Here is a 141,589-nt window from a genome sequence, read left to right on the forward strand (position 1 = left end):
AGAGCCAGAGCCTCTCAAATAGCTCCTGCACAGGCACCCCTGCGTTCCTGCACTAAGACAAGACAGCTGCAACTGATCTCTCTTCCCCTTTGCCACCTACTTCAGCCAGGCATGGCTGGCAAGGGTTTAGCTTTCCTTAAAATTCCCAGATGTCTTCTGCCTTGAATGAACACGACCCATGAAGACCTTGATTAGACCATCTACCGCCCACAGCATTTCAATATGATTGACTTAAACCCTGAGGGCTTCAAACCTGCTCTTCCTGACCTGGATTAGTGGTGCTAAAATATGGGCACAACAGATGTCTCTTCTGTCCCACAGGTGCCAATCTGCCCTTTAGGTGCCCCGAAATGCATCTCCCTTGTTGCTACTTAGCAGGGGACTCTGCAAGGTCCCTGCAGACACTGGCCCCATCCAGGAGAATGCCAGGTGTTAGCTTGTTTAAAATGTAGTTGCATCATGCAGTATTGTAGTAATCTGCCTGTAAGAGGCAAACATCTAAACTGAAGATAAGCCATAAATTACAGCTGAGGGACAAGAAGGTGTTGGATAAATCCACAACAACCTGAATTTTTTGGGATTTTCCATAAGACTATGAGATCAGTTTGAAAAGGTTCAAATGAAGCAAGTTGCCATCCTCACCCTGCAAAAGCAAAGGCAGCTTGGCTTTGCCTCATTCTAGGCAAAAGTAGTCAAGCTTTTTGGGCAGGGGTCACTTCTAATCCCTCAGTGGAAAACTGTACCTTCTGTCTCTTTGTACCATATGGAATGTTTTAAAGCAACAAGGACTGTAATTTAGGACAAGTACAGCAGAAGGATAGCGACCACCTGATGAAGGCTCACTGGGACATTCTGGACAGAAACTTTTCACCTGCCTCTCCTCTGTGCCACTGCACAAGCAGACCATGCAAAGGACCCAAGCACAGCCTTGTTCTAGGCTGCCTTCAAGGGCAGGAGGTGGATTTTATCAGGATGCTGGTAAAGTTGGCCGCTTCTGGCTCAGGATTCTGTGAATGTCTAATGAAGGTCAGAGTATCCTCCCTGATGGTTATCCATGCTGCTCATCAGATGTAACGAGAGATGTGTGAAAGCACAGGCTCTGTTCTGTTCAACATGCTAAACTGAGAGCAGGGAATATATCGTAGCAGATATTTCCTCCCATCTGGCAGGTCTGAGAGCGCACTCTGTATGGAGACCTCACTTTCCATATGGAAAGGTCAAATGAACTTCACACTGACTAAATTTTATTAGCCAATTTTTGACATCCTTCCTGATGGCTCTACCACATGGTTAGCTTGAGCTTTTCATCCTTCATTAACAGTGATAATGATGATCATTTTTACACTTAGCTCCCAGTCCCTATAAAAAAGCCTTGACCGTGTAGATGCCTGAGGACTGCTCAGCCTTGTACTACCTACTCTTTTGTGCAAACATGGTGCATTTACTTACCCTGCAGATTAAAGCAGTCTGAAATAACTTACTGCTTAGACAGCTCACCCTGCAAATCAGGCAAGAGTCTTTAGCACCAAACAAGACTGGGTAAAATAAACCCAGCTTCAAGGACGAAACCAGTATTTATGCACTGGTACCGACTTAGCTGAAACTTGCCTTGGAAGCATTCTGCATTCAGTCTGTCACCAAAATGTGCCGTATTTTGAAGGGGATACTTTGTACTTACTGTATGTTTTATAGTGAAAACCCACAGCTGCACTGCAACGTTGCCATGATGGTGGTAGAACCAGGTGGTTTATTTTGATATGTAGGTTGGTTTGCAGTGTCAGCCCTCATTAAAACTTACCTGTGATTTAATAGTAGAGTTTGAGAGTGACCAATGGATGCTCCAGACCAGTATGTCTATCTACACTGTTTAAAAAAAATCTGACTAATTTTCGATTTTGAGTTTTTGGGATTGGCAACATAATTAATTTCTAATCAAGAGCCAAGAATTTAACACGTACTTTGTCTGAGGTGTTGCTGTGATTATTGACTGCATCACAAACTTTGGCTTACTTTTTCCACACTTTCATGTTTTAAACCAATATTGATCAAAATGGAAGTAGCCTCCAACAGCTGGACTACAACAGCAATTAGCCTAACAACTGGTGGATCCTCTAGAAAACCTCAACAATTCAGGGCTTTTATTGTGAATTTCTGAATTATGGTTTTTTCTAATGCTCTTACTTCGCAAGTAACCTTTGGAGTACATGGCTGTGCTGAAAACATCTGTTGATCTTTATACAGTGTCTCTATAAATAGCTCGTGCAGCTATTGCATCCCTGCCTCAACACTTGGGTGACAAAACCACATTAATGTGACCAAAAAAAATTGTGGACAATACCAGATTCTTAAGGCAAAACATTTTGTGCATCTCACTTCCTCTTCTTCCTGTCTTTTACTGAGATATTCTTTGGTCCTGTCCAGCACAAAGGTGGTAATGGGGATTCTTGCTATGGTACGCTGCATTTTAAATTAGACTGAGGAGAGCTGCTAAAATGCTCAATACAAATCCAACCTGGTGCAGTGCCATTCTCTTTTGTTTAGAAACTTAGGTCAGGTAATGTCCAGCTGGGTGGAAATCTCCATCTTGTGCCTGGTGAAAAGGCTGGAGCAGCCAGTGCTGCAGATTATTCAGCAGGTGGAGCGAGCATGCAATTGTGCTTTCACACTGGTGTAAATTCAGAGATTTGCTGTAAAACCAACAGAACAGCTGTTCCTCTGGTCAAAATGGGAGAAAGGGCATTCAGTGAGAGAAGTTTTCCTTCATGGGCTCCTGATCAATGGGAAGCACCCACATACAAGCCCAGGCTCTAGTTTTATTTCTCTAAGTTGCAAATAAAAAAAGTCAGACAAACTTTGTGTCAAAAGGCCTGTTCTCACTGTGTTTTACTTCTGTGTAGGCAACCAATTATCTATTATTTTCAATATCAATTTTTTTAACAAGTCTGTTCTTTTGTTCTGCCTCACTGGCCAGCCGTTACAGCCATAAAGTACTGACAGCCACTCTGGCTTAGAGAAGATCAGATAAGCTGTATTCTGGTAGGTCAGCTGATCACTCAGGAAATTCTACCTTCATTTTCCCAGTTATTGATATTCATTTGGAGGGAAAAACTCTGCACAAAAAAAACCCAGCATGGCTATACAATTGCAGAAAACTCTGGACTTGATGATCTCTGTGGGTTCCTTCCAACTCAGAGTATTCCATGAATTGGTGAATCAAAGCATTATCAGGAATGCTAATAGTTCTGCTGACTTTTCTTATTGCTAATGGAGGAGGAGGGTGGTGTCCTCCCAAAACAAAGACAGCTTTTGGCTTCAGTCATAGGTCATATCATCCTCTGATAAGCACAATAGAAAAAGCAATTTCTTGAACATTTAGTAGTTTCCTTTTTGAGATATTCTTTTAGCATAGATGCATTTTTTAATATGTTCTTACTAAGTGTTTCTTTCACTGCTCCTAGTACTTAACTTTATAAACATGGTATCTGAAAACAAGATCTGGGCAGAATGTAATAAAGGGCAAGCATGTCTTCATCTCTTGCAGCAGCATACTGTGGCACTACTGAATTTTCAGCTCCCCAATCATTTCCTGAGTAACCAAGCTTGGGAACCAAACCACTTTGTTAAAAACAAGAATGTCATGACCTTCTTCCACACTGGTGCCCAGAGAGCTCCCCGTGAAAGCCCAGTGTGCCTTGTCTTCAGCAGGCATTAATGCATGTGGGGGCAGAAAGCTTTTGTACGTGTGCCTCTGCCTTGCCTGTTTGGCTTTCGTGCCAGCTGAAGCACTGTGTGCTGTGGGGTGGAAAAGCTGCCTAACAGACGAAGGCAGCTGCCAGGAGAGCTGCTGCATGCTATCTCCCAGCTGCTTCTCCTGTAACCTCGGATGACCATCATTTCTGGGTAAAGGGAGAGAACATGAACCTATGGGTTAGGATCTGCTAAATCGTGCCTTTCCCCCAAACATATGTGATTAGTTCTACCACTCCTGGTAAGCAATGGCCTAAATGGTGTAACTTGAGAGCCTGGCCACGTACAGTAGAGATCAGCTTTGGTCTGCTTGGCTCAATCTATGGGCTGTACTCTCTCCATCATTGCATAGCTCTTCTCAGGTTGCCATCATATCCCTGTAACTGCTTTTGGCTGTATCTGATCACTAAAACAACTGTACAGCCGCAACAGGATACGTGTTAAGTAAGGCTTTGTTGTCAAGTGATGCTGGACTTTTGCCCAATCACTTTATGTGCCCATCCTCTTCAACATACAGGAGGAGGTATGGAGGTTTCAGCTGAGAGCAGTGATTTGTCCAAGAAGATCAGCATGTGCTTCCTTTTATCAGCTAGGGATAAAAAATCATTATGCTGTGTTCTCTGCTTGCTTTATATACTCAATTCATGTGACTCACCGCATGGAAAGTTAAGTGGCTTGAACTGCTGGTGCACCAGAAAAAGACCCTAATGGACTCCTCTTTTTCCAGCATGGAGAGCAACATGTCCTAGTTGAATGCATTTGAACCAGGGCTCAGGAGTTCATTCAAGCTAAATATATCCCTGCAGTGCTGTCAAGGTATCAGGCACTGAGCTTATATATAACCACATTTTTTTCCATATAAAACCACTCATATGGTTTTATACCGTTCAATAAGACAGCCCAAAGCAAAAAGTGGATTTCATTTCCTTTCCCTTTAACCACATAGGCTCAGCCAGATCACTGATCCTAGTTTGGATAGAGCTACCCATCCGGCTGATCTTTTTATTGAGACCTCGCAGTGGCTTTCTAGTATATCACATACTTCTCTGAGTCCTAAAAAATGGCTCAGGGCATCAGTTCCTCTGGAAACAACATTTGCTTTTCCACATAAATGGGAAGCAAGGCAGTCATGTTGCGGCCAGATGAGGAAGTTTACCTTTATGTATATACATGTATATAATACATGCCTTTATGCACCAAAGTGACTCGTCTGAACTAAGAAGCTAATTACTGTCTGGTTATGATAGACCAGCTGGGACTTTAGGTGGGTTGAACTCTGCTGGTTGTTCCATAAGTTTTGGTGAAAAGTTATACTCCAGAAGCATTTTCTCCCTTCTGGGCTTAGTTCTGGCAGGGTCAGGACACAGGAATGGAAATACATAAAGGGATAAAACTCAGCTGAAGTTTTAGTTTTCCTGTGTTCTAAAGCACAGAGTAGCAGGTGTAAATACCTTTTGTGAAAAAAAAATCTAAGCTTTCTTTTTTTTTTTTTTAACTTATTTTTAATCTCTTTCACATCACAAATGCTAAAACAAACAAAATCTCTCTGACGAGGAGCACATTCTCAGGTTTGACCCTTGAGGGTCTTCACTGTTGCAGATGGGACTGTGTTGTTATGATGAGAAAAATTGCTCACATAAAGATATCCAAAGATGAGCTATCCCAACTTAACTGCTCTGCTTTTGCAGGTGAACAAATGGCCAGCACCCCAGCTAGCCAATTTAAAGCTATCTCAAGTATCTCTGTGCTACGTGCCACCCTGCAGCCAGCAGCTAATACAGTTGTTACTTGTGTCACTGGGTAGCAACCTTTTGTGCCATCTAGGCTTGTACTGGTAGTAAAAGAAAACAATTATTAGAGCGTGGCCAAATACAATTTCCTGCTGGACACTTTATTTACTGAACACTTCAGACCTATTTGCTAATTTGGGTTAAGTTCAGCAAATAGCTCATAAGAGGAGAAAGAGTTATTAAGTGTTCAAATTTTCTGAAACAGAGAGTTTTGTGCTTTCTTTTCCCAAACCTGATTTGCGGGGAGGTTTGGAAACCATTCAGAGACGGGAAAGGAAAGGCTTTCCCTCTTATTTCCCTCAGCCTTGAGAGTCATCCAAAGCAGAATATGATCCATGCTCAGTTCCATGATCCCCTGGCCATGGTGTGCTGGTGCAGGTGAAGGGATAGGAAGCAACCTGGCAACTGCAAGAGCCTCTGAGCAGGAGAGGCTTCTTTGGAGGAGGAATGTGGTCCCATGGGGGTTTGTTTGGCCCTGGGCTGTGGGGCTGAGGGAAGAGAAATGACCCCAGCATCCAGCTGGGCTCTACAGGGAGCCCATCGCCCCAGAGGGTTTGCACACCAGCCCTCACAGCTGAGCAAATACATCCAAACACACTTCAGTCACAAAGTGGACAAACACTTCAGTATTTTGGCAGAGTGAACTCCACAGCAGCCAGTATTTGCCCAGAATTCACCCTGCCTTATTACCAGGATGATCAATTTATTAATTGAGAACCTCCCTAAAGGCAACACTTGAAGACGCTGCAGAGGGGAAGATTCCCAGGAGGGTGTTGGGGGAGACGTGGTCAGTGTCTGCCTGGCCTGGGGATCTGAGTCACAGGGATTTCAGAGAACTCATCGCTTCCTGGGAAGCACTCAACACCTCACAGGATCAGGCCTGCATGCTCTGTGCAGAGCACCCTACTAAACCCCACACCCCCAGGTGCCAAGACACCATCTGTGTTCTCAAAATGCTGTGGTAAAGGAAAGTGGCAGACCTGGAGAGAGAACCTCAGCCTCCTTGCAGAAAAGAGAATACACCATTTTTGTGTTTAAAATATTCTTATTTTTCCTATTTTTTAAAATATTCCTATTTTTCACTGTTGATTAAAGGAATTGTGGGAAATGCAGAAGTGTATAAGCAAATATCTGGCATAGTTATAGATAGATATTGTATGTTTGGTATAACTATAGATAGATAATATGCTACAGCGTATCTATAGCTATATTTTGATTGATAGATGTGGTATGTTTTGAGGCCAAACTTGAAGCTGCAGTTTAATGAAAATTGCATTAAGCTTCAGCATGATGAGAACTGCTCAGCTGATGAAGGATGTGTTCAGGTGCTTGCAGTCTTCTAGAGGGTGGATTAATTCATTGCACAAGGTAAAAAAAAAATAAACCACCAGACTTGGTGTTGATACTGCTTTTTGGAGAAGCAGTATTAAGATAAGAGAGATTTTTATATTGCAAATTAAAAAGTACTTTTGCTCTAGTTAGATACACAAAGGCTTATTCCTAGGGTGAACATGCGTCTCTGTTATTTGTATATATTTGACTACAAGCTCATCTGGACAGATTGTCCTCCTGTCCTATGGAGAAATGCCGTTTCTCTAAATTAAAACTGTGTTAAAAGTACGGGTAGAAACTCTTACTATTTCTGTTTCTGAGGCTAGCTATTAAGAGTTGATGTTTTATGTATTTTTTGCAAAGTATCGGCAATAAATTTGTATAACTTTCGCCAACATATTCTGCAGAAAAAATACATAAAACCTCTGGAGGGCAAAATTACAGAAAAATGCCTCACATAAATAGCCTTTTCTTACCTCACTTATCAGCTGAATGTGGGGAGATACTTACACATTTTTCATCTCTGTGAGATCTGGAAGGACCAAGGACAAAATAAAAAATAAATAAATAAAAGTAGTCCAATTTAAATAAATCCCTTGCTCTAGTATTACTCAGCTTCTGCCAAGCTATCATTTTCCAGCCTCATAAAACTGTCATGTCATTAGTGTTTTGGGATGGTCTCCTTATAAACCTGACCTTTACAATGGATTTTACACGTGGATTTAAAAATCTTATTCTTACTTTCCTCTGCAATTGCCTCATGTACTGACTAAAAGGTTTTGTCAGATGGAAACTGGCTGGAGTTATAACTCCTGATTATGTAGCCAGTTTCTCACCTGCAACTCTTTAATTTGTAAGCCAAGCGAGCCAGTGGAGCAACACACAGAAAACCATGGATGTGACCTTAATTCCGGGCAGGCACATCGCATGTGGATCATAATGGTACTTATTGAGCTCCCCTATATATAGCCCCTCCGTCCCAAGAGAGCTTCGCTCTGAGGGCTGCTTGATCCCACTTGTCATTGCCAGGGGTGGGAGGCACTTTAGGTGGCTTTTACTGTAAGCCCAGTGAGAAATGCCTGCGGACGGCCGCTGCACGCACTCAGCTCGGGGACCAAACATAGGCCCTGTGGCAGGGGCCGCGCATAACCAGCGGGGATCACTTTCCACAGGGCCCTCCCGACATTATTTATTGAGCACTGGGAGCAAATTAATCCCAATCCGACGCTGGCTGCTCTCCAAAGCATGGCAATTTCACATTACAGCCTTGGAGCAGATTGGCAATTGACTGCTCGAGCGCACATTCGTCTGTTGGAGCTCTTCTTTGTCAACAAATTGTTACCAGAGTTCAAAACCCCTCTGCAAAGCAGTTGATTGCATAAAGGGATGGTGTTATCCTATATAAAATCCAGACTGGCTGCTTGTATTTCTAGTTCTAAAGTAAGTAGGAAAAAAATTGTACCGCTTTAGGTTTTCATGTGATGGCCCCTGGCTGGTTAAAAATATTAAAATAATAAAACTAGATTTAACAAAATCTAATAATAAAAATAATAAATTAATAAACCATGAGAAAATTAAGAAAAAGATCTTGAGTATAAATAAGAATACAAAACATCATAAAAATATAATCTATTTACATTCACATTGCTTCAAGATATAATACCTTGTTTTCTCTTGTCCAAATACCCCGAACTATGGAGGCAGATTTTGAGCCTGAACTTTTCAGCTGAAATCTACCTCTATAATCAGTTTTGTGTAATTTTAATGAATGGTCATAAATCATCTCTCCTTCCCCCCACCAGCTTGGCTGATAACAACTCAAGGAAAGGTCACGGTTTCGGGTTTTTTGGCAATCATCTCCACAGTTCCAATAATCAGATACATCTGCAGTTCTCGGGTTACCCAATAACACTGTACAAAGAATAGGGGTCACTGAGAAAGTTCATTTCCAAAGGCAGGCCCGTGATTGGAGATTTTAACAGACCCAACCACCTGGGAGACTTGCTTCTGTGGAAGAGGGACTTTGAGAGGCCTGGGGGAAGGAGCAGCATAGTTGAAACCAGTTGGTGTAACTTCAGTTCCTGGAGAAATGTGGGCATAAACTTGCACAAACTTGTAGGCAAAGAGAGAGAAGGATAAAGAACCGATAAATAACAATGCGAGTTTGATAGGTTGGGGAGTTCTTCTAAAATGGGGCAATGGGCTTTGCAGAGAGCAGAAATGGTGTTTGCCTTTCACAGGGCATGATTGTCTTCTGTTAGCCAGGTAGGGAAGCACTGAGCTGGTGAAGTAATGAGGAAAGAAAAGATTGTTTGGATCGTGCTTGAAGGTCAATTACAAATACTGCATCATTTGTGTTAGTAGGGAACTTATGGGGGTCAACACAATTGTGTTTGTTCAGTATTTTCATTAGTAACTAGAGGAAGAATGGAAAACATGCTCAGGGTAGGGCCCAAGCTGAAGGACATGACCATGCCAACATGACAACAACAGACATTACTCAGAGAGGGATGAGCAGGACACAAAATTATTCCATCCCTCTTCTTACCACAGGGGAGGTTCCACCTGGTCTCTTGTGGGCACCTCTTCTCACTGCACGTACAGATGGGCTAAAGGACATCTGAAGAGCAGTGATGGGACATGTAGCTGGTATGTCCCACAGGTAAAGTTAAAGTGAGCCTAGGGCTACTGAAAGCTGGAGATTGAAGGAAGCACACTGGTCACCCTTAGTTATGAAGAAAACCTGTAGCATAGAGTGGGAATCATCTTCTTCCATCTGTGGCAGAAATAATGGATTGACTGCAAGGAGAAGCCAGATAGACCTGAGGACCATCTTTCTGATGGTATATGGACAATCAGGTACCAGGGAGACGGCCTGGGGAAGCCACGAAGTCTCTGCAGGCAGAAATTTGTCAGTGCAGGCTGGACAGGCACCGGCCAGGATGTTTGTGAAAGCAATAAAGTGTTTATAATTAGTCTTATTCAACAGATTCCCGCAGTTTGCATGTGCTATTGCTGTCTACATGTAACAGCTACCAGAATATTCTCTTGTATCACTGTCGTTGTAGACACAGTTTAATCTGACATGCACAAAATTCAGCAAGTATTTGATTTATTTTGTCTCAGTAGCAGACACCCCGCATAAATACATGAACGCATATTTAGACTGTGTTTGCAGCACGACTGAAAAGTACGGGAGAAATCTAAACTCGTTCTGGGATTATGTTCCTGCCTGTTTGTTTTGGCATGAGATTTTGGGGTCTGGAAGAGAAGGATGGGTAGCAAGGGGGAGGATCTGTTTTAAAAACATACATATCTTCTGCAGACCTTGAAAGGCATCCAGCAGGAGCTGCTTACAGCAAGGGCCAGAGGGAGCTGCAGGGAGGGCGGGAGGTTATTGTTTCATAGCATTTCAGCCACTGCTGCTCGCAGAATGCACTGCAGAGCGTAAGGCAGTGGCCAGAACTTGATCCTATCTCATCCTAGGAGGAAAAGTGGCCTCCATTTGGAGGGCCACACCAAGGTCTTTGAATCCTGCAAGATCAAGCGCTCAGGCTAGGGTCTTGAAATTCACCCAGCTCTGGAGTTTCTTTTGAAAGGTCTGACTCTCACTGAGAGGGAGAGGTCTGCCAGGAAGGAGCGCACATTTGGTTTACATTTGCAGGTTGAGTGTTTAGAAGAGCCCCTCAGTTTCTTCAATGGGCTCGGGATGGAAGAGGAAAGATCCCCTTGACTGGCATTGTCTCAGTGAGAGAAAGGATTGAGGCATCCAGGTGCTGGTTTTCACTTAGTTTTTGCCTAGTACTTTTTCAGTCAGTCCCTTGCTAAATGCCATAAGAAACACCATTTTAGTGCAAGCTACAAAAATCTCATTTTATTTCCACTTTGTTTTGCTAGAAAGCTTCCATACCAACACATGTGTGTGGGTATTTTATTTCCTTTCAACATATCTGGTAGCACTTGGAGATTTATAATGTGTACTGGGCTTCACTGTTTGGTGCTAAACCACAAATCCACCTCTTCTTTCCCGCAGTGGTGTTTGCTCCCTCCTTGGGTACTAGCCCTGAGAGAAAATCAGGGCGCTGTTTTCAGTTTTCCCTTCTCCTTAACACACACACACACATATCTAAACTTCAGTAATCTATTTTTTGCTTTGATTTCAAAGATTAAGTATACCAGAGAGTTCACTTTGACAATGTGCAATGTTACCAGAAAAACTACTGAGAGAAAAATCACTGAGTGAACCCAGCAGTATTCAAATACTACTCAAGAGAATAATCAGCTGAAAATTAAAGCTTCTCCCTATGGCTCTATCATTCTTCATCTCTCTCTGAACCTATAGTGAGCATCCTTTGCTGTGTGCACAGAATTTAACACAGCCCTTATGCTGCTTCCTTACTTTCTGTGAAAGACATTGGCTTCCCTGTGAGAAGCATAACCTCTCCTGCAGACCATCTTAGTTACTGGAACCATGTTTGTCTTCTCCATAAAAATAATTTTTTTATTTTTCTTCTGTATGAGTCTGATTTTTATAACTCCTTTGTGATGACTTAACACTGTAAGAACTAAAATATATAAAGTGGTATTAACATTTCCTAAAGTTAAATTAACAGATTAATATTTTACCTTTCCCTAGTCAGAGAAAGCTCAACTAAATTCTCCCCCACCAGTTGTTCACGTTCCTACCTGTCTCAGTTCAAAGAAAAAACCCTGTGCCTTCCTCTGCATGGTCTCCTATGTAACCATATAGTTACAGTCTCCCTAGCCTCATTCTTCATCTCTTGATTCCACTTTTAAGAGCCTCTTCTCGAATCCCTTTTAAATCCCACTTCCCTGCTACTTCCATGAGTAATGTCTTTTAAGGTGCAGAGCTAATTCAGCCTACCTGCACTTTCCCCATCACCTTTACCTGTCTGACCTAACCTGTATGAGCGAAGGTCAGAGTGTGGCTAAGAGTGTATGTTGTTATTTTTACCAGAAAGATTAAAAGTAGAGTACCTACTATGTTACAAAACACATTAAACATACAGATTTTCTGTGATTTTGAGGACAGCTCCAATAACACTTCATGACAGATTTGGATGCAGAAATCTTAGACTTTGGTGCCGTTAGTGAGTGAGACAGATTCAAAGGTGGAAACGACAAGAGAGTAATTGATGCTATTGCATGCCTCAGCTGAGTATTGCTAGGGTCATAAGGATGACATGTTAGTTACTTATATCCCACATTATTAGGCAAATCACATTGATCTGATTATTAATCAATGGAGATGTCATGCCAGCACAGAAGAAGTTGGTGTTTGCAAGAAGATGTGATGGAGCTGCAGTTTTCCTGTGCATTTTTTACTGTGACCAAACAGGTCTATCCCTTTGCTTGCTGTAGGGTTTGTCTGGCAACTCTAAGAGACACAGAAAAGAACTTAAACCCCAAATCATCTGCAAAGCTTTTGGAGCACTCTGATCCCTTGTGAGGCAGCACCACAGGGGAGCAGTCCTGGGGAGTCAGCCCCGGGTTCAAGTTGTGCACCCAAGCTTTGGATGCGATGCACAGAGGCTGTTAGACACCTCCAAAACAGGCTTTACAAAAGCTGACACTATGGTAGCTAAGAGGAAAGGCTGGGGAGAAGGCATTAAGCCTAAACCCCATGGACTTTTACGCTTTGCTCAGGGCCAGACTTGCAGCAAAGCATCTCTGAGGACCTGGCGCCGCATCAGTGCAGAAATTTCTGATACAAAAAAAAAGAGGAGGAAATCCTTCTCATTTTCCCCTGCTCTTCTAATGCCACACAGTGATTAGAGCACTTAAGCTGGATGTCAGAGATCTGCTTTTTACAAATGGCATTAGGATTTGTGTGGCTCTGTACCCTGTAGCAATGTCTTAGTGCCACGGGAAACACCCTGATCTGACTGCCTAAGGCATGCAGGCCTCCAGGGCTTGCCATGACTGAAAGTGGAGAAGAACAGGTGTGGATTTTATGTATGTATTTTTGTCACCAATTCCCTGTGCTGGAGATATAAGTATGTTATAAACATACATATAAGAGTGCTCCATTATGGTTTCAGCCTCAGTGTTGAGAGTCATTGCCTAGGTTTGTAAGATGGAGTAGATTAAGATCAAGATATCACCAAAGGAAAAGTGCAGAAAAAACCGTCTCAGGACCACAGCTAGAAACTAGACTGTGAAAATAGATAAATAAAGAGTCAAGTTTTGACGCTCATTTTGGTGGGGATCTTGTCTGGGGATCTTGGCAGGAATACATGAACAACTGTTACAACTCAAAAAAACACCACCACTTTTATTTGTGCAGGTTTGGGGAGCAAAGATATGATTCACTGTGTACTCCTAATGCAGGAAAACCAAACAATGGAGAGGAGAGTAAGGTGTGAGACACTGACACCCGAGACCCTGGTTTGGGAGATCAGAGTGTGGGGGCACTGAGAACTTGGGGTGGAGACCTTGCTTGAGAGGAGGCATCTGGTAGAAGGCAGAGGTAGAGCAGAAGGCCAGGCTGCTACAGCTGCCAGCAGTCACCCAAGTACAATGAATGATCAGGGTTTAAAACACATTCCTCAGCATCCCAAGCATTTGGAAAGGACTGTATCTGAGCATCTACTCTTAGCCCATCACTAATTAAAACCAAGATGCCTCTTAATAATGTGCTAAAACATTGTCTTTCTCTAGTTATGTCATGATTTTATTGTGGCTGCTTGAGACAGAGAGGCAAGCCTGTAATATGTGTGGATGGGACACAAAACCCAGTGAAGCTGTTTAGGGATGATGATGCCATTTACCACAGCTCTGTTGAGAAGCGCGGTTGCTGTGTGTGCCAGGGGAGTTGAAGCTACATAAACCTGGGCTAAGATAAAGGCTGAGGAAGCCTAATAGTCATAAAAGCTGGTGCCCAGTTTCTTATTAACAGTAAAATGGAGGCAGGACAGGCTCAGTAAGGATGAGAATCAGATATCCATGCTGCTTGGGGAGAGCCTCACTGCACGTGACCTGACTTGCTCCAAACCCTCCAAGTTTGGAGGATGTGTCTTTCTGTTAAAATATCACATGGTGCTTCAGGAGTATTTTCCATCCTGTCAATCTGCAGCCTAAGAAACGACCATGTATCTATGTAGGGTCCTAAAAACTGGAGCCACCTCACTTGTTTTCCTCCAGGCAGAAGAGACCCTTAGCTGAAACGGGCTGTGAACCTGCCCTTGCTGCAGGGAGCCTCACAAGGCTCCGCTTGGGTTCAGTAAAGAAGGGAGGTCATTTTTCCTGGAGGCAGCAGGAACAATGCAACCTCATGGAGAGGATGGCAGCAGAGCAGCCTGGCTACAGAGTGGGATGAGGAGCTGGGAGCACCAGGAAACCCTTGTTTTGGCACAGACAGTGCTGGGAAGAGTTCTGGGATGGCGTCTGCTTTGCCTCTTGGTTCCTCCATCCTTGTGGCATCTGTAGCAGAGATGCACACCATGCCAGTGTATGCAGCTGTAAGGTCCTGGATCCTGGTAATGGCTTTAGGGATTTCCACAACTCACTCCCATCTCAGTTCAGTGTTACCAGCCCAATGCCAGCTTCCTCACCTAAGTGTTCAGATGCTGCAAACTTGGGATGTTGTTTTTTAAGCTGTAAATTTAGGATGTTGTCTGCATTGTATACCTGAGAGCTGCTCCTCATCATTGCTTCCTTTCCTTCATTTCTCCTCCTTGGCATTTAACAGCTTCCCTTTTCAAAACTTCCATGGTGCTGGAGTGATTTTTGGCGCGTGATTCTTGGGGACTGTTCAGTAAAGCTCTCAGCCACCAAAGGTCAGGCATGCCATAGAAATGCCTATTAATAGGTCTTAGGTGCTGGGTGTGTCTAAACCGGCATTTCTTGGAAAGAGAAAGATTTCTTGGAGACCAGTGGCTCTCTGGACTACTGTGAAGGTGCAGGGCCAGGCCGGCATCCATAGGGTGTCCCTACACAACCACACCTCTTGCAAGTGGGGACACAGGGTGCAGGGGGAGAGTTTAAGGAAGAAAATAGCTATTTAGCCACTGCTGCTTGTGGAACGAGGGTGCACTTGCTGTTGACAAGCTGCGCACTCAGCCGGTGCCCTGGGAGTTTGTCTCCTCCAGCCGGTGCCGTCGGCTCCCCGGGGAGCTGGGCAGTCGCAGCATCTTTGCAGGCATGGGCAGCTCTCCCCTTCCAAGGGGCGTCCGGGCGCCTTTATTCCGGCAAACACAGACGTTTAAAATAGGATTTCGTTCAGCCGGCCTAAGTGACGCCAACTCTATGTATAATGCGAGCCTGGGGCCGCCCGAGTGAGGCCCACCTCGGAAAACGCGGAGAACCTGGGCCCGCCCCGGGATGTGCAGGGCCAGCTCCCCCGCGGTGGCCGGACGGCCTGCCCTGTGTCGCGGTGGGCGGCGGGGTGAGCTGAGCCCGGCCCGACCCCTCCGCCCCCCGGCGGCGATGCCCGCCCGGGCCGGGAGCCGGCGCGCCGGGCGGAGGAGGGGACGGGAGGGAGGGGAAGGGAAGGGAGGGCGTGGGCGGCTGCTGCCCCCCCGTCCCCGCCGGCACGTGCCTGCCCGCCCCCGCGGGCCACTGCCGCGCCCCGACGGCCCCGGCATGGACGCGCCCGGCCAGCGGCCCGCCAGCCCCGAGCCGGCCCGGAGGGCGCGGCGGCGGAACGGGGCGCGAGCACCAGCCCGAGCCCGAACCCCAGCCCGGGGGCGCCCATCCAGGAGGAGGAGGAGGCGGTGTACGTGGAGATCTGCGGCTCGCCACAGGGGCCGGAGGAGACCAGCCAGAACCCCGAACTGGCCCCGGCCGGCGGCGCGGAGGGAGCGGCCGGTCCCGCACTGGACAGGGGAGCCGGTGGGACCGGGGATGGCGGCTCGGCGAGCGGCGGACCCCCGGGGGAGGAAGCGGGACCAGCATCCTTGGACCACGGGCGGGATCGCCCTCCTTCCCCGGCGGCGGCCGCGGCGGAATGCGGTGCTGACACCGGCTCCGGGGAAGTCGCCGGGAGCGGCGGGACGCCGGAGGCGGGGGGCTGCCCGGAGTCCTCCTCCTCCTCCTGCCCTTCGCCCGTGACCAAGGCGGACGACTTTCCCGCAATGGGCGACCCGCTGTCGACGGAGGGCAAAACCTCCTCGTCCTCCTTCGGCTACGAAAGCGAAGTGGAGGATGAGGTTGCGGGGCGCAAGGCGACTCCCCCCGGCGCCCCCCCGGGCACCCCTCCCGGCGGCGGCCGCGACGAGGCGCACTATATCAGCACGCAGGAAATCCAGCTGAGCGAGGTGGACCACGACATGGACTTCGACGCGGGGCTGGCCGCCCGCTGGGACTTCGAGGATAACAACGTGATCTACTCCTTCGTTGACTACGCCTCCTTCGGGAGCGACGAGACCCCGGGGGACACGCTGACGGAGGAGGAGGAGAATAGCTGCTACCTTAGCACGACCACCAGCGACCCCAACAACCAGACGGACAGCATCGACAACACCAGCAGCACCGAGATCGTCAGCCTTACCTCCGAACACGACACCCCCGGCGGGGACAAGCGCGCCAGCTCGGGGGAGAGCCGGTCCAAGCAGCCTGGCCGCCCCGGCGGGAGCCCGGGCGCCCAGCTTCTCCTATCAATCAAAGCCGCTTCCCGGGCTATAAATGAGTCTAGCAACGTGCACGGAAAGCAAAACACTGTTTACGCTGCCAAGCATGAAGGCGACATGAGTCTCCGTGTCGCCGCGGCTCCCGACCGCAGTGCGAGTTTAAAACAGGATGCGGTCCGCGACCACGCGAAAAAGTTCATCGCGGTGCCCGCGCGGCTGCAGACGCGGTGCGGGGCCGCCAGGGCAGGGGGAGCACTCGAGCGGCGCCTCCAGCGCCGTCAGCGAGCTAGACGATGCCGACAAAGAGGTGCGAAACCTTACGGCCAGGGCTTTCCGCAGCCTGGCGTACCCCTATTTCGACACCCTGCGCCCCGGCTCCCGCGCCTCCTCCGCCTCCCTGTCCGACAATGCCCTGGGCATCAACCGCTGGTCCACCTACCTGGACCTCAAGTACGGCAGTCTGGGGCCGAGAGCCGAACCCAGCCTGCTGCGCTCCGGCCGCTCGCAGACCAAAGCCCTTGAGTTCGTGGTCAGCAAGCTCGATGGGGAGATCGCCCACGTCGAGACGCCGCAGCGGCTGCGGGCGGGCTCCCGGGTGGTGACCCTGCTGGACCTCGGCGATGCCGCCGAGGCCGGAGAGCCGCCGGCTGCGGAGGGCGGTGGGAAGGGGTCCAACAAGAAGTCCAGGTTCGCCTCCAGCCTCCTCAAAAATGTCATCTCCAAGAAGATGCAGCTGGAGCACGAATTCAAGATGGAGCGGGGCGAGATCACCGACACCTCCTACACCGGGCCAGGCGCGGGCCGGGAGCCGGAGCCCACCGGCGGCGGCGGCGGCAGCGCCGGTCGGGGAGCGGCAGCGGGAGGGTGGCGTGCAGCGGCAGAGCTCCCGGCTCTCGGAGGGCGGCTCGGACTGCACCGCGGCGCCGGCGGAGGATGCGGGCGAGGGCGGGGGGGCCGGTCTCCGGCCTCCAAGGCGTCGACGCCCCGCGAGGGGAACCGCAGCCTGGACCGGGCGCTGTCGGAGGAGCTGTGCGAGGTGAAGCGCAGCGCCTCGGAGGCCATCAAGGCCACCTTCCTCCGCAGCCAGAACAGTGCCTTCAGGTCCTGGAAGGAGCGGGAGGCGGAAAGGAAAGAAGAGAGGGCGCCCGTCGGTAAGCTGAAACTGTCTCCCAAGCACGACTGGCGAGCCGACCTGGGTGAGATTTCTGCCGGCAAGTCCACCAAGATGTCCCGCCTGTTCGTCCCCGCCATTCAGCACACTCCTCGGGAGAAGGAACCCGGCAAGCGGGCCACCAAGTGCTTCGCCGCGGCTGCCGCCGCCTCCTCTCCCGCCGCCGGCTCCGCCGCCACCTCTCCCCCCGCCGCCAAGCCCAAAGCCCCCGAGATCAAGATCAGCCTGGGCAGCCTGCAGCAGCCCCGGGACGCCGCTTTCAGCATCGCCCAGCTGCTGACGCCGCAGATCGCAGGCCGACCGCCGGACGAGGGCAGGGGACAGCCGCTCAAGCCTCTCAAGGCCGGCGAGGGCCCCGACAAAGTGCCGCAGTTCCTGGTGCGCGACGTGAGGGACAGCAAGTACAGAGCCCAGGGCATCCTCCACCAGGTGCGGGACGTGCGGAAACTCATCAAAAGCTCCTACAGCGCTGACTCGGGGGATAACAGCAGCGACAAGGGCAGCGGCACCTCCGAGCAAGGCGGCCCGGAGCAGAAGCCCCGGCAGCAGCTGGTCATCGCCGGTGTCCCCCGGTCCCTCTCCCCCGTGGTCATCACCTGCCAGGCGGTCGGCCACACCGGCACCAAGCCCACCGAGGCGGGGGCCAAGGCGTCGGGCAGGGCGCCCGCCTGCCCCCCGGAGGGCACCGTCCTGGTGCACCGCACCTCGGGCAGGCTTCCAGTGGCCACCATCGCCCCCAACAAGAGCGATGCTCGCCAGCCGGCCGTGCTCAAGATCGTCTCCAAATCCTCCGCGCCCTGGCGGCACCAGCCCCCGCCGCCGCCCGCCGAGAAGGGCCGGGGACCGGAGGAGGACCCGCGAGAGGAAAGCAAGGCAGCGCCGGTGCAGAACGCGCTGGAGAAGCTGACGGCGGCGGTGCGGAGCATGGAGGAGCTATACAGCTTCAACAAGCGCGAGTGGAAGCGCAAGAGCGACCCTCTGCCCATCACCGACAGCCACGTCCTCTCCCTTATCGCCAGCCAGGAGCGGGGCGTCGGGTCCCGACCCGCCGCCGCTGCCGCTCCGCCCCCGCCGCCGCCGGCGGACAAGGCGGAGGAGCCGTCGGGCAAGGGGCCGAGCAGCGAGCGGCTGCCCCGCCGCCCCTCCAACAGCGCCGCCGACAAGGTCTCGGCCAAAGCGGCCGCTTTCGAGAGCTTGGCCCGGCAGCGGCAGCGCGGCCCGCCGGCTCCCCGCGCCCTCCTCACGCTCCGCGGGGCGGGGGGAGCCGCAGCCCCCGCGCCGGCCAAGCCCCCTCCGAGGGCGGCCTGCGGGGCCCGGCACCGCCGCGCTCCCCTCGGCTGCCCGCGGGCGGCGGCGGCGATGCGGAGCGCGGCCCCGACTGCGGAAACTATCTGTCCCTGCCGCTGAAGGCGGCCACCGAGCCCGGCTCCCCCCCGTCCCCGGGGGCGGCGGCGGGCGGCGGCGTCCGCCCCAGCCCGGTGTCGGCGGCGGCGTCGGCGGCGGCGCTGTGCAGCCTGCAGCCCTTCGGCACGGCCAAGCCCTCCGGCAGCCCCAGACCGCCGCCCGGACCCCCACCCGCCGAAGAGCCCCCCGCCGCCGCCCCGCCGCCTGCCGAGGGCCCGCCCGCTGCCCTGTACCGCCCGCCGCTGCCCTTCGCCGCCCTGCCGGGCGCCGCGCCGCCGCCGCTGCTCTGCTTCTCGCCCTCCGTGCCCGCCGCGGCTACAGCGGCCGAGCCCTTCCCGCAGACGCAGCGCAAGGTGCTGCTGGACGTGAGCACCGGGCAGTACTACTGGTGGACACGCCTGTGCAGCAGCCCCTCAAGCGGCGCCTCTTCGACCCCGAGACCGGGCAGTACGTGGAGGTGCCGGTGCCCCAGCAGCCGGCCGTCGCTCCCGTCCCGCTGCCTCTCTCGCCCCTTGCTCTCAATGCCGGCGCCTATGGCGCCACTTACATGCTCTACCCCGGGCTCCTGCCCGCCGCCACCGTGCTGCCCTCCGGTGCCCTGCAGCAGCCGCTGTCCCACCCGGGCAGCGATGGCAGTGCCCCGGCAGAGCCTGGCAGTCCCGCCGCGCCAGAGGCAGCTTTTGCCGAGAGTCCCTACTACGTTGCTACCAGCAAGGGCCCGCCGCCGCCGCGGCACGGGGCAGCCGAGGCGAAGCCGGTCATCAGCATCACAGCGCCGGCCACCGGCCCGCGGATCGTCGCGCCGCCCTCCTTCGACGGCACCACCATGCGCTTCGTGGTGGAGCACCGGTGAAGAGCGCGGGTGAGTAGGTGCTGCCTGGCCGGCACGGCAGTCACCGGTGATGGGTCAGGGCAGACCGGGTTAATGGCCAAATGACAGTGGTGCCACAGCTTCTTCTCAGGGGAGAGAGGGTCGACAAAGGGGCCCTCACCAGGATGTAAAATACAGATAGAACACACAGATAGAATAGAGTTAGGCACACCCGTGGGAGCAGTATTCCTTAGAGCTTCTTTATTTTTGCAGTTTCAGAGAAGCACACCGTAGCTGCTCATCACACAGCCTGTATTTGTGCAGCCCCATGGCTGGGGCACCTCCCTTTGCTCCCGACGCTGGGAGTGTGGTTGGGCATCTCTGTCTGGATCCATCATCTGGACCCATCTTGCAAGCCATGGAAGAGCCCCTTCACCCTGGCAACATACCCTCCTCTTGTCTCACCTCTCACCTCTTCCTCCCAAGGGGAGGTGAGCACCTCTCTCCCCTGAACCTGTTTCTCCCCTCCCTCAAGAAGAGTGGGAGAGGGGTCTGATGGAAGCAAGCCCATACTTTGGGTCCTTTTTGTTAGTGGGGTGAGGGAGCAGGATGCATGTAGCAGTCCCTGGTGTGCTCTCCTGGAACCATGGGGCTGCTGGCAGGGGCAGAGGTACCCACAGCTGCCTGTGCTGCAGGAAGGCTCCCAGGGGCACTGCTGCAAAGCACAGTTTTACACAGCAGCTCCAAGCTTGGAGTGCCATTGTCCTGACAGTGTCCAGTTACCTGGGGCTGTAACCCTCCAAATTCAGGGATGTGTGTGCAGGGGCACTGAGTACCTATCCTGGAGCAAGGAGGAGAGCACAGGACTGGGCATACAGCATGCAGTGAAACAAGTGTGGTGCAGTATGTCTTGTGCAAAATAACCAAGGAACGATGACATTTCATTTTGAAAGACCTGAAATATTACAAAAGTGCCTTGAGGATTGGTGTCACTGCTCCTTCTGCCTCTTGCATTAGAATGCATGGCTCATCTTTACCGCGTGCAGAGCTGCCCAATCTATTGCTTACCAAAGACTCGCAGAGTTGGTTTTTTGGTGTATGTGAAAGGGCAAAGAGAAAGAGTCGAAGAGTGGCAACAGTCAGAGGTTTGGGTTTGTCACCAGTTTGCACTGAGCTTTGTCCAGCTGCATGCTTGAGGGTAAATTTTGTCTGCCAGCTCTTGGGTTATTTATTTTGTTTTAATATTTTTTCAGTTTGCATCATTACTACTGCATAGTAGATTATTTGTTGAATGAAACCTTGTCAATGGGATTTATGCACTTACTTCTCTGTTTGTAAATATTTTATCTTGAAAGTTCCATTATTTTATCGTGGCTGTGGATGAAGTTGTTTTCATTGGGCCTCATGGGTCACTCAGGACAGGCAACATGCCAGTTTAACTTGAGCTCTGCTGTGCTACTTGAGTTCATCTTGCCAGTAAAGTCTTCATAGAGAATCTAGATAAAATTGCAAAAAGTAGTTGATGATTTTTCATTTGGTCTGGAGGCTGAGTTGAGACTGCTAGCAGAAGGGATTTGCTAGATTTCAGATTAGAGACTTGACGTTTTTGAAAAGGCGGAGTATATAATAGTTGTATTTGTAACAGTAGCTATTTAAACAAAAACCTCTAGCTTTTCTTGTACCACTCTTTAAAAGTGAAAACCATCATATTTCCTGGTGTGCCTTGCCCCTCCTAGAGGGTTATCCTGTTATCACATACTTAGCTTGCCTTCGGTGCCTGGGGAAGCAGGTGATGCTCTCAGCAAATTGCTCTTTCTCACTGGTGAAGTTAAAACAGAAGCTCCGCTTGGTTGTGCTGTGTCAGAGCTCTACCACTACAAAACTGTGTGAAAGCTGCCCCAAAAGACTGGTGATGTAAAAACATGCATACTCAGTACAGAAGGTCATTCAGCAGCGTGCAGGCTTTAGTTTAATTTTACCATTCTTTTAATGTTTGAACATGCTGAGGTGCTCGTTGTCTAATGCAGACAGGGATGCGCCCTCCGGGCTGTCTCGGACCTGCTGAGGGAGGTGTCCTGCTGCTGGACAATGGATGTACTTTTTTTTCCTTGACCTGTTCTGGCAGTCTTAAATAATTTTAACTGCATGGTGCAGGATGTATTTAACTAGTCATTGGACTCATCTATCTTCTCTTTCAGTGGAAAAGTAGGTATATGCCAGAGGGGAATCACATCTATAGCCTTCTTCTTCCTGTTATTTTCATTTACCTACTTAACTTTCATGTCCCTGTGGATAATTTTTCCTCTTCTCTCTTTTATTATCTACTTTGTCTTTTGCTTTCCATTATTTTCCTCTATCTCTTTTGTCATTCCATTCCTAATGAAAAAGATTTGTTTGCTTGGGGTGGTGTTTTTCCCCTAACAAGAACAGCAGTATAATTTCATGTGAATCGAAGGGTGAATTGTTATTAACTTTTTTAATTCCAGCTGCTATCACATCAGACCAGGGTTTTTTTGGTTTCAGCAATGCTGTGCAGATCCTAAAATGGATTTTAAACCAGCCAGATTTCATCCTTTGAGTGTGGGAGTTGAATAAAGCACTGTCCCTTCAGGTCTTTGTTTTTTTACTAGGCAAAAGGAGCTGAATGAATTCTCTTTTTCTCCACGCCTGAATTTCTTTCTGCACTGCACATGCTGTCTTCTTCCCTTCTTTGCTCTATTTCTTTCACATCTTCATTCACAAACTGTATCACTGTGTTAAGGACTGCTCCATCTTGGTCTCTGTCACCTCTGGGGGGTCAGTGTGACTTGAATCTTTGGTGATGGTGTGATGCCCGTGGTGGTGTTGGCACCAAATCCTCTGCACATCTACTGCTCTTCCAGCACTTCCTTTTGTATCTGGTGCTCTTTTCTGCACAATCATTGGGATTAAATGGATGTTCTGACAAGATCCAAGCTGCCATTTCTGAACTATTCTTAAGTTTTTGATATGCAGAAAATAGTAGAAAATATGTGCACGTTTCTGGGCAATATCATATGGTTGCTTCTCTTCCTGCTCTGCTTCACTCACCATAGATGGGGGAGCTTTAGCAACATCGTTCTTGCCTGCTGCACTTCTTTCTTGATACAGGAAAGAAGTGATGCTAATTCTCAGTTCAAATAAACTTGCATCCAAGCCTAGACGGCACCAACACGTAGTGAGTGGACTGCCTGACAGCAGCTCATTCCCAGCAGAAATGACTGAAAATGCATTTTTAACTTTTTTATCTATTACCACATTATACTCTGTGGAGTTGCTGCCTTGTGTTAGTGTAGTGGGTTGGTCCAAAATACTCATTACTATTTCTGAGGAAAGAACAGGTAGCAAAGTAGAAAGCAACTGTAGTAAATTGTACTGCCAATATTAGAAGGGTATTTTTTACTGTTTTGTTTAAACATGAGCATAAACACCTTATAGTTACAGGATCATATACACCAATATACGTATTAGCTGTGTTTTCTTCCTAATTGCTATCAGATAATCTATGCCTGCCTTTAAAAATTATTTGTGAATAGCATATAAAAATTATTTTAAAGGCTCATAAATGGATATTTTTAAACTTTGTTTTAACTGTTCCCTGTTCAGCAGGATGTATGTTCTACATTACTAAGTCAAGAAGTCAACTTACAGTGTAAGATGCAGTACAAAGGATTTACTTTTGCTGATGCCTTTGCTGAGAATTTAGTAAAGAATTTATCCAGTTTTAGTGGGAAATACTGGAATATTCCTAGAACCAAATAGGCTTCAACATTTGATCTAGTAAGTCAGTCTACAAATGGAAATAAGCATGCCCTTGTGTTCAAAACTGAGGCTACTTAGGAAACGTTTCAATAGTGCTTAGCCTTGATACCAGTAAAAGTTAATGGTGAGTTTAATGACTCCTCCTGCCCACGATGATTTCCTGAGCCAGTATTTAAGTCTTAACTCCACGAATCTTGGAGCATGTGGGTAGGGGTTGTTTCCCTTTTCCTGACATACTCCATGCTGGATGCTGTGTTGGTGAGGAAAGTGCCCAGCTCTTTAACTGAGCGGATGCATCGCTCAAATCCTGCTTAGGTCACATTGCCTTCTTCCCACCTAGGTCCGTGGGGTTCCCCAGGACCAGTCTGCTGGGAGCTGTGGGGTTGTAAGGCACAGCATGTTCCACACCTTGAGCAGAAAGGATGGGTTCTGCTCAAAAAAACAGGGCTTCCCGACCACTGACTCATTTTAAGAAGTTGGGTGCTGTTGTCTGATTGTTGGCAGTAGCTTAGGACATGAGTAGCAACAATAGTGTGATGACAAAGGAGGTATTTATGCACTTCTCCAGAGGAGTAGAGGTTGTTCAGATTGTTGTGGCAGCTCTCTAACAATCTGTATTAATGATGCCTTTCTGGTTTTGTTTGTTTGTTTTTCCACAGGGATAAGGAAGAAGAATTATGCTTCTTTAATTTGAAATACACTTTTTAACTCTTCAACATTAATCCTAAAAACTGCTTCTACAGTTTTCTCAAGTGTTTTGCTTCATACAAAACAAGCATGTAAGTTTCTTGTTTTCCCCTAAATGCCCCCCTGTTTTGGAGTATGCCTACATTTAATTATGTGAGCAACACTAAATTACTGCAGTATTTTGTGCAAAGTTGTTTTTGTACTGAAGCTGATCTGCAGGCTTTAGACATTGCCTCTGTGCTGGTAGCCAGTGGTAGTGATGCCACTACAGCTGTTTGTAAAATGCAGGGTGTAAGTGCAGCAGTGTTGCAGTGTGGATCTACACACAGCTTCATTCAGGTCCCCGGAGCGTGTTGTGATGATTCAGTGCAGCCCTGCAGCTCTTCAAAAATAAAGCCCTCAGCTCTCTCCTACTGCAGTAAATGAGGGTCTTCCATATAGGTTTTAGTCACAATTTGCAATCAGATGGTTTTTTGTACTCTGTACTTCTCACTTGGAATTGCAAATGAAGAGAGCTGTAGTGTTAAATTTATCTTTAGTGTTTGTTTTTTGGCATGGTTCAAAACAAACTGTGTAAATGTCAGAAAACACATTTGATTGCTTTCATTTTTTGTTTGCTCCTCTGTACTGCATTGAACATCACAAGTTGCCTTAATTATGACAGTGTTTAAGTACTGGGAAACCAGAAATTGAATGTAATATTTTAAAATCCTGGTTCTAAAGGAGAGAGCAGCATTTATTTTTCTTTAAGACTGCTGTCTATTCTTCCTTAAATTGCAACATTGTTGAAAACAATGCCCTGTGAGAGGAATTTTTTAATGTTACAGCCTCAATAGTACTTAGTTGTTTCTTTAGCTGTTGTTTGACAGGTTTATCTGAGGGCTACAATTACAATTTGCTAAGAAAATATTTATCTTTTGAGCAAAAAAATATAAAATAAGATTAGCGAAATTGCAGTGATTTGTATGTCCAACTCTGCTCAATCTGATTGTTTTGTTACCAGTAACTAGTGTGTCTCAGCAAAAGAGAATTATTATGACAGTAAAACTAAAATACAATAGTCTGTTCACTGCCCAAAATTTCAGTTCAGTGAAGCACTTTGGGAAGCACATAAATGTAAGAGCAAACCTAAATTATATAACGTAAAGCTTTCTTGAGGTAACAGATTAGAATTTTAAAGTCTAAATGCAAAACTCAAAAGTCTATACTTAAGCAATTTGCCCACAGGCAGGATTTTCCACCACCTGTTCTTGAGGTTTCCTGCAGCTGGGGAAGTTTCAGTGTTTCCCATTTCTAAAATAAGCCCTGGGTTTTCATTTTCCTGAGTAACTCACAAGGTGTGGGAAACTCAGGTAGAACTGTCTTTAACCATATGTGTGAGATAGTATTTCAGTGCAATTTATTTGTTTACAGGCACAAATTGTAATTGCCCTCAGGATGAAATGCACTGCAAGCATGCAGATAGCGAGTGATTTCTCATGTATCTCCTCACTCATTTTCATCATTGTGAAAATCCAATGAATATTCTAACCCTTTTCAAAGAGCTTGGTGTGCCCAGCTAGAGCACATACCATCTAAGGCTAATCCCTGTGCTCTTCAGCTGTACACTCTGCATTACAAGCTTTAACTTCCCACTGGGATTCGGGCTCACTGCCTCTTAAAGGAAATGATGCTTCTCCACCTTTCTCATGACCGATAAGCCCATAGGTGTTGTGATTAGAGTATCAGTGTTAAACAGAACAGTACTTGGGACTGCAGGACAGTGCAGGTACCAGAGTAGATGGTCCCCTGTGACACACACGTGTGCAAGACGTCCAGTATAATACTAGCATCCCTGTTCCAAAATGTTCCTGTCCTACCTTTTCCTATATCGGTGCTCGGAGCAGAGTTTCACATTGCAGTTTACAAGATATAGGTTTGCACACACAACCTCAGGTTTACAGTTTCACCCGGTGTACTTGAAAGGAAAAAAAAAAATGCATAGAAAGCAAGTGCCCAGGATTTCAACATGTATTTGTTGGAGGAAAATTTTGCAGGTTTTTTTTTTTTCCCATTGTCTGTGGAGATGAAAGCAATAAAATGAGGGAATACCAACAGCTATTTATTTTCTCAGGGGAGATTACTTCAGTGGAATGTGTCAATCCTAATGTCAAACAGTGTTTACTTGATTTTGTCTGTTACTAAAGAGACTTCATGTTTGCATCAAGGGGTCAGTTTTGCAAGGTGCTTCTCTTCGCAGACCTAGCAAAGCCTTCACATGCATCTCCAACTTCAGATATCTTCAGATTCCTGGGGACTTCAGTGGAAGGATTTTTTCCTTCCCCCATCTATGCAAAGCTTTGCTGAACTCATCCCAGAGTGCTGAGTGCCTTGCAGACCCGAGCACCATGTTCTTCACTTTAGAGAACCCGAGCTCTGGGCTTGAGTCAAGCCGGACTCAGCAGATAATGCCACAAAAGGTCACCAGAAGAAAGCTCTGGTAATATGGTGCTCCTCCATGTATACCCAGTGGTGAATTTCTCCAGTGGATGGGGTGATGTGTAACCACATATCTTGGATTAGAGTCAAGCCCTCCATGTCAGGGCTCACAAGCTGCTAGTATTATATGTTTCACGGTGCAGTCATAGTATGTTACAGCTGAAATTCACCCCATGTGCAAAGCAAGACAAAACCCTGTGCACCACTCACGTTCCCTCCCAGCCCTGCTGTCAGGGTTTGAGGGCTGCACCAGCAAACTGTCCATGCATTTTAGGTCAGGATCCAATTAAAAGTTTGAGTAGGACTGGAGTGATGCACCAGAATGTTGTTCTGGTCTTTTGCAACAGGGTTGGTTTCACTCAGTATCAAATTTAGCCCTTGGTGAATCAACTGGTGAATGATTTGAAATGTATTTATGGGTTGTGTGGGGTGTTCTTCCCCCTTGTCTGTATTCAAAGCTACCTTTATTCTTTAGTGTTGATGGCCAAAGTGTCATTCCTTACGCTTATATATTGCCATTAACTTGTGGCTACCCGAGAACACGTACTTCAAAAATGCTTGTGCTTTTTTTTCACCTATTTCCTTTTTTTTTTTAATTTCTTCTTTATTTTCCCCCGCCCCTTTCTTTTTCCTCTCATTTTTAAAAGGAGTGGGTTAGTTATCGGTGTAAAGATATTGAAAAGTGCAAATGTGAAGTAAGGATAATGATTGTTAAGAGGATGTGGGTGGTATGTCTGATGAGAGAGGGGTGGGCTGTAAGGCAAAGGGGAAACTGCTGTGAACGCATCGTGTTGATGATTGTTGCCTGTGGAGGAAGAATTAAGAAAAAGAAGATGTATAACTGGAGAGAAATGGACTCTTTGACCTGCTCTCATTGTAGACAACACTGTGGCAAGTGTGTGGCTGAAACCCAAAGTGATCCCGCTGCAGGATGCCGTGGGCCTGGGATTGAAGGACAGCAGAGTCGCTCCGGGAATTGCACAGTGGGAACACTTCAGTGCATCACAGCCATGTGAGAACAGACTGTCTGAAACCTCCAAGTACCAAAGTTTGTAACTGAATGAGTTGGCATTTGTATTATGTTGGGGTTTGTTTTTTTTCTCGAATGTTATGATAAATAAAATGTATTTTTCAGTAAAAGATACACTGCAAGTAAGCCTGCAGTCCTGCTTGGTTGTATATTTGCAAAGTTACCTTGGCTGTTGTGCAGAACAAGTGAAAACAGAGGCATTACTTGGTTCAACACATGAACAGCAACAGAAGAAAGGATTTCACCACAGAGCAGATCAAAAATCCCGCACTCAAGAGTCTCCCTGAGTTTGTCCCAGTATTGAAAGTCTGCTTCTGACCTGATCTCTATTCTTTCCTCTTAGGACAAAGAGAAGTTGGAATTGCTTATTTTTTTATACCCAAGTATATCTTAAATGAAGAAAGAACTCCCCAGTTCAGTGAACTAACTTTGACTGGTGTATGGGTCTGGGTATCCAAAGAGCTGCATCTTTGTTTGTTGTAAGATACTCAAGAGAGAGCAATTGGTGGGGTGAATAACTTTTTTCTGCTGACTCTCTCTGTTATTTTCATTGCCTAATGTTGCAGTGCAAGCAAAGATAAGATGACTTTATTAGTGGATAGCAATATTGCTTGAGTTATTACTAGGAAAAAACTTCTGCTGCTTTAATGTATTCCTTCTACCTTCATGGAGATTGAGAACATTTCTGTTGTTAAGTCCAAGTGTTTAAAAAAGCATGAGTCAAACACCAAAAAATCCCAGAACAGACTTGAAAACTAAATTATTACTTTTGCAGTTTAAAAGAACACTTTTGCTTCTCAGTTTTCAGTATGTAAGGGGCACATAATGATCTCCCTCTTAATCATGTGCCCAAGATACTTAAAGGAAAACTGATTCCCACCTCATTATTTATCTACAAGTAATACAATATGTAGACATCTGCTGTGAATTTGCCTTATCATTTCGAGACACGGCTACATGATCTTCCCATCTTGCTGGAAACACAAGTTCACTGGTAAAACAGTGGTTGGTGTTTGCGACTTTCTCCCTCTCTTTCCAGATTCGTTGGAATTTGTACCTCAGCACTGCATCCACAATAGATGTCATTGGTGGCTTCACTGCTAATGTCTAGCCAGTGATTCCCATACAGAGGCACATGTGGCAGCCCCAAAAGACTTAAGATTGGAATGAGAACAGATGTTGAAGGGAAGAATGGGGAAGGTGGGGGAATGAACTGGGAAGAGCGCAGCCACACAGGCTTAGCTGAACAGGAGAAAGCTGAGTAACCTCAGCAGATGAAGGCAAAACAGACACAAACTAACAGTGGGTGTGTAGAGCAGAGAGAAAGGCCTTGGATCACTTTGCTCAAATTAGAGAAGTCTGAAATTGCAAAGGGACCTGGGGTTGTGAACCAGAAAATTTGGGAACTCTCCTTTACTTTTCTTGAAGGAGAGCTCTCGGAGCCTGATTTCAGCAGAGCTCTGTAACAAGATCTTCACAGCACTGCTCGTTTCTCACAATAGATGGAAGATTTAAGCTGAAACCTCTACAAAAGAGAGGTCAAAAGTAAAAAAACTGAGAAACATGAAGTTTAACCTTACCCTAAGAGGCCCAGTCTTGCAACCAGTGTTTGTCCAGCCACAAAGTGCCTCACACAACTGAGATTGAAGTATGAGGATTTCTTACAATACCTTAAATAAACTGAAAGGTGGAATACATCTGGGATTTTCAAGGACTGCTGGAGAAAATCTTAAAAGTTTCTACATAGTCTTTAAAATATCACTGGTAGGAATGACAAGACCAAAAAAATAAAAGTGCAACTCTATTGTCAAAAGGAGTAACGAGAAGCAGATAATTCCCTGATGTCAGATCTAAACAAGCTATCCAAACATAAAACATAACACTAAAAAAAATTTATTCAAAACAAAACAAAAAACCAACCAAACAAACAAGAAAACAAGCACCTTAGAATTGCTGTCCCCTGGGCTTGTCGCTATTGAGAACACGTAATCTGCTTGCCAAATTGTATCCCTATATATATGAATATTTTTCTAAGAGTATGTGAAAAATACTCTTTAAAAATCAGCACTCCTGGAAACCTGAAGGGGGAAGTTTCCAAGTCTCTTTTGCAAGTGGGTTGCTTTTTGGATTTAGCTGGATTATCATTGCAGTGTTTCTTCTGTGGCTTCCAATTAGAAAGGACCAAGCAGTTATTTGCTTCTTTACACTTCATGTATGAATTATTAATTGCTATCATTGCTGATTACTTAAAAATACGTGCAATACCATTATTAACTACGTATGTTACATCTTTGAGATTGACCCCCACTAATAAACAGAGCATTTGCTTTGTTTGTAACCCTAAGTGTGTTTTCTCTTCAAATGCGGGCTCGAGCAATGTATTAATTTCACCTTATTTTTAGAAGTTTGTTCCTTTTGTTGTTTCCGTAGCTATGGAGCCCAAGTAAGGAAGCCATGGCCTTCCACTACCCAGCTGTTGGACTAAACCTCTCCTGGAATCCCCATTATGTCCAGCTGTTGGGGTCAGATAGCTTGAGGAGCATCTGCTGCCATGCCAGGGGGTATCCACAAAGACACATACCACTTCTGAAGGAGCACTGTGGGTCTCAGAGGCTCTGTTTAAGTGACAAAGCTGTGGGAGGTCCACAATTTCCCCTTACAGGCTGGTTGTTCAATTTGATAAAATTGAGAAGGGGTAAGCCTTGCAGTGGGATTGCTGATATCAGACAAAGATCTTACAGATCTTACAGATTGCAGTATCTAGAACCCTTTTTTCCTGATTTTGGGTTGTAAATTGATAGGCAAGCCTGGCAGAGTGGGGCTGAGGTGTCATTTGTTGATAACTCTTTCCAGGTAAAATAGTGATGGCAGCTTTTTCATTGTCCACTTTATATATTTAGGGTGTCGGGTCACTGCAGGAGGAGACTGCCTCTTGCTAGGTGTGTGAGTACTTAGCTCTGCTTTCATTTTTGTTTTATGTGACACAAAGAGCAAGTAGTAATAACAAATGCAAAAGCTTGTCTTCAGTTTGTTCCTGAAACAGTAGTGGAGGTATCAAAGAGTGTCTACACCACAGAGGGTGCAGACTTTGAGAGTGGATGCTGAGTTCAGTATTGATGCTGAAGAGGGGTGCCTGGGTCTTTCCTCTGGGTAGAGGGTTTGGGCACCTCCAGCTCATGGTGCATCCAGCTGGAGGTCTCCTGATTAGAGAGGAAGCTCAGGACAAGTGAGTTTCCAGCTGAAGTTATTGCTTCATATTGTGAAGGTGAGTAAAATGGTTCCTCTTACCCCGATCAACACCATTCCTTCCCCAGTGACAGACTTTCCCTACCCAGAAAGTAACAGACAATAAGACTGTAAACCATTTCTTCACAGTGTGTTTTTACCGGTTTTATTTATGCTTTGACTAGAAATGTGCCAGCATTTTCAGGAAAGACAACAAGCAGACTATTCATCCCACTGACAGTTTGATTTTTGCAGATTTCTGCACTCTTGTTTTTTTTACAACACAAAAGAATTTGGATTCTTTTCTTAATCTTGTAGTAATTTTTTTTTTATGACAATCTATTTATGACTTTTTCCTGCCTGCTTTTGGGTTTGGGGTTTTTTTTTGAAAAAACAATTGTTCTTGGCTTTTTATTTTACTTTTTTTGTGACCAGCACTTGCACACCTTGTACTATAAAAATTAAATCAGATGGATCAGAGATCAGCTGAGTTGGGATGGCGTATATTCTTTTTTAATCTGTAATGCTGATGTAAATGTAAAACTTTTTTTTTTTTTTTTCATAGATCCTATGAAGACACTGCCTGAAGTGTGTAAGTCATTTTAATCAGAGGACTTGTCTGAGTAGTGATTTTTTTTTTGCATTGAAATACAAGCCTAACTTACCTAAAAGAAGTGTTCTGGCTCTGCACAGGCTTTGCTAGACTGCATCCAAAACGTATTTCCTTCAAGACCCTTTACTTCATCATAGTTCAGAATTGCCTTAGTGGGTGCTCATTTTTTGAAATGCACCTGCCTTGATTACACACAGGGACACAGATTTTTAGGAGGCAACCTTGACAAGCAACCAGTGTTGGCTTAACTCTGCTCCAGTTTCTGGTAGCTACAGAAATTATACCATTGATTTCAACGAGAACAGAATTAAGACAACTGTAAGTCCTTCTGGAAACATTACCTCACACTGTTAATCGATTGTATTTAACTACAGCAGTTAATAAAAAAACCTCCAAAAGATAAATAATAATAATCGAGTTCTGACTGCTTAAAAAAAACCACAAAACCCTTTGAAATCATGTAAAATAAAACCTGCTTTTTTGTAAACAGGCAATACTGAGTAAGCAGGAATTCATGGTCCTACCTGGATGTTAATTGTACTCGAAAATTTGAATGGGGATTGGTCATAGGCCTAAAACACCTAAATACTTTAAAATATATTTATAAATAATCATTCTTTATACATCATAATTGCTCTTCCTGTATGTCAAAAACACAGACTTCTGTATTCCCCAAGAAAGAAAAATGAAGGATTACTTTTGCTTTTGGCACAAAAAAGTAAAAATGAAGAACAAGCACCACCCTTAAGGGAGTGCATGGAACACTACCAAATTGGTCTTTATTTGCCTTAGGGTTTTTTTTTACAAAAGTTTTAAATATAGGTTAATATGTAAACACTGTGCACGCACTGAGAGTTTGATCCTGGCCCATTGAAATCAATGGCAAATTTCCCATTAACTGCAGCAGTGCAAGGTCAAGCTCCATGTTGGTAAGGTACATGCAGGCCTAAGTCATTGAGGGATTCCAGAAAGCAAGGAGCTCAGGTCCTGCTTTCAAAACCAGCTGCCGGCAGAGTCAGACTTTGCGCCGAACACCTTCTTGCACATGTTGGAGTTTTCCTGGTGGAGAGGGTATTCATTCCCTGCCAGCACGGCTGCCTTCCCTCTCCTGGCAGTGTAGCGCCTGCCAGAGGGCAGGCTCTCATACTTGGTCATGTGAGTCCTGCAAAGACACAGCACCAGGCTCTGGCATTAGCAGGTTTATGCAGAGCTTGCACCCTGTTAGGAACACCTTGCACACAGGCGAGATGGCACTTCCACAGTGAGCAGATAGAAGCAGCAGCTGTTTTAGTGGCTGCAGAATAGCAGATACTGCTTTCTTAGGATTTCCTGAAGATCCTCAAGTTCTTTGATTCCTCTCAGGTTTTTACCATCTTTTTGATGAGAACAACCCGAGTGGAAACCTGACACAGGCTCTGCAAATGTTATCTTCCTTAGGTCTTAGCAAATAGGGATCAGGCGAGAGTAGTAAACCCCATTCAGTTACTATTCTTCGGCTACTGAAAAGCATATTTTTATCCTTATTGCACAATTGTTCAGTTTTCAGGAAAACTGGTGCCTTAATACAATATGATAGAACACAATGGCTGCAAGAGCTTAACAGCCAGGTACTTTTGCTGACACTAGTAAATAGCAGATGCTCATTTATGGCTTTGCATTTCCTCTCTCAACAGTGTAACAGAGATCTACTGCTGGCAAAGCCTGAGGTCACCATCAGAACTGATTGTACATGAGGGGAATACTGTCCTGCCACTTGAGTTAGTTCACTTGCAAAGCCAAATTAAAAAATTGGATTAAAGTGCACACTCAGATCTGATCAGTTGTGATCTCCAAAAGGGTTCTTTCTGAATCTTAGGGGTGAGGAACAGGGAAGAATGGGCTAGCAGAGAGGTCAGTAACAGCCTGCGCTGCACCTGATTGTGTTGGGCTGGAATTCGACCTCAGTGGTTAAACTCTTGTGACTGTGAAAACCTAAAGTTCCAGCAGCTGGCTGAAAGGACACCTCAGAAAAGTCTGTGCTGTTAGTTCTTACCTGAATGGAGACTCTACTCTGTCCATCTGCATACAGACCAAAAATGGGTACTGTGAAAACTGCACCGTGGAGATAAAGTCTAAAGATGTTTCTGCTTCCAAAGTGGTTTCCATACCAGTTTTTATAAAGAAAGAATCCACCTCGGTGTTACCAGCTATAAACGTGGCTACCCTACAAAAAAATTCAAGCATTACAATTATTTCAAAACACATTAGAAAAGAGGAAATTGAATTACAAACAGTCCTACCATACACACATAAAAACTGCCCTCAGGGGAGCCTGTTCTTCACATAAAAGTGTATAAATTCAGATGAGACCACCGGGAACTGGTATTATCCAGGTGGAAAGGAAAAGAGAAGTACAAATGTTCTCCCATGCACACACCTATTTAATTCAATTTATTTAATTACTTAATTCTAACTCATCTTAATTCTAACTCATCTGCAAGGTCTTTTATATTTAAATTCTTCTTGTTGGGACTACCAAGGCTCAGGAGCCTAAGCTGTCTACAGCTACAGAGTGTGCTGGGAGTATCTCACCGGTTCTTGACGTTGGTTTTGGATTCCCGGTACCACAGGCTGAACTCCATCCCCCCGGAGATGTCGATGGCCAGTCCACCCAGGAACTCTGCACTCGCCATTGGCCCAGACTGCAGCTGGATTTCCTGAAGCCATAGGAAAGCACAGGTTACTGACTTCAGACCTCAGAGGTTTCCTTGTTCCCTTTGGTACTGCACTCACAGCACTTGTCCTTTTGCAGGAACGAAAAGGAAGAGAGGGATTTTCTGAAAGGATGGACAAAACATCCTGATGCACCTCCCTCCCTCAAAAATGGGATGAAGCTACGGCAAGGCACCTTGCATCCTTTCCCTCTCCCCTGTGTGCCAGCTGGCATAATTTCTGCATGGAGTGTCACTGCAGGGAATACCATGTCTCCAAGAGCTACCACACAAGCCCCATGGAGGCTGTGATGGCAGTCCAGCTCAATCAGATTAAACTCCTTGCTGGAAGCCCAGCACAGATGCAGTGCAGTGTGACTGCAGCACCATCCTACTGCACTGGCAGTAGGATGCTGCCACTTGTGCTGTGTGTAGTGGCTCCAAACCCACCATATGACAGGAATTATGTCTTCAGTGGCTTCAAACCCATCAGCTAATGCACCTTAATTTGCATTTAATGCATTTTCTATCAAATATCAAATGTGCTCATGGCTTCATGAAACCTATAAGGCGGGACTGGAAACACATCCATAAAGTGCATTTAGGAAGTGGTAGTATAGCTCAGGGTCATGGCAGTTCATTACTTTTAAGGTTTGACACACATCCAAGATTTTAAGGTTCACCCAGCTTGACAATCTAGCTCTCTTTATATAGTTGTTCTGCTTCCCTAAGAACTAGTGGATTAATTCACCATTTTAAAAGAAACATTAATTTGGGAAAAGCTTTTTTTGATCATGTGCCTCACATACAGGACACTTTCTCCCATCTCACAGATGGATTTTCTCCCTCCTCCCAGGTTTCTGTGTCTGTGGTATTCTCAGCACCTGTAACGTTGCAGGCCTTTATAGGACACATGGAAATGTGAATTTCCTCCCCCTTTTTGATGTCCAGGCACCCTAGAAGTCTCTATTCTCTTCTTAGCTATTCAGTAGTCCAGTAGCTCCAGCTAATGCTGTCCTAATATTTAAGAAAGAAGCAAGCAGAGAGTCAGTCTAGCTTCCTAATCCCTATAGCAAGGAGAAACGTCAGGGAAGGTTTTCGTTCAGAACATTAAAGTTATCTGGCTGTAATCGAAGACTTGGATAATTATGGTAGCTGTACATGGTTACTTCACCTTTTAGGGTAAGTTAACTATCCTTGAAATTATTTCCTTGACAGAACCAGCTTGGCAGAGCCATCTTGGCAGTCAGTTGCTGCTAAAGTGGGCTTGAGATTTAAAGAATGCAGTGGGCTGGCTGTGGCCTATAAATTCAGCGTGACCCCAGCAAAGTGTGGTCATATGATGCTCTGATTTCTCATTTTCACCCAAGTTAAAATCACGGATTGGAATTGTGGTCTTTCTGAAATCAAAGTGAGTTTTTATACCAACTGCAACGGGGCATAAAATACTTCCCTTGTTGGTCTGCTTAGGTGTGGAGATAAAGCTTGTTTTACTTTATTTTACTTTGCTTTTAATTGAGATTGGATTGGTGGATAGCTGCTAATGAGTGAGGAGGTAACAGTATACATGCTGGCAGAGATATGTACACACAACCAGAGTAGCAGATATTTTTAGATGCATTGTCAAATTGCACCCAAGAACATTAAAGTAGGCTAGGTTTGCAAAGGCTGCACAGTTCAAGGCTTAAATGCTACCTAGAATTAAATTGTATTTGTCACTGAAACCAGCAGAGAAGCTAAGGAGCACTTGTCTTGTGTTTTACTAGCTCATCTATTTCCTTATTTATAGCTCAGCCCTGTCCTTCGTCTCATGTGCAAATCCAATCCAGGCTGATGGGAGGTGTAAATCACAGGGACCCAGCCTCCTCAGGAGAAATATTTTCCTTTCCCTTCCTATTTTAAGCTTTGTGTCTCATTTGCAGTGGAAAATGTGATCCAAAAGATCAGAATCAGTCATTTGTTACTGTTCAAAATGCTGAAATGTGCAATGTTTCAATAAAAAAATGTCTTTATGTACTGCACTGTAATGCAACCTTACTGTAATGCAACGCAGAGATGGCTGCAACAGGCACTTCTCTGGGAACTGGCTACCTTCCATTGGGGTCTGGCTTTCAAGTGGCTTCTCTGACCTATTAATACAGTATTTAATTTCTCTGGGCTTCTGGCAGGTGTGTTGCCTAGGAGAACTATTAACACTGCTGAACTTTAATGCAGTCTCAAAACAGTTTTATGAGAGCTGTTTATTTTATAGCAGGAATATAACTTCTGGTTATTCTTAGCCCTCAAACACCACTGTGGCCACATGGAAGTGCCAAAACCATGTTGATGTGCTGTTGAGATGGAGCATAGCTGTAAGACCATTCTTAGAAAGATGGGCTGTGCTTAAAAGGCAGCTCAGCCCAAAGCTGTGTTCAACAGTGCTTTAAAACCACGCTTGTCCTTGTGGGATGTGGAGGTAAGACACTGCTGCTGAGGCTTCCGGGGAGTCAGTGACTGACTGAAAACACTACACCCTGATATTGTTAAAAGTGGCACACAGTCCCAGCCCTGGCTGCCCCAGACTTCTGAGAGGTTCTCCAAAGACAAGGAGTGGAGCATTTGCTGGCTGACAGAGCTCTGAGGGTGCCCAGCCATCTGATTCAGCCAGAGTATGTCTGGAGCTTGGTGCATGCACAGCAGTTGGAAATATTTAGTTCTCTAAATGCTCCCTGTGCTCAGGACTAGACATGATTATCTTTCTCACCTCTGCGGTCTGTTTGTTAAATAGGTCACGGTAAAGTTTTTGCCCATAATCTGTGTGTGAACTGTAAAGCACTGTTGGAATGAGCTTTAGTAAGCCAATTTGGGCACTACTTGGGAAGCCCTCTGGACTTAAAATACCATTAGAAGGACCTGAGCTGGGTTCTGGATGGGGAAACCTGTCATGTGCAGAGAGTGTTTCTGTGTAATTTTGAGCAGAGTGGATTGTCTCATCATCTTTGGCATTTTCTTTTGCCAAGAATTAAAATGGAAGGAAAAGTAAAAAGTGAAGTTTGAGACAGCAGATGTTTCATGAGCTGAGTACAGCTGTCAAATCCACAGGTTCTAAGGAGATCCCTGCTTGGGAAGAGCAAAGATATCAAACCAAGAGAGAGATGTCTAGATTCTTAGTCCTCCAATAACACAATATGTAGCCAGTTATATTTATATGTGAATCTTTTTATGCACAAAATTAGTATATCATTTGGGGTGACAGTTGCATAAAAACTGTGTAATCCTCATTTTAATTCCTTGTTTTGCCTAGAATTAAATGTTGAAATTTGGACCTCTTAGCATTGTTCTTTGAAGGATAATTATCTGGGAAAGTACCGGTGATTCATTCACCTGACAGTTATTGCCTAACTGGACACAAGGTCCCTGGACAAATAGTGAAGAGGAAAACTTAGGTGGTCACATGGGACAATACTGTATTACAAGAAATTATGGGGGGATACGAGTTTTCAACAGAAACTCAGTTGGATTTGCTTTTATTCAGTTGCACTTTGTTTTCTAGAAGATCTGTTCTCACCTTTGTTCTAGGTTGCTTTTCATGTAGTTTCATTCTGGTTTTTAATACCTATGACTTTTCTATTGCTCCCCTAGGAAGGGTAGCCTGTGTAACACTAGTCAGGTTTATTAGCACTGAAAAGAAACAAAATAAGGTGTCCTACAATAGCAGTGTGGGGGAGGAACCGTCTCTGCTTAAGAGACAGAAAAAGAAGCAAAGAGTGTGCTGTTAGTACCTGTAAGTAATCTGTGAGGAGGACAAGTCCTTTCACCACGTTCATGGGATCTCCAGTTGCCGAGAGCATTTTGGACATTAAATCGCCATACCCTTGGAAAAACGTCACTGGCCTGAGCTGGAAATTGAACAGAATGGCTGACATGCCAGCAAAGGAGTCCAGGTTTTCCTCGCCTTCATCAGGAGTTGCAGCTATTATGGACTCCAGACCCTGAGCCTCAATCACCACCTACAAAAAAACAGTCATACAGAATCAATGAAAAAATCCTGCCTGACCCATAACAGCCCTACACATTTTCTTAAGGCCTACAAGCCTAATTCTAATTTATGTAGCTGTAGTTGAAAAGGTATGAGGTTAAGACTTCATGGAACTAGGTAGAGCACCTATAAAAATGGAAAATAAAATAATTTCATGCCATGTTTTTGCCCTTTGGGGAGCAGAGCAGAATTTACCCACATGAAGATCACAATCCTGAGACTACTTTTCTTTCAAACACATTTTCCTTTATTCATATGACTATTTTTCATGGACAGTGTGGAGGAAAAGCCAGAGATGTTCCACTGCACAATTTTTGTCCTGCATAAATTTAGGAAAATTATAATACTGAAGATTCTTGCCAATGTTAAGAAAAGTCTAAAACACAGACATTTAAATCTCTTTGATTTGTACATTTGATCTACTCCTTGAATTTCCATTCTATGACATACCTGAGCTAGGACCTGACTTTACAAACTCACAAAGCTTTTACTGATTACATCAGATAAACAGCATAGGCTTTACACAGACACAGACCTTGATGTACAATGCAGAACAAAACACTTGTTGTTTTGCTTATGGCAAATATATGCCACATTGTGGGGTTTTCCCCTCTTATTGGTTTTCCCCTGTTATTGGCTTGTTCTCTGCCCAGCAAACCATATGGTCTTAAGCATTAGCTGAATTGATTTAGAAGCTGTAAGAAAAGGACCACATACTGGCTTACTTATTATGTACAGTGTGGCAGTTACCTGGATGGCATGAAGTTCAGTGTTTCTGTCGAAAACATGGATGTTCATGTTACTTCTCCGTAAAATGCCAGAGCCGGAGTAGAGGATGTCGAGGCTGTATGTGGATGACACATCAGGACCACCTTAATTAAAGAAGAAAGAAGGTACCTGTGACTAAACTAGTGGATTAATCAAATGTTTGGGAATACCAAGAAGGTTCAGAGGCAGTTTCATGGTTACATACGTGTGATATATCCAGTGTAGGCAGAGGAAGAGCCCATCTTGGAGAAGCGATCATAGTTATGGGTACGCATGTCCTTCAGAACTTGCCGAACTGTTTTGCTGTGGTATTTCAAAACAAACAAACAAAACCACTGAGATACAAAAATGTTACAGTACCATTATTTTTCAGTAGAAAGATCAAATTTGAGAGAGAGTGAATTTCCCAATAGGAAAGAGGGTCTTCAAAACCCTTACCTTTTCCCACTAAAAATCTGCTCTAACCCAGAGTCTCCTTTTCAATTTTAGGTACTCCCTGCAGTCATAGGAAGAAAGGCAAGCAAAGGTCTTGCTTGAAAATTAAAGGTTTTCAGAAGAAAAGATATACTGATTATGTTCATTCTCATGCTGTGATGTTTAAAATTTTTCCACATCACTGGTTCTTAAAATATAAAAGCAATGGACCCAGTGAGAGAATTAAGACCAACAGATGACATTTGTCACAGTAATGCAAGTCAGATGCCTAATTCTTTTTTGTACCTGTGAAAATATGAATAGCTATTAAAAGAACTACATTGAAATGAAGGGATTTATTCTGAAATAACAATACAAGGGATATAAAAATAAGATATCTTTTTATACTCTCCTTAAGTTTTAGTAATTCATGAGAACCTGTGTGTTCTTTGTAAGGAAGGGCTTTTTTTTTTTTTTCATTTACACTGAACTTCATGTACCTTGAAGGCATTTCAAAGTGCAGTATATCTTGGATCATGGAGAGCATGTACTTATTCATTTCCATAGGCAGTTCCCCAATGGAGAGCAGGATGTTTTTCACTTCCATGTAGGATGGGTTACTGTTTAAGATGATGGCAGCTGCTGTGGTTCGCACTGTCTTCTCGTGGACTCTGCGAGTCTGGTGGTATATCCTGTTCATTGTTTCCTTCACCTGGTCAGGAAACACATTATTCACTCAATGCTCATGCAGATGACTGGGCAAAATACAGGTTGGAATGTCGTTTATAACATCAGCTTAAATTAGCTTAAGTTAGCTCCATAGCTAAGGCTAATACATAAGGATATATTTTCAGCATCATGTTTTTCATGGTCCTTTTGGAATGTTGAGACATGTATAGATAGCTCAGTGACCACAAGGACAAGTGGGACATCTGTTACGTTCTCTCAGCCACAGACCAAATACAGCCTTACACACTGGTTTTCAAAGTGGGGCTGTAAATAAGTAGCAGCACTAAGAACAAATTAATGTGGCAGTGGTAAGAGAGACATTTTCTTCACCGTTAGGGAAGTATGTACTTTAAAAATCAAGAATCTTGTGATTTTTATTTTCTAGATAGTGACCTGTGGTGGCCTCGCGTCCATGAGAAGATTGTGACACATCTCTGTTACAGGGAGTTCGTGGAAAGCCATGTAGCCCCACTGACAGAATGGCCTCCAGCATGCTCATTGCAGAGCACCCTGACAGCCTCAGTCCTGGTGGCCAGCAGTGGGTATGAAATGGAATGCAGGATAATGCAGCAGAGGCAGGATGTCAGGTCCCACTATTTTCTATGTCTTTTCTTACTCTTGGAGGCTGCAGGGTAAGATGCAGCTATTTTACCCTTCTCTTACTTTGTGCTCTCCCCATGTGAAAGCACAAGAAAGAACAGGGGTTGCACAGGTGCCCAAGGGCTCCCTCTTGCGAGGGGAGCCCAGTTTTCCCAGCAGACTGCATGGCTGTGTGTGACCCTGGAGCCAAGGGCTGACTAGCACGTATCCACCAGTCCATTCCTCCCCTTCAGCATGTTGAGTGCACCACACAGGTTGGTGCCATCAGCAAACTTACTGACATTGTACTCAACCTCACTGTCCATGCTGGTGATGACAAGAAATGAACTCTGTTAATTAATCCTTTATGTTTAATACAGTCTCCCGCACTTCTTTTCTAGGGTGGTACATTTTCTTACCTCTTTGGTGAGAGAAGAAGGATCGTATCTCTGCAAGGCAGTGGCAGCAAGGCTGCTGATGGGCCCTTCCCCTGACTCAGAGTACTTCAGAAGCACTGGAATTGCTTCGGGAAGGAGTGCGTTCTTCAGTGCCAGCAGGTACATCTGCACATTGTCATCTTTCTTGGCCTTCTCCAGTCTATTTAGAATCAACCTTTTGGCTTCCACAACAGCCTAAGAAAATCAACAGCACATTAAATGGTGATGATAGATCTCCCTTTTCCCCCTTGCAGGAGTAGAAGGGGCAGGCCTGGGTTCTAGCTCGTTTTTGTTGCACAGGGTTAGCAAAGGTGTCATTTGTGAGCTGTATGTTGATGGCTCCTTCAAGCATAACCAAAGTGACTGCAGCCACAAGTGACACCTGATCCACAGTTTTATCACTTGCCAGCTACTCCTGCCCTGATTCAGGGACTTCACAGGTCTTCCTTGTGGGGCCAACATGACCCCACGAAAAAAGGCAAGGGAAGTGTTCTTCAGTGCCTCGTAACATAATGTTATAAAAGTGCTTGGCAATTATCAAGGAAAATCAAAAGGGCCCATTCAGGTGCTCTGGATCTTTTCAGCAGTGTGCTGCAGTGCTGAACAACACAGATCCAGCAGCCTTGTCTGATCATTCCCATCCTTTAACACCAGCATCTACTCAGTTCAAGCTCAGAGTAAAATCCTCCTTCTGGGTTTTTCTGTGCATGTTTGGGGCACAGTTGAGTACTTGAACCAATGAATTCTCTTCACAGAGGTGAAATAACCTAAGGTGACTGCAAATAATAAACAGATCCTGAGTTTGCCAGTGTTTCTCTGAGGATATGCAAAGCTTTTGGACAAGGGAGCACAAGTTCTGCTTCTGCTGACAGATTCAGCAGCGAGAAAAGAAAAAATTTGTCAGACAAGGGGAAACTAGAAGAGATCCACAGAAAAGGGAAGAGACAACATAAAGCCTAAATCTGACAAAGTATATGTCATTATTTAAAAAAAAATGCAATCCTCTATCAAACATAGGAGTTTATGGGCTTGTTTTAAGCAGGAGAATCTGCTTCCCATGTCTGTCCTGCTCTCCCAGTAATGTCAGCAGGGATCAGTCACATGTGTTGCAGACCAGAATTTGGGCAGCAGTGACCACCAGATACTCACTGGAAGCTTGCAGCCTCCCCTGTCACACAGCTTTCTGATGAGCGCTCCCATGACAATGACAAGAGTTTCTCTGATTTCTTCATTAGCGACATCCCCCTTGAACTTCTCCTGTCATGCAAAAGCAAAGCTGTTTAGTGTCTCAGTGTAAATATCACGAGCCACACTCTGCAGTGTCCTCATTTTCTGTGAACATCACTGCAATGCAAGGGCAGTGATTACCACAATGGCCTGGGGTCAGGCTAAGCACAGCACAGCTTTATCATTACATATATATTACATATAATAACTGACTGCCATTTTCAACTTGAGTTACATTCAGTCTCAAGTAGATTCATTTGGGGGAAAAAAAAAAGTATTTACAGTCCTGGTTACTGGACTTTCATAAGACAACAATCAAACAATCCTCAAATAATTTTCCTAACATTCAGTATTATGTTTCTTTTCCAAGTAGCTGATTTTCATAACATTTTACAAAGTAAATAGACTTTCAGTCTGGACCTAGGAATGTTTGTTGTTTTCAGGATCTATGTTAATGGCACACTTATAGGAAACCCTGGAAGGCATAAAGAAAGGAAAATTAGAAACAGCAGCAGTTGTTTCTTCTTCCCTTTCCCTTTGACTGGGATGAGGCATAAGAGAATTAGCTCTGTTGTATTTGTTTTGTCCTTTGACTTACAGTTAAAGATTTCAGGAGTGTTTCACTGGGGTGAGAAGCAAATCCACAGGCATACAGGAATCGCTCCTGCAGGATAGAAGTGCTTGCATCCTTAAAGTCAAGAAACTCCAGTATGGCCTCCAGTGATTCTGGTGTCTGAGCCGAGGTTACGGCATCCACTACCTGTGGACTACAAAGAAGTGGAAATTTAATGAACATATCATTGCAGTGAGTCAGACAATACTGAAAGGACTTTGCTGCAGATTGAAAGAAAGAAGCTAATGTGCTGAAAGATCTCTTCATTGCAAGTAAGAGAATCTTTTACTCTTGTTGGAAAAAGTATTCCTCAACTCCTTCACCTCAAAATGGTACACGAACTCATATGTATGGATAATATTTGAATTTATGCAAATAGGGGACCAAAAAAGGTATTAAAAACCAAACTACCACAAGTGTATTAAAGTTTACAGGACAAGGTTGTAAATGTAAAAAAGTGGGTTTAATACTGCATACACAATGGCACACAAAGGCTTCTATGCTACCTGAGTGACTCTCAGGTTTATCTCTATTGCTAACAACTGCTACAATTTGTTGGAAAGATCCTGACCATATGACTCAGAAATGCTTGTCAACTCTCAAGTCTCAGTGTGCATGCTGTTCACAACCAAACTCTAATACCAGGACAATTCCCAGACTTCAATCTTCCCCTTCTTTGTTGAATTTCCAATTGAAGGAAACAAACGGGAAGTCAAGAACAAGTTATAGGGTGTTTCAGAACAAGCATTTGGTTTGAGAACCTTTGGCTACACTACAAAGTATGTTGGCCTTGCACTGTAGATACAACCCTGGTGGCTGAAGGGTGTGCTGAAAATTTATTATATTACAATATAAAAATAAACATAACTTAAAAAAAAATTCCTCTTCCTCCAGACAGTACTGAACACTGGGTTTGCATTGCTAGGACATCACCAGCAGAACTCAATCTCTTTGCATCCAATTTGCCCTTCTGCATTTTTCAGTAACTTAAACCTTTTAAAAGCTCGTTCATGGCAACTTACAGAAATTCTTTATTTTCACTTCTAATAATTTTCAGTATCTCCTCCTTCGTAGCTTTTCTGATGTTCTGAATGAAGGACAAAAAGCTTTTTGCTGCTTCAGCTTTGGAAAGTTTGTCAGGATGCATATGTTCTCTGATGCTCTGCCAGTGTTCAGAAAGCTGCAAAACAATTCATATTATGTCAAATCTCTCAGATTGGGGTTTCAGTTCTCAAAATCAGACCTACTAAATGCAGATATGTAGGCCAGCTGTTGCTCAAATCAGCTGAAATCCAACAGATTGATGATCCTTTAGCTAAGTATTCATTGATTTATGATATCCCAGCACAAATACCTTTGAAACCTTTCTATAGCTGTCTCTCTTCCAACACTATTAGTATTTTCCTGATGTTGTACATGACCTTAAATGCAATCTCTTTTGGAACAATACAAGTTTATTTATACTGTAACTGGAATAAAGTGAATTCTCTTCTCTTGCAAATTTACTGTGCTTTCCGGTGAATATGGTGTTTACCTTATGTTCCCATTTTTTCCTAAGTTTTTGGGTTTTGTTTTTTTTTTAAAGAGGGAGATGCACAATCCCCAATTCACAAATGAATCATAATTTCTGACAAGATGGTAATTTTGGGTTAGTATAGAACAGGATTAAATGTCCAAGAAGTTATTCCCATTTTTTATTCATAAACTTGCATACAAAGGGATTTGTAGTTATTGTACAAAATGAAAGGTAAGATGGTATTAGAACAGGTAATTGCTGTGTTTATTCCCGCACCACATTTTTTACCCAAATGAGCCAACATGGTAGCAAAGCACCCATATCTGTCCTTCCAGATACACTCCCATAAGAAACTGGTGCCGGTATTTTGACCTTTCCTCTCTCCCTCGCATTTGCCTCTGTTATCTCAAATTATTGAGAACATTCCTTGGTGAAAACTCAGCTGTTCTTTGCAGCAGTCTTTACTGCAGTTTTCCCAAGTGGGAAATAATTGTAGCACCCATTTGACCTTTACTAAAATACTTCCCCTCTGTGGATTTTGTATTGGGCAATAGCACTTGAACCTGCTGGCAATTAGAAGTATCATTCATCAGTACAGAGTGCAACTTCTATCGACTGTAACAAACAATAATTAGGCAACAATGATTGAGACATAGGATATTTCCTAAGGATTAATGACCACCTGGGAGGAGCTCATGTTCTGAGGCACAGATGGGTCTTTTAACCTCAACTGGTGATTAGTGCTTAGCACCAAGGTCAGTGCTCCTATTATAAACTGAAATTGGATAAACATATGGGGCACTTTTTATTCCCCCCGCTGAAGCTGCACCATAGTCCAGCAAAAAAAATCTCTAACCTCATTATTCCTGTATTTTCTCCCGTGCAGAGCCCAACTGTGTGGGCTGCTCTTAGTCAGTTTAGCCCATACCCTAGAGACAAGAAAGGTGGGAGATACAAGCTGGAGCCACCTCAAGCGAAAGAGTGGAGACCAAGCCTTCCTCTTTGGGGGGTGATCAAACTGTTCAACGGCTACAAGGAGCAGCTGCCATCTCCTGCAGTGACCATGGCACTAAAAAAACTTTCCACAAATGACTTTTATAAGGACCCTCATTCTCCTGATGTGAATGTCAGGCAGTTTGGTTTTAATAACCCAAACATTGAGGCACAAGATGCACATGCTTCCACATGGCACCTCAGCATGAGACAGATCTCTGTTTCTCTGTCAGAGAGATCAGAACAGAGGTCTTGTGGGCACTCTAGGAAAACTCCAGCCAAACCAAGAGGTTCTAAACAGAGCAGGAGTGGGTTTTGAATGTCAGTGCCTGACAGCTGTTTACCAACATACAAAGGGTGGCTGCACAAGACAGAACAAACCCACCTCACTTTCAGAAGGGGCAAGAATCCATTACCATAGGAACCATGAGCATAAAAGAGTGTAAGATGCAGGAGCACTTCTGAAAAGAGCACACTTTATGTTGTCTAAACACAGAAATCTAGGCCTGATTTTAAGTGCAAACATTTGCCATAACCTCAGAGAAGCTAGTGCTGCCATCTGGGAAATGAGGATAGTAATGGTTATTTTACCAAATTCATAAAGATAGAGACAAGACCTGTTACAATTTCAAAAGGGCTTTGAGAATGTAAAACTCTAAGGCATAGCATGTCAGCAGGGCATTAATGCATACTATGATATATAAGTGCCATATGCTGTGTTGCTGCTTTGGATACAGTGTTCTGTTTATAGAGCCCAGCTTTTCATAGCAGTTACTGAAAAATACAGTGAGAGAGCAGGACTTCATTCTCCTCGTGCCATTATGTTTATAATGACATAGCTCAGTGCCCAGGCAGTGCTCAGGAATTATACCCTGTGTTTGTTACCTTGGTCTGGAAATTATAACTGTTTTGACAAACTCAGTTCCAAGTGACAAATTGATCAGCACAAACCCCGATGGGCAGAGTCAGGGAAAAAACACCTGTCCCTACTCTGTTTAGGATGCCTTGATGTTCCCTGCTCAGAACTGCTCCAGCACACATGCAGCATCATTTCTATATTCCCCAAACATGTGGTTTTGGTCTTCTCTGTGGCTCAACAAGCACTAGGCAAGATAAATTACTACAGTGTAATGCTACTTCCAAATAACTAGCATGAGTTCCAATATAGGAATGTATTTGTGCTCATAAGGAGTATCTCTGGAGGACTAAAATTATGTGTGCTGAATAGAAGCTAGATCTTGCTTATCAAAAACAGAGACTAATGATCTTTAATGTTCCCATTCATTTCTCAATGGTAATAGTATTAATACTGTTTGCTAACAGTCCCTGTAGTAATTTATTTAGTTTATGATGAATATCATTAGTAAAACAAAAGATGATGCTTTTACAGTACCATGCTCTTAGCCTTCAGACGTCTTAAATATAAAAAAACAAGGCAATTTTTTTCCCAGGGAAAAATGAGAATATTACTGGACTTCCCAAGAATACTAAAGTCCCATTTTATAATTATAAAATACCCGTAAAATCTTTTAAACAAAAGACTACCTCGGGTCAGGTAGTAAGAACAGGTTAGATATATTATCAACAAATGCTTAGCCTGCCTAAGAAATGGCTAATGAACTTTAATTTCTAGGAACAGTTCAGCTCCTCCATGACAGAACTGTTTATGAACACCAATCAACCACCTTAAAATTAATTTCCCACCCCCTTACCCAGAGGAAATAAGCTTCTGCCACCTCAAGGTTGGCAAAGGTGAGATAAAACAAAAGGGTGTTGTATTTTCCAGTGATCTGGAGAAATACTGCACTCAGTCTTTGAAAGAGAGCAAAAAGGTTGGTACTTTTAGTGGTAGATCTTAAGACACTCTTGTGGGGTGAGCACCATTGCAACACTTCCATACTCCCCACTCCAGGGTGTATTTTATATTGATATGTTGGACCTGTCCTAGTTCTGCTTGGACAGAAACTTCCTTTCACACTTGTCCTGCTCAGCTAAGCAACCTGATGTCCAATGAACCTGTGTTTACTTACTGAAGGGCATTTTTTGCATTCGGATTTCACTGGCTCTGCTTCCAGGGGCATGGCAACATAATTGGGGTCCAAGGTCTTGATCACACTGGCGACTTGCTTTGCAGCAATCAGTCCCAGCCCAGCTTGTACCGACCTCAGTTCCAGCCTCTGCCTGTACATCCACACAGTGAGAACACCATTAGAGCTCAACCATCAGTGAAGAGATGCAGAAAGCACAGCAAGAAGAAACAAAAAAACCCTCCACAGACAAAAAAATCTGGAGTACAGTCTTATTGAAGTCTTATTTTTAAATGTTCAGAACATGGCAGGTCTATGGGCTTTTTAAGGTAACAGAAATATCTGACACCAGCAAAATTACTGCTAGAGTTATGAGCAATAAAATACCTATATGAGAGACTTTCTAAAGCACAGATTTATAGCACTTGATAAACAGCCTTCAGTAATCACATACATTCTGAAATGTTTCATATATTTGTTCTTAAAAGATCTGGAAAGTGAGATTTTTGAATGTACTTTTTCTTTTAAATATCTAATATTACTGAGATGCCTGAATCATTTATCTTGTATGAGTATCTCCACACTTTCAGTGCTTTGGAGTCTGGAGTCTAAGACAGAACTAGGTTTCATTGTTGTTTCTTTTCTATGCAGTAGATTTTATTTTCTATACTTCCAAACTCTCACATACTAGAAATGGAAATCCATCAGAAGTATTTCTTGAAAAATAAGAATACAGAACACCTACAGCACTAATGGGTAGATTAAAAAGTTTTAGCCAATTCCTGCTGTTTCCAGTTAACTTCTTATGAATGCCATTATTTATTATTTGCGGTGTGGTAGAACACTTAATCAAAACTGGACCTGGCACCTGGCACAATTGGATATATATTTTGTATACAGATACAAAAGAGACCTAAATCCTTACCTGGAGAATTTACAGCCTTAGATCTCGATTCTATAAGACCTACACATATAACCTGACTTGAACCACTAGTCCTGCTACCATCAGCGACAGTCCAATTGCCCAACTTACTTTGAAACTATTTTGGCACCTGTTTTTTGTCGGTAATTCAGAAGGAAAACAAAATTTTCTTCTGCCTTAATGGATTTAATGAAACTGTCTTCCAGCACATAAACTGTAGCAGATGTGGCTTTTGTACCGACATCCAAGATCTGAAAATAATTAAAAATAAAACAGAGAGAGGGCTATTCAATAAACAACAAAATAGGAAAAGAGCTCACAGTTCCAAATGAGGGCAAGACTTGTTACAAAGTAGAGCCATATGAGGGAGGTGCATATATGCTGGAATCTCCAGCTAAGCCTACAAACCAGGTTTTTAAGAATTCCTTCTGCAGTAAGAAGCCACTCACTTCTACACCATGTGCTACAAATTCAGTATGTACCATGGTAAATGACCGTGGGAACAGGGCAGGAAGTTATGGAGCAGGCTGCAATTGAGAAAACACCCAGTACTACATTTAGTTTAAGATATGCTTTAAGTAAGACAAGAATCTTTTCCAGAGAAATGTCTTGTAAATGAGATTGTCATGTTCATAGTCAGATCAAACAAGGTGGCTGGCTTTGCTTCCTGTTTTGTAAACAAGATGATGTCTTTGTGGTAAGTGTGAAAATTGGGAAGCCAGCCACAGTGTTAAGGCAGTTTATTAAGAGAGTGTGTGCTGTCTTTGTACTTCTCCAAGCTGGGAAAGGTCAGTTTCTGATGAAGAGAATCCCAGTGCCTTCAGCATATGTCCAGCCTGCCCTCAATACTGACTACTTATAACGACATTTACTAACAGTGGAGGACCATTAGGGCCGTAGTAGGGCTTCAGTTACCTCTGCGGCACATCTCCTGTATTACACCTGTGCATTAGGGAAGCCTTTGACCTTCCAGGCAAGCCTGACCAGGCTCCATTCAGGAGTCAGCATCTTGCCTGGCATTTACAGCAGATGGGAAAAAGGTTACTGTTATCCCTGTGACTGTGTCTGTATCAGCTGAGCCAAACTGGTTTACACTACAGGATAATCTGTGCTCTCTCCATGGGAACTACATATGACATTCAGCTAGTAAAACTACAATATTTACATACAGAATTTGCTTTCGCTAATGCAAGAAGGACTTCTGAGAAGATGAGTAGTAGCTGCTAAAAATATATTTTAAATAGGAAGAATAGATTTTACTTTGTTAAAGAAATCATACCCGGTTGTGGCTGGTAAATCCTTTCTTTTTTATTTCACAGGAGTCCAGGTCTTTTATTTTAGTCACTTGGTCTTGCCGCACATGGTAAGTAGTATTGCATTTCCCAGAAATGTCCACCTTGGAAAAGAGAGTTAGATTAGGACAATTTCTTGAATTTGTCTTTGGGATCACAGAACACCTTCCAAAGATGAAACATTTTCTCCACTGTTGGAATCCTGTACCTGAGATGCTGCACTGCTTGGGTTTATTTCACAGTTTTGAGGATGTCAGTGGTTCTAACCATCTGCTTTGGATTGGCAGGGGTACTATTCATTAGATGGCTATGAAGAAAAGTAACAATATTTGTTTAAACAGAAGAATTAGGAAATACGGGGCAGCTCACACTATACTCACAAATTTGAGTTAAATTCAAGCTTTTTTCAAGGGGACAGATATACAAATTTAACAATGGAAGGCAACTTAAATGGATGCAGCTAAACCAGTGCTAACTTTGTGGGGGTACTCTGATTTAGAATGGGACTCCACTGAATTGAATTTAGGAATCAACCAACTTTAAACAGCAGTATAATCACTTTGATAGTGACCTGGTTTAAGGTGGTTTATTACCAAACTCTGCAAAATTGAAAAAGGCATTTTAAATCAAATGGATTGCACTACTGCTTTATGTTAATTGCAGCAACTTAACCTGTGTCACCAAATATTCAGAAGACTGTCTTTATGTCCCCAACCTCATATGTGATCAAAGGGATGATTTCTGTCACAGTTTACTCCTTCTGAAGTCAGCAGGAGCCACAGGTCTGCCTTTCAGAGCAGATCAGGCTCTGCCTGTTCCTCAGGTGATGATAATACTGCCTGATACAGCACCATACCTCACGGGAAGAACCAGAGTGCAGCTGTAGCTGGAAAAGACTAGCCAGACCTCTCTTAATGTTCTGAGTAAAACCAGGTTCATTTTGATATGAGTAGAAGGTTTTGACCTGTAGGAATAAAAAAATAAAGTACATAAAAAAGCATCCAAATGCATATAACAAATGGGGTTAAATGAGAAAGGAATAGTGATGATCCACTCTAGAAAAACTCCCTTTACTTTTTTTCTCATTAGGAAGTTGAATTTGGATCTGTTGCCCTTATTTAAGCAAACTCAAGAAGCTGCAGGGCCTGATGATAACAGTGCAAACACGTTTCAGCCTTCAGCTGAACGTAAGCACAGTTTCAGTGCAGTGAGCATCTCTCCTCCTGGAATCAGAGAGAATTTAGATGGAAAATGGGAAACTTTTCATAATTTCACAGGCAACCCATTTTTCCACATAATCCTCAGATAATCACTCCCCACTGGGGCATAATATCTGTTGCACTTTAATCACAGGTTACAAAAACTCAGGACGAATCATAGATAAATCACAGAATGACTTAAATGACGTGTCACACATATCACAACCTTTGCACTTCATTGGTCAACTGTTGTGCTTGAGCCTCTCCTCTGGTAACAAGACTTTGCACCTCCACTTAGCATTCAAGGTGCTTTAAAAGCGCCCCTTTTTCTGGAACTGTAAGTACAATCAGTGTGTTATCTCGGGGCAACCCTGAAAAGTGAAATTACTGTGCCAGGGATGAAAGTACCACACCACAAAGAAATTATTAAAGGAGTGTATAGACCCTACTACCTGAGAAAAAGCCCAAGTTTTTAATACTACATCTTAGCCTTAGCATGTTAAGTGTGTGTAATGTAATGCATTCTGACTGTGTTCTTCTGGCACCTCTGTTCTCATTTAGGGATGTGTACAGTTCACAGCCAGCGCTGTCCTGTTTCTTTTTATGTTCTGTAAAACTGATGACAAGGCTGAGTTTGAAAGTTACTGAGCAGGTCTGATAGCAGCTGCAATTCAGCAGGCTGAGCTGACGGACAGGGTATGTGCTCAGTGCCTATTTACAGCAGGAGGTAAAGATCCTGCTGGGATAAAGTGTCACAGCCCTCACTCCGCTCTGCAGAGGGAAAAGGGAGTGTGACCTTCAACCTTCCTCCTTTCTCACAGCCCCTCTGCCCATGCCCCACCTGCCAAGCATTGCTCGGGCTGCAGAGGGGAAAGTGGGGTCTTGGCCTAATGCCACAAGCAACAGGAGGGTGAAGGACCAGGGAGAGGAGGCAGGAGCAGCCAGGGCTTGAGCCTCACTACTCCCTGGCCAGAACAGCAGGCTGAGTACAAGGGGACATATAAGCAGCATTGCAGGAAAGAAGAGGGTGAGATGGATGTACTTAAATCCCCTTCTCAGAGAAACGGGGATGCTGAGAGCTACAAACAGACATGGGTGCTCCTGCGGTGGGACATTGCTTCGGTGCTCTCTCAGGGCAGTCTATAAAACCCAGGCATGTGTTGAGACACACCTGCTCTCTGACCCTTCTCTTCTGATTTTTGGAGACAATTTCCCAGTGGGGGAAAAACATGTAAGACTGTAGCTCTTTTGGCATCAAGCTCATTAACTTGGGACCATTGAAACTGCAGGGGATGTGGAAGTAAATAAGCAACCAAAGAACTGGGAAAAGCAGTCCTGGGAAAATACTTGATAAGGGTTTAAAGTGATTAACACTGCTCCTCACAGACTCGGTATAACATCCCTTATGACAAATTGTATCTCCTTTTCTGCCTTCAGATCTTCAGGACAAAATCCTGCCCTCGCTGAAGTCAATAGCACAAATCCCACATAGCAATTGTGCACATATCCATATGTGTACTATAGATTTGTGGACAATCTGCTCTTTACTTCCCCACTGTGTGGTGTTCTCAACACACAATAGGCTTGGGCTAGAAGGGCCCCTTGTACGGGTAAATTACAGTCTGTTCTAAACTACTGTATTTCACACAGACTGATAGGACACAATGGCTTATTAAAAACCTGAGAGAATAGTGAAGTGGTAAATTCTTCAAGTTTGTTACAAAAGATTTGTGTCATGTTTCCTCCAGGACTGAATTTTAAAAGACAGGGTCTTACTTTTCCACGGACTAACTCAAGCACTATGGGCCTCTGTAAAGCTTCCAGATACTCTTTCCCGATGATCTTCTCTGTGCTTTTTCCTTTGAAGATGCTTTTAGCAGCTGGACGTTCATTCACATTTTCAACCTGAACATCTTTTATCTAGCAAAGTAAAAGCAGAGAAAATTAATGTAGAGAGCAGTGTAGAATTGGCCTGGAGTAGGCTAGATAGACTAAATCACATGATAAATGTTCTTTATTTCTTAATTTCTGGTTGGGATTATTAACCTTCTATGATTACTATGTCTACGTTTACAAAATAAGCCAGCACTCTCCACTGGGGAAATAAGTGTCAGAAAACCTCACCATAAAGCTAACTACCAAACCCATGGTACAAGCAAACGTCATGATTTGTAGGTAGAACTGAAGGCTTCAGACAACATATATTGCCCCTTGGGTAAGGGCTTGCACATCAGTTGTTTGAAGCTACAGGTGCTGCATGATGCAATTTCAAAATATAGGAGATATTCTGAAGTTCTGGCTTATGATGTTAGATACATACTTGTGAAATCCCACTGAACAGGAATCAGATCATCAAAGCAGCTGGGTTTAGTTGATGATACTAGAGAATAAGAAGTTTAGCTCATGTTCTGAAAGTGAGTTCTCTGAGATTAGATTAGCAGCTAGATAAGTGCAGAAAAGATTGTGTATGTTTTAAGTTGTCTGATGGCATTCATTACCGTAATTTTGATCAGCTGGTCATCATCATTGTCAGGATTTCTCCATAAGAGGTTGACATCCACACCAGAAGAAATCCGATATCCTGCACTTTTCTGCAGTGATGCTTTCACCCCATCAACATAGACTTCAGCTGAGTAAGCAAACTTATAGAGCTTGTCATTATTTAGGCTTGGTCCAGTAGTGTGCCCTGTTTGGAGAGCAAAAACAAACAGCATTTTAGATTTACTAACTCACATATTCTACCATTTTTTAAGAAACACCTTTAGAAAAATTAAAAATTGAATTAAAAACAAGAGATCTATGGGACTGACCCTGATACTTTGATTTCAGAGGCTGTTCCACTGAAGCAGCTCGGGTTTTTTTGTGATTAAGTTGACACTGATCTTACATATCTTACATATTTAACATAAGAATGGTCACAAAATCCTTTCTTCTAGCTCTTCACTTAAAGACTGTCAGATTCTTTTCTTCAGCTATGTTAGCATATTTGTTGGCAATATGTTACAAATTAATCCAAAATTATTTGCAACTCAATTTTCTGTAATTAATCATGCAATTCCTGTGCTTAGCAATGTGAAATGCACTGATGTAATTTGTTGGAGCCAACAGAAATCGTTCTCTGCATCTCTTGCACGTTTATTGGGAATCTTTCCATTAAGAGTCTTGTCCAAGGGAGACATGAAGGTAATGAAAACATTAAGAATGTCTTTTTTAGATTAAATAATTAAGCTCTTGTTCTTTAAGCTCAGTAATTGTCCCTGTAGCTGTGTCTCTGCTGTTAATTGCTATATTTTAAGGAATGTAAAAGGGAAGGAAGGAAAAAGAAGTTGGCTGTGCACAAAGTGCTCTTAATGTTCTCAAAGCAAATCCACATACAGTGACCTTAGGTGCTATCTGTAAGCAGCACAGCACTAGCTTCACACACCCAAATGCTGCACCACTGAATCCACTGGGAATTTCTTCATGGAGATCAGGAGGTAGAGCGCAGAAACAACAAGTTCACAACAGAGTTAATCTAAGAAACACAAAGTGCTGTCCTCAGGGACATCTCAGTCTTGTGACAAGTGCAGGGAAAGGTGGGGAAAAGAAGAAAAATCTATCACAACATCTTACACAAATTCTTAAACATGCTGTAATGCAATCAGTGTCTTCAAAGTCCCCTGCAGAGATTCATCAGGCTATCTCGATTTATGTTATATCCCCCTGTTTTATATGACTCACTCAAATAAATTTCAAATCACTGCATTGATAAAAAGGAAAACCAGTCTTATTTCACTTTCATATTTAAAACCCAGTTAGGTGGGTGCACAGGGTAGTTCCATCATGGGTGGGTGGATATATTTTGCGTTCTCAAAGAGTCCAAAAGCCCTGTTTCATTAAGATTTTGCTCACTTCCTTCCCCTGTTCACTCAGATACCATGGCAGTGGATTAAGATTAGCTTCAAAGAACCTTTCCCTGAGCAAAACAGACACTCCACCAAGTCTGGTCTGCAAGATGTGTAAACTGACAAAGCTACAGAACTAAATGCATTTATACTTTATGCCAGCTGGGGATGTGGTGCAGCAAGTTTGGTGATCCCAGCAGGCACAGCCTGTTCACATGTGAGAGGCCAAAGCTGTAACTTGATTTTTCTTCCAGGGAGGCTGAAGGATTCACTCAATGGGGCTCCTCTGGTTTTGCACTTCTTGTGTGTCTGCTTCAAAACAAAGTCACCAACAAAGTCACACAACTCTTCCTGCAGGTTTACTGTGAATTTCCTAGCCACTTCCCCAATTCCCCCCACTCCTACCAGCTTTGAAGCTACTTTGCCCTTGAGAGTAGAGGATGCTCAGTGCCTGCTCAGAGGTGGCTATGCCTTTCAGGGACACCCCTGGTTCCTTGCAGTCCCTTGGAGCCAGTTGTTTCCTTTCCTGGTTCAAAATGCCCTTCATTTGCAGCAGAAACCGCAGTGCAAGGGACTTAGTATCAGCTGAGATTTTAGGAATACCACCCACTAGGTGCATTCTAAACGCAGTCCCATCTAAAGAAAAAGAAGTGGGGGAAAGCACATCCAAGAGAAATTATCTGGATGCTCAGCGAAAAGTGTCTTATTAGTTAAGGTGGTGGACGTTGTGGTTTTTGCTCCCTCCCTATTTTCAGTTAAAAGCACCTTTCACCTACCCTCTTCCTTTCCCCACAGCTGAACACACACATGGGTTTTTTTTTCTTTTGTAAGAGCTCCTTCCCTCTTCCTCCCTTTTAGCATTTGCTTGTCCCCACATACAAAAGACCTGTTCCATCCTAAAGGAAACAGATGAGCAAATGATGCAGCAGCTTCTTGCAAGTGTCATTGAAGAAACGAATAACTGCAAAGTATTCCTGGGAGCTAGAAGAACATTAGGTTTTGAAAGCTTTCACCATTTCACACATAGAAAACACTGCAGGAGCCAGGCAGAAGACACCTTTAGTTGCCAGACTGGGAAAGGGTACGCCAACAGTGTATCATAAGAGAAGCAGCAGGGATGAGGCAGTATTGAAAGCAGTCTCAAAGAGTTAGCATTTATCCTGGTGGAAATGAGGAAGCTGAGAGAGACAACTGAATAGTGCGGTCAGGCTGAGAGGCGAGGGGGATCTTGACAGATGAGAGAGAGATACAGGGTCACTGACCAGAACCAGTATTCAAAACAGCACAACTAAATTTTCATGCCAACTTTCATGAAGAAAACACCAGTACTATTTTAAAAGGAATATTCCAACACCTTTCTGACAGAAACTTTACTTAATAAAGAGCCTAAATTTTAGAAGCTCCTTCCTTTGTATTCAGCACAGCACTGGAATCCTTGCTGCCTGTGCAGCCATTGACATTTCAGCTGACAGCAAGCGTCCCACCGCCTGAGAAGGGAGGAGAGACGGACACACAGACTGCCATCAGCCCAGCCATGCTCTCTTGGGGTCAGAAGTGCTGCTTCCAAGGTGGAGTGCATAACACATAGTTTGACTAGTAATGTTAACTGTCCGTCATTAAGGGTAACATGCCAAGTCTATAATTAAATCATGATACTGTATAATACAGAAGGTTACACTGCATGAGTAGAGACAGCTGTCAAGTCCTGTGCCTTTTATTAATATATATGGCATGCATAGCATGTGTGTCTCTAACTACTTGCTAGCTCTACCTTCATAAATCATATTTGCCACTGTCTCTGATACCAGATAGCTTTAAAAAGCAAACCCCATCCGCTTATTTGAAAACATTTTTCAAGTCGAACTGCAGTAGGAGAGTTTCATGTGTGCTGACCTACCTGAACTGAATAGAATAATGTTTCAATATTTCCAAAAGGCAGCATAGCCTGATGAAAAGCTAAAACACTAATTCTAATCCCAGCTCTTACACTGAGACCCTAAGTGGCCTTTGGGCCAGTAATTTAGCTCTCAATCTCTGCACAAGAGAGAGATGAAATCTGGCAGAGCTGAAGGGACGACTAATTAAAGAGAAAATGCTTGCTCAGTATCCTGGGGATGTGACAAGCAAGTATTTCTTCACATTGAGAAGCTTTGCTTAATTGATATTAAGGGGAAGCTGGGAAGACCAGACATCAGAAATGTGGCACACTGGTACCTAGCCATAAACTGAACTTGGCAGTCTCACAAAATGAGCTCACAGGTAAAGGCACTGCCTACAAACTTCTCTCCTTTGTAACTCCTGTCATGAGGGCGTACAGAGGCAGGGAGGAAGGAAGGTTGCTGCTCTGTGCATACACAGTGTTCTGGATTCCCTGCAAGAAACAGGAGGTGGCATCCATGAGAGCACCTCTACAGCCTTTTTAACAGCTTAACCCAGGATGGCGTGTCCCCCCTGCTTCTCATCATGATGAAGACATCCTCATTAAACTGAAAACTCAGCTCATGTTATAAGGTTGCTGTTCCTCTAAATTTAATGTGAGGTTGTACATGAAGAGGCACTACTAAAGACACGTTTCCTTGCTTCATACACTGGCACTGCTGAAGCAGACAGCCTCCAAGATTTCATACCCTTGACTTTGTCAGGACACCTGAGTAAAGCTCTACTCACAGGGCTTCTGCAGACACCCAGATTTTCAAGACTTACTACAGAGCAAGGTTCTCATGAAATTAATGGGATGCTTCGTACTGACTTGAGTGGTAGCTGAGTCAACTGCTCAGAAGCTGAAACCTGGAGAACCCTAAGCACTTCCTGGCTCTGCTCCACCAGAGCACTCTGTGTGTTTAACTTTTGAGGGTGTGAAAAGTCCCTTTCAAGTCGGTGCCCCCCACAGTATGTCCTGATTAAGCAAGGTCAAGATCCCTGATCTCCTGGTCACACCACTGGCGCTGTGCACTTGAAAACTGTCTCCTCCATCACCTCTGCTGAGAAGAATGCCACAAGCACTTAAACCTAACTACTAAATGCATCTTGTATTACTCAAGCATGTCTGAGTAAAGCTGATAATTTTTGAGGCAAAACAGATCTGCATACACACACTGGTTATGCCTCTGGTGAGGCAGAAGCTGAACCAAGCCCAGTACAGACCTACCTTTAACAGAGGCTGAATAGGTGGAAATGATGCAAAGGAACAGCACGGTAAGAAGAATCATGCTGGACTCTGCTGAGCTCCTGACTGCAGCATGAAGTGTGAGAACCTCCAAGAAGTGAGCTGAGAGTGGAGCTTGCAGAGAGAGCCACAGGCTCGGCCTCACTGTTTATCTAGATGTAGTAAAGGTCAGATTCCAAATTCCACACTCAGGTACTAAGTTCATGAAAGGACTTCCAGTTAATTATTAAGAACTAAGGTAACTGGCAGTTTCTACCCCATTTTATCGATCACCTCGGTTTTCATCTTTGAATACTGAGCCCACACAGACCCATTTCTGAGCAGCAGAGCCCACCTCCAGTGCTGGAAGAACCAGGAGATCCTGCCACCACTCCTCACTCTGAACCAAAGGGTGATGGGGTCTGTTGCTGCCAGGAGCTGGATCCTGACCACTGTCTCCACTGTCTTGCATCATCTGTCATCATCGCTGTGAGTAACTGCAGAAGTAGATGTTTTTTAAGGGTCTTCCTGGAAGCAGAGGTACATGGGATTTATCAGTGACATCCCAAAATCTGATTCTACTTCATTACAGACTCATATGTGATGTCAGTACCTGCTACATTGTACCATACTAAATCAATGTTCTTTCTTTCAGCAGCTCCAGCCCCCATCTTACATCATTGCAGTGGCAGAGGTTAGAGACTGAAAGATGAGATAAAACAAGACATTTTGTCCCATCTCAGTGAAGGGTACCTGCTTGGCAAGGTCTGGGAGCAGGGCAAACCAAGCCCTTTCCCCTTTTCTTGTGCTTCACCACCTCCCTTGAAAAGGCCCTGTCTGACTAACCCACGTGCTTTCCTGTTTCCTCTGACTGTAAATGCCAGGCCCGCTCACACTAAGCTCAGGGCCACAGGGCTCGTTAAAGGATGTCCTTCGGCTGTCCCTCAGGTGTCAGTGGGGCAGCAGGCCAACCCCCTGTGTTTCTTGGCACACCCTGGCACACAGCCTGCAAGGCTGCATGGCTCTCCCCCAGCACACAAAGCCTTCCCAGCTCTGTGAGGAGGGAGGATCTGCTCCTGCTTGTAAAGGAAACACACAAGTGAGCCATCACCACGGCCTTCCACTCCACTTCCACAGGTTGCTTTCACATGACTGCACCCCAAACCAGCAAGTGCCACCCCAGGCTGCATTTAGATGCTGCCAGAGGGCCACTTCTGCCACCACATCCTCTGTAAGGGATGGTTAAGTGAGAACAGCCTTCACCTTGAGTGGTATAAATGCCTCCTCTGTTTTCTTGTGGTAAAAGAGAAGTCGAAAACTGTGGATGTCAATCATTGCCCAGCAGTGGGAAACAACAGGCCCATGCCACTGCTTTGCCCCCATGCTCATCTGCACCTTGTGGAAGTTCCCCCTGGCCCTCTTCCTGTATTTTGTTTGTGTGTGTGCACACGTGGGAGAGAGGAGATTAGGAAACCCCAGGGGTCTGCTATTGCTTCTTTCCCTTTTGTGGTTGGTTATGCCGCCTTCCCAGCACAGGTTGTGACATGCTCCCAACTTCAAGGGACTGAGGCAGAGGACTCCTCTTGCTGCATTTAGTAAACAAGGAGCTTGCCAGACTTTCTGTGCTGTTTTGCAAAAAAAATAACGACACTATCTTGGTGCAACACCAACTCTGTCTAGAGAAAGGCCAGAGATATGGATCCCACTTTGGAAAAGCAGCATTGACACTTTACTCAGAAGGGGGAGTTGATCTTCGTCTGAAACGTGGATAAGAGCAATTGTCCTCTTTATACGCTCTTGGGACACAAGAAATTTATTTCTTCCTTCAAATAAAGTACTATTTTTAAAAGGCCTCTCTTAGAATATCCCTGGCCAGATCCCCTGCTGATGTAAATCCACATCTCTCTTTGGACACCACTGTAGCAGTGCCAATTACAGAACTAAGAATGTAATTCCCATGTAAAGAAATTTTGTACATACATTTCTGCATGCACACACATTGATACACCCATAGGCATACCTATAACACACACTTGCTGTGCTCTTCAGACATCCTAGAAACAGGAGGCCTGAGCCTCACCTCAGTTATGGCCAGAGTTAATCAACAGGGACTTCCTTTCAGTCAGATTACACCAGTGAAACCAGCACTGTGCCCACCAAAGTCCACACCACGCAGAGGTTGCAGGATCAGCCCCTCATGGATGCTTCATGCCATGCTGGCACATGGACTAGGGTCAAAGTATTCCTGCTGCTGCACATTTTCCAGAGTCCAAACTATATGGCTCATATCTTTATACAGCCTAATAAAACTAATGAGATTTCCTCCCATGTTTTGAGGTCAACAAAATGTTTCTCTCTGCCTTCTCTCCTCAAGCAACAGCATGAAGATCTTGCTGTTCAACTCAAACCTTCAGGTGTGAGCACCAAAGTACTCAAGTACATCTTCGACCTTCAGCTGGTGCCTGTGCGCCCCCAGCTCTCAGTGCTTGGGTGAATAAGATGCCCCTGTTTCTGCCACAGGGGCAGAGGGGTCAGAGATACCCATCCAAGCCACTGGCCAAAGCAGTTTTCCACCCTAAGCCCTCCTCAAGAGTGCTGCAGCCAGACCCAGCCCACAAGGAGTAATGTCATTGTCCACACCTGAGCCTCCCCTGAATATCTTTTTTCTTCTCCATACTCTGCCTTTTGAGCCACAGCTTTAAGCTGTGGAGTATTTAGTTCTTTCTGTTGCTGGTGGGGGGTGACTTACCATTTGGATCAGCATCTTGAAAGAGTCATGTTACGGCTCTACCGAAATAATGGAATTGAGACAGCTCTTTCTCAATATTTGCAACTGCTCAGGTCTTCATTTCGCTTTGTCACTGCTTGGCACTTGGCAGATTTCAGAAAACATTGCATTACCCCGTGTCGGTATCTGAGGACACAGAGGCCTGGATGAACAATACTGACGCTTTGCAGAGTGCACTGTGAGAAAAACAAACTGCGTAAGCAGTTTATTCATTCTAGGAAAAAGCACATCTGAATATTATGTGACTTTGTCAGATGTCTTTTGCTTTTTTAAAAAAATGGGCTTCTATCAGTAACTTGTCTGCTGCCTTTCAAGGACCAAAAAACGCCAAAGGATTCTCCACAGAGAGACTGGAGCATTTGGACTTGTGTGATGCTGGCGTGTCAATCTAGATATGAATAGTAACGTGAGTGAGGTTTTAAATAGACCTCAGCAAATGCAAATCTAGCTATTTTTAAAGTAATGCACTGAATCGGAATCACAAATTAGATCAAATACTACAGCAAATATTAAATTCCAACAGCAGTTGAAAGGTCAGTGTCTCACTATAGTGACACCGTACAATTTTGTGAGTGCAACACAGCTGTAGTGAACCTGAAACCAGCACTAAAAGTGGACGAGTGTGTATATCTGGCACCAATGAAACCTGAGAGAAACACTGATGCACATGAAAAGAGGATTATGGCAGCGCACGCTCGTGTGTTTGCTAACTTTGTGTGCCTCGTTAACCAGGGGCAAACAGACATCTACATACTCAGGCTGCCCAAAATACATTGTTCCCATAGAATATAATCCCAGTCTCCAGAATCGACTCCTGTAATAGGGCAGCATTCTTTCATGAAGTTATCTGGCGGCGAAAGAACGCGGCCCTTCGCTGGGTATTGACACTGGAGTTTAAAAAGCTAATTGTCGGTGGCCTTTAAAAATAGGAAGCACGAAGGCGCGTACCTCTCTTGAGGGGCGGAGGGAGCACAGCACTGCCGGGGGACCTCTGCAGCTACAAATCTGCCCTGAGGAATGCCACCAGTTAAAAATACTTCGCTGACCCCTGCGTGAACTCAGCGGTGCCATCAGAACCATTAGATAAAAATAAGGTTTTCTTCCTTTTCGCTGTCCTTTATCCCCACGGAGCGCCCAAAGCCGCGGCTGGGGCGGGGCGGGGCGTGCCGTGCCCTGACACTAGCCGCCGCTGGGGGGCGCCCTGCCCGGCGGCTTCACGAGGCCGCCGCCCGGCTCCCCGCGCGCCTGCGCGTGGCGCGGCTCCGCCCCTCTCCCGCCGGCCGTGCGCGCGGGGCGGCTCGCGGGTACGTTGGGGCGCCGCGGGGGCGGGGGGAACATGGCGGCGCTCAGCGGCCCGCGCAGCCCGGCCCGCACCGCGCCTGGCCGCCGCCTGCGGGGCGGGACCTGGCCCCTCCGGGTGCCTGCGGCTGGCCCTGTGCAGTCACGAGGGGCTTATGGCGTGTCCCTGCATAGATACACGTGTGTGCGCGTCCGTGCGTATGTATATGTGTCTGTGAGCCTGTATACACGCACGCAGGTGTGCGCGCAGGGCTCGGTGTGTGAACGCCATCAGACAGGGAAATCGGGATGTGCCAGCAAAACGTCCGCTGGTTTTCTGGTGTCCTGTGTGTTTCTTGTCTCTCCTGTCACTGCAGAAAGCCAAGGGGTTGCTGTTTCGTGCCTGTTGTAGATGCAGTGTTCTCCGGTGAAGTTGTCTTTGGGGAATTGTGTGGGTGTCGAGCACAGAGGAGCTGCTAGTGTGGAAAAATTGCGCTTGCCATTAGAAAGAAGAGGTTATAATTGTAATTGATTTGAATTGAGAGTGTTTTGCTGAGTAACAGTTTAATGTGTTCATTCTTTTACTTGCCCTGTTTGTCCACTGACAATGGCCGCTGTCACTGCCCAGTGTCTTCTGTTTTCAGAAGAAATAAAAACTAATTTTGAAGGAGTACAGCTCGTTCACACTTCTTTTATTTTTTCCCGAAATGGCTTTACTGACTTTAAAATTACATTTCTCTAACAGGCTGCCATAGTTGTATGACAGGATATCTCTTTGATTTTTTATGTTTGTGTACATACACTGCTAATGCTTTTTTTTCCCCTGTTACATTTGATTCAGTGTCATTCCCTACTTTTATGCTGCTGTTCTTTCATGAAGTTTTTAATTAGAAACTATTCAATATCTGCAGATCTAGCAGGCAGGGTTTTAGACTATCAGAATATAGGTTATACTTTCTCTACTATTTTCTTTTTTACTGTTTGCAGAGGCTTTAAACAAAAAAGGCCTCTTATTTTTATTCTTTATTCAGGCTTATAGTAGGCGTTGAGTGTTGTTTTAGTTGAGTTTCTTCTTAATGACACTCATATCGCTTTGTTTCCTAGAGAATTGGTGAGCAGAAAACTTGTTTTTAAGGAAATATCTGGCATGTGCTGAGAAACAAGTCAGAAAACCTGGCCAAAAGCTAATGTCGTCCGAAACGCCCACAGACAGGCCAGAGGTGCCAGTGGAAAGTACCCTGCTCCCTGAAGTTCCTGATGTGGAAGGAAAGGCGAAGGCAAGTGACGATCCAGTAGACAGACTGGAGGCAGGCTCGGGCAAGGAAGAATGCCTTGAGTCCTTGTCCAAGAGGCAAAGGAAGAAGCTGCTGAAGCAGAAGCAGTGGGAAGAACAGAAAGATCTACGGAGGTATGGTTTGCAAAGCAGCTTCCCATGGTTCACATGTAATGTTTAGTGTAAAAATAACGATGTGTCAGCAGAATTTGTTTGTGAATTGCTTCAGCAAATCAAGGCAGTTGAACCAGTTTTCTCCCACACCAGGTTTAAAGCAGTAGCCCCAGGCTACTTCATCAGCACTTGAAGAGGCTGTAAAGGTAAGCATCCCTTCCTCATACTAGAATTGTTCCTCGGCTTGAAGAGGATGTCAGGAGGGATTCAAACATGCATGTTTTTGATTTGTCGGAAGGGAGAGAAAACGCGTGGCCTTGTTCCTTTCTGAATGGGCTGCGCCCCTTTCCCTGGTGGCATCAGACTTGAGAATCTTAAAAAGACACTGAATAAAAGCAGCTACCTTTGACACATGAAGTGCTGTGCTACAGGTTACATTGATTTATAATCTGTTGGAATAGTTTGGAAAGACGATGAGCTTCTGTTTTGTTGTGTTAAGAGAAAGTGTATCTGCAAATGCGTTGATGGTGATTTATTCCTATCCTGCTGACTGCCAGGTGCTCCTTCCCGAGACAGTGGTTGTTGCTGTCTCTGAAATTTGGTCTCCCGACTGCCTGCTCCTGACAGGAGGATGGAACAATTTCTTCAGAAGCCTTTTGAAAAACTGTTCAGTGAAACAGGGTGTAAATTGCCTTCCTCATTCTGATTCTGATACTGTTATTTTGTCAGTCTTTTTGCTTAGTTCCATTACAAGACGTGACTCAGAGCACCCTTAAATCTGTGAGACTCCCAGTATTGATTTAATTGAATTTGTGTCAGATATCTGTCTTTGTAGGTATTTACAGAACTTCACAAAGATGGGGGTGTGTTTTGTGCTGGTCTCAGTGTAGCACAAATGCAGCCAACAGGCTGAGTTTAAACTACCACAGCCACAGGACAACCACTTTGGCCCTAGAAGTCTGCATTTGTGTGCATAACATGGTACCTCAGCAGACTTGGCAGCACTTTTGAGGATTGATTTGTTTGTTTACTTAGGCAGAAACGAAAAGAAAAACGCCAGAAGAGAAAACTAGAACGTCAGTCAAAATTGGATTCCAGTAGTGAGGGGAATGACAGAAAGTGCATGCGCAGGGAAGCTGTTCCCAGTACGCTTCGCCTCATTGTGGACTGCAGCTTTGATGACCTGATGGTGTTAAAGGTAAAAGGAACTTCCGATTAACTAGGCATATTTAATTTTCTTAAATATAAGCTATATTTTCAGGAATTTCCCATGGGTTAAGGACTGAGTACTTTCGCAGTGATAAACCTGCTTGATTCCTCAGATTAATTCTGTATGTTAATTAAATCCCTGTGATTTTTTTTTTCCTAGAATAATACAAATCAAGCACATGCACAGAGGTGTCTAAGTAGACTTGTGTGGAAGATGTGTGTGTCTCCAGCATAATCCCTTCACAGTGGGTGTTTTTTCTCTCAGGATCTGATGCCCACACTCTCTGAGTAGTCACTTTTGCCAGTTGAAAGCTTCCTTTTTCTCTCTTTAGCTTCTGACTGGCTCATTAAAAAGTATTTCGTGATGGTCTGTAATGAAGGACTAAGTAAAACCAAATTGTGTTGTGTACAGGATGTTAAGAAGCTCCACAAGCAGATTCAGAGATGTTATGCAGAAAACCGCAAGGCATTTCATCCTGTGCAGGTATGTTTGAACAAACTGAACGCTGACTGTTGCCAAGTACCAAACATGAGAACTCTAGTAGGAAAAAAAAATTTAAGCTGCCTCTTCCATAAGAAAATTACTTCTATTGTAACACCCACATTATAAATACACCCCTGTATATGGAACAATATGTGCATGCAGATGAAAAGTGCCCCATCCAGGCGTGCCACTAAGATACTGTTGATACTCTCAGTTTTATCTGTGGCAGATCTTAAAAAAAAGTCACTCTAAGTGCAAATTTGTCTTTTAAATGTATCACTAACTATATGAATATGGTCCTAGTACCGCTTCCATCTAAAAAATAATTAAGAGTTTTAGCTGACAGTTCAGGGTAGCAAGAGAGGAAACAGATTGTGGAAAGTTAACATTTCTGTATTTTGTACCTCTTGTTTGTTCTGTTTGAAGTTTTACTTGACTAGCCATGGGGGACAGTTGAAGACCAACATGAACGAAAATGACAAAGGATGGGTGAATTGGAAGGTGAATAATTGAGTATTTCTGTAAAAGCTTAAAGTTTGGATTGTAGTTGTTAACTATATTGTTAGTTGTGAAGAACATAATTTTTTTACACCTGTATTTTTCTAATACATGAGAGCAATAGCTATTTGACAAAGTGTGGCTTTTTGTCCTTTTAATTTATTTAACTTGAATAAACCAAAGACTGCTTCTCTTGAATCTAGATTTGATTTTTGTTTGAAAAACTACACACAGATCTATTTTCACTTGTCTTTATTGAACAAATTCCATGCTTGATAAACAAAGCAGGACTCCTTGATTTAGGCAGTTCCAGCAGTTGTCTGTCTTGACAGTGCTCTGTTTTTCTTGTCCAGAATAAGACTTTCAAGTCACGATGTGATTCTCTCATGTGCACCTTCACTTCCATCACGTTGCCTCAGCACTGAAATGTCCTTCAGAGAAGTAGCTTCTCTTATGGACAAACTCATGTTGGTTTTCCTTGTGACTCCCTGTTAAGCCACTATTCCAACAACTTCAAAGGAAGAGCATTTAGAATAAATAAAACCAGTCCAGTTTTCAGCAGTTCTCATGCAATAGCTGCTTCATGAGAGCATAGCATAAACCTCTCTTACTGAACAATTAATGTTAACTAAGCATTTGCTTCTGGGTTCACTTTTTTTAGTGGACTTGAAAATTATTTGGATCTGTAGGAGAAATATGGTAATGTTTGAAGGGAATCACAAGAACTTAAGGATTTGTAAAGTTCTTTCGGGGTTTCAGAAAATTTCCTGTTGATTTTTACAAGTCAGTGCTATAGGGATGGGATTGTTTATGCAGAAAATTAATCTGCACTGTGCTGTGTATTTGAACATGAAGGAGGAATGTGGAATGACCACATACTATTGGATTTATTTTTGCCAGTCCCATCTTGGGTCTGTAAAGCTTGGTCAGCAATTGAATGTAACTTCTTTTAACTACCTTTTTTTGAGGATATCCAAATTAGAACAGAGCACTATAGTGAGCTAATAAAGAAAGAAGACCTAGTATATCTTACCTCAGATTCCCCAGATGTTCTCAGAGAGCTTGACGAGAAGAAAGCCTATGTGATTGGAGGACTGGTGGATCACAATCACCACAAGGTAAACTGTGGGTCTGTTTCTTTGCAGCTTTTTTTTTGGCACCTTATTTGATATTATTGCTGTTCATGTGTAAGCTAACATAAATAATAATGAGAAAACGTCTTCAAAAAAGAATTCCAAAAAATGTTGAAGAAATGTGAAAAAAGCTTGTGGTGGTAGCAGTGGCTAGTGTTCCAGAGTTTTTTTTATCCTTTACTCTTCCTCTGAAAAAATACCATGTGACTACAACCTGAATAACTTTGTACTTTAACATAAGCTCACGTTTAAAAGCAGGCTATGGCTGGTGGTTCTAGAGCTGAGCTGTGTGAACAGGTTTCATTTACAGTCCTTTTGACCACAGGTCACAGTGTGACATATATAGAAAGTAGTGAGTTTGCCCGCGGTTGTAGCCGTTGAGGTACTGTCGAACCAGGGTAAGTTTCTTTTTGTAACCAACTTCTGAAGCAACATCATGGCAGCACAGGTGACCCTCCTGCCAGAAAACCATACTCATAGTAAATCTGTATGGGCTGATCTGAAACGGTGATTCTCAATCCACTTGTTTTGGTGTCTTTTCCCCAGGGAATTACTTACAAAAAAGCTGTAGAGCAGGGAATTGGTCATGCACAGCTCCCACTTGGAAACTTTGTCAAAATGAACAGTCGGAAAGTGTTAGCTGTCAATCATGGTGAGTTCTAAATCATAAAATAATTACATCATTTTAGAATATACCTGTGATAGTCACAGTTCAAACCCTCAGCACTGCAGATACCTAAACCTTGATCTATTATGTTGATATTTCTTGAATTTAGTTGCCTTCAGAATACACAAACTGCCCTGACCTTTAAATATTATAGATATGGTTAAATATAAATGATGGTGTCCTAGCCATTTAGAAGTGCACATTGTTTCCTGTTGGCTTGTCTGAGGATTACTTGTGGCTTTCTTACCATCCTGGTCTTGTTTCCAGGCTTACTATATAAGTGAGTGAAATGTGGTAAACTATCCAACATTGTATTTTATTGTACTTTATGCCAAGGGAGGATGGATGTTTGTGATGTTTTCACCTCTCTGGACAGCTTTGTTCAGCAGTAACTGCCTCAGTACATGTAGACTTTCCTCAGTTGGTATCAGCAGTGCTCCAAGTGCTGAGCTTTCATAACTGTATTTTTACCTGGTTTTCTGGTTGTGATTGAAGTATTCAACTGCTTAACCAAATGTTGAATCCACTCCTTTAAACTTTCAGCTTTATCATTAGATTGTCTTTCAGTGTCATTAAACAAAAATATATGCAAAGTGGAGCCTACTCAGACCTTCATGGAAATTTTTGACATGGTGTTGAAGTCTTTATTCCCTACAATGTGCCCCACTGCACATTCTTTAGTTTATCTTACCTTGCTTTATTTCAAGTTTATTTTTTTATGTAACACATTGCTTAATGATAACTTCATTTTCTTAAAGTGCTGTTGATTGATGAGGTTGGCATTTTCATTATAGTAATGATTATTTAAGCATGGAAGAGAATATAGTATGTCATAGGACTTAAAAATTATCAAACCCTATGTATTTGTAAGATTTACATGTTTCTAAAATTGGATCTTTAATTGTTGCTTTATACAGAAAGAAAGAGCTAATTATAGCTAATTATAGGAGGGGTAAAAATCTTTGTTAAAGTGAATCCACAGCAGGATTCTCCTGTCAAACGTGGAAGCATTGTTGCCTGTACAAAAGGCACTGGTGAGACTGCAGTATTGCAGGGACCTTTCTCCCTGAGAGAAATAGTGTCATGCAGCTGGAGACTCAGTGTGCTTGGCTTCAGGCTGCAGCAGTAGCAGAATTGCCTTGTCTGTTCCTGCCTGCACTTCATCAGCTCTGCTCTGAAGGTGCCACAAGAGAATGCACATAAACCTCTGTAAAGATGGGTTTGGGGGTGTGTTGCTATCGGCCATTCACTTACCTCCCTGTAACAGAGCTGATGGGCTTTTTTGATGTTGCAGTGTTTGAGATCATCCTTGCATATCTGGAGAAGAGAGACTGGAAGGAGGCCTTTTTCAGTGTCCTGCCACAGAGGAAAGGGGCTGTTCCTTTGGGAGTAGCCAATGATTCGTCCAAACATGCACAGTCTGGAAAAGAAGATGAAGACAATGACTCGGACAGCAACTAGGCTTCAGAATCAGATGATGGGAAAGATGAGACTTGCAGTTCATGGGATAAAACTGGGACATGAAGTAGTTACACTTCAAAGACCATCTACTGCCCATATAATTCTGAACTGTCTCAGTGCTCAGTAGTCCCAGAGCTGTTTCTGTGCATGAAGGGTAAACTTAAATACAGCTTTTTACCTTGAAACTTCAATATAATAGCTTTAAAAAAAAAAAAAAGAAATTAATGGCAAATGCAGCATTTATTTTTTTTCCCAGGGAAGCTGTTTAATTTAATTTTTTAGTACTATTTTTTTATACATACCAAGTTGGGTGTGAATGCCAAGAGCATCAGTAGTTACTATTTTAATGTATGCATTGTCTCAATTTCTGCTCAAAGTTCTCTTAAAAGCAATGAATGACAAGTGTTCCTTTGACTCCAAAACCTGTACCACTAGTGCCTGCTGCAAAGTGTGCATGAACACTCTAAAGAAAAATTCTGATTTTCCTGAGCATCTCAACAGACAATCACAAGCAACTGAACTGCCTGATTTTATGTGTCATGTTTAGTTAGCTGAGATCAGTAGGTGAAGTGTGAATGTGAGGTTAAGCCAGTTCTTTATACTTGAGCTTGAGTGGGATGGGTGTCAGCACAGGATCAAATCATGTGCCTTGGCTGGCATGTGGTGCATTATGGCTGTCTCTGGCTCTGTCGTTTCTGTGCCGGAGCACGAGGTGTAGCGATCTCTGAAATGCGTCTCTAAAGCGAAGCCGCTCGGCAGGATCAGCCACACACACTCACACACGTGTGCACACACAAACGCACGGGTAGCTTCAGTAATATGGCTCAGCGGCAAAGAGGCAGGAAGGATCTTGCATAGATTTCCACAGGAGCAGTTTATTGCTTCTACACTGCGAAGGGTTCTAGAGGCAAAGACCCAGAACAACGGAGAACTCAGGCTTAAGTACAGGAGTGGGGCTAGCACCAGGAACCAATGGTGTAAGGGCACAGGAGCAGTACAAAGGTGGGGAATGGGGACCAGTGGGGGAGCTCTGGGGGAGCGGCGAGGGGCAGAGGCCAATGGGGGGAACCTGGAGTGGAGAACTTTCTATGGCATGGAACATACAAGGTAGCAAGGGGGCGGAGCGGCCAACAGCCAGCCAGGAATGCAGAACTGGGGTAGATTGCCGTAGAAGAACAAAGCATTCTGGGAGAGGCTTCTTTTCTCACCGTGACCTCGACAGAACCCTCTGGACTAGGGACTAGGGACTGTCTTGCCCAGAACTCTCTCTGTCCCTTGTACCAGAGGCTAGCCAGCCACCACAGTGCATCCTGAGATGACACAATCACTTTAGATTACTTCTTAATTTTCTTAGCAAAATTTCTCACACAGCCTCAGAACAACACCAGGAGACAGGAACTCTTCCTTAAAGGTCACTCACATTCAGTACTCCTGTGTAATCACATGATCCTGTATGTGTTGTATTGTCTGTCAAATATTTTTCCTTTAAGAAAACAAGTCATAATCTTAGTCTTGGCTGGATGTTCTGATTCATCTTATTCCTAACTGACTTATGTGCTTTGGCAAAGTAGTGAAGTGGACACCCTGGAAGTGAGGCTTCACTGTGAACCTGCCCCATCCCTTTTTCTTCAGGGAGTAGCCAGGTAGCTGCAGTGCCTGAAGAAGTGCAGCTCTCCCACGGGTTGGCTGAAGAGCATGAGGCCACACATTCCTCTCTGCTGAGCTGCAATCAGAGGGCCGATTCAAGTACGGCTTGCCTTGTGCCCATTTTTCTTCCTCCCTTTGTTGTTACTGCTTTCAAGTGGAGACTACAAGTGGGATCCCTACGGGTCCCTATGGTCTGTAAAGGGTTGGCAACCGACTGGTTATGGTTACACGCTTAGTGCACTTCTCTCTACTCCTTTTAAATGGCCAATAGAAAAGTTTCTTCTCTTAAAAGGATGGATTGTGGTTTGTTGCTGAAGTTCCATGGGGGCTTTTTTTAGGCTTTACAAAACTAATTGCTTTGTTGCAGAAACTAGATCAGCCTTTTCATAAAAGCATTGCTGGTTGTATTTCTGTAACAAAAAAGGCAGCATAAGTATATCCAGCATGTATTACACTGATTCTCTAACTGAAATGTGTAAAATTGCAAGGAATTACACCTTTACAGCTGAGGTTCTGCATGTTAACGCATGTAGCACCTATTGAACCTGATCTAAGACTCCTCAGTCTGTCCAAGGTTTCCTTAAGACCATACATATGCCTCATTTACTCAGGCTTGAGAGTGCAGGAGCAGGTGGCTTAGACAAACTGGGGACTTTTAAGAGACATGCTGAAAGGGTTCCCAAAGCATCTTACAGAATCGTTGTGCAACTTAAAACACAGCCTGTCTTACAACTTCACCAGTGAAATTAGATACACACATCCACACACATACAGGTGTTTTTAAATTCAGCTGTTTAAATCTGAAGCTTACCTGTCTATGGAGAAATAGAAGAAAAACATAGTCTGGTATGTTGCTCCTTGAAGGCTGCTCATGCCAACTGCACAGTGTCACAAGGTCTTGGTGGCTGCTGCCTATGCATATACGTTGCTTGTCTCACCCACCTGCTCTTGTCCCCCATCACAAGAAGCATGGCCAGCAGCTCAAGGGAGGTGATCCTCCCACTCTGCTCTGGTGAGATCCCATCTGCAGTGCTGCATCCAGAGCTGGGGCTCATGATATACGAAGCCCATGGACTTGCTTGAGCAAGTCCAGAGGAGGCCATGAAGATGCTCAGAGTACTGGGGCACCTCTCCTGCAAACAGGCTGAGAGAGCTGGAGCTGTTCAGCCCAGGAGAAGAGAAAGCCCTGGGGAGACCTTAAAGCACCTTCCAGTACTTGAAGGGGGCCTACAGAAAAGCTGGAGAGGGACTTTTTACAAGGACAGGTAGTGATAAGACAAGGGGGAGTGGTTTTTAACTGACAGAGGGTGGGTTTAGATTAGATATTGGGAAGAAATTCTTCATTGTGAGGATGAGGACTTTTAGTCTTTTTCATTTTGGATTTACATACTGTATACAAGTTATAGCACTGTTTGGCACTCTGGTGTTCTAGCTTGTGGCATGCTACTTAAGAAAGCACATTTATTCTTAATTTTCAATCTACAGACCTGGCTGTTCTCAGTATTTTCAAGATGGTCACTTGCATATTTCAGGCATGGCCCACTAATGCATTACACTTGAAGCAGAGATAAATCACTGTACTGTTTTATAATAAAAAAAGACAAGGAATTTGTTTCTGATAACAGAAATATGTACATGCAGTGCTCTAGGGCACTTCTTAAAGCAAGATCCTTCTTTGAACCAGCTTTAGCCATACAAAATTAATGAAACTGTAGAAAAACACATAGGGAGGTTCTCTGCTTCATGCTGCTGTACTCAGGGAAGATCAGGTCTGACATGCTTGTCTAGCCAGGACTTACATCCTGGGCCACCATGATGCTGAGAACAGAACATAAAAAGAGAAGCTGCGCAGAAGATCTAGAAGAACAGGATCACTGTGTTTCACCACCACCAGGCGTCATTGCTGTGCTTAGGAAAGCTGACTTTCATCACTAAGCTTTGTGAAGTTTCAGGTACTGCCCAAACTATTGCTCAGCAATGCTGGGCAGCAGAATACACCCAGAGATCTTTAAACATGTGTAGTGAAGCATTAAAAAGGCAATAAAGAAGGTATGGCTCAAGGAACCTGAAAAGAAAGAAACAGAAAATAGGAAGGGGATATGGCAGAAAGTAAAACCTTCTGGCTGAAATGGGCAAACTTTCTTTTAGTTGCATGCAGCGGGAAGGTCACAGCAAGATGCCATAAGTAATCCTGTTGGTTTTTTCCCTTCCCACTGAGCCTCAATCCCCTTGGTTCAGATTTCTGAAGTCAGGGACCCCAGCAGTGTTCATCTGCATCCATGTTGTGACAACTTGCTAAACACTGTACTGCTGCAGGTTAGTGTACTTTCCCCCTTCTTGTCCATTTCCTGGATTCAGGTTAATTTGCCTTTGATTTGGTTTCCACATGTCCCATAATATATGCTCACTGACCCTATGTTTGCTTATGGAGCAGTAGTGTTTGATTCTAGGCATGACTGCAAGAAGGGCATCTGAATGATTTGAGTGGAAAAGAGCCTTTCTGAATAGCCCCATCTCAGAGGCTTTTGGTCATGAAGTTGACAATGGTGGTGAGTTTTGCAGTGCAAGCCGGCGTGCTGCACAGGGGTGTAACTGTCCAAGGGGATCCACACTGATGGTTATTCCAAAAACCTGTGCGCATGACAAGGCACATGAGCTCAGGGCAGTCTTGGGGCTATGTGGCTGCCAGCTGCAGGAGTGCAGGATGTGGCATTCTTAAAATCCTTAGAACTTGAGGATAAGGTCAGGGAAGTTTGAAGAGTTCCAGTGTTTTTTTGATTTAACAGAACTTTTTATTGCTCAGGCTGTGCTGCAGATCACGTTGAAGATCACAGGTTTACTGCACCATTATTGGTGTTGGTTCATATTATTGTAAAGTATCCATTTATTCTGCAGAAGGGTTTTTAAATAAGCTATGAGTAAGCACACATTCTTCTTGTCGTAAGTAATTCTGAAAAGCAGAGATGGACTTCAGAGTGACTTCCAAATCTAAAGCTGAATAAACTTTGGCCCATGTTTGAAATGTATCCCTTCACTGTCCCTTTTCCAAGAAGGTGTCTGTGTTAGCTGGAACAACAGCATCTACTACTGACAATACTAAAGCCAAAATAAAGTGTTTGATTCATATTCATTCCCTTTTGCTGCATTTTTACTTCAAGTAGTATAAGATGTGCTTTTTTTCTTCTTGTTTGCCTTGTTTGGCTGACAGGAGCCAGAGAGGGACGAAAGCTGATAGTTGTGCAGACCTTCTAGCCTTGGTGCCATGAAAGCCATGGGACAGATAAAAACTCAAGGCAAGAACAAGGAGCAGAGACGAAACAAAGCCCAAGGCAAGAACAAGAGGCAAACATGGAACAAACAGGATGCTATGACCTGAGCCTCTGGTGCAAAAGGATGATTAGCCAGGACAATGCTATCACAAGAGGGAATCTGCAAGGATTTGATAGTGTTGCTATGGGAATGGGGCAGGGGGGTTTGAGCCTATGGATTTGCCCAGAAGTAGTAAACTATAAAACACTGGTAACTTGTACTGGCTTTGCTTGCTTTGCTTGTTACATCCAGCAGAGTCCGTGCCTCTTCAATCCCTGCATTTGGCTGTGATATTTTCAGAGGAAGAAAAGGCATTATTTATTATTATTTATTTTCTAAAAGGAAGAAAAGGCATTATTTTAAAAAGGGGTGTTCATACTTAATCAAGTACTCTCCTTGGATATTATTTTCCCCTTCAAATTCTTCTAATACTTCCTCTAAACCCACAAACTTTTAAAACTACTGTTTTGCTAATTTGCACCTTCCACCTTTGGCTTTTCTTCAGCTTACTAAAATGAGTAAGGCATTAACCCATGAGCAGTTGATTTATTTCCTGTGTGTTTTGGAAAGGTGTTTATTTCTGGATGTCTTTGTTCATGTTCTCACCAAAGTGGATGTCATCCCATATGTGCTTAATTCAGCTCCATTGCCTTGTCACACACAGCTGTATAATCTTCAGATATGATCCCTAAGCTTTTTGAAGGGCATAACCTGCTCTGCCAGCTAGTTCTGAATCTTACCTGCTGCTCAATCTCTGTGCTTCAATACTAATGAGTACTTGCAGGGTTTTGTGTTTTGTGTACCTAATCTTTTGGACATCCTTAAATGTGCAGGTGGAAAAATACAAAGGGTTTGGACAGTCACAGCTTCTATACTGTGCAGGGTGGGACTTCAGAAATGTTGCCTTTTTTTTCCTATCTTCTACTAACATGTGTGTCCCAGAACTTTTGGGTTACCAAGTTCTTCAGAAGTGAATCATAAAAGAGTAAGTTGGAAACTGCTATCACACAGTAGGAAGAAATGCTGGAATTTCAATTTAAACACCCTCCAGAAGGCTTATTTATCTTAACAGCTAAGTCACTGTCTGAAAGAAAGAAATGTACCTTGCTAAGCTTAAAATCAACACCGTAGATAAAGAAAAAGTAACCTATTTTAAAAAATGCTAAAGTTTTAGCTAAAACTAGTATGCATTTTATTATTTGTAGGGCAGAATGTATAGTTGTCAGTAAAATCTGTGATGCATAACTGCCCTTAAAAGCTTTTTTTTTCTCTAAATTAAAGTTAGGTCACTCAAGCTGTGATTAAAATAGTCTCCTGTTAAATAGAGCCAGGTCCAGTGCAGAACTTATTTTCCATTAAAAGAAAGCTGGTTTAGAAAGCACTAGCTCTCTTCACCTGGAGCCAGTATCATGCATTGCTTCAGGAAAGCAAGCAATGCAAGGCTGCTCAGCCCTGGCAGGAGTAAGGAATGGGAAGCAGGCTATGCTGCCTGTGAAGTGGCAGTAAAGAACCACTTCCCACTACAAGTGCCCTGTAGTCAGAAACTGTAGCTGTAGCTACAATCTGCTGAGCATGGCCAATGATTCATAACATAATAAGTTACAGTCCCCAAGTGAAGATAACCTAGAGTTGCAAGAACAGGCCTTTGCCCACTGTTTCTAACTTGTCTTGTGTGCAACCTTGTAGGGCATGCCCAGCCACTGCCCTGGAGGGATGCCTGCTGAGATAAGGAGATGGAGCGATCTCCCAGCAGGACCCCCCCTGGGAAGGCAGCTACTCTTCAGTTACGGCGAGAAAAAGACACACCCAGAATCTTCTGGGAGACCCTGTGCAGATCCTTTGTAACCCATTGGCCTTTACCCTCTGAGACCCATCCCCTGTATCCCTATAAAAACTAGCCCTCTGCCCCTGTGGGGGAGAGCCCTCATCCCTGGCCTCCCCTTCGCTGGAGTATGGACCAACAATAAAGCTACCTTTCCTGCAGAACCAGCCACATGAGCCTCTCATCTCTCTCTGGTCTGGCCTGGAGGCTGCTCTGCAGAGCTGAGCTGAAATCACGAGCTGATAATCACTAAAGAGCTGACAGCCTCTGCACGGGCCCTCCTAGCCAGCAGCTGAGGGAAGACACCGGGCCTCAGGAAGGCGATTCCTTTTGGGACCATCTCTCCGGTCCGGTCACAGCTTCCTCGGTCAGAGCTACTGACCCCTCACCAGCTGCCATACAAGCTCACCAGCCATGAACACCTCCAACATGTTCTTTGTCTTCAGCCTCTGACACACATTTCACTGGAATCTGCTGAGGTTAATAAGTCACTGGAGAGTGGATGTTAATGTATCATGTTCAGCTGGATAAAGTGAGATAAAAAAGACGGTAAAGGAATTATGTATCATATTTGCATAGAATTACAGGCTATCCTGAGTTGGAAGGGACCTGCATCAAAGTCCAACTCCTGGCCCTGTACAGGGCAGCCCCAAGAGTCACATCCTGCGCCTGAGAGCATTGTCCAAACCCTTCTTGATCTCTCCCAGGCTGGTGCTGTGACCACTGCCCTGGGGAGTCTGTGCCAGCGCTCAACACCCTTTGGGTGAAAAACGTTCTCCTAATACCCAACCTAAACCTCCCCTGACACACCTTCATGCCATCCCTTTGGGTTATGTCACTGGTCACTAGAAAGAAGATATTTTAATTGTATAAAAAGGAGTAAAATATGTAGATAAACATAAAGAAAAATTCTTTTCATAGTGAACAGCCCTAAAAGTGGAGAGGTCTAGGGATCAGCGAAGTATTTTCTGGCAAAGGGTTGAGCCAGGAGGCCTGTGCAAGCAAGTTGTAAAGGGGCGGCACTGTGGTTTCCCTGCATGCCAGGGCCCGTGTATCCTCTGAGCTGGAGTCTCACCCTCACTTATCTTTAGGAATCTGGCAGAGCAAAGCAAATAAAGCAGCTTCTGCAACATGGTTATGCAAGTCCACTTGTGCCTCACTGAAACCATGTGCAGTCTCTTTTGTTGTCACCTTCTGCCTAAAGACCATGATGCCTATCCCTGCACAGGCTGCAGACAGGATCCACTGTCTCATCCAGTGTTCTCAGTTGGAGGCACTTACTCAGGCCGAAGGACATGGTTTCCAGATAGCCTCAGCTCCATTTTCTGGAAAAAAAAAAAAAAAAGGAAAAAATCATGGCCTTGATATGCATATAGCTAAAGATATGCAGAAAGTTTTGAGGGGAAAGGAAACATAAAGGGATATGAGAAATAAACCACTAAGGAAAGGGTTGGGAACTTCAGAAGAATCATAGAATCATTAAGGTTGGAAAAGACCTCTAAAATCACCAAGTACAAAAGAAGGGAAGAAAGGAAAAAATAAATATCAAGGAATAGAGTGGACTAGAAATACTTCATTCTGATACAAGTTATTCTAGGAAGTGCAAATCACTAGGTGATTTACCTCCTGAGAGGAATAGAGAGCTTTGGCTGGAACACAGGAGAAAAAGGAGAGTTTATGGCCTTTGGAAGAAAGGGCTGGGAGCTCAGGAGGATTACAAGGATATTTTGAGTTTTTGCAGGGAGAAAATTAGAAGGGCCAAAGCCCAGCTAGAACTTAATCTGGTTACTGCCATTAAAAAATAAAAAATGTTTCTATATATACATTAACAGGAGCAGGGCCCCATCATGTGTAATGGTGACTTGGGAAGACAAATGCCATCATTCCAAATGTCCACGCCTTCCTCCTTCTTCCCCCACTTTATATGCTGAGCATGATGTCACATGGTTTGGGATAGCACTTTGGTCAGTTTGGGTCACCTGTCCAGGCTGTGTCTTCTCCCAGCCTCCCAGGCACACCCAATTTCCTCACCAGTGTGGCCATATGAAATGCAGAAAAGGTGTTTGCTCTGTAAACCACGCTCAGCAATAACAAAAACATCCCTACATTATCAGTCCTGCGTTCAGCACAAATCTAAAACCCAGTCTCAAACCAGCAACTGTGAAGAAAGCTAACTCTGCCCCAGCCAAAATCAGCACAGAAGTTCAACAAGGCCAGGTGCCAAGTCCTGCCCTTGGTAACAACAACCCCAGGCAGCACTACGGGAAAAGCTGCCTGGAGGAAAAGGACCTGGGGGTGCTGGTTGACAGTGGCTGGACATGAGCCAGCGCATGCTCAGGTGGCCAAGAGGGCAAATGGCATCCTGGCCTGGATCAGAAATAGTGCAGTCAGCATGACTAGGGAAGAGAAGAATTTTTTCTGGAATTAATTATAGTCATACAGGTAAACATGAAAAAGTGCTATACTTAGTAATTACTAGTCAGATTACATGCAGCATTTTATCTCTTTTTCACTTGTTTCTGAAGGAAAAATCTTGATTTCAGGTTGCTGGGTGTAATATAAAAATAGATGAGGCTTGAAGTCCCCAGGAAAGGCAGTGCTGACCTATTGAAGAATGATTAGAGCATCAGGGGCATGGGTCATTGATAGAATTATGGGATCAATAAAAGAACTGTACAAGCAAAAGGCCTGCAAGCAAAAGCTAGTGTGAGAAACTGCCTGCATGAGAAAGCACCTGTGTGAGAAACAAGCCTGGGAACAAGAAGGGAGTTTTTAGGATGTGTGGCTGTGCAGATAAGATGTACTGACCAGGAGAAGGGAGGGTGAACTCTGAATTCTTTAATCATAACGTAACTAGTAGAAGCTTGCCAATGTAGTCTAATTATGTAGAAGCAGAAATGTGCTTTGATAGGTTTATGCCACTTAACAAGCTGAGATACTATTTAAGTGCCTCTGGATTGCTAATAAACGGAGCTTGCTTTTATCAACCATATTGGCTGTTCTGCAATTTCTCCCCCCGCCGCAGTCACCGGACTTTTCCAACATTTGGCGCCCGAACTTAGACTGGCACTTCGTTTCTTTTGACTCGGCGGGAAGCCAGCTGAAGCGCCAGAGCAGCGCCGGCAGGCGTAAGGATCAGCAGCTGCGGGCTGGCGCCTGATTCCAGCCTGGACCGACCGAAAAGCGGGGTCCGCCGTTTGGCTGACAAGGGCTAAACCTGAAAGGCTGCACGACCCTGACAGCAGGGACAGCGCGGTAAGACGCGGAATTGCGGTTAGACACAGAGATTGCGGTTGGACACAGAGATTGCGGTTGGACACAGATTGCGGTGAGACGCAGAGATTGCGGTTGGACACAGATTGCGGTGAGACACAGAGATTGCGGTTGGACACAGATTGCGGTGAGACGCAGAGATTGCGGTTGGACGCAGATGTTGCGGTGAGACACAGATACAGCGGTAAGACGCGGAATTGCGGTTAGACGCAGATTGCGGTGAGACGCAGATATTGCGGTGGGACGCAGATATTGTGGTGAGACGCAGACTTGCGGTAGGACGCAGATACGGAAACAGAGGTGGCCCTTGATTTATTTTTACGCTTTTTTGAAAAGCGGGGACTTAAGGAAGTAAACCTTTATAAGGAACTAGCTGATCCAAGATCGTTTAAAAAGAAAGCTAAAGAAGCAAAAGCTCTCAAAGTAACCTGGAGAGCAGTAACTAGCACTCTCACAGAGATAAAAACAGAAAAGACAGTGGCCGCAGCCGCCATAGAGACTTTAGAGAGTGGCAACGCTGGCTGTAGCGGCTCCGGGAAAGGAACAGACGGGGTCTTACGGAGCGGCGGGCAGAGACCGGAGCGGAGCTGCTAAGCTCGGCAGAGCAGGATGTTACCCCTCCGACATCTGAGGGAGAAATGGTCGCGAACGCGGAAGCAGAGCCACCAGACCCAGGGGGTGGGGCGCAGGCGGGCCAAGGAGACACAGGCAGTCCGGGTGCCCTGCTGAAAGCGGCAGAGCAACGGAGCGGTCCTAAAGCCCAGCCAAAAGCGGCAGAGGGCAACGCCCCCCGCCGAACAGCGGAACATCCGGCAGCAGAGCGGCTTCTGCGGTTTCATCGCCTGCAAAGCCAAAGCCAGCCAGGGCTGCCGGAGCTCAGCCCCAAAAGAGGGAGAAACACCAAGAAATGATGCAAGAAGTAATCAGAAAGCTTACTGACTTATCTACACGAAGCATTTTGCAGTCTATCTTTACAGCAGATGTCCTGTGTTCAAATTACTACATCAGCATCGTACAGTTGTTGTTAACCCCTTCACAGTTCCTGCTCTGGGAACGAACGTGGACTGCAATGCTGCAGAATGTCCTGCAACAACAGGGACAAGTCATCCCTGCATCACTAACCAGAGAGGTGCCCAGCAAGTGGTGCTGTGCTGCAGGACCCCGAAGCAAGAAGGCGCAGTCAGCATCAGCTCCTGAGGAAAGTGACGCCACTACTTCAACAGCTGGAACTCTGAGACCTGTCCCGAGGAGCCTTGAGAGAGGCTGCAGACGTGACTGAGTGAAGGAGCTGAGGACTTGCCAGATCCACCACTCTCCATAGCAGGAGAAATAGCGAGACTCTGGGGCGAATGTAACAGCTGCCCTGGGTGGTTGCTAGTGACTTGTGGTGGGTGTCGGAGAACTTTCTCCAAAGACAAAACTAAAAAGGAGAGTTGCATAAATTTTTGGGTATAACACCAAACACAGAAGTAAAGTGAAAAATTGTTTTTTGACTGTCTTGAAACAAGAGCATTAGCAGACATTTTCAATCAGCTGTCTGCCCATTTAGATCAAGTGAAAACAGTCAGTTTGGCTAGCATTTATGTTTTTACCTGGTACTTTAGCAGCCAGGGCTTATGCTATTTTGCATAAACTTGCTTGCTGGGAGAGGGGTAAGTTAAACATAACTTTGCAAATGCTTGATGAGTTAAGTGTAAATGTTACTAGTGTTAGACATACAATATTATAAAATTAAGTAGCAATTGATTTTCTACTATTAGCTCACAGCCACAGCTGTGAAGAGTTCTAAGGTATGTGCTATATAAATCTTTCTAACCACTCTGTCCTAATTCATAAGCAGATAAGTAAGTTACATCAATTAACCACCCAATTACAGAAAGAAGATGGTCTCGGCTTAAAAAGATGGTTAAAGTTACTAGGTTTAAAATCATGGCTAGTTTTATTTGTGTAGCATTTGATTACTGTAGGACTAGTAATATTGTTAATAATAGTGTGCTTACCTTGCCTATGCCAATGCTTGCAGAAGATGATATACAAAGTCACTACATCTGTGACCAATCAAGTATTGCTTGTACAAAAAGAAAAAGGGGGAATTACTGAAGAATAGTTAGAGGATCAGGGGCATGAGTCATTGATAGAATTATGGGAACTGTACAAGCAAAAGGCCTGCAAGCAAAGGCTAGTGTGAGAAACTGCCTTCATGAGAAAGCACCTGTGTGAGAAACAAGCCTGGGAACAAGAAGGGAGTTTTTAGGATGTGCGGCTGTGCAGATAAGATGTACTGACCAGGAGAAGGGAGGGTGAACTCTGAATTCTTTAATCATAACATAACTAGTAGAAGCTTGCCAATGTAGTCTACTTATGTAGAAGCAGAAACGCACTTTGATAGGTTTATGCCACTTAAGAGTTAACAAGCTGAGATACTATATAAGTGCCTCTGGATTGCTAATAAACGGAGCTTGCTTTTATCAACCATATTGGCTGTTCTGCAATTTCTCCCCCTGCCGCAGTCGCCGGACTTTTCCAACGCTGACCTCCACTCAATCCCTTGCACCAGCACTTAGTGCCAGGAGAGGGCAAATGTGTGGGCATGTGAGCAGTGATGGGGGCTGTGCTCACAGGTATTGATGGGTCAGACACTCACAGATCAAGCAGGGTGTTGCACGTGGTAAGAAACACGTTCTGTGGCAGCACTTCTGACTTACTGACTTTAGTTTTCCCATCAGCATGATTGGCACATTGTCCTTGGACACAGTGAAGTGACAGCCATTCCAACAGATTAATGAGTAGCTGGACGGTAAAACTAAGAACTCAGGAGCAGGGACTGCTGCAGCTGCACAGTCAGTGTATGTTTCTGAAGCAGCTTGCACAATCCCATGTTTTAATACATGAGCTGGGCTGTTGTGTGACCAGAGTTCATCAGCAAAGCTTTCATGTTCTCACTGTGTCCCTGCTGCTGTGAGTTTAAGAACCACTCTCCCCTTTCCTCTTTGCACCTACAGTGCCCCTGAGAGCAGTGGGTTTGGCGAGCAGCTCTCAGGGAGGTGGAAGAAGGGAAATAGCTTCCAGCCAGGGCTGTTGCATTTGTCCCATGACATTGAGGGCAACCACAGGTGGGCTGCAAAAAAGGGTAGGAAAGACCATGACAGAGGAATCAAGAAGACAGAAGCACTGAAAGAGTGAGGTTTCATCAGATGAGTGGTTTACTCTGATCCTAGCACTTTTTCTGATTAAGGGGTGGGACTCGTGAGCTGGGAGGCTCGGCTAAAAGATCAGAGCAGTCCACTTGCAGGAGCGCTTCACACAACCAGCTTCCAGTGTGCTGGAGAGGACTTGCAGTACCAGCAACCCAGCTGCTTTGGGGCTGACTGAGCTCTTGGTGCAAGAAACCAGCAGTGGCAAGAGTCGAAACAGGCACACCAGTCAACATGAGCACAGCAGGCAAAGTAAGCAACAGCTTGTATTAGGAAAGTTTCTTTGCTGCAGCTGAGTAATGCATTTTTGAATGTGAATTCTTTGTGGGGACACCGTAAATCCTGGTGGTATAGCACAGATTAGAGTTTAGGATGAAGCTGGTACAGAAGAGCTGCTTTTATTTGCAGGTTGCTGTACTTTCCTAGGAAATAGTTATTAACTCTTCAAGGCAATAGTTTATTTGAAGCAAGACAAGATAACAGCACCAGAATAAGAATAACATCCCCTCTGGGACAGCAAACTATTTTTAATCTCTGATTTGATAGTTTAAAATATGATAGAATGTACTAAGGGTTTAGATCCATGTATTTATCTGCTCTACCAGTTTCCCTTCTGAGATCCTACAGAAATTTAAACTATTTTTAGTTTATTTATAATTCGTATCAGCTCATTTTTCCAGAAAAAAGACATAGTTAATATTGTGTTAAATTTTGGGATGAATTGTGCTGACGTTAGGACAGTCATTAAATTTGAATATGTGTATAACAAGTCCCAAACTTTAGTTAACAAAGACCAGAAGTCAATTCCGCGTGCAATGCGATACTGAGCTGGAATTGAAGTGAGTAGTTATATCTTTGCTAGAAATTAGATTACAAGAGAGATGGAGGTTAATACCAATACATGTTCTTTCTTGCACTACTGGCAAGATGCTAATGTACACCCAGGGACCTGCAAGAAGGGTTAAGAGACAAGAAACTAGAAATGGAAAACAACTGAAAACATGTATCTTGCCGGAATGTGCCTTAAGAAAGTACCGGGATCATTTGCTGTTACTGCCAGCTGTCTTCACTATTGCAAAACCAAACAGAACGACAGACAGGGAAAAAAATGCTCTCTTTAACTCTGAGTTACTGCAAGTGCAAAATTAATTGTAGCTCACTTGTAGGTAAATTCACCAAGTTCAGTCCTCTACTCAGCATTGAACAGAGCATGGTAAATGAAGTGTTGTGATGTAACTTAACTGCCTCGATTTCACTGTGTTTGTCTTGGAATAACACGGGTGTTACAGTGCAATTTATGTAACCAAGCAGCATAGTTCTTGTGTCCTGTACAAGGGCGTATTTCTACACCTGCCCTCCTCTGCCACAGTAACTTACATGGCTGGTAGAACACATGAGCAGGGTAAAAAACTGTTAAGCCTGTGCTTGTCTTAGCAGATGAAGTGGGTGATAGAGTGCTGTTGCTGCATGTGTGGGATCCTGTTCCAATCTGTAAAAGCTCACAGGGACTAAACAACACAAAGTCAACTAATGTTGAATTTCAGGAGAGATTTGTTTGTTCTTGGCAATCCACCTTTGGCCACCTTTGTTCTTAGAAACTCTACATGCGCTTTGCATGTGCAAGTCATGAAATCACCACTGTGCTATGTGGAATACAATATAAATACATAAACTGCCTTTTTTTTTTTAAAAGTAAGTGTCCTGGAAAATGGTGCCCTTTGAAATGTGACCTTTGACCACACTTGTGATTTTTTCACAAATCACACTTGCATCTAAACATTAAATGTAAATTTAGTGCAAATATCTCTTGAGGCAGTTTTTTTCAAAGCTGTCCCAGTTTGAGACAAATTTGGAGGAAAATGTCCGAAATGAACATATCCTCTAATAGAAGGCAGATTTCAGCAGCCCCTCCCTCACCAGGTTCGGGAAAAAAAAAATTCCTCAGAGGAAAGTGAAAAAAAACCCATTTATTTAACAAGCAGGGTGCACGCAGGCACAGAAAAGAGTGAATAATGTTAAATAATAAAACCTCTCGCTGTGGAGAAGAAACCTGGGTAGATTTCAGAGTCCTTTCTGTGGATGTGGCTCTGCCCTCTCCGGAGCTGGGGTTCGGCATGGCCCCCTCTGGGCCACGGTGTGGGGCCTCCCGGTGATGTTGTTCCAGACCGGAGCAGAACAGTCCCAAGAAAAGTTCTTGCCTCAGCTAGCAGGCTAGCTACAAAGCAAAGAGTTTTAACTCTCTGTCTCTCTCCTGAGAAAAGGAGCCCAGAGCTGGGAAAAAGCAGGAAGGTGCTTCCTCAGCTCTGTAGCAGCAGGAACACAGGGGAGTGTGTGTGTCCTTGAGCACAAACTGCTCCAAAAAATTTGCCTGGCTTCTCTCCCCACTCTCCTAAGAAACAGCTTAAAGACACAGGAAGGCACAGGACTCATGTCTGGCCCAGGGCAGACGATACAGAATGCAGTATCACACAGTCACCCCAGGACAAAAGCATTGTGCCCATCCTACTCCGTGTCTAGATGCTGAAAGTCCGCTATTTTATTTCATATGTTTAGCGTTTCCTAGTAATTATTTCCTTTGTTACCAGTTTTCAGTTTGTGGATAATCAGACATTATTTCTACTACTTCAAAAGCCTTTGATACTAAAAATTTGGTTTGTTTGTTGTTTTCCCCTGCGAATTTTGCAGCACACCGATGTTAAGTTGTCCCAGTCACACAGGATAAACGTGCATGTGCTAAATTTCTTGCATCATGGGCTTGATTCCTCTCCATTTCTTTCTCAAGATAATGCCACCTGAAAACTTGCAGTCAATAGACTTAACAGAGTGACTGAGGCCTTAATAATACGTCACCCAGGAAAATCATATTTCAGGGCCTGGGGCTGTTTAAAGAACTAGGATGAGATCTTTAAACACCTCCACAGAAGATCAGCAATTATGGGGACAGAGAGGTCCTACTGGTTTTGAATACACTAGGATTGAGCTTGCAGGGAGGAAACCTGTTTGAGAGCCTAGGATGAGGTGTGGACAATGCTCTTCTCTTTTCTGAGGGCATTTTTCTCTCAGTGGCAGATGGCCAGAGGAGCCCTAAAGCCTGTCAGTACCAGGACAAAGCCTGAAGAGTTAATGGACAAACTTCAGTCTAACAGAAGAAAAAAAAAGCTGTCTTGGATAGTTGGGTAGTAATCCCACCTGAGTTAAACATCCCTTCTGAGAAGGAGGGTACTGTAGCATGGATAATATACACTAAAGGGACTGTTTCAGATTACCTCTGTGGAGTGGTACGTCAGTTTGCAGAGGTGCCCTTTCAGCCATCACCTCGTGGCTGAACTCAGGCTCTACTAGAATGTTCATAAATCTGTACGAGGCTCTGAATTCCATTTTTAGCAATTTCAGTTCCCAACACAGGCAGTTCTAGGCAATACAGACTTTATCACAGCCTGAGAAGTGACATCATTTAGTGTGCCATCTTTAAGAAGATACAAATACAGACAAGTAATTCAACGCCGCAAAAGAAATCCACCAAGGAAGTTAGCAAAGGAGCAATGAGAATGGGTAAGGTATCCTGTTATCCTAGGAGACTATTACACATGCAGCTGAAAACTTGATGTGACAGAAATATGAGCAAAGTCAGACATGATCTTCAAGGGTGAAAAAAATAGGCTTACACTGACCTTTGGTGTTGACTTTTTGGTTGTTTTGTTTGGGATTTTTTCCCTGTACTTTTCCCTCTCTTCTCCACAAATATGAGCAGGAGCTTCACATGCAGAAACGGAAGAATCTGTCTGCGTGATGACTTGAAAATGCAAGTGCCATTCCCGTTTGCTTTGTTTGCAGGTTATTAAATGCAAGGCAGCAGTGCTGTGGGAAGCCAATAAACCGTTCAGTATTGAGGAAGTGGAAGTTGCCCCACCAAAAGAACATGAAGTTCGCATAAAGGTACTAAAAATAAAATTTAAAACAACTCCTATGACTTGCATTCTGTCCTGCTTTTAATCAGAATTAGTCCTATAAATTTATAAGACCCAGTCAGAAAACATTCTACTAGTAAGTAGTTACTAGTCAGTGAGCTCCTATGTAACATGTTCAAAGTCCTAAATTTGATAATGAAGTTTTTTTTTTTTTTTTTAAGAGAAGGTTTTCAGTGTTGGATTTTATATTAACTGACATCTGTTTTTCTAACACGCTGAAAAAATTACAGTACAAGGCAAAAATCAGAATTTCCTATAGAGTGGAGCAAGAAAATTTTTTCACTTGATTGAACTTGTGCTAGGAAATAGCTCAATAGGGCGGGGAGCTTTGTCTTTTACCTGGATATTGGCCTCAGTGGAATTCAGCAGCTGCCTTCATTTACGAGTAGTTTCAAGTGTTACACACATGAGGAAAACCCTCTCATGGGGTTGACAAATCCATTTGTCAGAATAAAAGTTGTAAATACACACCTGAATGTTTCAAAAGAAATACTGCTGTTCTAGCTGCAAGAAAAGACAAAATATCATCTAAAATACTACGTGTAGCCTAATTCTTTTAATGAAACATATGCAAATATTTAAAATATATAAACAATACAATAATAGAATTATGTAATTATTTAGAATAAAAAATCATTGTATAATACATAATTTATATACAATATCTATGATATATTGGCATATAATCTAAATATAATAAATATAAAATATACACAGTATTTCTATGTTTATAAATACTATGTGAAGGTTAATTTGTATTTACATAATTTTACATTTACATAATATTACACACTTTTCTTTTTATCTATTTATCTATAAATAGTAGGAATAATTTATTCTGTTCCCCCTATACAATTGTATTGCTAGAACGTTCAACAGAAAATCCATCCGACTCCCTATAGAGCTCAGTACTGCATAGCAAACATTCACAAAGGAGCTCTGCCCTGTAGATTAAAGACTAATACATACCACAAAAGTCTTAAATCACACAACCAAATCTGTTTTACCTGTAGATTTATTGTGTGCATATTGAGTTTTAGAGGGGAGCAAGTGGCTTCTCCAAATGTAAAATACAATTTCGCTTCTGCATATGACGTGACATAGTTAAACGCAGAAATATTCTTGTCTTTCCTGTAAATCAGATTATGGCCACTGGGATCTGTCGCTCTGATGACCATGTGATAACTGGTGTACTGGTTATGCCTTTTCCAATAATTCTTGGGCATGAAGCAGCTGGTGTTGTGGAGAGTGTTGGGCAAGGAGTGACTTTGATCAAACCAGGTATGAAACAGCACTGGAAACAAACCCTGTGCTGAGTTTCCAGACTCCTCCTGAAGTCAAAGATTATTACATTCATGAGTATTTTTATTGCACAGGAAAATATTCCAATTTCAATTTCATAAAGGGTACCTCAAAGGATATAAACCTGCTGTTTACACCTTTCTGTGTTCCCAATATTGATTTACTTTCAGATTTTCTACTCAATTTCTTTTGGTTTTGGCAAAAACATCTGCAGCTTGCTTTCCACATACGTAGTGCTTTTTCGGTCATGTGACTAAGAATGAAGAGTCTTTGCTGTTGTTATGAAATCAGGCATTAGCTGCAGGTTCTTTGAACACCATTTATACAGCTCACCTTTCTCAAGAATAAGGCAAAGCGCTACACAATAAAGCACCTTCTTTTAATTGTCCTAACACCTAAATAATCCACTGACTTCAGTAGATCAGAACTTAGGTCTTTTAAAAGCATCAGGGCAAAACAGGGGTGCCCACCCTGCTGCAGGCTTTGCAGGTGGGCAGCACCAGTGCAGGTGAGGCAGCACTGCTTCCTGAGGACTGAGTTGCTCTGAGGATGCTCATCTGGACCAGCTGCTCCTCTCCCTACATTCTCTTTGAACTACAGTGCGTAGATAGTCAGTGAAAGATGACAATTTTCAGCCAACTGCTGCAAGATGAGCTGTGATTCCTGTATATTTTATAGGACTGAAAAAATTCTAACAAGGGCTAAATTTTAAGAGAAAATATGCAGTGAAAAAAATCTACACAGAATCTCTTAATTTTCAGGCAGTTTGCTATGATACCTGAGTAGTTCACTTTTAACATCTCTGTACTTCCAGTGTCTTTGTCCATACTGACAAGTATAAAGTTTGTCCAAAGCAGATTGGTATGTATAAGAAAAATTCTTATTACAGATTTCTGCTTTAACTCCAAATAAAATGCATATTGCAAATTTTAGTGATAGCTCTAGCTGGTTTTTCTCTTATGTCTCGGTTCATAAATCTCTCTGTTGTCTAGTTCTAGCTGCCCCGTGTTTCCAGGTGAGCTGAAATAGCAGGCCTGAAGACATACATGCACAGAATCACATTTCTCAGATGTTGCTTAATTTACACCTCCATGTTCTGAAAAAAGGCTTCAACTTGTGCAATATTTCTTTAGCAAAGTGATTACTAAGCCCATGTCACAGTTCTAAGTTAACTCAGGGTTGAGGTAGTGGGGGCATTTAATGTTCTGTAAGAATTTTTCATTTTTTAGTGGAAATCAAAAATTTCCCTTGACTTTCAATGTGTCAAGGATTAGCTACATTTTAAAATTGGCAAATCATAAACTAATCTGTATTAGGAAATACCTGTTTAGAGATTATTAGATATTTACCATATATCATTGCGGTGGAAATTGCACAGGGGTAAAAAATTGCACTGGGAAGCTATGTGCTACTTTGTTAATCACATAATTGTGCTAGAGAATTAGAGATGTTGGTTTAGCTTGTGTGTGCCACTGCTTCTCAGACAAGTATTTTACCTGTTTTTACTCAGAGCAACAGTAAGAGGACTGCTATACAGCAAAGATGCTCAAAATAATGCAAATTAATGCTTAATTCCCCATTCTTTGTATGCACAGTTTACAGCCCTGTTATCCTGGCACTCCAATCTGCTGTTTTAGTGGATGTCAATTTTTATCTCAATTTCCTTACTAAAAGAAGGTGTATGACTACCTTCTTTTTACACAGGAGATGCAATAAACTGCTGAGCAAGTACTTCAGAAGTGTCAGTAGATAACATGATTTTATGACATAGGTCTGACTCAGTTCTGTGGAAAGACATCGGGAATTTTGCATATCAAAACTACTTGTCATAAATTTGCCCTAATTATGTCCTCTATATAAAATACAGAGACGGTTCATTACAGAAGAAGGAAATAAAACCATCACTGCACTCCTAGTGCACATTTACCTGGGGATTAAATACACTCACTTCATGTTCTTACCTGCATGCTTCTTGTTTGCCTTTTTTTAATCCTGTCATTACTGTTTTATTCCTAGGAGACAAGGTTATTCCACTCTTTGTTCCACAGTGTGGGGAGTGCAAGAGTTGTTTAAACACCAAGGGTAACCTGTGCAGTAAAACTGAGTGAGTTTTCCTGGATTACTTACAACCCTAATTAGATTTTACTTTACACAAAACTGATTACACACAACAAATCTCACTTGCCGTTATTTCTGGTCATCTTTCAAACAGCCTTGGTACAAGTGCTGGATTAATGCCTGATGGTACCACTAGATTCACCTGTAAAGGAAAAGCAATTCACCATTTTATTGGTACAAGTACCTTCACTGAATACACAGTAGTGCATGAATCTGCTGTGGCCAAAATCGATTCTGCTGCTCCTCTGGACAAAGTTTGCCTAATTGGCTGTGGATTTTCAACAGGTTATGGGGCTGCTCTGCAGACTGCCAAGGTAAATATGGTGGTGGGTGTTTCTGATATTTTATGGGGTCTGTTCAAGATTGTGTGGCCTGCAAGTGGATCATCAGCATGGCAGCCAGGAAGTATTGACTCTGTTTAGTTCAGTGTGGAAAGAAGATACTACTTCTTTACCTACTTCAGATTCTGTCTCTAGGGTACTCAGAAGTCTTCAATTCAAAATCCAGTAAAATTACCTATTACCATCTATAAAGTTTTCCCTCATAGCTTTATCACCCCTAGAAAAATGTTACAACAGAGCTCATTGTAACTGAAGTCTAGGAATACATAGAAGCCTATATATGCAACACTCAATTTGTAGCAATTCATGAATGTGACTTTTAGAGCTGGCCCTGTCTACAGTGGAGTGACATTACAGATCTTAACACAACTGGAATATAAAGCATCATTAAAAAAAAGGTGTGTCTAAGCCAAAGATGAGACATATAATGAAAACAGAATTCTGGTCTCAGAAATGTATTTTAGGGACAATATCTCTTAGTCATGTGTAGATTATAACAGTATAGTTGGCTACTGCACTAGCAGTTATGCATGTGCAAATTCCTTCTCAGCGGGTAATCTCTAAATTGCAAGAAGTGGCTTAAGTGAAATCATGTTGATAATGAGGAAATGCATGGTATTTTCCCTAGCCTGTAACAATGTGCCATGTTTACGTGGTTGTTATTATTATAGGTGGAATCAGGCTCCACCTGTGCCGTCTTCGGCCTCGGAGGAGTTGGCCTCTCTGTTGTCATGGGCTGCAAGGTGGCTGGAGCTTCCCGCATCATTGCTGTGGACATCAACAAGGACAAGTTTGCCAAGGCCAAGGAGCTGGGAGCCACCGACTGCATCAACCCTAAAGATTTCAATAAGCCCATCCACGAGGTGTTGATGGAAATGACAGGGGAGGGTGTGGACTATTCCTTTGAGGTCATCGGCCGTGAGGATACCATGGTATGCAACCAAAAGATGGGCTGACACAAGGCATTAGCTCATTAGCACTCTCTTCACCAAGCCACCAAACACCGAGGAGGAGGAGCTGGGAGCCACTGGCAAAGTACTGAGCTAACTTCAAACCTGTTAAGTCCAGCTATTGGCCACTGAGATGCAGGGATAGACGCATGCTCAGAAATTTAGGAAAGGGAACGCCATTGTAGTGCCCTGGCCTAACCAGGGTGGCTACATTTCACATAGCTCATTATCTGCTCTCCAACTGTGGCTTATCACTAATGGCTTAGACAAAATGGGGGAGGAGAGCAAAGCCAGGACATACCTAACCAATGGGAGCAGATACAATGGTGGGAGCAGATACAATGGTGGGAGCAGATACAATGGACATTTTTTGATGGGGTTTCAAAAAATGAATTTTGTGGTTACAAAAAGTGAATTGCAAGCAGAGTCCTGAGAGGAGGAAATGGAGTTCAAACTTCTGCGCCCTAAAGACAAATCTTGCCTGATTCTGGGTGTCCCTCTGTTTCTAATGCAGACTGCAGCCTTGGCCTGTTGCCAGCGTAACTATGGAGTCAGTGTGATTGTAGGTGTGCCCCCTGCAAAACAAAAGGTCACTTTTGATCCCATGCTCCTCTTCACTGGTCGCAGCTGGAAAGGCTCCGTCTTTGGAGGTAAGGACTTGGAAAGATGTGATTTAACTGGCTTGGGAAATTTGTAAATTGTCTTGAATGAAATAGGATATATCAAATTCATTGCTTACACTGTCTTATTGGAAGTAATATTGATGGCTATTTTGCTGACGAAGTTCAAAGGGAATTAATTATGGGAACTGTTAGTTAACGGCAAGAGAAGGAAGGAAAAAAACAGAAAGGGAGATGGGGGAAGAAAGGGAAGAGAAGAAGAGATAAAGAGAAAGGAAGACATAAAAAGACAGAAAATAGAGAAAAATAGGGAGGAAAGAAGAGGGGAAAATGAGAAAAAAAGGAAGAGAGGAAAAAGAAGAGAAAAAGAAAAGGAGGGGGAGGGGAAGGGAAGGAGGAGGAAAGATAAAAATAAAGAGGAGGAAAAAAGGTAAGGAGAAAGATAAGAGGGGATAAAGGATAGAAGATAAAGGAAGAAAAAAGAAAAAATCATGAAGAGGGAGAGAGGACAGAGGGAGGGGAGAAAAAGAGCAAGTGCAAAAAGGAGAATGTAATGAATAGAAAGAGGGAGAGACAGCAGGAGAGATGGAGAGTCAGGACTGTAAAGGACATCAGGGGTTATACCCAGCTGATTTCCACATAGGTCACACCCCAGCTTAGCCCCTGGCCAGCTGACGACAGTCCATTCCCATTCCTTCTCTTTCTGGAGCTGCCCCAGCAGTCCCACACTCAACAAGTCCTAGCTCACTCAACACAAAGCTGATGGCCACAGAAAACTTGTTTCCAACAACAGGTTTTCTCACTCGTAACCAGGTCCTCCCATGTATTCAAAAGACACCTGAATAAAATAGCAGAAACAAATCAGGTTTCTCTGGAAGGGTATGCTACTATTTATGACGCCTTTATCTAGTGGTGCTTGTAGGAAGAGAGCCATATCCACCACCCACTCTCCAATTTTGAGCAGACAATCAAGTTTCCACTTACCAACATGGATGTCAGCACTCTGGCTTTTCTATGAAACGTGATTAAGTTGAAACCATGTTTAATGTGGGGGAAAGTATGGATTCTGTAAAGACTGAGATTTGTACTGCTCTTCTGCTGCGTTTGTGATACGTGGAACAGCTGTGCTTTGTCCCATGTGTTTCCTGCTGGCACCCTGTGTTACAAAGGTAAAGCCAGGCTGCAACATTTCATCCCGTTACTCTGCTATAGAAAGTTTATCTAAAAACTTAAGCTGCCCTGGGTTTTATGCATTTTCAGAAGCATTTAATATCACTATGCATTGTCTGTGGGGTTTTTTTCAGGCTGGAAGAGTAAAGATGCAGTTCCTAAACTGGTTGCTGACTACATGAAGAAAAAGTTTGTTCTGGATCCATTAATAACTCACACACTTCCTTGGACAAAGATCAATGAAGGATTTGATCTTCTAAGGACAGGAGAGAGGTAAACATTGTTTCATTGTAAAGGTTCTGTACAAATAACCTAAAGGAGATGTATGGTAAGACAAAGTCTGCCTTCTGGTAGAGAATGGGTAAGGCAGGCCACCATGCCCCTTAATCCCTCCCAGTGTGTTCCCATGGGTTGCAGCTGGAGTAATAAAGACAGCAGACCTTCAGCTTTTGAAATGCAGTGGGCGCTTGCAGAGGAACTTTCAGACTCTAGTTGGAGCAAAGACACTGGCTGGCAAAGAGAGAAAAGACTACACAATTGAGGAAGTCTCTTCCCAATACCCATTGGAAAAAAAGCACACAACCAAGGCAGCATGGGGGTGCCAAGCTGTAGAGTGCCAGGGGTTAGCTACATCATAATCCAAGAAACATTTCAGGATGAGGAGCAGGAACACAGAAATAGCCTGTTCCTCTTGTGAGTTAGGGAACAGAGTCCCAGTCCAATTGGTCCTTAAGTCACTGGGTACTTTCTTGAACTTCAGAGCTTTTAAAAAGGGAAAGTGCTTGGTATACATATACATTGCAAACTCAGAATTTAGGTCTTGTGCTTTCCTCAAATATTGTGAAAGTTCAGGTCAGACTCTGCTTTCACAGGGTATTGAAACTGGGAATATTTTTTGATAGAGAAATTTGATGAGATTCCCCATGGTGATGCCTTTTCCTGGTCTTAAAATCAAGAGTCATACACAGTTAGAAGGGGAAAAGGGATTTTACCTTGGTATTTATTTTAAGGATCCTTAGGTGTACTACATCCAGGTCGAATACACTGAAATGCACACTGCAATGCACACCCCCAAAAGAATTGGTATAACATTATAGGTCTTACTAATTAGCATATCTATCAAACATTCCCCAATGAGAGGCTTGAATGAGCCCCCCCTTCCCCTGGATGGTTCTATCTTAGTTTACAAAATGTGTTCTGGAGAGGACCTTGGGGTCTGGGGCACACTAACCCCTACCTACGAAGCTTCTAAAATGTTGTCTCCTAGCTGAACAAACAAGTCCAAGAATGTAGGCAAAAAGCACTAAGAATACAGAAGCTGTAAAAAGGTATAACAGGGGTATAAAAGAAAAGGCAAAAAATCTTCATGGCATCAATGGGAATTGAAAATTGTCCTTGGCAGAAGTAGGAAATGCATTTGTATATCTCAGTATGTGTGGGGACCCTTTTTGAAAGTTCTAGATGTTTATAACTTACAGAGGCTGGAGAATTTTTCTTTTAATGTTTTCTTTTAATTGTCATTCGCTAGCAGTTATTTTAGGTGTTACTTGCTCTGAATATAAAAAGCAAGTAACAGAAGAATTTCAGGCCCTGAGGTTTGTTTTCAGGTTCTAACGACGCAGCACACACTTCATTTTTGACTGTCCTTATTTTACATAGACTATAAATGTTAGTTTTAGTTCTTAGTATAACAAATGGGAAAGTGGTGAGGACAGAGATGCCATCAGCTTTGCTAGGTTGTCAGCCTGAAGATGGAGGCATGTTGCAGCTGATCATTTTTATGGAGTACAATACTTCAGTGTTGCAGTGTTGCAGAATAAGCTATACCAGTTACCCTGTAATTGGAAAGATGAGTCTAAGCCCCTCTCTGAGGAACTTCTCAGGCTGTAGCTGGTAATTAATTACCAGGAGGCCTGGGCTTTATTAGTGAAAGCTTTGCAGTCTTCTGTGAATTTTGTTCTCTACATCTGCAGCAAAGTTTGCACATCTTCTCTGTCATTTGCTGCAAGCTGGGGCAGGGGGCAGGCAGGGAGGGAGTACCCTGTTTGGCAGCAATAGCCCAGATTATCAGAGAAAACAGAAGTGTTCTGCTGATGTTAGCCATGGGGATTTTCTAGTCACTAACTTGTCATTTTATATTGCAGTATCCGCACTGTCCTGATGTTTTAGGATTCCCAGATGTTAAGCAGCAGATGGCTCACCATCAGTATGAACTTCACCATCCTCCAATACAACTTATACAAAATGCAAACCAAGACCTTCCTGAAAGATCTACCACTACCCTTGAATAAAAGGATCAAGCTCAAACCCCACATTTCAAGCACAGCATTTATAAATGAAGCAATCTTTTTCCTTCTGTCTCCTCATTCTTGTTTTAAATCCTTCATATTGTGCTGCAATTTTTAAATAGCCAGTTATGAATCACAGGTGCTACAAAAAGTTTGGAATTTTTAAAATTACTTATAATATGCAATCTTTCAATAAAATAAAAATGAAGGAAACTGTTTCTCTGGGCTTCCATAAAAGTGCAAGCTTAAGAAATTTGTACATGCAGTTCAGCACAGTAAAACTCTAAGTTATAACTGTGTATCTGTCCTGAATGACTGTATCATTCCAGTGCCTAATAGGCAAGGAATGATACAGCAGAAATTAAAATTTATGGTAACCATGTGTTTGAATTAATAATTTCAGTAAATTATATTTAAGCAAATCACAGATTCAGGTACTGGAAAATGTCTCACCACTCGGTATTTTACCAGACTACACTCCCAAACATTTTATGTAAAACTGATGTGTCATTGTTCTGTGTTGTGGTTTATATTTGGTGTTTTGGGGTTTTTTTACCTTTATGCATCTTTTTTCGGATTGTTTTAGTTGTTGATCAGTATGGTTTTAGGCCTTTGGCCAATTTATACAAGTGTCTCTGATGTTTGGGAAGCAATGTGAAGAAATATGAACATGCATCAAGTATTGGGTTTTGTTTCCATTATACAAAGGGGAAGCTTCTTAATTTCTTAAGTATGAATAATTGGGAAGAAACAGTTTAGTGGTAACAGTTTGCAACACCTCAAACATAAAGCACCTTACTGTTTTCTGAATTTGCAATGTGGAAACAGGAACAGAGGCTACTTCTATCTTGGGAAATATGGTCAACATTGACATATCTTCAGTATGGACTAATAAGAGCTCACAGGCACTCGCATGGCAGCTGGGTAGAAGAGCCTGTGAAACAAGGGGACTGTGTGCTGCTGCTGACTTACCTTTGTGTTAGCAGAAAGAGTCTGAGTGGCCCAGCTAGTTTAATGATTTGAGGACAAGAGATCACAGTTCAGTGATTTCACAGAATCACAGAATCACCATGTTGGAAGAGACCTCTAAGATCATTGAGTCCAATCCACGCCCTAACACCTCAATTAAACCATGGCACTGAGTGCCACATCCAATCTTCTTTGAAGCACATCCAGGGATGGTGATTCCACCACCTCACCAGGCAGACAATTCCAGTACTTCGCCACTCTTTCCGTGAAAAACTTTTTCCTAATATCCAACCTATATTTCCCTTGGCGCAGCCTGAGACTGTGCCCTCTCGTTCTATCAGTTGCTGCCTGGAGAAAGAGACCAACTCCCACCTGAGTACTACCACCCTTCAGGAAGTTGTAGAGAGTGATAAGGTCACCTCTGAGTCTCCTTTTCTCCAGGCTAAACAACCCCAGATCCCTCAGTCGTTCCTCACAGGGCTTGTGTTCCAAGCCCCTCACCAGCCTTGTTGCTCTCCTCTGGATGTGTTCAAGCACCTCAACGTCCTTCCTGAACTGAGGGGCCCAGAACTGGACACAGCACTAGAGGTGCGGCCTCACCAGTGCCGAGTACAAGGGAAGAATGCTGGCCACACTATTCCTGATACAGGCCAGGATGCCGTTGGCCTTCTTGGCCACCTGGGCACACTGCTGGTTCATGTTCAGTCGGCTGTCGACCAGCACCCCCAGGTCCCTTTCTGCCTGGGCACTGTCCAGCCACACTGCCCCCAGCCTATAACATTGCAGGGGGTTATTGTGGCCAAAATGCAGGACTCTGAACTTGGACTTGTTAAACTTCATCTTGTTGGACTCTGCCCATCCATCCAACTGTTCCAGGTCTCTCTGCAGAGCCCTCCTACCTTCCAACAGATTGACACACGCTCCCAGCTTAGTTCATCTGCAAATTTAGTAATGAAAGACTCAATACCCTCATCAATATCATCAATAAAAATATTGAACAGAACTGGCCCCAGCACAGATCCCTGAGGGACACCACTGGTGACTGCCCAGCAACTGGATGCAGCACCGTTCACCACCACTCTCTGGGCCCGGCCATCCAGCCAGTTCTTAACCCAGCAAAGAGTGCACCTGTCCAAGCTGTGGGCTGCCAGCTTTTCCAAGAGTATGCTATGGGAGACAGTGTCAAAGGCCTTGCTGAAGTCCAAGTAGACAGCATCCACAGCCCTTCCTGCATCCACCAGGTGGGTCACCTGGTCATAGGAGGAGATCAGATTGGTCAAACACGACCTACCCCTCCTAAACCCATGCTGGCTGGGTCTGATCCCCCGGCCATCCTGTAAGTGCTGAATGATGGTACTCAATATAAACTGCTCTATTACCTTGCCAGGTATCGAGGTCAGACTGACTGGCCTATAATTACTAAGATCCTCCTTCCTACCCTTCTTGTGAATGGGCATCACATTGGCCAGCTTCCAGTCACCTGAAACCTCACCAGTGAGCCAGGACTGTTGGTAAATGATGGAGAGTGGCTTCGCAAGCTCATCTGCCAGCTCCCTCATCACCCTGGGATGGACCCCATCTGGTCCCATAGATTTTTAAACATCCAAGCAGTTCAGCAGTTCTCTGACTGCCTCCTCCTGGATAACAGGGGGACCATTCTGCTCCCTAACACCATCTGCCAACCCAGGAGTTGTCCTAAGGACAAGCTGTCTTCCCACTAAAAACTGAGGCAAAGAAGGTGTTAAACACTTCCGCCTTCTCCCCATCTGTAGTTACTAAGTTCCCTCCCACATCCAGTGGAGAACAGAGGTTGTTCTTACCCTTCCTTTTACCATTAATATATTTGTAAAAACATTTTTTATTATCCTTCACAAGAGTTGCCAAGTTAAGCTTTAGCTGAGCTTTGGCCTCTCTAATTTTTTTCCCACTGCCCTAGCAACCCCCTTAAATACTTCCTGAGAGACCTGACCCTCCTTCCAAAGATGATACATCCTCTTTTTATTCCTAAGTTCCTTCAAAAGCTCCTTGCCCATCTAGGCTGGACACTTGCCTCATCGACTTACCTTTCGGCACACAGGGATAGTTCGTTCCTGTGCCCTCAAGAGCTCTCTTTTAAAGCGAGCCCACCTTTCCTGGACTCCCTTGTTTTAAGGGCTGCTTCCCAAGGAACTCTCTGAATAAGTCTCCTAAATAGGCCAAAGTGTGCCCCCCAGAAGTCCAGTGTAAAAGTTTTATTGATGTTCCTCCTCATTTCACCAAATATCGAGAACTCTGTAATTTCATGGTCACTATGCCCCAAGCGGCCTTCAACCACCACATCTCCCACCAGCCCATCTCTATTTGCCAACAACAGGTCCAGCATAGTCCCTTCCCTGGTGGGCTCACTCACCAGCTGTGACAAAAAGTTGTCCTTCCCACACTCTAAGAACTTCCTGGACTGCCTCCTTTCTGCTGCATTAAGTTCCCAGCAGATGTCTGGTAGGTTGAAGTTGCCTACAAGAACAAGGGCTGGTGATCCTGAAACATTCTCCAGCTGCTTGTAGAATAACTCGCTCACCTCTTCTTCCTGGCTGGGTGGTCGATAACAGACTCCCAGCAGGACGTCAGCCTTGTTGGCCTTCCCCTTAATTCTCACCCATAGGCATTCAACTTCATCATCATTGATTTCAATACCCATGGAATCAAAAGCCTCCCTAAAATAAAGGGCCACCCCTCCACCTCTTCTCCCTTTCCTGTCTCTTCTAAACAGCTTCTGGCCATCCAGTGCAGTGCTCCAGCTATGTGAGTTGTCCCACCATGTTTCCGTGATGGCAACTATGTCATAGCTTTGCTGTTGTACCATGGCTTCCAGCTCTTCTTACTTGTTACCCATGCTGTGTGCATTGGTATACATGCACTTCAGCTGGGCTGCTGATTTCACCCCTAACTCTGGCTTGCCCCCCTTGGGCCTGCTTCGGGAGAGCCCAGCTGTATCCCCTTCCCCCATCAAACCTAGTTTAAAGCCCTCACATTGAATTCTGCCATTTCATGGGCCAAAAACCTTTTGCCTTTAACAGAGAGATGGAGCCCATTTGGTTCCAGGAGGCCAGGTGCCATAAAAGTTGCTCCGTGGTCAGAGAACCCAAAATTCTGCTGACGACACCAACCCTTGAGCCACTTGCTGATAACGCGGGCTCCCCTATTCCTTTTGTCATTCGTCCCTGCCACCAAGGGGACTGAGCAGAGCACTATCTGTGCTCCTGCCCTATCAACAACTTGACCCAGAGCCCTAAAGTCCCTTTTAATTTCCCTAACACCTCTCTTTTCAATCTCATCACTGCCAACCTGGAGTATCAACAGTGGGTAATAATCAGTGGGCTGAATCAGCCCAGGGAGCCTCTCAGTAATATCCCGTACCTGAACCCCAGGGAGGCAGCAGACCTCTCAGTTGACATATGGGGCCCTCTGTTCCCCTCAGAAGGGAGTCACCTACAACTACCCTTCTTTTTAATGTTAGAGGTGGTGATCTGTCTGACAGATGAAGCGTAATTGGGAGGCCCACTGGTCAGATCATCTGGCTGATCCTCTAGATCCAGGGCCTCCTACCTATTCTGAAGTGGCACCTGGGTAGATGATGGGGGTTGGGAGGAATTTTTATTACCTCCCTGAGTAGGAACCCATTTCCAATCCCCTTCATCCACCAGGTGCCCTCCTATTGCCTGACAGTGGGAGGCATGGGAGTCCTCAGACTTCTGGCACACTTCCCTCAAGGATGGAAGGGCAGAACTCCACCAATCTATTGCCCTCTCACTTTCCCTAATTTTCCTAATTTGAGGATCAAGAGATTATAGTTTAATAGAAAAAGATCCTTAAACACGCATATAAACTAAACTTACACAACAATTGAGAGCTGAACTTCAGTCGTCAGTGTAAAAGGGGGAAAAATAGAGCTAAAGTACAGCAAACCTCAGTTCTATCCTCTTCAGGATGATGCAAAGCCCATTTTTGTGGTTTTAATCTGCCAAGCATGGCATGCTGTTAGTATCTTTATTAGGATAGTTGCTGGGATCCAAAATAATAAACCCATTAAATCAATTCTTATTAGGGATATTTTATAAGGCAGCCATCTAGATCTGTCTTCTCATGGAGGAATGAAGTGTATTCTGACTGGGAAACAGTGAAAAGTTCCTACTTCCCCAGATCATTTTGCCCTGCAGAACCTCATCAACATTCAGCTGAAGATGAATTTGTGTGATTGTAAAGCATGGACAGAAGGTTTCTGACAGACCTTCCTAATGGCTCTCTGGCTTTGAGGTACCCCAGGTAGGTGCAGGGCAACATGCACGGCTCTGTGTAAGCCTCCATTTAGCAGCTTTCCTGGGAGAGAGTAGAGACCACATTCCTCATCAGAGCACCAGCTGTCCACTAGCACATGATGACACTATGAAAAATCCACAAAAGGACATGAAAACCCCAGTAATTTCCCAAGAAACAAACTAACTACCAGACAAAGCACAAAAGGTGTTTCATCAGACCTCAGACTATGCCAGTGTTTAACTGAACATCGCTTGGCTTTGCATACAACTGAGCACTCCCATGTTTCTGCTCTCCCACCACATCCCACCCACCCAAACACTCCCCCAGGAAATGGCACATGCTCCACTGTGCAGCTCTATTTTTACATGCTTTTAAGATCATGCTCCCTGACAGTGCATCACAGCCAAATTATCATTCCCACACAGCTTAATCCCCTCCAATGCTTCCAGGTTATCAGACAGAGAGCACAGATCCCAGTAATAAAAACAACTGTGCTACACAGATACCTGGGAGACAACAAGCCCATGTTTTGTTCAGGGGTTGTCACATCTTTGAACAAGTGAAAAAAATTGCTCTGGACAAGTAAAAAAAAATTTCTCTTACAAGATACATAAATCATACTAGAAGTGATGATAGATTTATTTCTTTTTTAATGCAACAGGTAGAACAGGCTGAATATTGAAAATCTTTAAAGCTTCATTCTAGAACTCCTTATTCCTGGGAAATTATATATCATCATCGCTCATGGTCTGATTGAGGCTACCAGAGGTGTGCAAAGAAACGTATGAAAAAGTAGGAATTTCTTGGGAAAAACTGCTAAACATCCCTGTTTAACTGAAATACAGACAAAAATGATCCACAAGTGCATGTCTGCTCTAGAGCCAGCTGCTCACCTCCAAGACAGGAGCATGTAATCACCTAGAGGTTGGGCTGACCAGCAGGGCTGGGGAACTGGATGCCAAGCAGCACTTCCATGTGGCTGGGACCACGGTCACGCCACAGGGCTGCCATGCTCTGTGCAAGAGCTCAGACAGCTGCTGGGGCAGGGTAGTGCAGCTGGGCTGCATCCCTGGAGATGGAGATGGGTGCAGGGAACTTGAAAGCTGGAGGCTCAGCCTGCCAGCTTGTCATGGTTTAGCATAATTTGGGTTTTTAGTTAAAGAGGGCTCCATCAGCCACAGAAGTGATTCTTTTGCAAAGAGGTGCTTACAGCTTCCTCTAGAACCGACAGAACCAATTGGCTGGCTAGTTTGAATATTGGCAACTTTTTAAAGCCACTTAAGAAGCTTGACATGCCTCTGTGATCCACAGTTCAGAACGAACAAACCCTGGAAAAGCTCTCTTGCTGCCGGCTTTCGGACAGGTAACTGGGGGCCTGTGGTGCGCCCCAGGGGGCTGGGCCAGGCCCTGCTCGGCGCGGCCCGGCCGGGTTGGCCACGGCGCAGCTTGGCTGAGATCTCAGCCGCTTCTGCTCGCTGGATACCCAGCGCAGCCCCCTCAGTGCGGCCAGGAGACAGCCACCCCAGAGTCTCGTGGCCCTGTTCCATCCGTGGCCCTGCTCTGTGCAGGCAGCCCCGCGGCTCGGCCAGCCCCTCCCAGTGCAGCTGCTGAAATAAAACGCTACACCGAAATGAGCTCCGGCCGCCACCCGGCAGAAATTACGTGACCAACAGCAGTAAGAGAATTCCAGCTGCGGGGCCCGGGTGAGATTAACCCTTTTAGTGTTGTAAGTTTCCTCCAGAACAGATGAAGCCTGCAGACATCAATCCTCTCCCAAGTGAAAAGAAATGGACGGGTGAGGGCACATGAAGAAAACACCATAAAGACACCAAATCAGTGAAGAAGCGTAGTGGTTTGGTCCAAAATACTCATTACTGTTTATCTTCTGCGAGATAAGAATTTGGAGAAATGCAAAGCAGGCACCAAACTTCAAAGAATATAAAGAAGTTTATTAACAGACCTAAAAGAAGAAGAAAAAAAAAATTATACCACCTTCAGAACTCTCCTCCTCCCCCCACCTTCCTCCCTTCTTCCACTGGCAATGGAAAAAGAGAACCCTTAAGATGTTCAGTCTGTTTACCACTTCCATAATAACCTTGTTCAGTCCATTTAGAAAGAGAAGTCTCTTCCTGCTCGTGCTATGAAAACATTATCACAACGAGCCAACTGCCCACTTCCAAATATTGTTCAGTCCATTTAGGAAGAGGTCTCTCCGATCGCATGTGAGTCCCTTCCCCCGACTTGCAGCTTTTCCCGCAACTGCTTTCGAGGGTCCACTCTTGAAGTTTTTTTTGGGGGTACAATTTTAAGGTTGAGCCATTCAGGAACAAAAACAGAGGCCCTTCTCCTTCCCTGGGAGCAAAGGGTCCTCCTCATCTTCATTGTTAGGACTATCTCTGGGAGCATCTCTAGGAACTGAGGTTTTCTCCTTTCCCATTTGGAGCAAAAGTCCTCATCTGGTCCATCTCTCTCTGTCCAAACTTCTCATGAAATTACAGCTGCGTCAGCATCTGCCTATCTCAGCGCAGATGCTTTTGCTTACGAGCTGAACACTCCACCCCCCATATCTTCATGAAATTACAACAGGATACTCGGATATATCATAGCTTCACAACAGAATTTCAGCTTTAAGCATCTCCTCTCTCTCTTCCCTCAGGTTTTCAGCTCTTCACAGCAATAAAAGGGTTAATCTCACCTCGGCCTTGCAGCTTTGCAGCTGGAATGTTGAATTTTTCTTATCGCAGTGGAGAGGGGGGAGAGCCGAGCCGCTCCAGCTGCCCACGGCAAGGCAGTGGGGGGGGGTTCCACAGATGGAACAGGTCCATCGACCCAGGATGGCCGTGGCCCGGCCCAGCCTGGCCCAAGCAGGGCCTGGCCGGGCCCGCTGGCCCCCACACGGCCCCACAGCCACCTGTCCCAGCGCCGGAAACGAGAGAGAGCTTGGGGGGGAGTTTGTCTATTCTTAAATGTGGATCACAGAGGCGGTCACAAATTTAAGTGGCTTAAAGAATTGTCCATATTCAAACTGGCCAGCTGATAGGTTCTGTCAGGTCCCAGAGGAAACTGTAAGCACCCCTTAGCAAGGACATCCCTTCTGGGATGATGCTTGCTAACCTATGACAAGAAGGAAGAGCTGAAACCCCACAAGAGGAGAAAGAGGAGATGCTTCAAACCTAGAAGCTGAAACTCTATTGTCAAGCTATGGTGATGGACTACGATACATCAGAGTACCCATTGTAATTTCATAAAAGCATGGGGGGTGGAATGTTCAAACTGCAATTGTGAGCAAAAGTATCTGTGCTGAAACAAGCAAATGTTGAAGTAACTGTGATTTGATGAGAAGCTTGAACATGCAGAGATGAAAGTGATGAGGACCCTTGCTCCCAGGGAAGAAGATGACCTCTGTTCCTAGAGATGAAGATGCTCCCACAGATAAGTGAAGAGAACCTTTGTTTCTGAACAGCTCAACCTTAAAATGGTACCCCATTAGCTCAAGATTGGACCCTCGAAATCAGTTGTGGGAAAAGCTGTAAGTCGAGGGAAGGGACTCTCACATGCCAGCAGAGAACCAACCCGGGCGGCTGTCTCACTGTGACATTGAAGCCATGAGAGAACTGTTTCTTGTGGAGATGTCTCCATAGCATGAGCAAGAGAGACTCCTCTCCCTAAGTGAACTGAAAAAGATTATTATAGAGGTGGTAAACTGACTGAAAAAATCTCAAGGGTTGTCTTTTTACATTGTCAGTGGGAGAAGGGAGAAAGGTGGGGGGAAGAGAAGTGTTCTAAAGGTTTAGTCTGACTCTTACTTTTTTTCTTTCTTTTAGTTCTGTTAATAAACTTCTTTATATTCTTTTAAGTTTTGTGCCTGCTTTGCTTTCTCCTAATTCTTATCTCACAGAAGGAAAATAAGTAAGTAATGGATATTTTGAACCAAACCACTACACTTGGTGTTTCTGCCCAGTTTACGAACTGAACCCACTACACAACTCCAAGTCCTGCAGCTGCTACCGACCTTCCCCCTCAGCCCATGAAACAGGGTTGGGACACTCGGTAGTGAGCACCAACAGAAATCTCTGTGGGCAGTCCCTGAACACATAAACATGGAGCATCTTCCCAAACACAGAAGCAGTTCCCAAACACACAGTGCTCATCTTAGCCTGGTCCTCCAACAAGCTCTTGCTCATCCTGTCTCCCCTACACATCACCTTGTTCAATGCCTCAGCAGAACACAGCTCTGAGGGAACCTGAAGAGCCCAGAGAGAATGAAGCCACTCACAAATCTGGTTACACAGGAGTGAAGCAAATGTGTCCTTGGAAAAAAAATCTCCTTCTGACACATTCTGCCCTTGCTGCTCTGGTGAAAATAACTGCAATACCATAGACAGTAAAGCTGAAACCCAGGAGGACATGTGGGTTTGTCCACCACACCACGTCTTCACTGCCTTTGGTTCTGTTATTTTTTTTTAATTTTTAATCCCTTTGCAAATATTGTGGTGTGAATGGCCACCAGGTCAAATGCTCCAATATGGCAAAAAGGGGACTCTGAGGAAACCCCAGTAGTGACGCAAGTCTCCTCCCTCCACATCCACCAGAAGCAATTGGAGGGAAAAAAAGTCTTTCTGAGCTCTCTGAGCTTTTCAGGCAGGGAGGGCAGAGAACAGCCCAAGGGCAGGGTCACTGATAAAAGCCTCCCTGGAGGACTTCAGCCCCCATCTGTCTCCCTGTCGATATCCAGCTCCTCCCCTCAGCACTCCCTGAGCTCCTGAGAATCCAGCATCCGACACACATTAACCAGCGCAACACAGGGCAGCAGCAGCTTCCCTCCAGCCTGCCACAGCGACGGACACAGCTCTGCTAAGACCACATGGCCACTGCGGGAAAAGTAAGGACATCGCACTTCCCATCTCCCTTTCCCTCCTGGGTGCCCTACTCTTGGCAAAATCCTCTGCAAAAGGCTCAGCCTGCACACCACTCTGCATGCCCTCTTTCCTCCAGCCTTACTCCCCCAGCTCTTCCAAATCCCCGTGAGTTTCACCAGCTTCTGCTTTCAGACAACTGCACGTGTCCATACCTGCCGTAGGTAGTGCGTTCCCCCTCTGTCCTGCCCAGCTGCTCAGGAGACAAAATATGGAATTGTGTTGCTCTGAAAAACACCCTCCTGCTCAATCCTACTCTCTGCTCCTGCTCTGGCAGCAAACGTGGCTCTTCAGTGGTGCCCTCTTCAGCCACTCACCTCCTCCACTCAGCCTTGGCCACGGCAATACCCTTTTCAAGCTGCAAGCTACATTTTGCTGATGTCAAACTGCTTTCAGTTAAACAGGGAAGGGTTTGAGTGATGTCACACGCAAATCAAGCCTTGGTAAAGGGAAAAGAATTATCGAGTTGCCAATCAGATGGGGACAATTCTATAACCACTCTCACTCACCTTCAGACCAGTGTCTTACAAGGCTGACATCAAAGCTCTCCATAGACATTTCCACTAGGTAGGGTCCACAGTCCCGATGAGAGCACAATCTGGCCAGTAACATATGGCGATGTTATGAAAAATCCACAAAAGCTATCACAACCCAATAATTTTCCAAGGCTATACCTGATACTCTTTGGGTGACAAACCACAAATGGGGTTTCCTCAGACCTTAAACTAGGCCAGTGTTTATTCAGCATCACTTGCTTTCAGGTGCAGCTGAGGATGACCAAGTTTGAACACCTGGGGTTCAGGTGATTGCAGGATGACTTCCCCCAATTGTGTGCTAAAGGCAAATGTTCCCATGCAATGTAATCCTCTCGGTTGCTTCCAGGTTATCAGGTGCAGAGCTGCTGTTGCCTGGGCTCCAGGAAAACCACTCTCTGTTGAGGAGGTGGAAGTTGCGCCCCCAAAGGCAGGGGAAGTCCGGATCAAGGTAAAAACACATTTCAATAATTTTTTCTCCCTTGCAGGAGTTGCTCTTCTTGCGGCTGTACCTTGAATACAACTCAGAGATCTGTGTCCACCCATGGGCCTTAACCGTCCAGAGTAGTTCTGTGGAAAATCCTTCCACAAACTGAGATAAACAGAGGCTGTACTATTTCTAAAAACCACCATTTACTCTTTCTTCTCCAAACAGATTGTGGCCACAGGCATCTGTCACACAGATGAACACATTTTGACAGGTTCCTTTCCTAATGTGGAATTCCCAGTTATCCCAGGCCACGAAGGAGGTGGGATTGTGGAAAGCATTGGAGAAGGAGTGACCTCTGTGAAACCAGGTAACCAACACACACTCAAATGCACACCCAGGATTCAGGACTCAAAGCTCTGCCAGGCGCTCAGAAACTTCTCCCTGCTCCTGAGTCAGTGGTTCAAAACCTGACTGCACACTCACTGCACTGGACTCTCATGTCCACTTTCCCAATCTGTTCCTCATGTACACGAGTGGGGCCTAGAGCATTTCATCCTCACAGGGAAAGCAGAGGGTTCATGGTAGGTGTTCCAGTTTGGACAAATTTAGAAATATATCCTCTGAGAGAAGGCACAACCACCCCTCCCCCACCAGGTTCGGGGAAAAAAAATTTTCCTCGAAGGAAAGTGAAGGAAATAAAACTATTTATTTAACAAACACACAGGAAAGGAAAATAATGCTAAATAAAAAAATCTGTCGCTGTGGAAAAAAAACCTGGGAAAGTGTTAGAGTCCTCCCTTTGGTCTACTCGGAGCTGGGGCTTGGCCCAGGGCCAGGTCCTCTGTGCCCGGTGGAAAGTCCTCCCAATGTGCTCTGATGTTAAAGCAATCAAGCAGTCCAGTAGAAAAGGGGAAAAATCCGAAATTCCAGGGAAGGAAAAATTCAACTCTCAGTCTCTCTCCGGAGAAAAAGCAGCTGAACCATTGGCCAAAAAGCTGTTCGGGGAGCAGCAAGCCGGGTGCTTCCTCCCTCCCCTGCCGAAGCTGGGAAAACCAATTGCTATCTGTGTGTGACCTTGAACAAGCTGCAAAATGCTTTGAAAAAGTTTTGCTCAGTTTTTTCCTTCCCCCTCTCAGGCCCAGTTTAGAGGCATAGAAAGGCACAAAAACTAATTTCTGGGCATAGGCAGCGATATGGGATACACACCATAAGGTCACCCCAAGACAGTAGGTTGCTGCCATCAGAAAGCTCAGGAGGGGTGGGTGATTCAACAGGCAATGCCCTTAGGGCCTGCTGAGCAAAAGGCACCTAAGAGAGATCCAATTTCTTGCAGGAGACAAAGTCATCCCACTCTGCGTGCCTCAGTGTGGGAAATGCAGCTTCTGCCTAAATCCCAAATCCAACTTCTGCCAGAAGTGCCAGTGAGTTTGCTTTCCCTTTCCCTACACCTACATGGGATTGACTTCATGAAAAGTCTGAAACCCCCATCAGTGCTTTACACAAAGAAATGTGAATACTTGCATCTCCCCGCAGTATCTCTGAACCACAAAACCTGCTGCCCGACAAGACCAGCCGCTTCTCTTGCAAAGGGAAGCAGATCCACCACTTCATGTGGGTCAGCACCTTTGCAGAATACACCGTGGTCCCAGAGTACTCCGTTGCCAAGATAGATGCTGCAGCACCTCTGGACAAAGTCTGCTTGTTTGGCTGTGGATTTTCCACAGGCTACGGGGCCGCCATCAACACAGCCAAGGTTGGTATTCAGGCGTGTTTAGCACCCCACGGCCACCCTTGCAACCCTATCAATCCTGTGCAAAAGAAACCTTCTCCTCCTCCTCTTGCTCCTCTTCCCACTGGAGACTCACAGGGCCCCATGCTGTGCAGGTAAAACCAGGCTCCACCTGTGCCGTCTTCGGCCTCGGAGGAGTTGGCCTCTCTGTTGTCATGGGCTGCAAGGAGGCTGGAGCTTCCAGCATCATTGCCGTGGACATCAACAAGGACAAGTTTGCCAAGGCCAAAGAGCTGGGAGCCACCGACTGCATCAACCCTCGAGACTTCAAGAAGCCCATCCAGGAGGTGCTCACTGAGATGACCGGGCATGGCGTGGACTATTCCTTTGAGGTCACCGGGCATGCGGACACCATGGTAGGTGACACTTTCAGCACCTGTCCTCCCTCCCACATCATCACAGGCTCCTCTTGGGACACCATGGGAAGTTCCTTGCCTGCTGCCAGCACTGCTGGGCACATCGTTGTGACACAAAACAGTGTACAAGTCTTAAAAGAGGCCCCAGGCTCTCCAGGTCTGCTCCACAAGGGGGGATGTGTTTTCAGATTACCAGGGAGGGGCAGAAGACTGCACAAAAGGAACACTTTCCTAACCAACTCATCAGGGCTCTCTCTAATTCACCTCTCTGTCCCATCAGATTGCTGCCTTGGCTTCCTGCAATATGAGCACTGGCGTCTGTATCATGGTTGGGGTACTGAATTCTGGTTCAGAGATATCCATTGATCCCATGCTTCTGCTGACTGGGCGTACTTGGAAGGGGACTGTGCTGGGAGGTATAAGACTTATGAAAACATTTCAAATATTTCAGCTTTTCTTTTCATGGTGGTTGACAAATCATAGTAAAGAGGGTTTTCAAGTAAAAGACAACTTAAGAGGAGCACTGCATTTCCACCAGATTAAACATTAGCATTACACATGAAAATAAACCTCTGCTTCTTTCACACGGGACCTCACTCATCCAAAAGAGCAGAAAGTCTCTCACAAGGGACTGGCACCAGTCCTGACCCTCACTGTAACACTACCTTACCAAAACAGCCTTTCTCCCATTATTCATGCAGCCGCTTTCTCCTGTTTCTAGGCTGGAAGATGAGAGAATGCCTCCCCAAATTAGTTTCCAGCTATTTGGAGAAGAAATTCAATTCAGACTTGCTGATCACACACACGCTGCCATTCGCTAGAGTGAACGAGGGATTTGAGTTGTTACGTGCAGGCAAAAGGTGAGACCCTGGCCAGCAGGAGCCAGGTTCAGCAAACCTGAACACCTCCTCCTAAAATTCCAACAGGCAGAGCATGCAACACTGGCTTCCCAAAGAGCACCTGAGCCTTTGAGGAAGCAGGGCCTCACAGCTGAGTGTTGGCAAGATCTGCCATAGCCCAGAGGGAAGAGGCCACGTTCAGCACAGGGAACCCTCCTGCTCATGGTTCAGCTCGGCACAGATCCAGTGGCCTTATCCCCTGAGGGGTTCCCCTCAGCAAGGATCTGAAGGCTGCCCCGCTGCTGCACATCTCGTGCAGCTCCGTTAGGAAGAGGCTGGATGACAAAGAAGGTGGCCAGGGGTTCCCAGGCACACCTGCCTGCCCCACTGAGCCTGCTCCTGAGCTGCAGCAAACCCTCCCTTCCCTTCCACTTTTCAGCATCCGCAGTGTCCTGCTCTTCTGAAGGACACAGTTGTGGGAAGCTGAGCAGAGGGACCAGTGCAGCAGATGCTCTCCTGGCCCAGGCCCTTCTCAACCAGCACCTCACCTTGTGGGGCACAAGGAGACAAGAATGAGGAACTCACCTGTGCTGGTGCTGCTGCTGATCCTCCTGTGCCTGGACAAGACCCAGAAGGATGTCTCTCCCAAGAAAACACTTTCACTAATAAAGGTTTTCCATCAAACTCATCCCATGCAGTGCACTCAATCAACAGAGACTCCAGGGCCTTGGGACGATTGGTTGATGGATCAGGAACACAGGAAGTGATTTCCTTGATCCTATCAGTAACAAGCAATTATACTGGGAGGAATAGGCAGATCCATCAGGTCAATGCATGGCTCCGAGGCTGGTGTAAGCAAAAAAATGTTGGGTTTTTTGAATGTGGAATGATCTATTCAATACCTGGTCTACTGACACCTGACAGGATGAGCCTTTCTCAGAAGGGAAAAGGAGTTCTAGCACAGGAGCTAGCAGGGCTATTTGACAGAATTTAGTCTGGAAAGGGGAAAGGGAAAATACAAGGCTGGCCAGTGATGAACAGTGGGATTGTGCACCAAAACTTGAGGAAACGAGCACTAATGGGATCACTCAATCTGCTGCACAAGTCTTGGCTACAAAGTACCACACGTGGAAACATTTCTGTAACAATGAAGGCAGCTTGAGGAACAAACAATGATGACCTGGAAGCTTTTGCCCAGTCCCAGAGACTTGATATCATTGGCATAAGTGAAACCTGGTGGGACAAGTCCTGTCACTGAAGTTGGATGGTTACAGGCTCTCCAGGAGGCAAAGGCAGGGCTGAAGAGGCAGGGGGGTGCCACTATATGTAATAGAATAGGTTGGAATGTATGGAGCTCTCAGTTGGCAAAGGCACAGTTAAAAGCCTCTGGGTGAGAGTCAAGGGGCAAACAAATATTATGTGGATGTCACTGTGGCTGTCACTGCAGACGTATGGACAGGACGATGATGCCAATCAATTATTCTTTGAGTAACTAAGGGAGGCATCCAAGTCCACTGCCCTTGTCCTTATGGGGGACTTCAATTTGCCAGACACTAACTGGGAGCATCACACAGGTGGTACAACCCAGGTCAAAAGACTCCTAAGAAACATGGATGACAGCTTTAGGGAACCAACTCAGAAAGATGCTGTCCTTCCTTGACCTGCTGCTTGTCAACAGAGAGGATCTCGTGCGCACAGTGGCTGGTGGCCGTCTTGGCCCCATCTCAGCTGGGTGAATGCTGCAGCCCCACCCAAAGCCCAGAAGGGAACCCACCCCTGCTGCTGCTCTCTGGTCTTGCTCTCAGGACCACAATGTGTTTTGCTACAATGAAATTATCCCAATGCAAAACCTGTCACTCCAACATCTTTCATTTAAGCAGGAGGATTTCTTATCACTTTGCTTTGCATCATTTTCTCCTAATTTTTCCTGCTTTGATTCACGTTTGTCCTCTTTAGATCCTGATCTTAGACTGGTGGCTTTTCTCATGGTCTAGTTTTGATCTTGGAACAACCTCAGAGAAATTTACAGACTGGAACTGGGAAGAGACATTACATGTGCATTTATGTCCCACCACACAAATGTGGGTGCTAGAGGTGCTATACCTAGGCTGTCAGAAACTACAAAGCAAAATTCCTCCTTACATTGCAGAGTGAAATTCTGTAGGAGATACTACGATCACAGCTGGTCTGGCAGTGAAATTCATTCTGAGCACAAGTTGAGATATTCCATCATTCTGTGATAGCAGGCACTGAAAATCAGCCATTTTTTTTAGAGTCCTGTTCTCTATTTTAACATTTTTTTCCCTCAGCCATTCTCCTTCCTTAGGGTGAACAGAATCAATTGTTCATTTTAACAGACCTTTATCAGTATTTTTGTTACATCTCTGCTATGTGCAATATATCAAGGTGGATCTAACTCTCACTTTCCTTACCTCATTTGCCTCATTCTGCTATCCTTTTCTAGGAGCTACACAATATTTCTGTCCTAATGGAAATCCAAGCAACAGGGCATCTTGTAGAATAGCAAATTATTAGTCCTGCTAACAAATGCAAAGCCACACCTGCTAGGATATGATCTAGTTTGTTCTTCACAGTGGAATGCCAAAATCTTCTCTGAAACAGGTGCCAGTTACACTCTGGACAACTATTTAATGCTGAGCTATTAATAAAGTCATTAAAGCCTGCCTTTGTCTTTTAATTAAAAATTATTGAAGCCTTGGAACTGCTGCAGGCAGGGGAAAAGATAAGATTTGTGCTTAGCCCTCATAAGTGAATTTCAGAGTCTATTCCACAGAGATTTCTGTCAAATATTCTTCCATTTTTCCACCTCTTTGATATAGACAGCAAACAACCCAAACATAAACAGAGGGACAGAAAACTGACTACCAAGATGCAGACAGACACCTTGAGGTCTGTGCCTGTCTGTACAAACATCTGAACATCTGACCTCACAGATCAGCTCTTGAAACTCGTAAAATACATGAATACATACAGCAAGTCAGGATAGAATACATGAATATGTACAGCAAGCCATATTCTAGAACGTAGATAGACAGGATCTGCCATTAAAAAGTTAATCATTAAATCCATGCCTGCTGACATACAAGTTTGATCTTATTTTCTCTCTACTACATGGATAAGAAAAAAAAACAACCACCACCTCATGTCTGAAATATACACAAAGCTGCACAGCGACAGGATGTCAGTATCAACTCCCTGCAACAGGTACATACATTTTGAATGTTTTGCAGAGGTGCCAGCCTTCCGTGGCACTTCACAACTGCAAGCAGGGCAGACAGCAATTCTGAAATCTATGTTGTCTTCACATCAACGGTGGCTGTGCAAGTTTGATGGACTAGAGCATCACATACATGTCTTGAGGAGAAATAGTAGTACACATTGGAAAGATGTTTTTACAACTGTTGTACGGGTTATACACTCAGCAGCGGATACTAGACATGTCCTAAGCACCATGAGATACCAGTACATGTAGCACATTTATGTCCTTCTGTGTGAGATGAAATCATAAGCCATAGGCATGGAATGCTGTCTAGGAAGCAGGTTACAAGAATGAGGCACTCACCTGTGCTGTTGTCTCTGCTGGTCCGCCTGTGCCTGGACAAGGCATAGAAGGATGTCTCTCCCAAGAAAACACTTTTACTAACAAAGAGTTTCTGTCAACCTCATCCCATACAGGGCATTCAATCAGCAGAGGTCCCACAGGACAGGAGGTGCTCCCCCTCACCCTACAGGCCCTGCCACCACACCCTTGGTCTCAGCGGTGACCAACAGCCTTTGCCCGTCCACTGCTGCTGCCTCCCACGTTCACCCTCCTCAGTGAGCTGGGCCCTCTCCTCTCTGGCCCCATCTCAGCTGGGTGAGTGCTGCAGCCTCAAGCACAGCCCAGCAGGGAAACCACCCCTGCTGCTCTGAAGTCTATTATATAAAGCAGTAGATAACTTTCTTATTATGATGTAACACTTTACAGCATACATGGATGTGGTTTCATTTTGGCAAACGCTCTTGTACTTTTAATATATTTTCAGCACCAAGTCCCACAGAGTATTACAGTACAACTCTGAAAAATCTTCCCCCAAAGAACAGGATTGTCACTCAAAGATGGTCATTCTGCTAAACAGATCCTTCTTTCAGTGCTGAACTATGATGCCTTTTGACCTCTTTTGAGTGACTTTTATCCCAGCCCACAGCCCTTTGAACCTCTGGATACCCCTCAGCACAATCAGCAATTACACAGAATATCATGAGCACACAAATGAGTTATCAAAGGTAAACAAATCCCATCCTGTCTGCCAATTTTTAGTAACTTCTGCACATATCACTCTGCCATGACATAAAAGTAGTTAGCTATAATTCTCTTAACTACTTTTTAAACATAAGACAATAAAAGTGCCGGTAATGAGTTAACACCAAAATAATTTAATAAATGTTAATTAATTGAGTTCCAGCACTTCCTTGCTAAGAAAACTCTGAGAAGTTCCTTCCAATAAACAATGTTTCCCTAATACTGCATATACATCTGCACAGTCTTAATTTTATACAAGTGACAAGTCTCAAAAAAAGTAATCAATTTGCCAAATATCTGTCTAATAAATATAAACACATAAATGAATCTGTGTGGGATTGGAACAAAAAATAATATTCCTTTTTGGAAAAAATCTAAACCTAGATGAAAAAAAAAATGATGACAATAAAAAACCTCTGCCTACAGTAAATGATAATTTGCACTTTACCAATTATTTTGAACTGTTGCTACGTGGAAAACTGTGTAAGCCCTTCTGAGCACTGAGGAGCTCTCCACTATAACAGGGCCACCTGGTGGTCACCTGTCCCTGCTCTCCAGGCATGCTGCCTGGGATCTCGGAGATCCTCCTGCCCCTTTGACAACAATCACTAACTGGGCAGGACTTCAAATTCAGCAGATAATTAGAGAGCTCCTCAAACTCTGCTTAATTCCTAAAATATCACTTGTTCCGCAGCTGGTCAAATAATTCCATTTGAAAGCAAAGACATTTCTACAAACCAGAAGAAAATGCTGCCAAAGTGCAAAGAAGGAGGTGCCAGCATAAACCTTTCTCCACTTTCGTCTTTCAGATTTCCCTTGCATAGGTAGTTCAATACTAACATATTAAAATCAGCACATATTAGATCAGCTTTTTGTGTTTTATTTGGTTTTCAATGAATGCAGATACCTTAGAATTTAATCACAAAACTCCCCAAATTACTTATTTCCATATCTAAAATACTAAAAATCTTTCAGTATCCCAGCTTCATGTGTCTCTACTACAAAACTGTCATGGTCACTTTCACACTTATTTTGATTACATCAAATTTGTTTTGAAAAGTTATTTTACTCTAGTATACTTTAGAATTATACTAGGATTAATTAGTGAAATTATTCCTAAAGTTTTTCCTGTGGAACTAACCATTTCTTGAATTGCTGGAAAATAATTAAATTTATATTTATGTTTACAAAACCAGAACATTTTAATTACCTAAGAATTATCCAAAGAAATACAAACAAGCTTTGAGCATTTTTGGACATAATCTCAAGCTGCGTCAGGTCAGGTTTTGGTTGGACATTAGGAGGAATTTCTTCACAGAAGGAGTGATTAAACATTGGAATGGATTGCCCAGGGAAGTGGTGGAGCCACCATCTCTGGAGGTGTCTATGGAAAGACTGGAAGTGGCACTCAGTGCCATGATCTGGTTACACATGGTGGTGTTCGGTCAAAGCTTGGACTCAACGATCGGGGAGGTCTTTTCCAACCTAATTGATTCTGTGATTCTGAATTAAAACAATTCTGATTTTTTAAATGTTTCTATTTTTAACCAGCTATATTTATACTTTATAAAAATTAATTGATGCTAACTTGAAGAATGACGAGATTTTCTAGCTTTTTTTTATGCTAAGCAAGTATTATCCTCCAGTACTTCACAGGAAAATGTGGGAAACTTAAATCAGAATTCAAAAGGATGGTTTTGAGAGCAATGCCCCACAAAAAGAGGGTTATACTCAAGCATCCACTGCTGTAACTAGTGCATAGGTTATCCCAGCTTTAACAGGGTTGCTCTAATGAAATATTTCTATCAAAACTACTGCTTTTATTTGGAAAAGTTATAGTATTAATAGGAGGAAAATTACCTGTGAGTCAATCTAGGATCATATTTGCTTGGAGAAAACAAACCAGGAAACATTTGTATGAATGCATTTCAGTTTTGCCTCTGGGTAGACTCGTCAGTCTGCTCCAGCATCCCTGTGCCTTGCCAATCTGTTCACCAGCGTGTGAGGTTGCAGCCAGCAGTTCCAGTGCCAAACCACCAGCTCCTCATTCTGATGGAGGCACACAGCCAGCTTCTGTCACTGGCACTCAGGCTGCTTCAGGATGGGCACCCTGGCAGATCACTCGCATCTTCATTCAGCATACACTGCCTGCCAAGCTTGCAAGTGATTTCTTGCCCCACACTTGTGCTTCGAAGTTAAACTAAGGTACAGAAAAATGCTCACTAAAAAACTAATGCCTCCAGGGTAGGCACAATAGTACAATTAAAAAAAAAAAAAAAAAAAAAGGTAATACAGATCCCTAGTTGTTTTGGACTTTGTCTCCCCTCACATGCTCACAGTGCTTCCAAGCTCTCCTCTTTTCCCAACCTAAATTGATGTTCCCAATTAACACGTAACACCTGCTAGAACAACACCAAAACCAACCCAATGTAAAATCCAGAGCAGCAATGGAAGTCCTCACCTACAGAACTTATGTACATAAACCTGAAACATGTGACAAAGACTAGATAGCTCAGTCAAGAGCGTGGAGTGGTAACTTGATTTACTTGCATGGTGCTCAGAACAGAAAGAAAGTTGCAAAACCACTTACCATGTCCAGAGGCTTCCAGAAGTACACAGCAACACTGGAGGCAGCATCAGAAAACTTCAAGGGAAGGGAAGATGAAAAAATAAACAATCCCTTTAGTCTCTGAAATTGGAAAACGAGTGTTAAAGAGGTCTGGTTTATGTGTCTGTCCCTTTGTCTACCAGAATCAGTGCCTGCAATGTCCAGGATGTCAAATACTAAAGAAGTGGAGCATCTGTGGAGTTTAGCTAAACATAAACTGTTTGGAGACTTTTTGGAAGCACTGACAATCCAGGGGTGGCCAAGAGCATGAAATTCACAGGAGATGTTGGCAGAGCTGAATTTAACCAAGGAAATGGACAAGGCCTGCTTTGATTTCAGCAATAAGGTGTGAAACTATATAGCACCCTCACCGGCCAAATTACCTTCCAGCTCTGTGTCAGCTTTCCTGACCCTACAGATTTAGTTTGTCATTTTAGTTTTGTTATTAAATGTTATGTTACTTTTATGTTATTTACTAAATGCCATAGTTGCTTATGTCATGTTATTAATTTTCCACGTGCTGGTGCTGTTGTCCATCTGTGGTATTTGCTAAGCTTTTGTTAGCGTATCACTGGAAAATAAAAGTTCCCTTTCTTACTGAGGGGGACTTAGTTATACCCTGCAGTTCCTCAGGCACCAGCACCTCTCATGGAAAATCTCAATGGCTCATGGCAGCACTGTTCCCCTCAACTTACACAATCATGTCTGCAGACCTCACAAGAAGCCCTTCCTACCCTGCCTGGAGAAAAAAGGTTTTTCAGAAAATGAAACATCACAAGCAGGTTAATGATCCCATTGAAAGGAATGAGATAGATTTGTCTTTACAAACAAACTGTGGGTTTGCTGATAGGTAAAGATAGACACTGAGAGATGAAAGAAGCAATAGGAAGAACCATAAATTTCATAGGAAAAGAAAAAGGGGGCTATACATTAGAAGGGGGTCTGTATTAGGCGATTTGGGGAGTCTGTACCTCTCAAGTACCTCAGCCAATGGGGAAAGACAGAGGGAAATGCAGCCGAGAAATTAGGATAAAAAGGAAGCTGCGTCCTCTAACAATTTGAGAGACCCCAGGGGAATACCCCACGGCATCTCCCTTTATTCGAATAAAGTAACAGGACTCCTCTGTCTCCGTTTTGGATGTAAACCTCTAGTGTTTGTGCATTAATTTTCCTGACACCATCTTGTAGCAATGGCCCCTTTGCTTCAAAGGCCGCCAGATGGAATGTCAAGAGGGCCAGTCAAAACTTCCATCCTGCTGCAGATCCCTTCACCTACCCTGGCAGGGAGCTGACTTCACCCAGTCTGAAGCACTCTGTCGCCCAGTAAAACCTCCACCACTGCAGTTTAGCCAGCGAAGAACAGATTCAGGCACCAAGGACATGCTCTGAAGACACGGTCAGCTTCCCCCTGTGTCCAGGTGAGACACAGGCGGTACCAAGCACCTCCAGAACGGGAGGCAGGGCGGGATTCCCCCGCATGGGGAAGGCCGGCCCATGCAGGCGCTGCCGCAGCCCTCAGCGAGCGGCGCAGAGGAGGCCGTGGCGTCCCGTTAGTTGGGAAGGAATCTGGGCAACCTGGTGCCGGCAGGAACAGGCCCATCAGCCTGGACAGCGGGCCTGCTCCCTCGGAGGTACAGTAAAGTCCATCTCCCTGCCGGACTAAAGGGGCCGGGATGGAAGACGCTGGTGCAGCCCTCAGCAGCCACTAACCCAGCCGCACCGCAAGGCAACACTGCGGGCGCCCTCAGGAAACACAGAGACCTTGGCCCGCACCGCAGTCTGCGGGAAGAAAAGCGCTATAAAACGCTTGTGACCGACCCAGCGCGCCCCCGCCCTGCGAGGGCGAGAGGGAGGAAAGAGGCAGCGCCTCCCACCCGCCCCTGAGAGAGAGGCGGTGGAGAAGGAGGCGGGCTCCCCGTCCGCTTCCGGAGGCAGCCGCGGCCGTGCGCGATGGCGAGCGGGGTGAGCGTTTGTGTCGCGCGGTGGCAATGTCGCCGGGCGCGCGCGGCGGGAAGATCGCTCGGGGCGGGCGGAGCGTCCCGCACCGGGCAGATGAGGCGGGCGAGCCCTCCTTGCCCTGCTGTGCCCTCCCTGCCCGGGTTCCGGGGGGCTGCCTGGCGCCGGCGCCGCGGGCCGGGGCCGCCGTGGCCGCTCCCGTCCCAGCGCTGGCGAGAGCCGGCGTGCGAGGGTTGTCCGGGCGTCTCCGCGCTCGTGCCCCACGACTGTGAGGCCGTGCGGCGGAGTCGGTGCCGCTTCTTAGGCGTGGGAGGCTCCCGCTGTGAGTATTTGCGGGACTGGGAAAGAAAACACACGCGTTTGCTCCCCGCCGTGTGTTGTACTCGACCCCCGTGCGCGTTCTGTGGGCTGCGCTCCGGCCACTCCTGGGTCGCGGCCGTGGAGGAACAAGCAGAAGACCTTGAGCTTGCGTGGCTTCCTGTGGGCTTCGGCCAGGTGCGACCGAATCGGCGTGAAGGAAGGGGTGAAAAAGGGGCCTTCCTGCCTGCTCAAAAAGCCATTGCCTGGCACGTTTGCTGCATTAGTTTAAGAACAGCGCTATAGTCCAGACCTTCTGCCAATATTGCTCTGAACTCTGCACAGGCGGTCAGTGCCCGGGGCCCCAGAGAGCTCGGTGGGCGCTTGGCCGGACGCTGAAGGCTGCTCCAGGCTGGCACTGGGTTTGGAACAGCTTCTGTCACTGCCCAGAGCTCAGTTTCATCCCGACTGAGATAGCTGATCATGTACATAGCCACAAGGAACCCAAGAGATGTTCTCCTGTGCTAGTATCGTAACAGAGGAAATGAAGAACTGCTGGAAGTTGGTGTTTTGGGTTTTTTTCCAGCTGTTGGCTTCAAGGTTTTCAGCAATGCAACAGCACAAAGCTTTGAATAATTAGAAGGCAGAAGAAGATGGGGCTTTCCTTATGCCCACTCTGAATAGTCCAGGAGCCTTTGTGGCTGTGTGAACTGAATCAGAAATTACTATTTCAAAATGTGCTTTCAGATGTGTACTGTTAGTTTTAGATAATCAGAATTTATACTGTAAGGAGATATTTTTTCTCCTCTCTGTCTTTAAATTTGTGTTTAACTAAGCTTGTGGAAATCACATTTCAGGAATGCGCAATCTCCTGTGCAAGAACAAGTGATGACCTGATGAGGGGACAGATTGAAAACCAGTAAATTATTTACTGAGTGATGGCTCCTCTTGCACTTTGTGCTTTGAATTTAGATTTTCTGGCAAAATCTTTGGTAGATTTAGAGATTACGACCAGTGGCTCACACGGTGATTCCACAGTTAGTTACTATGGCACATTCCATGCATTTTTGTAATATTTACCCTGGTATTAAAAAGCAGGGCAAGGAGATTTCATAGTTATAGTTTGGGGCGTTTCTGTCTAATTTAGATCCCTGCTGGCTGTTGGAACAGGTACCTGTTTTCTGTTACAAAGCTTTTAGGGTCTGTAGTATTTATTTTCCCGAGTTTAAGCCAAGGTAAGCATCTGAAGATTTGCTATTACAGGTACCATGAAGATTTTAACTGGCTCTGGCAAAGTCTGATACTGTTTACAACAGAAATACTACAGAAAGGCATAAATTAGCCATTCTTTTCTCCTGATCACAGGTGATGAATCAGACTTGGCAAGCTCAACAGGTGGTCTTGGCACTGCTTTTTCTTCCAGAAAGTGAAATTTCTAAAAGGCTGGGTGACTGTATGTCTGGTCTTGGAAATTTGCATTAATCCTCTTTCAAGCATTCCATGGGAACACCACAGCTATTTTGAACACACAAAATGTCATTTTCTTCTATTGGTTTATATTTCTGATAGCAATGGCTTAGACCTTGTCATCTTCGTAAAGCCAACCTCTAAGGGTAATCCAGATGCTTATCCTTTCAGTAGCTGAAGCTGCTCTAGGTTGTATGGCTATAATGCCTGCTGATTTTTTAAGTCAGTTGTGCATATGTACCTGTTAATAGGGTTTACAGATCCAGAAATCCTCCTCTTTCATCCAGGCTCTGCACTGTTTAGATTGAAAAGCTTCCTGGGATGTTTAGGTGTGGATGCAGAGCAGGATGTGTCATGGTGTTGAGAGCAGTGAATGAAGACTTGTTAACAGTGATCCCTGAGGCCACTGCAGAGGTGTCAGTGCTTAGGAACTCGCTGCCAGGAGCCTTAAAGCAAAGTTCCTCTTGTCCCTCTGCAGCATTGGAGGGCTCTGCATGTGAGCTGCACACATGCATTTCCTTGCCAGAATCCTACTCGGAAACCATCCTGATAAGGAACAGGAAATTCACTCTTGATGTGGGTCTCCACAGTTTCCTTTCTGAACTTGCCAACTTTAAACACTATGCTTAATGAACATATCTGAAATGAATGGCAATCTCTGGTTTTAAACTCCCATTTTTATTATGCAACCTTTCCATTCATGTTGCTCACTTCGCTGCATTGTGTCTCCTAAGCACTCCCAGGCTTATTATATTTTTTGCTCAGTAAGAGAATGACATCCAAATTTGAGATCTTGGCTTACTCATTATTGTTTAGCTTCCTGAAAGCAAATGTGGGGCAATTAAACCTTTGTGTTGAAATTATGAATTTCAGATCTGGGATTCTTTCCAAAAGCCAGTAGTGCTTCTTTTATTTTCTCACTTGGCTGAACAAGAATTATTGAGTGAACCATACAACAGATGTCCTCTTTTTGTTGTTGTTGGTTTTGTCTTTTAGGTTATTAAATGCAAGGCTGCTGTTGCCTGGGAGGCAGGTAAACCTCTCTCTATTGAGGAGGTGGAGGTTGCTCCACCAAAAGCTCATGAAGTTCGTATCAAGGTAATTACATAAATTCTTATCTATATGTTTTCTATTTTGGGAGACTGAATATTAAAGATGAACAGTTTGTTTGCCAACAGAAGAAATGTTGAATAGATATCATTAGTTCATTAGTATCTCAGCTGGCTTTACAGAAAATAAAATTACAGTATTTAGATCTTCTGTTTATGAAAAACACTTTTAGTTTCTACTAGTCTCACTTCATAGTCTGGTCTGAGGATAATGGCTAAACTTGGGGATTAATTCCAGTTGTTACAGACCAAGTTCCCACAAAATGTCTGAACCGAGAACATGTTTATCATGTTTGAAGGAAAGCAATTTGTCATTTGTGGCAGCTGTGTAACATGCTGGATTTTACATCAGTCAGGTCATAAGTTACTGCTTGCTGAGCTGGGATTGGTCTCAGATTCCCTATATCCAAGTTTCTGATTTCATCAGGACTTCAGTAGCCTGTATCTGCCAAAAAGCATACATTGATGTGAAACGTTTTTCTGTAGAAAGGATTTCTGCATGGTGCTGAAGACCTAAACTGGATTTATGCAGTACTGACAGTTCTGCATGGTCTCTCTGGTAATTTTACCTCTGTGTCTTAACTTACTTCAAATCTGACATGCTAACCTACTTTGAGATGACTTGGAGCACCAATTTCTAGCTATAGGAAACAACATGACATCTTTTACCCCTTTCAGTGTCACATTTTGGTTGACAGAAATTATAAAATGTACTATCATGACTTTGCTTTTTCAAAGTACAAGTGCCTTGCCAGGAGTTGAAAGTATATTGCCCATATCCCAAATGCTGCCAGAACTTTGACCTGGCAATTGTTCTGAATTTCTGACCAAAGGGAATTATTTACATCTGTGCTACTATTCTGTTCTTTAGGGTGTCTCAGATTATGTATTTCTTCACAGATAGTTGCCACTGCTGTCTGTCACACTGATGCCTATACTCTGAGTGGTGCTGATCCTGAAGGATGTTTCCCTGTGATCTTGGGACACGAAGGAGCAGGAATTGTAGAGAGTGTTGGGGAAGGAGTAACAAAAGTAAAGAAGGGTAAGAAAATACCTTACAAGTTTTCTGCCTTCCTTGACAGTGTTACTTTATTTGAAGACCCGCTGTCAAATTGGGCCACTGAAATGCAATATTGTAGGAGTTAATACAATGTTTTATTTTGGGGTGTATGCCTGTGTAGATTTCTATGGCCTGTGAGACACAACACTGATCTATTCAATGAGCTCTTGATTTAAAACTTGAAAGAGCCCAGAATACCAATTTTTTTACTTTAAATTGGATCAATGTGTAGTTAGAAGAGGGTTGGGGATTATATTTTTTTTCAAATTATAGTTTTTGTCTGTTAGTTTAATTAAAAGGCTTAAAGTGTTTAATCATGTTGTTCACTGTTGATTTGGGGTGGTTTTGTTCTATAGTAACATTGCTACTTGTTCTGGAACGATGAATTTTGGATGGGCTGTCTGCTCAGCCAGGATTAAAGTGGTTTATCTAGCACTCTATAATACCACTGTGTACCATACAGAGCTTTTAGTATGCAAAGGTTTTAAGTGAACACAAGCTCAAATAAAAACAATGACAATCAAGTAACTTAATTTTTTTTTTTCAGAATGCCTTGCTTGACTCAATGACTAGACACAGAATGTTTTTTTTTCTTAGGGGACACTGTTATCCCTCTATACATCCCCCAGTGTGGAGAGTGCAAGTTCTGTAAGAATCCTAAAACAAACCTGTGCCAGAAGATAAGGTCTGTTGGACTTTTTTTTTTTTTGACACACTACAGCATTTGTTCAATGTATACCTGCTGTAGTTATCAAAAGTAATTGACAGAAGTTTTATTTGAAGAATAAATCTGTTGATGCATCATTTAATGACTTGGAAAGTATGTGTTTCAGGAGTCAGTTATGCAATTTTTTTTCCATTCTTCCTTAAAATTTCTTTCCTTCCCTTAAATAAAACTTTTTCTCTCTTTTCATATATGTTAAGGTGCAGACTGCTACCTTGTGTCCACAGGTTTGAAAACATAAATGCTCTTACTCTGTATTTAATCCATACTTAAGGGAAGCACTTCAGAGAATTTAGCTCTTGGGAGCAAACACCAAAGCTTTCAAGTGGTACAGACGGCTCCTTTCTTCCTTAATACCTGCTTCCCACATAAATTTGCAGCTCTTATTCTGGAAAAAAGTCTCCCAAACTCAAAAAAAAAAAGCCCCAGTGATATAACTGACAGGTGCTATTCAAGGGGAAGGCACTGAAGGAGGCCAAGACAGTGGTGGTGTACTGTGGCACAAGCACTTAGCATTGGTAGCTAACAAAGACAACATGTTAATATCAACTCCATTTCTTTCAGTGCTTCCATGAAGTAATTAACAGCATGAAGTTTTAGGAGTTTAGCATCTCATTTCTGTGAACTCCTGCGTTTATTGAAATGGTCCAAATATAAAGGTGCAATTATGCAACTGCCTCTCAGTGCTGCTTAGTGAATTCTGTCTAGTGAGACTATTTGCTGCTTAAGACTCTGACTGCACTTTCCTGTCTTTGCCTCAAGAATTACTCAAGGGAAAGGAGTCATGCCTGATGGTACCAGCAGATTCACCTGCAAGGGAAAGCAGATTTACCACTTCATGGGGACCAGCACCTTCTCTGAGTACACTGTGGTGGCTGATATCTCCGTAGCCAAGATAGACGCTGCAGCGCCTCTGGACAAAGTGTGCCTGCTGGGCTGTGGCATCTCCACGGGCTATGGGGCTGCTGTCAACACTGCTAAGGTAAAGGCTGTGCTTGTGGTACACACAACTTAGGGACCACAGCAGGACTGTAAACGTGATGTACCAAATCTGTATTTCTTCTTCCTCTTCAACTGATGAAGTTTAGCTAAGAATTTCTTAACTTCCCCATAAGAAGCAGATCAGGTCACAAGAACCTGTTGCCCTCTGGAAGAAATTCAGGTGGACTATTCTGCATCCCTTTTGATACCAGCTATATATAAATTACTTTCCCAGTTCATTTGCTGCAAGTCATTCTGATAATCTGAAGCTCAGGGTGACACAGGTGGTAGGTGAGTGGGCATGAGTCTTCAGGCAAAAGAAAAAGCTTAGTACCTAAAGAGCTTTTTGGATTAAATTTATATATAGTTTCCTTTATCTATAAAATCTTATAGCCATATATATTTGCTTCCATTTTTTCCTTTATTACAGACTCCTTAACCTACATTTCCTCCTCATGTGGAAAAGGATGAATTTTTGTCTGCTGCTCATGACTCCATTCTTACTCCTAGGTGGAGCCTGGCTCGACGTGTGCTGTGTTTGGTTTGGGAGGAGTTGGGCTGGCAGTTATCATGGGCTGCAAAATAGCAGGAGCATCCCGGATCATTGGCATTGACATTAACAAGGATAAGTATGCCAAAGCCAAAGAATTTGGAGCTACTGAGTGCATCAGCCCCCAAGACTCCAAGAAGTCCATCCAGGAGGTGCTGGTTGAGATGACTGATGGTGGTGTGGACTACTCTTTTGAGTGCATTGGGAATGTGGGAGTCATGGTGAGTGCTTGACCAACAGGAGCATATACAGGGAGGACCAGCTCAGCTAAATAGCAAGAGCAGCTGCTTTCTTAACACAGAACATGCTAGACTCATTTTTTCATAGTAATGATAACTGCTATGACTAAAAAAGACAATTTACACTCAATCCTAATTATGTAATGAAAGCAGCTGCTACTTCTTGGGTTGAAAATGGCACTTTAAAATGTTTTTTCCTTAACTGGACTTTTTTGAGATCCTGAGTTTCTTTATGGTGACAGTTGAAAAATTAACAAAACTCACATAAAATATATTGTGCAGTGAACAGTAAACTCTCAGGGATCAGTCAGTATTTCCCTAATTTCTCATGGTGAATTTCACCTTTGGAAATGCAGACGTATTGCTGAATGTAAGGCTAGGTTTTCAGGAATTACAGTAGCATTCCTAACTGTCAGTAGTATGGTATGTGATTACAGTTTATCCCAACTCTCAGTGGGAGTTCAGAGTGACTTCTTTGAAAGCTAGATAGGATATAAAAAGTGCAAAGCGAACCTTTAACGCATAAAGAATCTGAACCAATGGAAAATATAATGTAATTTTCAGTGTATTTACTGTTCCTTAAATGCTGATGTGGTGACTCATTAATTGGGGAAAGGAAGTGCTACCTGTCCAGGCAGCATAAACCTTAGCAATAACCACTCTGCTTTGTCCTGTCTGTCCATGAAGAGGGCTGCCTTGGAAGCCTGCCACAAAGGCTGGGGAGTCAGTGTGATAGTTGGAGTAGCTGCTGCTGGCCAGGAGATCTCCACACGGCCATTCCAGCTGGTAACTGGGCGGACATGGAAAGGAACTGCGTTTGGAGGTAACTCTCTCTTGGTATGGGGATAAAAATAATTTACTGTGGGCTAAAGCTGGGAAGAACACACCACCTCAGTTTTGCTTGTGCAAGAAATGTACTATTGACAGACGATCCATAAATGCTGTGTTGACTTTTAAGATAAAGACTTTTAAAATCTGTTATTCCTACGGACAGGGTACAGATTAACACATGGGTACGATATCTAACATATTTTGAAGAGAGAATATATCTATATGCTATTCAGTACTAAAGGGAGACTGCTTTATCACCAAGTGAAGGTTTGGTTCAGTTTGATCCAGTGAAAGGACCTATTCTTTGGGGAGATTCGAACTCACATCAGTGTGTTTGTGTTGCTTAACCACTCAAGAAAAATTGTGGGGCCAACATGATAATGTGCTGTAAAGACCTTTAAAATAAAAAGGTAACAAGTGCTTGATACACGTTTTCTGCTGTCAACTCAAAAACACATTGAGTTCTTTTTTTCGGGAATTCAGTAATTGCTGAAGTTGATGGAAGTATTCAGACTTTTGAGTTATTACACTGCTCTTTGTCCAAGCAAGACAAAACTTATGGGGTTGGGTTATAAAGATACATAGGGGGCCTGATAGAGATGTCTTGTGTATACTTTCCTAGGTGACGGCTGCTACTATGTTGAATGCTGGAACAGCTAGTGAAAGATTTGTGCTTTGGATAATATTAGTGTGCTTTTGCCAGACCTCTGTGGGAGGGACAAATATGTCAGTTGCTTCTGTTCCTTTTCATATTGATGATACAAGTGCCTGTGTAAGGGTTCTATTTTTAATTTTCTGAGATGGGTGGAAAAGGGAAAAAACAAGGCATATTTTCTTTCTTTCAGGCTGGAAGAGTGTAGACAATGTACCCAAACTGGTGACTGAATACATGTCCAAAAAGATCAAGGTTGATGAATTTGTGACTCATACGCTGCCTTTTGACAAAATTAATGAGGCTTTTGAGCTGATGCATTCAGGAAAAAGGTAATGTTCACAATATTGAAAGGTAAAGAAGACATTTCTTGATCAGACACTGTCAAAGTACAGGTTCCCTGCCCACTGTCATGTTTTAAACAGGGAAGCTAAAGGGTGACGTATACCACATGCATTGATTCTGATACAAACACACTTCTCTGAGCTTCCAGGCATGTGCCAAAACACAGGCACACAGTAAAAAGCAAGCAACAGTGTACAAGACAAATACACACAGATGTAAAGCTGATAAAGGGGACAGGACAGTCTCAGGCATTCACCATTGCTAGAACATTCTTCCTTATAAAAAGGAATGTAAAGACACTGAAGATTACATATTCGGTAATATTTAGGTTCCTCTGCAGATATACAATTAGTTATGAGCATTATCTCCAGAAACCACCATGGGCTTTGTATTTGATCTCAGTCTACATCTATCTCTTGTATATAACTTTGGAGGAAGTACTAACTTTATCTGCTTTAGCTCATATGTATTCTGTTTTGGATTAATCAGTTGGCTGTTACTGCATTTGTTACAATTGGAAACACTGCATTTATGCAAATTTCATCCAGCAGTTATCCCCTGTCCCAATTAGAAACTTGGGTATCATTTCAGTGCTTTATTCATACATGAGCATGTCCTAGGAAACTAATACTGAAAGCTACCTAACATTTTCCAAACAGACAAAAGGGGAAATGCCTGTTAATATTACTGCTCCTGATCAATCTTGGCTAGCTACTGAAAACTGACACCTAATTCAAAAAAGTGTCCATTTGGAGTTTATTTTACTGGAGGAGAGACGAAAAAACCCCAATGATAACAAGCATTATCCTGGACTTTTAGTAAATATTATAGGCATAAGCATGACGTCATTCTTACAAAAGAAAGAAGTTAAAATATGTCTCAGCAATGAAAGGGAGGGGAGAGAGAGTGAGAAAATTGACTTCTTGGTAATTTTTATTTTCTTCTTTATTTTAAGCATTCGAACTGTCCTAAAATTTTAGAGCCAAGTGTGGACCTTCTAACTGGCCAGCAACATGGTAACTGCCTTTTTGTAATGGAATTTTTGATAGAAGATAGAATCAAGCAACTGAAAACTCACTGGGACTAGGAAGACCATGTATTTTAGGGTGAGCATTCTGGGTATTAAATAATAAAAAACTGTTTACCACTAAATAGCATAACAGAATTAGTCCTGATTATGGAACTTGTTTCTATAATCATTCTTCAAATTCAGTAGTGGCAAACTCAATCTGGTTAATAAAAGCTTATTTCTAAACCCATTCTTGGAATTACTGAGCATTAAGAGTGATTGCTATCTTACTTGTTCTGCTCTAGTGATTTTACAGTGTGTATGTGACAGAGTGTTCAGCAGTCTACAGCAAATGATGTGGGATTCACTGCAGAAGGCACAGCTAAGCACAGGGCTGAGAAGCAGCATCCATTTGCTGCAACTGTGCTGAGAAAGTAGCCAGAACTTGTCAAGTTTCTGAGGCTATTCTAGGACTACAGTGGATTGCAGCATCCAGCTCAACACTGAAGCCAACTATAGAGCAGATACTTCAGTGTTCTGAGGGATCCATGTTCGGGGTGGTCCGTGTTCTGCCTTATTTCCCATTTGTCTCATTGACAAGGCCTCTTGTAAAGATCATGGCATAGACTCCTCTTGTCACTTGCTCTAGTAGAGTCTTCCAAGGCTTCAGTAGGACAGCTTTCCCATTTCCTTAAACTTACTGGCAAATGAAGCAAGACTTTGCCGCCAACACTGCAAAAACAAACAGCGTGGGATTGTTACCTCTACATGATCATGCCATTGAAGCAGGCACTATTACTGTTACAGCAAGTCTGCTCTTGAGGGTGTAGGGGAACAGGAAAGAGCATTGTCTGATGATGGCTTCAGGATTTTCTGAGATTTTTTTTGTTGGAGGGGGAGGGGTTAAGTCTCAATTTTGGAGTTGCAGGTTTTCTTAACTCTAGGTGAAGTAATCTGACTGGAAAGAATTCTTTTTGTATTGAAACCTGTAACCAGTGCCTCACATCCAGAAAAACACAGAGAAAGAGCAGAAATCAGACTGCAAAGCAGAGGCAGAAAGACTAGCCAGTTAAAAGAAAAGTTAGATACATAAAAACTCAGTGTTTTTCAGTCAACCAAGGACACTGATGAAGTGAGAAGTTTCATGTTTTAAAGAATCCTGGTCAAAACAACTGTTACAGAGAACACAGAATGCAAACAGTAATCTTATTAGAAGAAATTCCCTCTCACCACTAAAAATTACCCCAAGCCACTGCTATACAACTGGGACAATTGCATCTTTTCCATCTGTCATTAAAAAGATGCCTAGAGCATTCTGAAAATAGTTGGGGTACTGCATTTTTAACTTTGTTTCAGACAGTAAAGAACAAATATGAATGTTACAAGAATTCAATTTTGAGCATCAGGAGGAACTAAAAACTGAATTTGTACAAAGAAAGTGAGCCCTTTAGCCCAGCAGTGAAGTGATTCTCAGTAGCTTGTAGCTCGAGGAAGGCTGGCTGAACATCAGAAAATTCAGTAGAAAACTTGCTGCTAAGCTGTTCCACTGAGAGTACGCCATAATTACAAAATGGTATCAATACAATACTAACTAACCTGGCAAACCACCCCCCAGCTGGATGTAACAGATTTAAAATACACTGGAACAGCTGCTCCTCTATGCTGCACAGACTGGCTGAAGACCACACAATCATGTCTGCATTACATGATTAATTCAGAGAATGTGAATCTCAGAGTGTGTGTGTGGGAAGCCAGTCTGTAATGCCAACAAGAAAGACACGTACTGATACCGGAGCACTTGGGTCAAAGACTTGCAGCTTCTTCCTAGCCTGAAGAGCTGATGTCCCAGCCACTACTTTGTCCTGCAAAGCATTTGATTGAATGGAGCATGTTTGAAATAGGGTTTTTTGGAAGTTGTTCAGCAAACAAAGGGACTCAAGAACAAGAGCTTCTACCTCATTTTTGGTGGTCAAGGTAGTGTACTGAACTGCACCATCCTGACAATGGTAACTTCAACAGACAAAAACTTCCCACCAAATGACTGTGCATGAAATGTACATGTACTGCTGGCTGTCATGTAAAACATGCAGGTTGGCCTCTCTCCTCCTGCTGTTAGTCCTACTCAACACCATCTACCAAATTTTCTCTCCTTAAGTATTCAAGTCAAGTTGCAGAAACAGCATGAAGAATTTCCACACTGCCTTACACGACAGTACAGGGAAAATACATTAAGAGATTGTTTCTGAACTAATTGCAGGATTGTGTTTTTGGTAGAAGTGTAGACAATTGCTAAAAATGTTATTAAAAAGTAGATTTAAGTTGAGATTTTTTATTTAAGTGGATAACAACTTATGTAAGAATAAAAAATAGTTAATTTCCACAATCTAGTCAGCACAAGTCTAGTACATCATGTTCAAGCAAAGACACAGCTAGGTAGGTGAAAAAATAGCTTTTCTCATTATTTTTATCTAATAAGTTTTGTTCTCAAGCCTGATGTGCCCTCTCATGTTGGAAGAACTGGTGTAGATGCTGACTAAGCTTTCCACTCATTTAAAACTACTGCAGTAGTATGAACTCACTATAAGCAGTTCTCCTGCTATGATTTCCACTTATAGTCAGAAATGCATAGCATCATAGACTACCTGTATTAAAAATGTGCTAAATTTGGTTTGTGTCAATACAACAGCAAAGAGGTATCCAAGTGGCACATGTGTGGGTTTAAGGGTGATTTCTAACTGCATGCATGTACCAGTGGGGCTTGCACTTGTGCAAGCAAACCTGGATATAACTGAAAATTCTACGTCTGGGTTTGGATTACAAGGAAAAAAAAAGTTATTTCTGTTAAAAGCAGCTGCAACTTTTATTTTATAGACCAAAAATGAAGCCCCCCCACCCCCAGCATCATACACACACACATAGAAAAGGCAAGACCATTGTAACCATTCAAGTGAAGGATATGGTGGGCAAACCTCCAGGACAGGCATCTCCTCAACACATCTCATTCAGCGCAGTGAATCCCACTCAAGTACTACAGTCTGTTTGTTAAAAATCTCTACACACACATGCATACGCACGCACACACGCTCCCTGTGCATCGTGTCAGGTCACTTTACTGCATAATTAAAAATAAGAATAAAGGTAATGAAAACATCGCAGTGATACTCTTACAGCAACAGAGGTCTGAGGCACTCAGGGCAGAGAAGACGTTTTCTGGTAAATTTGGGAGTAGACGAGTCCAGTGCTATGAAGCACTAACCCCTTTCCCCCACCTAAATTCTGCAGGCCAAGGAGAGCCAAGGGTATGCAGCACTTCATGTTCTTGGTCTGTGGCAACAAATTCACCAGACATCTTGTAAGAAGTGTATTTTATGCCCATGATTGTATGATTTAATGTCTGTGTTGGTTTAAGTTTTTCTTGTGTTACAGTGGTGTAAGACGAAGTCTACAATGGGGTCTGAAAATTTTTTCATTACAATTCAGAAGAAAAAATAAATTCCCTCAGCAGAGACACCAAAGATGATGGAAGGGAAATGGGCATGGAAAAAGAAAGGATAGAGAGAAGGGAGGCTTAATCAATCCACACTCCTTATCATAACAGTTTCCAGCTCACCATGACCCATTAACAGAATATAAAGGGGTATATATACCAACATTGCCCACTCTATACCCTGTCTGAGGAAAAAAATACCAGTTTTCATAGCTGCCCCGCTAAGACTTTCCAAAAGCCTGAAACTCACACAACTGAGGGGGAAAAACAATTACCCGTTTAAAAATTACCAAAAGAAAATGAATACAGCACTGAACGTGTTTCATTTTCACATACTCAGACCTGTTTTGAGATACTTCACTGTAAGTCTTGCAAATCCAATCCCCCACAGCTACTGTGGATGTACTTTTCAAAAACGCCCCACAGTTAACACACGTAGGGATCCCATGAATCATGGGATCTTTTTGGTTCTTGTTTAATTCCTTTACCTAGGCAAGTCTGATACATCAGCTTCACCATGCTTTTGGAGCAGGAGGCTGCCTGCAAGTACTGCTTCACCAAGAAGCAGCTTATTCCAGGGAGCTGCATAGAACACAGACTTTGTTAATTTCCCATACGATCAAATCTCCAGTAAGAGAAACAAGTCCTGCCATTAACGCAGTGTGCCACCCACAGTGGCAATCACCACAGAAGCCACCAGCAGAGAGATGGGGGCAGAATGAAAGGTAGCCTGCTCTTGTACGTGCGTGTCTTTCTCCCTTCTGCCCCCTTCTCAACTGATAAACAAACAAGGCCTAGAACAGTATCTGCAGAGGCAGGAGCAAGTCTTTGGAATAAGAAATGCTTAAAATCTCAGGTGCCACTCACAAACCAAGAGTGACAGGGCACACTGAAATGGTGAAAAAAACCTGGATCCCAAAATATCAAGTCCCAGTGGGAAAGCTTACCCACGCTTTTCTAGCTAATATCATGGCAGCAACAAAAGCAACTGTGGGTCTAACTGGAAGAAAGGTGCTAAAGAGATAATTGAAGAAAAAAAGGAAAGTACAGTGTGAGTGTTGTAGGTAGGAGGAAAGAAGGAAATTCTTTAAATTCTTCTCTGCATTTGCAGACATTGGGTCAGGTTCTTTGAGATATTCCTCTTATCTACAATCACTGAGAACAAAGTAAACGGTGAAATCTTTCTATTCTGTACTCTTAAAAAAATGCATAGTACAGGGGCAAAAAAAAAAATATTTATCGTTCTGATGCACCTCTCAGTGTGGACTAAGACTGGGTCATGAAGTGGGGGCGAATGCTGTCCAGGCGCCGGGTGAGGATCTCACAGCCCGTGTCCGTGACCAGCAGCGTGTGTTCAAACTGCGCCGAGCGCTTCCCGTCCCTCGTCACCGCAGTCCAACCATCGGGCCAGGTCTCGTCCTGCCAACCACCTGAAAACAGAAAGCATCACTTCTTGCCAGTTTTTAAGTAACAGATACCACTCCCCCAAAGAGAAATGAAAAAATCTATCAGCTCTACAGGAGAGAACAAACATCCTGTTCCATCACTACTTAAGAGCAAACAAGAGTAACCATTTTAGTCTACTGCTAAATTGCTCACCTTCACAGATCATTGGTTCAATAGTAAATACATGACCTGGCTTCATGACTCCAACTGCCTTGTTTTCTGCAATAAAATAAACATTCAGCTTAGAAAAAAAGAATACCATCTTAGTAAATGAATGAATTGTTGTCCTAGCAGAATACAACAGAAACATAGTAAAGTCAGAAAAGCCCTTCTAAAATGATGTGTTCACTTGTCCATCTGTAGTTCTACATTGAGATTTCCCTTAGTTCTTTCCTTCTCCCCATCCTCCAACACTGTAATACTTACTCAAGCAGCTTAAAATTAATTGCTTGCTTTCTCTCCAACAACTGGAATTTCAACTCTGGTTCTATAAAAACACTGAACAAATATAATACAGAAATTTCTGCATACTTCTATAATGAAAAACATCATTAAAAAAACAACACAAGTAAGAAGCACTTAAGATATTCAGACAAGGCTTGAAACCTCATTTGTTTGCACTGAGCCATTAGCTCCAATAAACTGTCAAAATGTGACAGTGGTTAAGTAATCCCATGATTCCATTTATGAAAGACACACTGCCCCCTTATTACCCTGAGTATTGGGGTCATAGTAGTGTCAGACTAATAATGCTGTGTTCACTAGCTAACATAAAACAGCAGAGCATTTCAAGGCATCCAGGACAATAACACAGGAACTTTCTGATTTTAAGTGCACCAGAAATGTTTACGTGGGGGCACATGAACTGATGGACACCAAGACTCCAGGAGTGCAGTTTGACTGGAGAAAGGTTTCGGCCCATTTCTGCTGCCCTGTTTCACCTCGAAGGACAGCGCAGCTCAGATGTGACTGAGCCTGAGAGCTGGAACAAACTCCAGGACTGCACAGGAACCATTAGCTCCCAGCTATTTTGCTGCTACAGACAATTCGCATTCATTTTTACACTCCCCCATCTAAATCTAATTGTGCAAATTCCTCACACTGGCTAAACAACCTAGAGGCTTCAAAAATCTCAGACATCAAGCTGCCACAACAGCAAAAGAACATTTTTCTTAGAAAATGAGTTTTTTGCTTTTTAAACTCCTTTCATAGTAAGCTAGAAATAAGCAACAGCATTCTTTTTTTCTCCGATAGGCTTTAAGTCCCTCAGATCTTTCCACTTTGCTTTTGCTGGGAGTCTGTATTTAAAAATACCAGAAAAAACACCCAGCATCTTTCTTTCTGGCAACAGATATATTTGCTCAATGAAAAAAAAAGTTGAAACTTCCAAACAGCCAGGAGAGATAAAAGTTTCCTTTGTCTAGGATTGGATTTTAATTGGTACAAAATGCTCTTCACCTCCAAAGAATCCATATTTTCTTCCTTTTACACAAAAAGTACATATCAGGAGTTGATATCCTTCTACCCTGCAATTAACAGATTTTCTCTGTTGTCAGAAAAAAATAACTTAGGGAAATGATGACATGGAAAGTCAGGAATCACTAGATTATAATATATAACCCCAACGTGTTAAGGCCCATTAGGAGATGGGAAGATGGAGGCAGATGGTCAGGTCTGAGGAAATAAGGGTCCTATCAGGGAAGCTTTACAGCTGAAGTGGTTGTGAACTGTTCATCACTGCTTCATGATATTTACTCTGCCCTTTGTTGTCCACTGGCACTTAACCTTCCGTCCTTTGCCTCTGTGGATGCTGTTTCTGAGTCTTGACAGAAAAACTGGTACGGGGCCATGGACATTTCCAAAAGCTACCACTCCTGGGGGAATGCTCATTCCTCCTCTGCCAAACACTAGGATGAAGTTTCCAGAAATACCAAATCACAACACTCAAATGAAAATAAGGGAAAGAAACAGGATCCAGATTCAAGCACAACACCCATCTATACCATTCAGAGAGCTTTTTATTTACATCTGTAAATGGCAGTAAAGTTTTGCTTGGAACTTCTAAGAAGAGAAACATTTGCCCGTTCATGTCAGACAAGAATGTCTAAGGAAATTCAGGCACGAACTTTGAGCACTTACCCAGTACTGATGAGGGCTAACACTAACCATTAGTGGAGGCAGAGATAGCACAGGCACAGGTTCATAAAGTATGCTACAGGTCCAGAGTTAAAAAAAAACATTATTTCCCAAGTGCCAAAATGCTAACTTGATGGCTTCAAGTAAATTGGGTGCATTCACTGCAAACCACTTCTTGTCTACAGGACAGCACAAAGGGAACGAATACTCACTGGCATAATGTGGCACGTTAGGAGCCGTATGGAAAAGTTTATGGATTCCATGCCCACAGTAGCTCCGAACCACTGAAAATCCATTTGCTTGAGCGTGTTTCTGAATTATGTTCCCCAGTTCTCTGTACCGAACACCAGGTTTTACTGCAAAATTAAAGAGATAGAAATGGAAATTTAGAGAGCTTTCTCTCAACACAACTAACCATCAAACATCATCTCTGTAGCACTCATGGCTTGTGTGTCCATCTGTTCCAGTATGCCACCTCCTATGATCACTTAATCCACTAAGTATATGAGTGAGTGCAATAACACGAGAGAGGGAGGAAACTGTCTCATATTAAAAAAAAACCAAGAGAGACAGAAGAAAACTCCTTTTCCACAAGAATACTACTTTCTTCCTTTCATGGATCTAAGTGTTCACATTAGAAGGATGTCGAAGTTTGAAATTAAAAATTAAGGACTTTCAAAGTACTTGGTAAGCTCTCACACCCTGAGCTGCAGTGTTTCTTGCAATGAATGTATGAACTGTATTTTAATATATACTTACCCCTCTACTGTGTGGCAAATGCACACAAAGGACCAATATTAAAAAAAAATAAGTAAAGGGAAAATGGGTATCTCTACTCTTAGACAAGATTCTCACTGACAACGCTACAGCAAATAAGAATGTTCATAATTCAGGTTTAACTTTTTTGACAATCCCTTTAGGAAGCCTTACATGTCAAAGTGTTTGAAACACATGAAAATGGTGTGAGAAATTCACTTTGAGCACTTGGACAAGGGAGTAATAATGCCATAAAAGCAACAATGTTTCATCATTCAGCTAATGAAGATTCATACCAAAAACAACCTTGAGCCACTTAAAACAAAAAATCAAGCTTTTCCAAGACCATTTCCAACTCCCTGAATATATGCTGTTCCTTCAGGAGCCAGATGTGTGGTTGTGTGGAGCCATCTTAAGCAGAGTTACATAAAGCTAAAACTTTATGTGAATAAACCGTTTAGTTCAATTCTCTGCTAATGTAAGTGACTACAACTGAAACCCCTAAGTTGAATTTACAGAAAATAACAAGAAATTTATACTACTGGAATCTACATGCTTTTCCAAAAAATAAAAAAAAAAAAAAAACCAAAACAAAATAAAACCAAACAAACAAACAAAAAAACCCCACAAAAACCCAAAAACCCCCCAAAGGACATGGTGGGGAAGAGATTAATCTGAGCTAAACAGCTGTGAAGTATGGGCCTGACAGCATATGTGACTCATTTCAATGGAGCAAGGAGCCCTCTGCTTCTCTCTCATACAGCTCCCCTAGCTAGAGCTCTGCTGGTCCAACACCAAGACACTAAGATAAACTAAAGAGGGGAGAGGTGACCCCCTTTTTAACAGCTGAGACACTTGCTGCCACAATTCCTACCCACATGCAAAGTCTGAAACCCTTCAAAACACACTACAGCATCTAAGAAATTGGTACAAAAGACTTACAGTGAGAATTTTAATCTCATTGTAACGAACACAAAGGGAAATTTCTGTCACAGTTTATACATCCAAGCCAGGATACCAAGGGTAAGAGACAACACATGTAACATTTGCAATAAAAAAGTACAGGACCAAAGATACACACTGTTCTGATTTAGCTCTGAAAAACAAAGTGGTCATTTCAGAACAGTAATCCCACATAAACAGGTAACCTATATTCTTCACAGTTCAATCTGGCAGGATTTTCTTGATCACACAGTGGATACACAAGACATAATTCCTATGGATTTTTGTCTTTTCAGTTTGACTAGCTATCTCCAAATTATTAACCAAAGTTATGTTCACTTTAATTTCTTTTATTTACATTTACTTTTGATTAAATTCAAATTTAAAGCCTTACATATACACCTTAAACTTCCATCTTTAGAGGCCATGAAGTGATTGAATTATAATGGGGATTTTAAGAAGCTGCAGGGTATAAAAGATACAGATGATACAAGTATTTCCAGGGACTTGGGAAATTCTTGTTTTGTTTTCTGAAGTTGAACAGAACACTCTCCAGCTACCTTTCTATCTCATTGTATGTCTCGATGCAGCTGCTCTGAGTGATAACTAAGCAACATAATTAAAGTTCTGTAGGTTGTGGAGGATATGGATCTGTCTTCTCTGGCACACTTCCACAGCAGAAAATCAAGAGCTCATAACTAGCTTTATGAAATAACAATCAGGTTTGGCTGGGCTAAAGAGAAATACATTTAGGTGTTCATACAATGTTTTACCTTACCAGTTTTCTGGGTAACACCATACAAATTATAAAAGTAGGGTTTTCCAGAACATACTTTACTTGTTACATTCTCTTTATTACTCAGATCAAGTACGTCTTACTCATCAATGGTCAAAAAAAGGCTGTTTCCATGTCAATATCATCTGAGGATCGGCTCAGCATCAAATACATTTTCCTCATCAACCCACATTTAAAAAGAAGTTGCAGCCACCGCTCACAGAACTGAGCCATTTGAAGGATCACTGCATTACACAACACCCATCATCTGCTGGTGACAACATACCAGTGCCTCTGTGTGCTGCAACAGAAGCCACTCTGAGCAGTGGCCAATCTGAGCAAACATGTTTGAGAAGCAAAACCTTCGTGCTTCAGGCATGTTTTACCTGCATCGATGGCTTGCATTAGGCACTCATAAGTTGTTTGGACAAGCCTCCTGGCACCCTCATCCACTTCTCCGACATAAAATGTCTCATTCAGATCTCCGTGGTAGCCATTGCGATACACAGTGATATCCACTGCAAACAACATCAGATATGGAAAATTAGCATTCTGTTCATCACTTCTTGCCTCTGATTTGCGAAAGAACAAACACGTAAAAATGGGGTATTCTAATTGTGAAGTGATTACTTCACAAGAATTCCATATGAAAATTCTTCCATCAGAACCAATTCTTTCATGCTTATCCTTATTTAGGTTCCATAAAATTAATTAATAACGTAGTGTTTCACTGGTCAACAGTTTGATTTAATGAAATGAAATGAAAGGGGGAGGGGGAGAAAAAAAATCTCCCAGCAATGCAACACACACAGCAAGCCAGCATTGGTTTTCTAGGTATATATAAAAACTGGAAAGAGAAGCTCTTTGCTCCATGGTGATTTACCTGATTAAAGTACTTTCTCAGAATTAATTCCAGCACTAATAGGGGGAAATTAAATTTAAAAAGGTATGTAATCATGGTTTTGCATATCAAGTTGTTTTGCTGTGGTAGCATGGGTACTTTTGTTTCTAAGTCTTTGTCAGTCATCTGGTAAGTCTAATAGCTGCTAGATCACCAAACCCAGAAGAATAGTAATTGCACTGCTATTCATGAAGAAACACATACCCAAATCCACTCACAGGTAAACAGCCATGAAGGAAACTGTAATGAACAGTAATACTTTAGGAGTATCGTACATGAGCTGCTGAGAGCGACCAATACAATCTTGATAGGAAAATGTGGGAAAACACACTTTGGTGTCAACAACTAGACATCACTTGCTAGTACCTTCTTGATGACATGTTTCTGTGATTCAAAAAACCTGTTTTGGACTTTGGCACGGCTTCCAGCAGGCTAAAAAGTTTTAAATAAAGAAAAATATGGACACTTCCTTTTAATTGTTCATTGGGTACATTCCCTCCAAGGTACCTTTTCTATCCCTTCTGGTAACCTGTTTTGGTCCTCCTTTTCAAGAGTCTTTTGAGCCACTACCTTATGAAAAGGAAGCCTAGCTCTTTCTCATCAAAACAAAGCAGAAGGCTCCCAGACTGATCAAGTGCTGGAATGTGGACAAAGGCATGACTAAACCCTCCTATAGATAGTGTTCTCTAGGGCTGAGGTACAGCCTTGGCATGCAAATAGCAGAGAGGTAAGGCACCGTGTAGATGAAGTCACCCATTTTGATTAGAAGGCTGGAGCACCTCTTCAGTGAGAAAAGGCTGAGAGAATTCAGATTGTTCAGAAAAGGCTTCAGGGTGACTTAATTGTGGCTTTCCAGTACTTGAAGGAAGCCAATAAGAAAGGTGGAGAGAAACTTTTTACAAGAGCATGTAGGGACACGACAAGGACGAATGGATTCAAACTGAAAGAGAGTAGGTTTAGATTAGATACTAGACAAAAATTCTTTACAGTGACAGTAGTGAGGCACTGGAACAAATTGCCCAGAGAAATTGTGGATGCCCCATCCCTGGAAATGTTCAAGGCCAGGCTGGATGGGGCTTTGAGCAACCTGGTCTATACTGAAAGTGTCCCCGCACACAGCCCAAGGGCTGAAGCCAAACAATCTTTAAGGTCCCTTTCAACACCAACCACCTATGGTTTTATGACTCTTTGAGCTGGGCTTCTTAGTTTGGACTCCAGCAATGCCAGAAAAGTAGGCAATAATACAGAGCTGTGTGAAAGCATCATCTTTGAAAATAAAAAAAGATAAAGGAGCTTTGGCATACGTGTACCCTGCAAGCTCAGAGCAATTAGCCAGACCACAGCTCACCTAGACTGGGGCAGCAACCATGACACACGCGGAGGCGTAGACTTCGTAGCTATTATTACATGCTAATATGTATCAAATATCTGATAATCTAAAAAGATTACAAGCTGCTTCTAGAGGCAGGTCAAATCTTAGGATACGCTATTTACTTATAGATAAGAGAAAAGCAAACCAATGCAGTAAACAAAGGTGCAAACATTGGTACAAAAAAAGGCATCATTAATTTTTACTGCCAAACCAAGAAGAAATGAAAGTGAAAACAAAAAATGGTCATTTATAAATTATAAAATTTATATAATAAATATAAAATCTATAAAAGTATCCCTCACCACCCAAGAAGATCTAAGTACCTTGAGTACCAAGAACAAAAAGCAGCTGGTGTTGTTAGGCTGCGAGATGCTCAAAAAAAGGTAAACAGGCACCTAACACAATGCCTCCCCATCAGGACCCTTTACAGTCATCATAATCATCATGAGCACAGCAAAATTGTAAGGATCTAGAGCCATCTAATCAAGAATTCACACAGAACTAATCCAGTTGAATAATTCAATATACATTTTATTCACTATATACACAGTCTAGCCCACAAGTGGAATACCCAGGGACTATACTAATGCACAGATCAGGGTAGAAGAATTATAAAGCTCTTAAAGTGCACTGACCTTTTGAAATTATTTTATTAAATAAACTCAGGAATTTAAGTATGTAAACAGCAGAGGTAAATGAGAACAAACTAACTGGCAAATGAGAACAAAAGCCCCTCTTAAGAAGCTATTCCAGTCATGTTGCCTGCTTGTGAAACCTTACCTTACTGCATGGTTTAAGTGCACAGAAGGTAGAAATGTTGAAGGTTAATTTTCACAGCACCTACCATTAACAATATCTCCCTCCTGCAATGGCCTCCTGTCAGGAATTCCATGACAGATCACTTCATTCACTGACGTACAGCACGACTTGGGGAAATTATAATAATTCAAAGGGGAAGGATAGCAATTCCTTGCAATACAAGCCTAAATAGAGAAGATAATTAAGTTTTGTACAAAGAAAAAACACCACAAAAAACATGTGCAACAGCTTTACAGTAAGAATGATAGGCTGAAAAGCAGTGACTCTTGAGAATAAGATTCTTCAACCATTTCTTGGCAGTTTTTGTTATGCCTTGCATTTCTTACCAGGAAGAAATTAAAGCTACTTCAATTTTGTTTCTATTCATTTTTATGTTTGACTGCAAATGCTGAGATATTCAGGTTTGAAACAATGGCAATATTTATTCAGTTTTAAAAAGTAATTTTCAGTAACTGCTTTTATGCACCCAGTCTAAGATTTTTGCAAGACACAGAAGCTAAACAAAATAATATTTAGCACCACTCTTCCCCCCAGCTTTAAAACCTTAAGCTGCTTCCCTTGCACTGTAATAACTTTAGTATTTTCGCAAAACTGACACATTTTATATATATTTATACATACATACATACATACACACACTTTGTGACATACTGAGCAAAGTACAGAGATTGCAAAAATATTGGGTCAACTTTTTTTTTTCCTTAAATAATACTGTTTTTAAAACTGCAAAATACCAATTAGGGATATCAGTTAGTAGAAACAACCTGCCAAGCCAAAGTTTCCATAAACTGCTCAGGAGGGGTAACTCCATTTTACCTACTAGTTGTTCATATTAGACAATATGCCTAAGAAAGTAGTTTTGTGTTTAATGCAGTTCAGCAGAAGTCTCCAGCCTAAAGAAAGCAGACAATCTTGGCTCAACAGCTGTAGATAAAGATAAGAAGAACCAGAAAGCTCTCTAACAAACTTAACTATACCAAAATTGTTGCATTTCCCACAATGCACAGAAGTAGCCTCAATTACCAGCTTACATGATTCATAGAGAAGACAGACAATTAAAAAATTACACAATTCAAATAACTATGAAAAGTTAAACCAGGAAAATTCTTGAACATGTTTTTCCAAACACTTCATTGTACTGTGACTTTATTTTGCCAGGCTGCATCAAACATCTTGTTTCAGTTCTCATCTCCCAGTCATAAATGATTTAGCTTTCTCCTCTGTATGTCTTAACTACCAACAGGGAGTACAAGAAGTCCATGGCCTACATATGGTGTTCTTTATATAATGGTATCCGTGGAGCAAAAAGGGTTTAGAAGAAAGAAAATAACATGATGTTAACTGAGAAAGCAAATGAAGAAACTCAGAAGAAATCTGAAGCCAGAAATATGGAAGCAGCTGATACAGAGAGAGGCCCAGGAATTCCTAACTCACTTTGACCCTACCATAGCACATTTCTGCTATCCACACTACTCACCAGCCTCAAACTGGGAGACAGTTCAAAATAAAGAAATTAAATTCATGCAACAAAGTAAACCACACAGTAATAGTTTAAAAACAAAGAGATAGAAGAAAACACTTATAAACACCAGAATGATAATAAAATAATCTTACTAAATGGACAGCATGATCAATTTCTTCAGTAGTTACTCCTGGTTTCACCATCATGGCAGCAACA

The 141,589-nt window shown here is 43.7% G+C and overlaps 7 protein-coding genes and 1 long non-coding RNA gene across 14 annotated transcripts in view; 5 read left to right on the forward strand and 3 right to left on the reverse strand.

The window, feature by feature from the left end:
• Positions 1 to 14,269: 14,269 nt before the first annotated feature.
• C4H4orf54 (chromosome 4 C4orf54 homolog) lies at positions 14,270 to 27,953 on the forward strand. The gene is given in 8 exon segments (XM_039551578.1): positions 14,270 to 14,368; positions 15,287 to 16,707; positions 16,709 to 17,297; positions 17,299 to 17,404; positions 17,407 to 18,932; positions 19,040 to 19,418; positions 19,421 to 19,896; positions 24,285 to 27,953. Coding segments are annotated over 7 exon segments (4,587 nt in total). The 3' UTR covers positions 19,888 to 19,896; positions 24,285 to 27,953.
• Positions 27,954 to 31,180: 3,227 nt separating this feature from the next.
• On the reverse strand, positions 31,181 to 58,287 carry LOC104697086 (microsomal triglyceride transfer protein). Its single transcript, XM_010411665.4, has 18 exons — positions 58,115 to 58,287; positions 53,581 to 53,768; positions 52,859 to 53,002; positions 50,740 to 50,847; positions 49,871 to 49,987; positions 48,703 to 48,842; positions 47,673 to 47,823; positions 44,156 to 44,313; positions 43,119 to 43,287; positions 42,443 to 42,550; positions 41,276 to 41,488; positions 40,049 to 40,260; positions 39,340 to 39,437; positions 39,117 to 39,238; positions 38,110 to 38,337; positions 34,230 to 34,354; positions 33,691 to 33,861; positions 31,181 to 32,820 (listed from the first exon to the last, which is right to left on the reverse strand). Exons 1-18 carry the CDS (start codon positions 58,173 to 58,175, stop codon positions 32,652 to 32,654), a joined length of 2,682 nt encoding a protein of 893 aa, XP_010409967.2. The 5' UTR covers positions 58,176 to 58,287; the 3' UTR covers positions 31,181 to 32,651.
• Positions 58,288 to 62,159: 3,872 nt separating this feature from the next.
• Positions 62,160 to 69,536, forward strand: TRMT10A (tRNA methyltransferase 10A). 5 transcript variants are annotated; one of them, XM_039551096.1, is made up of 8 exons: positions 62,160 to 62,203; positions 63,282 to 63,585; positions 64,600 to 64,762; positions 65,186 to 65,257; positions 65,684 to 65,758; positions 66,724 to 66,873; positions 67,435 to 67,540; positions 68,850 to 69,536. In XM_039551096.1, exons 2-8 carry the CDS (start codon positions 63,365 to 63,367, stop codon positions 69,014 to 69,016), a joined length of 954 nt encoding a protein of 317 aa, XP_039407030.1. In that variant the 5' UTR covers positions 62,160 to 62,203; positions 63,282 to 63,364; the 3' UTR covers positions 69,017 to 69,536. The 5 variants fall into 5 exon arrangements, with proteins under 5 accessions (XP_039407030.1, XP_010409962.1, XP_010409963.1 ...); XM_010411660.4 differs by lacking the exon at positions 62,160 to 62,203 and adding an exon at positions 62,254 to 62,692; XM_010411661.4 differs by lacking the exon at positions 62,160 to 62,203 and adding an exon at positions 62,254 to 62,396.
• A 7,151-nt stretch (positions 69,537 to 76,687) lies between these two features.
• LOC109146299 lies at positions 76,688 to 86,116 on the reverse strand. 2 transcript variants are annotated; one of them, XR_002048230.1, is made up of 2 exons: positions 85,933 to 86,116; positions 76,688 to 77,119 (listed from the first exon to the last, which is right to left on the reverse strand). It is a non-coding gene; the product is annotated as an uncharacterized LOC109146299 (long non-coding RNA). The 2 variants fall into 2 exon arrangements; XR_005601739.1 differs by lacking the exon at positions 85,933 to 86,116 and adding an exon at positions 79,627 to 79,697.
• On the forward strand, positions 82,343 to 95,236 carry LOC104697080 (alcohol dehydrogenase 1). The gene is made up of 9 exons (XM_010411657.3): positions 82,343 to 82,513; positions 86,096 to 86,197; positions 87,372 to 87,510; positions 89,548 to 89,635; positions 89,744 to 89,963; positions 90,662 to 90,922; positions 91,455 to 91,590; positions 92,865 to 93,003; positions 94,875 to 95,236. The coding sequence occupies exons 1-9, from the start codon at positions 82,496 to 82,498 to the stop codon at positions 94,897 to 94,899; spliced, it is 1,128 nt and encodes a 375-aa protein (XP_010409959.1). The 5' UTR covers positions 82,343 to 82,495; the 3' UTR covers positions 94,900 to 95,236.
• Positions 95,237 to 104,974: 9,738 nt separating this feature from the next.
• LOC104697081 (alcohol dehydrogenase 1-like) lies at positions 104,975 to 109,834 on the forward strand. Its single transcript, XM_010411658.3, has 9 exons — positions 104,975 to 105,165; positions 106,082 to 106,183; positions 106,388 to 106,529; positions 107,496 to 107,583; positions 107,696 to 107,915; positions 108,047 to 108,307; positions 108,588 to 108,723; positions 109,029 to 109,167; positions 109,586 to 109,834. The coding sequence occupies exons 1-9, from the start codon at positions 105,148 to 105,150 to the stop codon at positions 109,608 to 109,610; spliced, it is 1,131 nt and encodes a 376-aa protein (XP_010409960.1). The 5' UTR covers positions 104,975 to 105,147; the 3' UTR covers positions 109,611 to 109,834.
• An 8,081-nt stretch (positions 109,835 to 117,915) lies between these two features.
• On the forward strand, positions 117,916 to 127,527 carry LOC104697283 (alcohol dehydrogenase class-3). The gene is made up of 9 exons (XM_039550795.1): positions 117,916 to 118,019; positions 120,774 to 120,875; positions 121,787 to 121,928; positions 122,544 to 122,631; positions 123,433 to 123,652; positions 124,162 to 124,422; positions 125,128 to 125,263; positions 126,117 to 126,255; positions 127,224 to 127,527. The coding sequence occupies exons 1-9, from the start codon at positions 118,008 to 118,010 to the stop codon at positions 127,246 to 127,248; spliced, it is 1,125 nt and encodes a 374-aa protein (XP_039406729.1). The 5' UTR covers positions 117,916 to 118,007; the 3' UTR covers positions 127,249 to 127,527.
• The window catches only part of METAP1 (methionyl aminopeptidase 1), a 31,084-nt gene continuing 15,765 nt past the window's right edge, over positions 126,271 to 141,589 (reverse strand). The window contains exons 6-12 of one of the 2 annotated variants that reach the window (XM_010411655.4): positions 141,526 to 141,589; positions 139,937 to 140,075; positions 137,206 to 137,337; positions 134,559 to 134,702; positions 132,364 to 132,429; positions 132,018 to 132,194; positions 126,271 to 128,009 (exon numbers count right to left, since the gene is read on the reverse strand). The exon at positions 141,526 to 141,589 is cut by the window's right edge and continues 20 nt beyond it. In XM_010411655.4, coding sequence (XP_010409957.1) covers positions 132,031 to 132,194; positions 132,364 to 132,429; positions 134,559 to 134,702; positions 137,206 to 137,337; positions 139,937 to 140,075; positions 141,526 to 141,589 — 709 coding nt within the window. In that variant the 3' untranslated portion in view covers positions 126,271 to 128,009; positions 132,018 to 132,030. Of the gene's footprint in view, positions 128,010 to 130,112; positions 132,195 to 132,363; positions 132,430 to 134,558; positions 134,703 to 137,205; positions 137,338 to 139,936; positions 140,076 to 141,525 lie in introns of those variants that run through there. The other variant, XM_010411656.4, reaches the window with a different exon arrangement.

This window comes from Corvus cornix, chromosome 4 (genome assembly GCF_000738735.6).
Source record: "Corvus cornix cornix isolate S_Up_H32 chromosome 4, ASM73873v5, whole genome shotgun sequence".
Classification (NCBI taxonomy): domain Eukaryota; kingdom Metazoa; phylum Chordata; class Aves; order Passeriformes; family Corvidae; genus Corvus; species Corvus cornix.

Excerpts from the sequence above, each read along its gene's own strand:
- LOC104697086 (XM_010411665.4), bottom strand. The coding sequence starts at position 58,175 with ATGATTCTTCTTACCGTGCTGTTCCTTTGCATCATTTCCACCTATTCA. Across the intron at positions 42,551-43,118 it reads CACTCCTGAAATCTTTAACT|GAGAAGTTCAAGGGGGATGT; the intron begins GTAAGTCAAAGG and ends TTTGCATGACAG. Across the intron at positions 41,489-42,442 it reads GGGGAGGCTGCAAGCTTCCA|GCTGTTGTGGAAGCCAAAAG; the intron begins GTGAGTATCTGG and ends TGATTTTCTTAG.
- TRMT10A (XM_039551096.1), top strand. The coding sequence starts at position 63,365 with ATGTCGTCCGAAACGCCCACAGACAGGCCAGAGGTGCCAGTGGAAAGT. Across the intron at positions 66,874-67,434 it reads TGGATCACAATCACCACAAG|GGAATTACTTACAAAAAAGC; the intron begins GTAAACTGTGGG and ends TCTTTTCCCCAG. Across the intron at positions 67,541-68,849 it reads AGTGTTAGCTGTCAATCATG|TGTTTGAGATCATCCTTGCA; the intron begins GTGAGTTCTAAA and ends TTGATGTTGCAG.
- LOC104697080 (XM_010411657.3), top strand. Across the intron at positions 86,198-87,371 it reads AACATGAAGTTCGCATAAAG|ATTATGGCCACTGGGATCTG; the intron begins GTACTAAAAATA and ends CCTGTAAATCAG. Across the intron at positions 89,636-89,743 it reads AACCTGTGCAGTAAAACTGA|CCTTGGTACAAGTGCTGGAT; the intron begins GTGAGTTTTCCT and ends TCTTTCAAACAG.
- LOC104697081 (XM_010411658.3), top strand. Across the intron at positions 107,916-108,046 it reads CCGCCATCAACACAGCCAAG|GTAAAACCAGGCTCCACCTG; the intron begins GTTGGTATTCAG and ends CATGCTGTGCAG. Across the intron at positions 109,168-109,585 it reads TTGTTACGTGCAGGCAAAAG|CATCCGCAGTGTCCTGCTCT; the intron begins GTGAGACCCTGG and ends TCCACTTTTCAG.
- LOC104697283 (XM_039550795.1), top strand. Across the intron at positions 120,876-121,786 it reads CTCATGAAGTTCGTATCAAG|ATAGTTGCCACTGCTGTCTG; the intron begins GTAATTACATAA and ends ATTTCTTCACAG. Across the intron at positions 121,929-122,543 it reads AGTAACAAAAGTAAAGAAGG|GGGACACTGTTATCCCTCTA; the intron begins GTAAGAAAATAC and ends TTTTTTTCTTAG.